The sequence below is a fragment of the Mytilus californianus genome, unplaced genomic scaffold (genome assembly GCF_021869535.1).
Source record: "Mytilus californianus isolate M0D057914Y unplaced genomic scaffold, xbMytCali1.0.p SCAF_11, whole genome shotgun sequence".
In the NCBI taxonomy this organism is placed as follows: Eukaryota; Metazoa; Mollusca; class Bivalvia; order Mytilida; family Mytilidae; genus Mytilus; species Mytilus californianus.
The window spans coordinates 18,354,466-18,498,644 of NW_026262593.1; the positions used below are offsets into that span (position 1 = coordinate 18,354,466).

A 144,179-nucleotide genomic window follows, 5' to 3' on the forward strand; every position below is an offset into this window, starting at 1 on the left:
TAATTATTTTTCAATAATTTAAATATAACAAATATAATTTATTATAATAAAATATTGTATAATTTAATATATTACTATAATATATTATAAAATAAAATAATATATAATATAAAATAGTATAATATATCATGAAAATTATTAATATAAATCATTACAATATAATATTGTATAATATAATATAATAGATATAATATAACATATAAATATAATATAATACAGTATAATATAATATGGTATATTATATTATACTATATTAAATGAAAATATAATATAAAATATTTGATATTACATTACATTACATTACATTACATTACATTTAATTACATTAAATTACATTAAATTAATTTAATTTAATTTAATTTAATTTAATTTAATTTAATTATTTAATTTAATTCAATTATTTAATTTAATGAAATTTAATTTAATTTAATTTAATTTAATTTAATTTAATATTTAGTTTAGTTTGGTTTGGTTTGGTTTGGTTTGGTTTGGTTTGGTTTGGTTTAATTTGGTTTGGTTTGGGTTGGGGTTAGTTAGTTTAGTTTAGTTTAGTTTAGTTTAGTTTAGTTTAGTTTAGTTTAGTTTAGGAATTGGAATTAGAATAAAGCAATTGGAATGGAACTGAATGGAATGGAATTGGAATGGAAATTGAATGGAATTGGAATGGAAATGGAATGGGATAGATAAGTGGAATGGAATGGAATTACAATGGAATGGAATGGACATGGAATGGACATGAAATCGAATGGAATGGACATGAAATGGAATGGAATGGAATTGAAGTGGAATAGACATTGAATGGAATGGACATGGAATGGAATGGAATGGACATGGAATGGAATGGAATGGATTGGAATTGAAATCGAATGGACATGGAATAGACATGGAATGGAATGGAAGTGACATGAAATTTGAATGGAACTGAATGTTATGGAATGTATAAGCGGAATGAAAAGGAGTGGAATTGGAATGGAAATGGAATGGAATGGAAATTGAATGGAATGGAATTGGAATGGTAATTGAATGGAATTGAATGGAATGGAAATGGAAATGGAATGGGATTGAATGGTAATGGAATGGACTAGAAATGGACTGGAATAAGAGTGGAATGAGTTGGAATGGATAAGTGGAATGGAATGGAATAGAATAGAATGGAATGAAATGGAATGGAAAGGAATGGAATGAAATGGAATGGAAAGGAATGGAATGAAATGGAATCGAATAGAATGGAATGGAATAGAATGGGCAAATAGAATAAAAATAAATACTTTCAAATACAAATTCAGTTAAAATAAAATAAAATAAACATTACTTTATATTATAAACATATTTACATATTTTTGCACAGAAGTACATACATATATATATATAATTATACACACAAATACACATATATACACATGTACATATACATTATTACAAAAAAAATAAAAATATATAAAATGAAAATAATGACCTTGACCTTTGACCTACGCCTTAATCCATAGAATCTGCAGCAGCACTAGGACCATCCCTCATCTATGCAAATTTTCAGTCGAATCGGAGAAAAAAAAAATTTTAACCTAAAAAAAACGTAATGATTTTTTCAGACCAAAAAAAAATTATCTCCGATTGGCTAACAAATTTGCACAGACAAAGGGCTGTCTGAGTGCTAATGGGGATTCTAAAGATAAAGGCCCAAATCAAAAGCCAAGGTTATAATATTTAATTTATATAAAATATATATATATTAATTATTTTTCAATAATTTAAATATAACAAATATAATTTATTACAATATAATATTGTATAATTTAATATAATAAATCAAATTTAATATATTACTATAATATAATATAAAATAAAATAATATATAATATAAAATAGTATAATATATCATGAAAAATATTAATATAAATTATTACAATATAATATTGTATAATATAATATAATAGATATAATATAACATATAAATATAATATAATACAGTATAATATAATATGGTATATTATATCATACTATAATAAATGAAAATATAATATAAAATATTTGATATTACATTACATTACATTCAATTACATTAAATTACATTACATTAAATTACATTAAATTACATTAAATTAAATTAATTTAATTTAATTTAATTTAATTTAATTATTTAATTTAATTTAATTTAATTTAATTTAATTTAATTTTATTTTATTCAATTTAATTTAATTTAATTTAATTTAATTTAATTTAATTTAATTACCCCGGTACCCTTTGCCAAAAATAATCTTCTTTTTCTTCTATTTGCAAACGGACTTTATGTGATGAATTGTATTTTCACTTTCCATATTCGGTATTATTCTAATTTAAGCTCCACATAGTAAAAATCACGTGATTCAGGAATATAGTATCTAGGAGTTAGACTATTTCTTTCTTTTCGGGCGGGAACTCCAAGCAATCAACATGCTTGTGTATAACGGCACTGTAGATTTTCTTATTAAATAAAAAATATTGCCGGTCCGGTACATGAATAGATCGGTTAGAAATCAAAGTTTTAATTTTAATTAGATTAGAGGGTGGAAAATAGAGAGCACAAAAAAGGGGGGGGATGTTCCACAGGGAATATTTCCTTGTTATGAACTCTACATCTGAAAGGTTTAATTTTTTTTTTTATTTATTTGAAAGAGAGAAAAACAAATGTAAGACAAATTGTGAATGGTCTTTCTTCCTTTCTCCCATGCCAAGATATTGCCTCCGTTGAAATTTTGCAAACATCCCATAGAGCAAATTACATGGATGGTTAATTTTGACCATTTGGTATATGGCTGTGTTTTAAGTGAGAGGTACACGCGGGTCATAAATTAATTTATTAAATGAAATCAAATCTTTAACTACTAATGGATGCTGTAGGAGGTCGACCGAAATTTTTAGCGAGGATTACTTGGCATGTAACAGATAGAAAACTCAGGGTAAACATTCATAGAACCAAGACAAGGGGCAGTGGCAAATATTTCATGTATATTTTGAACACAAAGAGAATTACCCCGGTACCCTTTGCCAAAAATAATCTTCTTTTTCTTCTATTTGCCAACGGACTTTGTGTTATGAATTGTATTTTCACTTTCCATAAACGGTATTTATTCTAATTTAAGCTCCACGTAGTAAAAATCACATGGTTCAGGAATATAGTATCTTGGAGTTAGACTATTTCTTTCTTTTCGGGCGGGGACTCCAAGCAATCAACATGCATGTGTATAACGTCACTGTAGATTTTCTTATTAAATAAAAAAAGTTGCCGGTCCGGTACATGAATAGATCGGTTAGAAATCAAAGTTTTAATTTTAATTAGATTAGGGGGGGGGGGGGTGGGGGGTGTTCCACAGGGAATATTTCCTTCTTATGAACTCTTCATCTGAAAGGTTTAAATTTTTTTTTATTTAATTGAAAGAAAGAAAAACAAATGTAAGAGAAATTGTGAATGGTCTTTCTTTCTTTCTCTCATGCCAAGAAATTGCCTCCGTTGAAATTTTGCAAACATCCCGTAGAGCAAATTACATGGATGGTTAATTTTGACCATTTGGTATATGGCTGTGTTTTAAGTGAGACGTACACGCGGGTCATAAATTAATTTATTGAATGAAATCAAATCTTTAACTACTAATGGATGCTGTAGGAGGTCGACCGGAATTTTTAGCGAGGATTTCTTGGCATGTAACAGATAGAAAACTCAGGGTAAACATTCATAGAACTAAGACAAGGGGCAGTGGCAAATATTTCATGTATATTTTGAACACAAAGAGAATTACCTCGGTACCCTTTGCCAAAAATAATCTTCTTTTTCTTCTATTTGCCAACGGACTTTATGTTATGAATTGTATTTTCACTTTCCATATTCGGTATTTATTCTAATTTAAGCTCCACGAAGTAAAAATCACGTGATTCAGGAATATAGTATCATGGAGTTAGACTATTTCTTTCTTTTCTGGCGGGGACTCCAAGCAATCAACATGCATGTGTATAACGTCACTGTAGATTTTCTTATTAAATAAAAAAAGTTGCCGGTCCGGTACATGAATAGATCGGTTAGAAATCAAAGTTTTAAGTTTAATTAGATTAGGGGGGGGGGGGGGGGTCAACAGGGAATATTTCCTTCTTATGAACTCTACATCTGAAAGGTTTAATTTTCTTTTTATTTAATTGAAAGAGAGAAAAACAAATGTAAGACAAATTGTGAATGGTCTTTCTTCCTTTCTCTCATACCAAGAAATTGTCTCCGTTGAAATTTTGCAAACATCCCATAGAGCAAATTACATGGATGGTTAATTTTGACCATTTGGTATATGACTGTGTTTTAAGTGAGACGTACACGTGGGTCATAAATTAATTTATTGAATGAAATCAAATCTTTAACTACTAATGGATGCTGTAGGAGGTCGACCGGAATTTTTAGCGAGGATTTCTTGGCATGTAACAGATAGAAAACTCAGGGTAAACATTCATAGAACTAAGACAAGGGGCAGTGGCAAATATTTCATGTATATTTTGAACACAAAGAGAATTACCTCGGTACCCTTTGCCAAAAATAATCTTCTTTTTCTTCTATTTGCCAACGGACTTTATGTTATGAATTGTATTTTCACTTTCCATATTCGGTATTTATTCTAATTTAAGCTCCACGAAGTAAAAATCACGTGATTCAGGAATATAGTATCTTGGAGTTAGACTATTTCTTTCTTTTCTGGCGGGGACTCCAAGCAATCAACATGCATGTGTATAACGTCACTGTAGATTTTCTTATTAAATAAAAAAAGTTGCCGGTCCGGTACATGAATAGATCGGTTAGAAATCAAAGTTTTAATTTTAATTAGATTAGGGGGGGGGGGGGTCAACAGGGAATATTTCCTTCTTATGAACTCTACATCTGAAAGGTTTAATTTTCTTTTTATTTAATTGAAAGAGAGAAAAACAAATGTAAGACAAATTGTGAATGGTCTTTCTTCCTTTCTCTCATACCAAGAAATTGTCTCCGTTGAAATTTTGCAAACATCCCATAGAGCAAATTACATGGATGGTTAATTTTGACCATTTGGTATATGGCTGTGTTTTAAGTGAGACGTACACGTGGGTCATAAATTAATTTATTGAATGAAATCAAATCTTTAACTACTAATGGATGCTGTAGGAGGTCGACCGGAATTTTTAGCGAGGATTTCTTGGCATGTAACAGATAGAAAACTCAGGGTAAACATTCATAGAACTAAGACAAGGGGCAGTGGCAAATATTTCATGTATATTTTGAACACAAAGAGAATTACCTCGGTACCCTTTGCCAAAAATAATCTTCTTTTTCTTCTATTTGCCAACGGACTTTATGTTATGAATTGTATTTTCACTTTCCATATTCGGTATTTATTCTAATTTAAGCTCCACGAAGTAAAAATCACGTGATTCAGGAATATAGTATCTTGGAGTTAGACTATTTCTTTCTTTTCTGGCGGGGACTCCAAGCAATCAACATGCATGTGTATAACGTCACTGTAGATTTTCTTATTAAATAAAAAAAGTTGCCGGTCTGGTACATGAATAGATCGGTTAGAAATCAAAGTTTTAATTTTAATTAGATTAGGGGGGGGGGGGGGGGGGGGGGGGTCAACAGGGAATATTTCCTTCTTATGAACTCTACATCTGAAAGGTTTAATTTTCTTTTTATTTAATTGAAAGAGAGAAAAACAAATGTAAGACAAATTGTGAATGGTCTTTCTTCCTTTCTCTCATACCAAGAAATTGTCTCCGTTGAAATTTTGCAAACATCCCATAGAGCAAATTACATGGATGGTTAATTTTGACCATTTGGTATATGGCTGTGTTTTAAGTGAGACGTACACGTGGGTCATAAATTAATTTATTGAATGAAATCAAATCTTTAACTACTAATGGATGCTGTAGGAGGTCGACCGGAATTTTTAGCGAGGATTTCTTGGCATGTAACAGATAGAAAACTCAGGGTAAACATTCATAGAACTAAGACAAGGGGCAGTGGCAAATATTTCATGTATATTTTGAACACAAAGAGAATTACCTCGGTACCCTTTGCCAAAAATAATCTTCTTTTTCTTCTATTTGCCAACGGACTTTATGTTATGAATTGTATTTTCACTTTCCATATTCGGTATTTATTCTAATTTAAGCTCCACGAAGTAAAAATCACGTGATTCAGGAATATAGTATCTTGGAGTTAGACTATTTCTTTCTTTTCTGGCGGGGACTCCAAGCAATCAACATGCATGTGTATAACGTCACTGTAGATTTTCTTATTAAATAAAAAAAGTTGCCGGTCCGGTACATGAATAGATCGGTTAGAAATCAAAGTTTTAATTTTAATTAGATTAGAGGGTTGAAAAGCGAGAGGACAAAAAAAAAGGGGGGGGGAGGGGTGTTCCACATGGAATATTTCCTTCTTATGAACTCTACATCTGAAAGGTTTAATTTATTTTTATTTAATATAAAGAGAGAACAACAAATGTAAGACAAATTGTGAATGGTCTTTCTTCCTTTCTCCCATGCCAAGAAATTGCCTCCGTTGAAATTTTGCAAACATCCCATAGAGCAAATTACATGGATGGTTAATTTTGACCATTTGGTATATGGCTGTGTTTTAAGTGAGACGTACACGCGGGTCGTAAATTAATTTATTGAATGAAATCAAATCTTTAACTACTAATGGATGCTGTAGGAGGTCGACCGGAATTTTTAGCGAGGATTTCTTAGCATGTAACAGATAGAAAACTCAGGGTAAACATTCATAGAACTAAGACAAGGGGCAGTGGCAAATATTTCATGTATATTTTGAACACAAAGAGAATTATCCCGGTACCCTTTGCCAAAAATAATCTTCTTTTTCTTCTATTTGCCAACGGACTTTATGTTATGAATTGTATTTTCACTTTCCATATTCGGTATTTATTCTAATTTAAGCTCCACGTAGTAAAAATCACATGGTTCAGGAATATAGTATCTTGGAGTTAGACTATTTCTTTCTTTTCGGGCGGGGACTCCAAGCAATCAACATGCATGTGTATAACGGCACTGTAGATTTTCTTATTAAATAAAAAAAGTTGCCGGTCCGGTACATGAATAGATCGGTTAGAAATCAAAGATTTAATTTTAATTAGATTAGAGGGTTGAAAATAGAGAGCACAAAAACAAAAAAGGGGGGGGGGGGGTTCCACAGGGAATATTTCCTTCTTATGAACTCTACATCTGAAAGGTTTATTTTTTTTTATTTAATTGGAAGAGAAAAAACAAATGTAAGACAAAATGTGAATGGTCTTTCTTCCTTTCTCCCATGCCAAGAAATGCCTCCGTTGAAATTTTGCAAACATCCCATAGAGCAAATTACATGGATGGTTAATTTTGACCATTTGGTATATGGCTGTGTTTTACGGTAAGACAATGACTGAAAACGCGAGCATCCAACAGTTATTTGATTTTCATTGTAACAGTCTTACAAAATATATTTTTACCAAGTCGGCCCACGCTGTCAATGTGGTCGCCACCTTGAAAAATAATACCCGATTTTCTGAAAATAGCTAATATTAATTTGGAAGGGATGTAATAAAAAAATAAACTGTTGCATGTACGATATTTCAAATATTTATGAATATAGTAATAAGCACATATTTCCACAATTTTTCCATCTGTTTTGTTTAAATCGCAATTTTAGGTTTAACACGACAGAAAATTCAATATTTATCGGAGTTGGATGATTTAACAGTGTGAATTATCAAGGCAACAAGACAAATTTTCAAAAGCATTTGGAAGGGAGAAGACCAAAATTTAAACTTTTCCAAAAGGCATAAATATATTTCTAAATATATGAGGAATTACTATATATTTCCACACTTTTTTTATCATGAACTTAAAGTAATTTATTTTATCGATTCCTGAAAGCCCCTGTGCATTTCTATACATTTCAATTGGGCATGATACGGGTGATGTGTGACGTCGCCAATGTCACGTGATGACTGCTATAGTTGGATATGTCAAATAAAAATGTATTAGTCCAAACCAAAGACATAATTGAGAATAGTGTCCCTCCTTTTTTCTCCAAATAGGAAAAGGGACATTTTTGGTATAAACCATACTTCTGTGGTACAACAAAGATTATTAAGAGCAATTTATATATCCTTCAGCTGGATAGGTTGCTAAACTGGTTCAAAATTGCACAGAAAGTGAGATTTTGGAATTCTTATATGAGTATATATACCAATTGCCTAAATTGTAAAAGGCTACTATAAGAAAACCAATAAAACTTGAAAAATCATATGAGTATTTGACCAAGAGCTATTTTTTTAAAATAAACAAGTCATAATATATAGATATAAGAAGATGTGGTATGAGTGCCAATGAGACAACTCTCCATCCAATTCAAAATTTATAAAAGTAAACCATTATAGGTCAAAGTACTGTCTTCAACACGGAGCCTTTGCTCACACCGAACAGCAAGCTATAAAGGGCCCAAAAATTACCAGTGTAAAACTATTCAAACGGGAAAACCAACGGTCTAATCTATATAAAAAACGAGAAACGAGAAACACTTATGAACCACATCAACAAGAGACAACTTCTGAACATCAGATTCCTGATTTAGGACAGGTGCAAACAATTGCAGCGGGTTTAAACGTTTTAAAGGTACCAAACCTTCACCCTTATCTGAAACAATAGTGTTACATCACAACATAGAAAGATACACTATTAAATATACATGTTTCATTGATTTCAATCCTAAATAATGCAAAAATAAGAACTCCAGGTCAAGTCTTATCTGTATGCATGTAGTATGACCAAAAAAGGCTAAAATAACTTATTATGACAATTTAAGAGCTGAAATTTCCCATAAACAGAATTGTTCATCCAGAAAAGTTGATTAAACATGATTACTGACATCGAATATGACCAATTTTCATTGGAATGGGTAGAACTTCTAAAAATTAAATTTCTGATGATTCTCTGTAATAGGAAGTACACCACTAATTCATGGCTCCATTGCTTTCTATGTTGTATTCCTCAATGTTAAGCAGACACAGCTTTTTTGTCCTAAGTTCAAATAAAGTGACAATCATTGCATGTCAAAGCAACACCTTATGGTGTATTGTACTGAAATTATCAACATACCTTTAATGGCATATAAGAGAGAACTGGTTCCCGGAACGTCGGATGTATCAAAACAGGTACTTCAGATCTGACAAACAGGCCAAATGTACCCTCCATTTAAATTTCTTGCAATTTTTTTATTATTCAAAATTATAAGTCAAATAGTGTTCTACAATGATCACCTGTCATTCAACTTTCATTTGATACAAAAATTACTCAAATATTCTACATATTTTGAAAGTTACACCCATGTGTAGGAACTATTTTGTGTTAAATATGTACTACTTTCTGGTATGTGCTTTCTGACCGGCCCGAATTAGTGGTGTTACGCCTTAATTTACGCTGATTCCAAAAATATATGGTTTCTTTATACTTTTGCTTGAAATAAGGGAGATAAGTTGCTATTTTCGGTTTACAAAATTTCACTACCAGTGGCAACTGATAGGTTATTTCACAATGATTCCAAAAATATATGGTTCTAGGTACTTTAAAATGAAATCAGTGCAGGAAATGGCTTCTTCCTGTTTACATGGAAAAGGTGAAAAACCTATATATAACAAATCTTAAATGATTATTTTTTCGAATACCTGTAGAGATATTTTATGTATAGTACATTACCTATTGTTCCTCCGCCAGATGGAGTAGAATTGATATTTCCATTGCCGAATATTTCTCTCTTATCTGTGGAGACATTTATGTCATTAAAACTTATAATAATAATTACATGTGACGTCAAGAAATATGAATGTTTAAATATGTGTGTGTATTAGATGAAAAATTCACAACTATCAATAGCCTGTAGAAGCATAGTTATTTCTATGTAGATGTTCGCTAACGAAGCATTGTAGATAGCTTATCATTTTAAGCTTTCAACAAAATATCGTCCAATTACTCTCAAAAGAAACATGTATATATATATATATATATATATTTTATTGTGAAACTACCCCTTTATAACGGGGGCAAGCATCAGCGGGGTACTGACACCTGCGTCATCAAAAAAGACATCGTAATGTTTACAAACAACATTATATGATTGTAATAAAAATGGTACAAGCTGCTTGCAAATATTTAAAAGTCTAATAAATACATTAACGCTAAAATATCATAATACATTGGTTATTTCGTAAAAGTACATTACAGTAACAATTTCATATGCATATATAATTGGGAATCTTTCGTCCATAAATGATTAAAAATTTCAATCTTGAAACTAAAAACATATATACAGGATAACAATCAACTAAACTTTCTATTAACTTATCTTCCAACGAGATTAACTCAGTTGTAAATAGCTTGCGAGCAGCAACCCTCTATAAAGAAAATGATGATAGGAAACGAAAGCTTTGAATATAGTATCAAGTTAGAGATATTTGTGTTTCTTCATAGAAATGGAAAGTTCACATTTGGAAAGCTAAAATTATTTAATTTGTTGTAAAATGTTGTTCTCAACAGAGTGACCATCATTGTCAACTTATACCAAAGATGAATTAAACGAAACATATTGATAATATCGCACGTTTCTGAAAACAAAAATAGTAAATGTTTCATTATATCAATGCAACATGAGTTATTTGCAAACTTCAATTTTGTTAGTTTTTAACCACGTTTTTTTTTATTTTAAGTTTTTATCTGATTAAGAAAATTACATTGTTTTACGATTTCCTTATGTTTATTACGTTAATACCTGATGTGGCTTTTTGACCAAATGTTGTTAAAATATGCCTCCGTGAAGTCGACGTCTTCTTTTCTACTATCAAACAAAATCAAAATTTTTAATGATATTTTGTGAAAAGAAGAAATAGATGCAAATATACCGTGTGATAAAAGTGTGTGGCGATTATCACACTACACAATCATAAAAAAGTTTCTCAAACTAAAACAGAAATGAGGTTGTTTGAAAACCTTAAACATATACTTAATTTGCAAATATAAGACACAGGGTATAGGATATAAAATGTGCATCTTTTTCACTCCCAATTGTGCATCAATCATAATGCGTACAGATCATATCAAGGTACGAAAAGAACAACTATCATTCATAATATAGGATTTTACTTTAGTTGCATAAATTTCACTGCTTTATTGTGACAACTATTTAATATTTAGAGAGATTATGTCGTATTAAAATCTTCAATTTTAATATATAAATGATAAAATCAAAGTTTATCATACTTTTAGGTCTCTTTCAAAAGTCAGAGAAAATTGTGTAATGCTTTCTTTTTTCTTGTAAATATAATTGATCTGAAGATGAGGAGAAATTCAAAGATGAGAAATGCAAATTAACCACACGTATACTTATTTTGAGTAGTATATTTTATAGATGTTATTTGTACTATCTGGTCCTGGCCTTATATAACAGTTATTGTTATACTGTGTTTTTTTTTATGTTTCTCTATTTATGTCTAATCATATGTTTTTGTATATATGCAATGTGATAAAAGCTCTTTATAGGGCCCTTTAATTGGAAATAAAATATTCTTATTTTTATTCACCAGACTCAAGCTAGCGAACACTAAGCCAGCGAACAATAAGATGCATCAAGCTAGCGAACATTAAGCCAGCGAACAATAAGAAAACGCGCCAACATGATCATGCCTAAAAACCGAATACTTGCAATAACACATAACGTCCTTTTAATTCTACTGACAACAATTTACAGTAGGAGAACGAAATGCAATTCCATTTTAACACAGACAAAGTTAATTAGTTATTCGTGTATCTAATACAACTTTTTTTTAACCGGACATCTAAAATTCCTATTAGGTAATCCTTTCTCTTTTTAGTGCTTTCGTTCCAGAGGGACACCAAGCATATAAAACGTGTTATATATGTATCTCTACGTGTTTATATACCTATATGGAGTTATTTCCTTTCAGAACGATAGGTCATTCTTTCGAAGAATCAACCTGGATGATACCAAGTTTCAATGAAATATGCTCCAAGGCATAAAATAATGACCTGTGTGAGGTCATTATTTTCCTTGATAAAAATGCAAACTATAATTTACTTCAAAATTATATTCGTCTGATAGTTTCTGTTGCCGATTTGGGAATTTATTTTTTAAAGTTCAGTCTATGATAGGTGTAAAAAAAATCGTCATTGCCCGAATTTTAACTACGATTATGAAATTCTATTAGAGTCCAATCTTTTAACTTTTGATCTCTGAGACAGTTTAACCTTCGTAAAACTGAATGGTGAAATACACTAAAGCTATTTAGAATCATGAAAATGATTAACCTTAAAGTTTGTATAACATTATAATACCTTAACATAAAATTTGTTTTACTCATGCAGATAAGATGTATTTATTTAGCTGAATTTGGCTATTCTTTTTATATGTCTTTTGGTCATAAAGATTGTAACTTTATTACGTATTTATACATCCCTGGTTTTCAAATGTTTGGGTTTGATGAATGTGAATCCAGAAAAGCATGTCGGACGCGCAAAATTTGTAAAGTGTTATTTTAATTTAGTGTAGATCAAATGTTATGTAATTTTATTATTTTCTTTAGTATCATATAATATATTCTTACCTTACTTATAAAAAAATCTAGAATAAATGTTTAGCATTATCGTATGAAAACAATTACAATTCAACTCAAGTCTATGGTTTTATATAAGAAAAACCTGCAACGCCTTTTTCTTAGAAATTCGATTATATACATTCAAAGCCAACATTGCCTCCTATGATTAACGATTGTTTCATTTGATATTTGAATAGCAATGTTTGCAATTTAGCAGGTTGATAAATTTATAGTTAAACATAATATTCTTTTCCAGGAAGTTGAAATGGTTTTTACAATATTTAGAATACCTATTATAAATATCTTTTCTATACCGCTTTGGAAATTAAATTGTAAACCGTTTGTATTTTTTCTTTATCTTTAACATTTTTACCCTTGACCATACTATCTTTGTTCTGCTACTAGAAATAATTAGATCGTAGATTAGGGAAATATTACCTGAATGAAAAAAAAAAAAAAAAAAAAAACAAATAAACTATTCTCGAAACAAAGTATGAATATTAATTACTTTGCCCACATCCGAGCTATATAAAAACTGTATCTTAATGGGTGTTACACGGAAACGTTTTTATGAATAGAGTTACTAATGCATTCAGTAAGTTCATTGGCTTTTTATATTGAACTTTAAAACCTAAATGATATGTTTTTATTAACATTTTTAATATCAAAGATGTTCATCATGATTTTTTTATAAAAGATCTGATTATGTCCCAAGTACTCGATTTAAATTAAATGGCTATGAATAAACTGACTTCAAAAGTACGTGTAACCATAAAATGTTTCCATGTAATTTACGGTACAACTTTAGGTACAAACATATATATAAATCAACTGTTTATAAAACTTTGAATTTTTCGAAAAAATAAGGATTTTCTACTTTCGGAATGTGTTAACAAGCTGTTATTGGCTAAACCTTAAGGAGTTGTTAATCCTCAATGCTCTTCAACTTCGAACTTTATTTGGCCTTCAAACCTTATGATTTGAGCGTCACTGATGGAGTTTTTTGTAGACGAAACGTGCGTCTGACATACAAAATGAACAGCCTGGTATCTTTAATGAATTTAAGTTAAAACCACTTGGTCGATGCTTCTACTAGTGGAGGTTACCTCCCCGATGGTATCACCAGCTTAAGAGAGTCAAACTATTGTGCTTACATGAAAAATACCATCTTTTCCGCAAGTTTATTGTTTTCAGTTTGGTATTAAATTATTATAAAGATCCATTTATAACATCGGTGATTCGTTTATTTAGCAATCGCCAATGGCAGTCAGCAGGGTTTAAGAAAATTTGATGTTCGACCTTTTAGTCAAATGCGTTTTGTTAAAATATACTTTTTCACTTTTTTGGTGTTTTGGAAAATGATGTTTGTGCTGTATTAAGACCCCTCTAACAAGAAATTTGTTTCGCATGCACACGTATAAAAATTGCGGTTTTTATCTTACGCAATCATTGGTTTGAACGTTGTTTTCAATTTAGACTGTTTATATTTTTTCGTTTGGGCTTGTATTATATTTGCCTTCGGGTTTATATGATCCGTTCATCCTATTTTGACTCTTCACAATTCAAGAGTCTATCCTAAATTGAGGTAAATTGTATGGCTTTCCAAATACCGTTTCGATTCCTAACATCACTGAAGAGACATTAATTGTCGAATTCCGGATATGGTGTACTAAACAAATGTTTGCACCTTTTGTTTGCGGTATACCACATTTTCCGCAAGTTTATTGTTTTCAGTTTGGTATTAAATTGTTATAAAGATCCATTTATTACATCGGTGATCCGTTTATTTGGCAATCGCCAATGGCAGTCAGCAGGGTTTCGTTCATCCTATTTCGACTCTTTCAAAAAGACCAAAAAAAGTGAAAAAGTATATTTTATAATACAAGCCCAAACGAAAAAATATAAACAAGTCTAAATTGAAAACAACGTTCAAACCTATGATTGCGTTGGATAAAAACCGCAATTTTTATACGTGTGCATGCAAAACAAATTTCTTGTTAGAGGGGTCTAAATACAGCACAAACAACATTTTTCAAAAAACCAGAAAGCGAAAAAGTATATTTTAACAAAACCCATTTGACTAATAGGTCGAACAACAACTGTTCTTAAACCCTGCTGACTGCCATTGGCGATTGCCAAATAAACGGATCACCGATGTAATAAATGGATCTTTATAACAATTTAATACCAAACTGAAAACAATAAACTTGCGGAAAATATGGTATACCGCAAACAAAAGGTGCAAACATTTGTTTAGTACACCATATCCGAAATTCGACAATTAATGTCTCTTCAGTGATGTTAGGAATCGAAACGGTATTTGGAAAGCCATACAATTTACCTCAATTTAGGATAGACTCTTGAATTGTGAGGAGTCAAAATAGGATGAACGGATCATATAAACCCGAAGGCAAATATAATACAAGCCCAAACGAAAAAATATAAACAGTCTAAATTGAAAACAACGTTCAAACCAATGATTGCGTAAGATAAAAACCGCAATTTTTATACGTGTGCATGCGAAACAAATTTCTTGTTAGAGGGGTCTTAATACAGCACAAACATCATTTTCCAAAACACCAAAAAAGTGAAAAAGTATATTTTAACAAAACGCATTTGACTAAAAGGTCGAACATCAAATGTTCTTAAACCCTGCTGACTGCCATTGGCGATTGCTAAATAAACGAATCACCGATGTTATAAATGGATCTTTATAATAATTTAATACCAAACTGAAAACAATAAACTTGCGGAAAAGATGGTATTTTTCATGTAAGCACAAAAGTTTGACTCTCTTAAGCTGGTGATACCATCGGGGAGGTAACCTCCACTAGTAGAAGCATCGACCAAGTGGTTTTAACTTAAATTCATTAAAGATACCAGGCTGTTCATTTTGTATGTCAGACGCACGTTTCGTCTACAAAAAACTCCATCAGTGACGCTCAAATCATAAGGTTTAAAGGCCAAATAAAGTTCGAAGTTGAAGAGCATTGATTAACAACTCCTTAAGATTTAGCCAATAACAGCTAGTTAACACATTCCGAAAGTAGAAAATCCTTATTTTTTCGAAAAATTCAAAGTTTTGTTCACAGTTAATTTATATATATGTTTGTACCTAAAGTTGTACCGTAAATTACATGGAAACATTTTATGGTTACACGTACTTTTGAAGTCAGTTTATTCATAGCCATTTAATTTAAATCGAGTACTTGGGACATAATCAGATCTTTTATAAAATAATCATGATGAACATCTTTGATATTAAAAATATTAATAAAAACATATCATTTAGGTTTTAAAGTTCAATATAAAAAGCCAATGAACTTACTGAATGCATAAGTAACTCTATTCATAAAAACGTTTCCGTGTAACACCCATTAAGATACAGTTTTTATATAGCTCGGATGTGGGCAAAGTAATTAATATTCATACTTTGTTTCGAGAATAGTTTATTTGTTTTTTGTTTTTTGTTTTTTTTCATTCAGGTAATATTTCCCTAATCTACGATCTAATTATTTCTAGTAGCAGAACAAAGATAGTATGGTCAAGGGTAAAAATATTAAAGATAAAGAAAAAATACAAACGGTTTACAATTTAATTTCCAAAGCGGTATAGAAAAGATATTTATAATAGGTATTCTAAATATTGTAAAAACCATTTCAACTTCCTGGAAAAGACTACTATGTTTAACTATAAATTAATCAACCTGCTAAATTGCAAACATTGCTATTCAAATATCAAATGAAACAATCGTTAATAATAGGAGGCAATGTTGGCTTTGAATGTATATAATCGAATTTCTAAGAAAAAGGCGTTGCAGGTTTTTCTTATATAAAACCATAGACTTGAGTTGAATTGTAATTGTTTTCATACGATAATGCTAAACATTTATTCTAGATTTTTTTATAAGTAAGGTAAGAATATATTATATGATACTAAAGAAAATAATAAAATTACATAACATTTGATCTACACTAAATTAAAATAACACTTTACAAATTTTGCGCGTCCGACATGCTTTTCTGGATTCACATTCATCAAACCCAAACATTTGAAAACCAGGGATGTATAAATACGTAATAAAGTTACAATCTTTATGACCAAAAGACACATAAAAAGAATAGCCAAATTCAGCTAAATAAATACATCTTATCTGCATGAGTAAAACAAATTTTATGTTAAGGTATTATAATGTTATACAAACTTTAAGGTTAATCATTTTCATGATTCTAAATAGCTTTAGTGTATTTCACCATTCAGTTTTACGAAGGTTAATCTGTCTCAGAGATCAAAAGTTAAAAGATTGGACTCTAATAGAATTTCATAATCGTAGTTAAAATTCGGGCAATGACGATTTTTTTACACCTATCATAGATTGAACTTTAAAAAATAAATTCCCAAATCGGCAACAGAAACTATCAGACGAATATAATTTTGAAGTAAATTTTAGTTTGCATTTTTATCAAGGAAAATAATGACCTCACACAGGTCATTATTTTATGCCTTGGAGCATATTTCATTGAAACTTGGTATCATCCAGGTTGATTCTTCGAAAGAATGACCTATCGTTCTGAAAGGAAATAACTCCATATAGGTATATAAACACGTAGAGATACATATACAACACTTTTTATATGCTTGGTGTCCCTTTGGAACTCATGAATATTCTCATTTTATATTAATGTCCCAATTTTCCTTAAATCTTAAAAAACAATTTTCAAATAATTCAAAAATGTATTTATACAATGAATCTTAAAACAAAGTATATTGATGTCACTGCTATATATTTTAGACGTGATGGTCAGTCTTTCGTTTTTTGTTTTTTTGTTTTTTTTTGTCATGGCGTTCTCATTTTTGTAGAGTAATGAGTTTTGAATGACCTCTTGGTATTTTCCACCTCTTTTAACATTTAGAGTATTTTCAATTGAGAATTCTGGTAAACAGGAGATGGTGCACATTTGAACATCTTCCAATACCCCGATACAAATGCATTATACATTTACATAAGTCTGAAATGAAACTATACTTTATGTCATTTTCCAGAGTCACTCTTTTTAAGTCCGCTATTCTTCAGGAAACAACACAAAAAGACCAAACGATAAGCAAACTTAAACTCTGAAATAACTTTAAAAATGTAGCAGCATGTACCAATTAACATGTATTTTCAACACTAATACTTTCATTTTTTTTATGATCTCTTCAGCTTTAATCATAACTCCAAAAGTTGAATGCAACACATGCATTTTAAAATTATTAGTTTTGTAGAGAGAATACGAAAGAGCTGAATGGGTAAGATAGATTAATTCAGTAAATTTGAATTACAAGGATACAATTTCAGTTGTATGAATATTTTTTGCACTCGAAATTAAACATTAATTTTAAAATTTACACTTGAGGCTTGATGATTGATGATATTAGTAGCAATGTATGCAAAATTTCCTGGTAATCGTTTCTTAGAATTTTTAAATTTAAGATCTTATATCAACATTAACATTAATAGCTTACAATGTAGGCGGGTTATGTTTCAGTTTATATTTACAATGTACTATTGGTTTCTTCTCATAAGGAAATGTGCTGAAAATTTATAGAAACAACAGGTAAATCCATATACTAACACATTTGTTCCGTTTGTCGTTGTTATGAAACGTTTATCTCTTTCCTTGTATTTCTATGGTAATTCAACTGGTTATAGGCTTGTAACATGTATTTTTTGCATCTAAACCATGACTGCCAATTTCATACTTAACGTTTTTATTGAAACATTTTACAAATATCAAACTAAATCATTTACAGAGACTTTCCAAGAGTTTTTACTTAACTTTATAACTTCGATCTTCAATACTTGATATTATTATTTTGTGAATAAGACAAATACGTTGATGAGATATCACTAACATGATGCATATTTCTGACTGTGTTAGTTTGTCTCACATATTATAGTCGTCTGATATGAAACTGTACGCTCGACTATATCATTTTGAGTGTTGATTGGCATGGTGGGTTACACCTGCGTTGCATAAACGCTACGCTGGCAAGACACCCACTCTCGATCCTTTTGGAAATCAAGCGATTTTCTCAGTTTTAATCCGGGTTTTCCATAGGAAAAATCCGGTTAATAATTTTGTGAAGTACGACGGTCCGGTGGCGCGCGGGCGTCAATATCGATTTGAATCTGACTGACTATTTGCATGACATAAAATAGAATAGTTGTTTTTACATGATGCAATTATTAGCATTTAATATCATCTACCGTATAACAATGGTTGATCTACAAATAAACGTTTTGATTTGCAATATATTACTGAAATGTTAAAACCTGTATCAAAAAACTATTTCTTTGAAATTTTTGCTTGATATAGGATTGTCAAATGCTGAACTACAAGAAATTTTTAATCAGTCATCTTCGATTTATGACCTTATTTTGACATCAATAATTGACGACCGCACAATACAGATGGTACAAGTAATATGTTCTTCTGCAGTTATTAAGTGAGATACGTAAAAGGCCAAGCTCCTCCCCCTCCCTCCATCTACGCACTAACAAAACATTTTTAACTTATGATGATTATATTGAAAGCGCTGTACATACATATAGTTGAGCCCCGCGCTCCCAAAGACGTAAAGGCGACCAATTCAATTGAATATATTCAATAGTGTTTACCGATCTCCAAGGCTGACACGATATGTACTGCATACCACCAAAATGCACACACGACTTCTTCATGTTCCTTGTATTTAATTAAAATTCGAGTTGTCATCAGTGATTTATAAGTTAACTTGTCAGTTATGATATTATTCAATGTGTGTCCTAGTTTCAATTTCAGGTATAACGTAATTTTTCAACCTTTCTGTTAATAATTTCCTGGTGGGGATATGTAACTTTTTTATAAGCATGGTAAAGACTGTTTTTTTTTGTTCCAATTTTAGTTACTGATTATTTACACATTAGGTAGCTAGAATTTTAAAGATCTGTACATATGAGGTAAGTGTCTGTTTCTTAGAATAATATCTTAACGAAGTTATTTTTATGTTGCATATTAATAGTGATATGATGTTCGTCATTAATATATATGAAAACGAAAACATGTTCCTGAAAGACTGATTAAATCATTGAGAAAAAAGAACGTTGGTGTGCGTTGTACACCTCTGAGGAGCCAAAAATTTCTACAATTAAACTTTTTTCTTGACTTGATTTTGGGGTTTATATGACTGTGAGAAAGTAATTGGTGATGAAAAAATCATATGGCGGTCCACTTATTTTTTGCTACGGCCATTTTAAAGTACTTCATGTTACATTTGGTGCAGAAAAATTGGTACCGTTTATGTTTTAATTAGCTTCCCATTTTTCATCAATTTTTACTCATTTTTGTGCTTTTATCATAAAAAAAATCACAGTTTCACAATTAAACATTTTTTCAGACTTTCACTAAAGATGTAGTGGACCAATCTGAATAAATTTAACTTAACAAAATCTATAAGTTTGTGTAAATATTAGAAAATTTGGTAAAATTTTGTTGCATTTTCGTGTCAAATTGACCATGCTGTCAATTTTGTAAATTTGGGAATTTTCTCTTTTTAGAACAAAAAGCATATCATTTCAACTTCTTTGTAATGAATGATTGAACAAGTACATGTCTAGGAATATTGAAAAGAACCCATTTTCTTAACATTTTAGCTGATGACACTGACCATATTGGTTATAAAATTTGAAAATTTTATTTCTCAAAAACTACTTATTGTAAGTACACAATTTTTTCATAGAGTTTAGTTTGATTATAATATTTTTTAAATGCATTGATATTTTCCACTTGTATAACTTGTTTTGGAAATAATTCCCAAACTAGATTTCAACGATACTGAAAACTCGGAAGAATACATCCCTAATTAAATTTTCTCGTGATATGTATTGAATTTTAATACAATTTAAATGTTAAATATTTTTTTCTATCATAGGTTCCAAAGGTTTGAGTGTGATGACCGTTTCAATGCAGACTTTTATCTTGTTTTTTCATTGCATCGTCTGTTTGGAGGTATGTATGTGTATATACAATTTAATTGTTGGATATTAAAATATTTGAATTATGCAGGCATGATTATTTATGTCCATTACGTCATCATCCTAATTCTTTTCTATTATTAATAGTACTACTATTGTCATAAAATTGAGAATGGAAACGGGGAATGTGTCAAAGAGACAACAACCCGACCAAAAATCTGAAAACAGCCCAAGGCCACAAATGGGTCTACAACACAGCGAGAAAATTCTGCACCCGGAGGCGCGCTTCAGCTGGCCCCTAAACAAAACTGTGTACTAGTTTAGAGAAAATGGACGTCACACTCAACTCCGAAACATATAGATGAACCAAAAAAAAAAAAAAAACATACAAGACTAACAAAGGCTAGAGGTTCATGACTTGGGACAGGCGCAAACATGCGGCGGGGTTAAACATGTTTTGTCAGATCTCAACCTTCCCCCTATACCTCTAGCCAATGTAAAATAAACAAACACAGAGCAAAACGCACAGTAAAACTCAATTTAAAGGAAGTCCGAGTCCGATGTAAGAATATGTAACAGAAGAAACTAAGCAAAATGACAATGATAACATAAATTAACAAAGGACTACTAGCAGTTACTGACATGCCTGCTCCAGACCTCAATTAAACTGATTGAAAGATTATGTCTTCATCATATGAAAATCAAGCACAATCCCTCCCGTTAGGGGTTTAGTATCATACCATTATAATATTATGAGAAGAACATAGCCCGTATCATGCCAACGACTGGTTTTAGAATAAATGTGTTTATTTCCGATGCAAAGACCCTATGAGTGAATCAATATTAATTCCAAAAAATGCCATCTTTAATGATCTGACTACAGTACCGTAACTATATCCCTTCTGAATAATTCTGTTTAAAGGTGTGGTTAGCTTTTGAGGTGAATGACGACATTTTTGTGCTTTGTATAGAATATTATCATAAAAGATTGGATGTGAAATACCTGAAAGTATAAGATGTCTACACGTTGATTTATATTTACGAATAATGATCTTGTACCGATGATAAAATTTAGTAAATGTTTTGACAAGTTTGTAATATCGAAAACAGACCGTGTATATTTACGCCAAACATTTTTCATTTTAAGCTGAACAAATAGATTTTGCAAAATGCTCTACAAATTTTAAAGTTAATTGGTTTGATAAATGTAACAAAAATCTGTTGAAGTCACTTCTGAAAAATCATTTTCGTTATGAGATTTGAAATTTGTAATTTTCATGAGATTACATTATTTGATTTCACGAGGATAATATAAAAAGTAATGATAAGTTTGTGTTAAAAAGATTTCATCTTATCAACAGTTTGAGTAAATTAAAACATTTGAATTTGATTGTTTTAGAAAAAAAACACATTTCAATCTCCTTCTAAAGAACAAAATATTGAAATTGCTAACCTTAAGCATTTTTCAATTTGCCTTAAAAAATTGAAAAATGAAAAATGCTCCAACGTGGAGCATTTTTCAATTTGCCTTTAAAAATTGAAAAATGAAAAATGCTCCAACGTGGAGCATTTTTCAATTTGCCTTTAAATATTGAAAAATGAAAAATGCTCTAACGTGGAGCATTTTTCAATTTGACTTTTTATATTGAAAAATGAAAAATGCCCCATATTGGTTGAATTTTCATTTTTAGAAAATTTTCTCAAAAATGAAAATGTTTCTGTGTGGAGCATTTTTCAATTTTTGAAATCGTTTGACAAAATAAAAAAATGCTCCAAAGAGGAGCATTTTTCATTTTTCAATTTTATCAAAGATATTGAAAATAGATAATCAAATTATTTTTTCATTCATTGTTAACACTTTAGAAATTTTGTTTTTATGCTTTAAATATAATACACATGTGTGTATGTGTGAACCCGTATATACACATGTATAACCTTACACCGAAAAGATAGGAGAACAACAACGCACCAGCAAAATTTTATGATGTGGCGCAGGATTATTATGCAATTGTTATTTCCCTTGTTTAAAACCATGAATTTTATATTTCCCTATTTTGTTATTTACATTTAGGTTAACTAAATATTTTCTATATATCTGTTAAATCAAATAGATATTGGTATGTTGAATTAATTGATAAAGACATTTATTTTTACTCTCAAGTTAAGTATTTGCATCGTCGCAAATCATTTGTAAACTTCTTTAAAAAGTCAATGTACATTTAATATAAGATCTGAGCAATTGATCTGTGTAATGCTCAAGGCGGATCAATGCCTGCTGTTGGAAACACGTCTATATAGATGTCTTTTAATGGATAATGTAAATCTGAAATGAATAACAAAGTGCTCTAAGCCCTCAACGACAAATTAGTATACCCGAAGCCGAGAGAGTTATTCTTTAATGTAAATTAATTAAATTGTAACAGGAAACTTTATTAACATAAAATTTCGTACTTTCATGCACTGGCTACGGGGATGGTGATACCCTCGGTGACAACCTAGAAAAGGTGTAAAGATAAAAGCTGTTCTTTTCCAAATCTCCCTGTATAAGGTTGATGAATATGCCATATACCTTCTAAATACGGCTTATTTGGAAGTCATTGAATGCTCCATTTCTAAACTAGATAAAATTAATTATATAATTTTTTCATTGTTTTTGGTTTTGTATTTACTTAGCTATTTAGATACTAATAGTGCTTTAACATTTGGCATCCATCGTCTCTGTTTACAACTAGAACAAGCTGTGGTCTACATCTCCGAATCTCAATGCTACATTTTGGTCTCGCGAGGTGGATGTTGAATTTTACAGCAATTTTTCTGTTTAACTGAAACACATTATTTTGGGAAAACTAATCAGAAATGAATCAGGCATTTGAGTCAGTGCTTGGTGGAATTCGATACGACTGTCTTTAGGAGACAAGTTTTGAAGATTTAGGTGTATAATTGTTCCTGTGGTATTTTATTTTTATAGTATGGTTTATTTGTTAAATGTATAATCATAATAGGTTTGATGTTGTCAACACTGATATTGCTGATTACTTTGTTCATTTTGAGACAGTTTTTCTATGATTTGGAATGAATGTGATGTGGCATTTCAGTTAAAAATGAACTTTTTTTAAATCAGTAATGAACATAGTTGATATACGTATTCAACATTTTAAAGAACATTTTACTCTTAACAATAACCACAATAAACCTATTTCTCGTATCAAACATAAACTAAAAGAACTAGCCAAGGAATTTGTTTTTGTCCCGGCCGATAAAGCTGCTAATAATATTATTATTGTTTGACGTAAATTTTACATTGAGGTTCTGAAAAAAGAAATCACCAATTCACCAACATTCCAACTGACTCCATTTTCAGAAAACGACATCTGTAACAAACATAAACTTTTAGCTACCGCTTTACAAGCAGAACCAAATACAATGAAAGTCCCAACTATGTATTGGCTTCCGAAGCTACACAAAACACCTTACAAATATAGATTCATTTCGTCTTCAAGCCATTGTTCCACTACTAAATTGTCTATTCTTCTTACCAGTACACTTGGTACAATCAAAAACCTGATAATAAATTGTTCAAATAAGGCCTTCGAAAATAGTGGAATTAATTACTTTTGGAGTGTCAAGAACTCGTTGGAAGTACTTGATAAATTGCATGCATATATTGGTGATTTTGAATCTGTTCAAAGTTTTGATTTTTCTACCCTATATACCACATTGCCTCACATTCTCATTAAGAAAAAATTCACACACCTAATTAAATGGGCATTTAAAAAGTCAGAATGTGAATATACATGTTCAAACTCTTTTAGGTCATTTTTTAGTAGCAATAAACAAAAAAACTATGTCAATTGGACATGCTTTGATACTATATATGCCCTTGAATTTTTACTAGATAACATTTTTGTTCGCTTTGGAGATTCCGTATATCGTCAGGTTATCGGAATTCCAATGGGGACTAACTGTGCACCACTTATTGCGGACCTTTTTTTGTATTGCTATGAGTTACAATTTATGACAAAAATCAGTAAAGACCCATCGAAACAACATCTGATACACAAATTTAATAATACTTTTAGATATTTGGATGATATTTTAGCTCTCAATAATGACGACTTCAGTATGTATACTAAACAAATTTATCCTGTTGAACTTACTTTAAATAAAGCTAATACTAACAATGACCACTGCCCTTTCCTCGATCTTGATATCTATATCATTAACGGAAAGCTTAATACTAAAATATATGATAAAAGAGATGATTTTTCATTTCCTATCGTTAATTATCCATTTTTAGATGGTGACGTTCCCTTGTCACCATCTTACGGTGTTTATATATCTCAACTTGTACGATTCGCTCGTGTATGTAACAATGTTTTAGATTTTAACGAGAGAAATTTATGTATTACTGAAAATTTATTACACCAGGGTTTTTGATATCACAAACTAGTCAAAACATTTACTAAATTTTATCATCGGTATAAGGACATCATTCGTAAATATAGCTCAACATGCAGACTTCTTATACGTTCAGGTATTTCACATCCAATTTTTTATGGAAATATTCTTTATAAAGCACAAAAATGTCAGTATTCACCTCTGAAACTAACAAAACCTTTAAATAGACTTATTAAGAAGGGATATAGTTACGATACTGTTGTCAGGTCATTAAAGATTGCATATTTTGGCGTTAATATTGATTCACTTATAGGGTCTTTGCATCGGCACTAAACACAATTATTTAAAAACCAGTTGTTGGCATGACACGGGTTATGTTCTTCTCATATATGTTATGATGGTATGATACTAAACCCCTAACGGGAAGGATTGTGCCTGATATTCATATGATGAAGACATAATCTTTCAATCAGTTTAATTGAAGTCTGGAGCTGGCATGTCAGTTAACTGCTAGTAGTCTGTTGTTATTTATGTATTATTGTCATTTTGTTTATTTTCTTTGGTTACATCTTCTGACATCAGACTCGGACTTCTCTTGAACTGAATTTTAATGTGCGTATTGTTATGCGTTTACTTTTCTACATTGGCTAGAGGTATAGGGGGAGGGTTGAGATCTCATAAACATGTTTAACCCCGCCGCATTTTTGCGCCTGTCCCAAGTCAGGAGCCTCTAGCCTTTGTTAGTCTTGTATTATTTTTAATTTTAGTTTCTTGTGTACAATTTGGAGTTTAGTATGGCGTTCATTATCACTGAACTAGTATATATATTTGTTTAGGGGCCAGCTGAAGGACGCCTCCGGGTGCGGGAATTTCTCGCTGCATTGAAGACCTGTTGGTGGCCTTCTGCTGTTGTCTGTTCTGTGGTCGGGTTGTTGTCTCTTTCACACATTCCCCATTTCCATTCTCAATTTTATTAAAATGTGAAGGTAGTTTACGTTTCTCTAGATGTAAGAAGATGTGGTATGAGTGTCAATGAGACAGCTCGCCTTCTAAGTCACAATTTTTAAAATGAAAACCATTATAGGTCAAAGTACGTTTTAAGATACTAGCTCATATCACTTATCCTGATAATTATTCAGACTTAGATGTGTATTTTAATGAATTATTTACATCATGTTTGAATGTTGAGAGGGCTAGATTTGTTAATTTTAAGCACCCTTAGAGTTTAGGTGAAGCTTTATCACAGGCTAAGTGAAATTTTCAAAAATAGACGGAATTGTAAAAAACGATTTGAATCACAAATTTTAAATTTCAGATTGTGTTACCTTTGATCAATGTTTGTTGTTAGATTGTGTTGTATATATACAGTTTTACTTTAAGGTTATTTCAATGTACTCAGAGATGTTACACTTCTCAATGTTTGCTGTTTGTTTTGTCCAAGCGAAGGATGCTGTGCGTATCGTACATCGCATGTTGTTATATGTTTGTATAGAAACATATTGTACGGCTGATCTGTGTAGTTTGAAGTGTAGACTGTTAAGTAGTTTTAGTAGGAATTGGTTTGTTTTATGAATTGTTGCTTGTTTGTGATCGCTATCTAAATATTTAGTATTTAGAGAGTTTATGGAAGTCTGATTTCTGTTAGTGATGGCAGAAACTAATAGAGTAAATAAGCTTGAAATAAGAAACACTATTAGCCTATACAGATCCATTATATATAGAAGCTTGCATAAAATTTGGGCATCGTCCAATTCGCTTTTCAGAATCTTGCATAAAAAAGGTGGTCATTGCAACTTTTCATGGATATCAACATTAGATGTGCCGTTACAATACATATGTATCTGATATAAAACTGAATTTGAAGACCTTTACCAAGAAGACACAAAGTTCCCGTCTTAAAGACATTAAATCTGATAAACGTTGATAGACTTTTGTTAAATTTGATTGTCAAATGTTAATGCATATATATACAATTGTTTTCGTAAAGGAGGAGGAGGGTAGCAGATTGATGTTTTGGTCTTCCTTGAACAACTTCGTTACTGTATTTAACTTTAACTGATATATATATATATCTGATTTAATGTTTGATTATTACAAATTATTCATAATTATTTTATTTTATTTGACATTGGCAGTTTGCGTATTTATTGGTACAGATACATTTTGCAGACTTTATTTATGAAATTTATTGTTTGTCTTAGGGGGGAGAATGTGGAAGACAGGATTATTATGTAATTGTTATTTCCCAAGATTGAAACTAAAAACTTCATATTTCTCTATTTAAGGCAAAGTAAACGTTTTGCACGCCTCCAGAGGAATTTGGGACAAAAAAACGTGCGTCGTTAGTTACACGCGTTATCTCCCCTACTCTCATAAACACAAAATTAGTTTTGCAATATGACCAGAACGGACGCTCAGAAGATAAAAAAAACCACTCGATCTACCTAATAAAACTGTGGCTGATAGTGGTCTAACTTGTAATTACACCACATCTTATTTTTATATTATTTAAAAACAAATACCAATTCATTTGCATTATATACACATTCTCATTTACATTCTCAATTTTACGATTTGTATGGCATTACATCCGTACATTATTTCCTTCGTTAAATACTTCCAAAAAATGCTCTGGTGTTAAAAAGTCTAAGAGAGCTTCCTGATTGCCAAGCAGAAAGCAAGACACGTACTCGTCTTATTTCGAAAGCAGTGTGTATACGAAATTGTCACTGGTCATTTCTGATACTAGTAATCTTTTATATAGCAAGTGTGTTTGAAGTTCTGTGCACATACTAATTTGATGGTAAAGTGTATCTTGAACATAGTGTCCACACAAGTTGCAGTTTCCGCAAGTCGGTGGATTATTCCAAAGTCTAGCTACATATTTCGCGGTTATAAGTCTGCCAGTAATTTTTTCACAACACTGGGAGTGATCTTGGATACGAGATGTCACATAAAATACTCCGATCAGTATTTCATATGCACGTTCTACTTTTGACCTTATTACAACCATAAAAATTCTCAAGATAATATGCAGATGCAATTTTCTTATTTTTTTGGGAGTCGTTCATGTGGATATTTGATGAATAATGGTACAACTTCGCAAATTATTTTCTTCGTTACTGAACTTCCAGGAATTAGTATATCAATATCGCAATTCCTAGATTATCCCCGTAGATTTTGAGAATGGAAAGATGCAGAAAATTCGCAGTTGCTATTTGTCCGGCTAGCCGAACGAATAGTACTATAGTATTAATGTATGGACTTTCTCATATTGGCCCTGTAACATGCCCGTGGTATTAATAATGGCCAAGGATGGTTGTAATGGCCCCGAGGCAGCGCCGAGGGCCATTACAACTGTCCGAGGCCATTATTTATATCAAGGGCATGTTACAGGGCCGATATGAAAAAGTCCATTTATTGATACTTTTATTAACCAACTAAGGCAACTTCATTCAAGAGCAGTCTTCGAGTCTCGGATCCAAATACAGCTAACCACGAATCTATAACAGGACCAATACAAAAAAACCAGTTCATAACACTTTTATTACCTTAAATGGTTTTAATTCTTCGATTAAACAAAGAGTAAGAATCTTACCGTGAAGAAGATACAGGAATTCATAGCTGAACTTGTCTTCGCATTCACGATGGATTTTTGGTCAACATTGTCCGATGTAATTTCTGATTTCTCATTCAAGTACTTAATTTTATGCTATTACAATTCATTTCATCTAGCAAATATAAAGTAGCTCGGAAGAATAAATCAGACAGTTTAACTATTCTTACTCTGAGTAGTCTGCGTTCTAATTGATCAACGTGAAACAGTGATAATTATCGAAAATCGTACTCGAAAAGGCTGTGTAATATTTCCGTTTCAAGTCGTTACAAAACCACGGCCGACTCTCGGCTAACCGAGAGATTGGTCGGTTAATCTATATTGAGTATGCGGCTATATGGGCGGTTGGTCTGTTAATCGGGTCGGTTATACGTCTGTTAAGAGTAAAACGCACAATTTAAATGTTCAACTCTGTTAAATATACAGATTGTTGGCATATTATAAGAACCAAATAAAAAAAAGAAAAGTGTCTGACAAAATGATATCTATCATAGAACATTTTCCACCTGTAAAAACATTTCATAGTCTGCGCAAACTTCAGTAAAACTAAAAGGCGTCGCGCAAGTATGTGGTATTTATGCTTATACGCATAGCAATTGATTTAATAAAAGGCGAAACAAACAATTTTAGATATCATTTAAAGGACACAAAATAGTACTTTGGTTCTAAATAATAAATTGACATTAGTAAATATTTCATAATTGTAATATAACGTGAGTAATACCACTTTTTAGTGACTATTAGGGGAATAAAGTCTGTTAATGGATTGGACAATTAAAATTGTGTCAGTTAAGAGTAATTTAGCCACGACAATAGTTTTGCTACCTTTATAATTTCCCATTAAAAAAGTTAAGAATGAGATGTACTTGAGTAAAAAAAAATGACAATACGGTGCAACAGTATCCTTGTAGTAAGAGCATTTTATTTTTGATTTTCTTTGCATTTTATTGAAAGGTGTGTCACTGTAATATAGCGTGATATGGATTGGCCGCTGGAATATGCATGAATTTATTATTAACGTTTTCAATCAGCCTTGATTTTTGTGTCTGTTCAAAGAAGCACGTTCAAAAATCCGACTGAAAGTGTCTGTCTTATACAACATCGGGTACATATAACGTGTTGTCGTTCTCATATGGACATGATATTTGCCACTGGACGTTAAACCCTAATTCGTCAGCATCATCCAATTGGTTCTTTTGTTCTATTACTTAATCATATGTTGTTTACAAAACATTCTAAAGAAGTAGTAGTAAATGGAAAGAAGCGAATGCAGCTACATTTGAATATCTTAATTTTTAATTCATTTTATTCCGTTTAGTTCCTTTCTACATAAGTGCAGAGGAGAACTGCAGTTGTGCGCTTGTAAAATTCTAGCATTTGTCACCAATTTGAGTACATCGCAATCCGTTACTGTTTCAACCACGCCCTCTCCCTGAAATTTTGTTTTGTTTGCACTTTACAATATTTACTGAGCTATCAGATTCAGCGGTTGACAGGAGGCCAATGTTTATCGGACTCCAGTCTCAAATAACATAAAGTGATATACAGTAAAAAAAATTGCAAAGCATCTATATAGATATCGTTGTCTATACTATTAATTTAAAAATAAAGAGATGTGGAATAAATGCCAAAATTGTTTTAACAATCATCTTGGAGGGTCTAAATAGTAAAAAGGGGTGTTTCATGTCTGTATTCTTAAACAATTGTTATTTTTCTCTCTTTTTTTAGCAATGCATCACTCTCTACTGTCCTTATCTATTATTCTATATTCTGCGTCTCCATCCAGATTCTCGTGTATACCATGAGGGTCCGTATTGGGGGTGTTGTTCATTTCTGTATTCTTTAAATTGTTATGTCACTTTTCTCTACATTTTATTTATTTTTCTCATTATTCTTTCTCTATTCTTTATATTTTAGCATCCCAATATATTTTACTTACTGATGTTTAGTTACATTACGACGTTTATCTCTGATATAAAAAAGCAGATGTGGTATGATTGCCAATGATACAACTCTCCACAAGAGACCAAAATGACACAGAAATTAACAACTAAAGGTCACCGTACGGCCTTCAACAATGAGCAAAGCCCATACCGCATAGTCAGCTATAAAAGGCCCCGAAATGACAACGAAAACAATTCAAACGAGAAAACTAACGGACTTATTTATATATTAAAAAAAATGAACGAAAAACAAATATGTAACACATAAACAAACGACAACCACTGATTTACAGGCTCCTGACTTGGGACAGGCACATACATACATAATGTGGCGGGGTTAAACATGTTAGCGGGATCCCAACCCTCCCCTAACCTGGGACAGTGGTATAATAGTACAACTAAGAACGAACTATAAAAATGATGTATATACTGGTTACCAATGTAGATGACAAATTAGTGTCATTCATAACAACGAAACAGAATTCACATGATATATGCGACCATTCTTGAATGAAATTAATATTACTTTAATATTACACTTTTTGAAACCATTTTTATCAATTTCCAATTTCCATTGTCTAATTTATGTTTCATTGTTCATGTGTTGTTTCCGTATATTTTAGCCACTCGTCTTGAGCCTACCCATTTGATCCGATAACTCCCCATAAAGCAATCAAATTATATTTTCATTGTCATTCATAACTCTTAACAGACCAAATAACAGACCGGGTTTTATACATCCGACCCATTAACAGACCAGGTTTTTAATAAAAATTGATTAATATCACCAAAATACAGATTTTCGTGTAGATTTTTCACACAATGATATTAATATGGTTAAAAACATAATGCCTGTCTTTTTTCGATGTTCAAAATATTGCATGCAAGTAAATTCAGCCAAGTTGTCATTTTGTGTACATTTTGTGTGTGTAAAATGTGTATAAATTTATTGATGAGTACCCCGCCTTTTCATTTTATTGATTGTTTATCGAAGCTAGAAAAAAAATAATTACACCACTGGATTCAGTACATTGAATTGTTTTGTCAGACATGAATAATTTTTATGATAAAAAATATATTTAAAAAGTTATACAATGAAACATACTGAACTTGCAAGTATTTTCTCGATAACACCTGATTAACAGACTTTAGCCAACCCAATTAACAGACCAACCGCCGATATAGCCGCATACTCGATATAGATTAACCGACCAATCTCTCGGTTAGCCGAGTGACGGCCGTGAAAACACTGAACATCATTTAAACTTTTTTTTTATGATATAAAGTTAAAAAAAAATTGAAAAAAGTTGTCACTTATTTGAAGAAATATACGACATTTTGATTTAATCGATGTCCCGTTTCATCTGTTCATAATGCATGGCTGTGATTTCGTAATGCACGGGTGTGATTTCGTTATGCATGACTGATATTTCGTAATGCATGGCTGTAGCAATTTCTCCGTTCATAATGACCAGTTGTCGAAATTTTCCTTTTATAAAGCATGGGCATTTCTATACATATTGTAGTAAGTTGGTTAATAAATAGGACTATTTCTTCGGCCAATACAATGCGCATGGCACTATTTGCGTGTGCATACATAATATTGTCTCCAGCAGCACCAGCGGGGTAGCAAATTATATATATGGGCATTTAAAAATCAATGTTTTGTAAACTTTATTGTTAGGGCACAATCTGGTTACTGGTAATTGAAATTGTTTTTTTCTTTATACTAGTATATAGTCCAATGTGGATAACGAATAATTATAAAAAAAAATCATATATATATTCCGTTTTTATTACTTCATCTATGCCTTTATATTGTAAGAAGAGGGAAGAAAATACTTATAAAACAAACTCGGGTAGTGTTTGACTCATGCATTTTAAGTTAACATACTAGTAAAGGATTTTGTCCATTTAAAAAAATAGAGGTACAAAATTATTATGTCTGAAGCTGTCAGGGAGAATTATAAAACCCTTGACATAAAATTATCCATATTTTGAGTGAGAGGTGGGAGATCTTTCTATAAGACCCGTCCCTCCACCCCCCCCCCCAAAAAAAAGTAAACAACACTAAAATCTTATTCCGACATTCCAGATGGAATTTTATTTCATTCACGTGAATGAGGTCGGAGTGCCTCGGTGTGCTCCTTTTCTTAAATTCCCCTTTTTTTCTCCAGATCCCACCTTTGTTGTCCCCTTGATTTCATTACCCCACTTTTTATAATCCTATATCCAACATCCCCTTTTTGTAACCTCAACATCACCCCCCTCTCTATATCCCACTTCGAGAGCTACTTGCAAGATTCATTTACGCAATGTAATTAAGCTTTATTAAGTTATGTCAATTTTAGATATGTAAAGCTTTCGCAAAAAAAAAAGATCCAATATTGTTGGGCTGATGTATATACGAATTATATATACAGAATGTACTGTCAGCCTTGTATCATCATCACTGCTGGTGATCCGATGGATAAAATCTGTTGTAGAGTTTTCACTGGTTTAGACGTACTTATATGCAAGTCCAAATTGAAAACAACGATTGCGTTGGATTAAAAACCGAAGTTTTTATACGTGTGCATGTAGAACGAAATTGTGGTAGAGGGGTCAAAATACAGCACAAACCAAATTTTTTTTTCTTTCAAAAAGACCAAATAAAGTGAAAAAGTATATTTGTTACAAAACCCATTTGACTAACAGATGGAACAACCAATGTTCTTAAACCCTACTGACTTTCATTGACGATTGTCGAATGTTCTCAAATAAATTTATCACAAGATGTAATAACATGTATCTTTATATTAATTTGATACCAAACAGAAAACAATAAACTTGCGGGACAGATGGTATACCACAAACATGAGGTGCAAAAATTTGTACACCATATCCGGATTTCGACAATTAATGTCTCTTCAGTGATGTATATATAAACACGTTTGAACCAGTGACAGCTCTGCGACACATTGTATTCATCGGATCACCAGCAGCGATGGTGATACAAGGCTCAAAATACCACACTTTTGTATAAATTTCGTCTAAACATCAGCTCAACAATGTTAATTTAGATCTAACATTGTTGGCCTAAAAATTTATGGATCTGCCACTGTGAATGAACTGAATTTATTATTACTATCATTTCCTTATTTGTTATCTGAGAACCTTTTTTCAATGATACAAATTATATATATTTTGCACCTTTTGTTTGCGGTATACCATCTTTTCCGCGAGTTTATTGTTTCTGTTTGATATTAAATTAATATTTAAGATCCATTTTGTTACATCTGGTGATCATTTCATTTGGCAATCGCCAATGGCAGTCAGCAGAAGAACATCCGTTGTTCGACCTGCTTGTCACATGCGTTTTGTTAAAATAGACTTTTTCACTTTTTTTGTTCTTTTGGAAAATGTTGTTTGTGCTGTATTTAGACCCCTTTACTAAGAAATTTGTTTTGCATGCACACGTATAAAAACTGCGGTTTTTATCCAACGCAATCATAGGTTTGAACGTTGTTTACAATTTAGACTTGTATATATATATATATATATATATATATATTATTCCTCTAAAAATCTGCCGGCTCCAAATTTTTTTTATAAAGGATGCCCGCTGACTGATATATATCACTTATTGTTCAGTAATTTTATCTGTTGTTATTATTGTTATTGATCGTAACGCAATCAATAAACATAATCAATACCGAAGAAACGTTGCTTTCTTATTTTTTCTTAGTTTCCCCTTTAGCAAGTACAAAAAGCATCACCAATTGATACATGTACATTTATAAAAATTCACATATGAATAGCTACGCATTGCACATGAAAATATATCACGCTGCGCTCTCCATGCATTCATTTACTCAATTCGTGAATGGCGTGCTTTGTAACTGAACTGACGAATACTAGTGTTTGTTTTATTCATAAGTTTATAAAAAAAAGATGTGGTATGATTGCCAGAGAAACAATGTTTTCCACCAGACATAAAATGATGATGAAGTGTTAAGTATAATTCATAGTACAGTTTTCAACATTGAGGAAAACCAATACCGCATAGCAAGCTACAAAAGATTCCAAAATGAAAAATTTATAACAATTCAATTCATTCGAGAAAAAATAATTTTACGGCGCATATATAGAACTCGTAGTGATTAAACTCGTTTTAGGTGCACAACTATCGCCTTAACATTAAACAGTGATAAACAGCATATTATAAAACTTCTTATAAAATCAGTTGAAAAGACTTGACTCATCAAATAAATAAATAAAGAGCTGCGCTATAAGCGCATGATACGCCCGTTGCCCTTTTAGCTTGTCTTTATGCTTTACATGATTTTTTTCAACGAATAAATTTCCTTGGCCGTTTCCGACATTTTTTCAGAGGAAAAATTCCACAACTGTACAACATCAAATCAGAAATTATATAAAAAACAAAAGGGTACTTAGTTCATTAGATATAAACAAGTCACCATAGTTTCATCATAAACTGCTGAAAGTATTTTTGATTTATTATCCGAAAAACTGGAAAAAAGCCTATTTTTTTTTAAGAATAAGACTGCATAACACGAAAAATGTAAATGTTTCATAAAAGTTGGTAAAAGTGTTTTTGAGTTATAAATTATTGTACAAAAACTGGAAAAATCCCCATTTTTTTCAATATAAAAATTCATAACTGAAATACGTAAAATCTGAAATTTATAAAAATTGAAAGGTAGCTTAAGTCAACAGATATAAACATTTCACCAAAGTTTCATAAAATTTTGTGAAAATGTTTATGAGTGATTGTCCGAAAACTGGAAAATCCCCCCTTTTTTAAGCATAAAAGCTCATAACACGGAAACGTAAAATCTGAAATTTATAAAAATCGAGAAGGAGCATACGTCAATAGATATAAACAATTCTCCAAAGTTTCATTAAAGTTGATGGAAGCATTTTTGAGTTATTGTTCGAAAACTGGAAAATCCCCCTTTTTCTAAGGATAAAACTTCATAACATGGAAACGAAAAATTTGAAATTTATAAAAATCGATAGGGCGCTTACGTCAATAGATATAAACAATTCAACAAAATTTCATAAAAGTTGGTGGAAGCGTTTTTTATAAATTGTCCGAAGTGTAGACGACGGACGGACGGACAACGGTATACCATAATACGTCCCTTCTTAGACGGGCGTATAAAAACCAAGAAACAAGTTATAAAAAAGGCTAAACACACATAGTACAGATACAAGCGTGCTCGAAGTTTGTGATAGTAAGTTAAAAGCGAATAACAACCTATAAACCATCATGTGTCTGAGCCTACAAAATCAGTCAGTACACTTGCAATGGATTTTGCCCAAAAAATTACTGTAATTTTATTATCGACACCTGTTCGGATTAAAAATCAATTATGTATCAAATATATCGACAGTTAATTTTTTATTAATTTTTTCTGTAATTAAGTTAGTATTCTCAGCAGAATCTCTATTAAAACTATGGCTTTATAATCCTCTTCATACCTTTTTTCAATTACATCGCAACACGACAATTTGATATATACTGATATGAACAGAAATAGATGTCGCTTACACGGCAGCGAAATAACAACCCATCGAAACACATAACCAAAAGTCTCTTGGGAAGCACTTATATTGTATTCAACAGAAGACGGGTGTCTCTATACATATATTAATATGTCAACTTCCGAATCGTTTGAAAAGTATGATATACCTTAAGCAACTATCAAGTTATTTTTGAAAGTCACACTGGAAGTACATTCGCTTGCACAAACTACTTATTAGTAAGTTAAGTACTATAATAGAATAAAAAAGAAGAAGCTGGTGTGATTATCTTGCTATGTAGCCTTAGTTCGTTTTGTATATAATTTTTTTTTTATTTAGGTTTATTAATATGTTTCGGAATTTAATGTGACGTCCATTTTTGATGAACTAGTACACATTTGTGTAAAGGGTCCAGCTGGAGCACGACTCCGTGTTCGGGATTTTCTCGCTGTATTGAAGACCCACTAGTGGCCTTGGGCTGTTTTTGCTTTTTGGTCGGGTTGTTAATTGTCTCTTTGTCCAATTCTTGTTCCTATTCTGACAACAGAAAGGAAAGTTTTTTTTTATTTATAATTCAGGGGAAAGTAATTTGTATGAAACAGTTGATTTTACCCTACAGTGATTAAAGTTCCATAACTCTTAAATTAAGTTAAACCTTGCACAATTATATTTCCGTAAGCGTAATACAAAATGATATGAAACAATATTCCAAAACATCGTTCCCTGCAGAGAAATGATAATTATGAAAAATATGAAAGGACCATTATATACGTTTGTTACAAATAATTAAGAGCTGGATTGATTGATTGATTGATTGATTGTTGGTTGCTTAACGTCCAGTGGCAAATATTTCATGCATATTCAAGACGAGAACAAGTTAACAATAAATACAATAGGTAGGTTCTGTAATAGGGGCTTCGGGATTAAGGTCGGAGAAATTTAGACTGCCACGGGAAATGAGGGTATATTGGAAAGGGACAGAAATTTAGCCTTGCAACAGGTCACCTACGGACCCCTTAAAGAGTTGTTGCAAGGGTTCTTAACGTGCAAAGAACGTGGCACTCTCTTTACACGAGACTTCGGATATAACGTCCCTGGATTGATTGATTGTTGGTTGCTAAACAAATACTAGGTAGAGGAAGCGAAGTAAATTAATTATAAATTTTAGTTTTTTATCATCATTGAGGGGGGCAGGACCTTTTTCGGGACGCGGGACGTCGGGATGGGCTGTTTTTAAGCTCGGGATTTCGGGATTGATCCTTTCGGGATCCGGGAATTCCTTTTTTGAATTTCGGGATGTCGGGATTTAAATTTCTTTAAATTCGGGACCTCGGGATTTCATGTTTTTAAGCCCGGGATTTCGGGATCAGGACCCCTCCAACCCCCCACCCATCATTATTATAGGAAATCAGCACGAACAAAACCAAAAATCGAAACAATAAAAGAAAAAGAAAAAAACACGGTCAAAATTATTATAAAACGATGAAAAAAAAAATTATGACTGACAGCAAATTGAATAAGGACCACAACTGTAATACATTCATACAAATTAATAGCTTGGGATACTAGTAGGCAGGTACAGAATAATAAAGTTACTGTTTTAGAATGTTTGTAGGGTTCAAGTCCCTGTCATGCCATTTGGGAGTAGTAAAGAACGATACCAAGATAAAAATTAATGATATATAAGAAGAAATCGACATGACTAACTAGAAGACGATTTTCACACACACACAAAAAACTTGTACAATGACAAAAGATTTATCTATTAAATATTAAGTTTTTATTGACCTTTCTTTTGACTAGCAACGTGGTAACTGTACCAAAGCAGAATTAAAATTGTCAGCGTTTATCCATAAACAGTGTCAGTGAAAAAACTATGTGAATTAAGTTTTTTATCCTACATTGAACTTTTGATGTCGTCCATTACTTTTTGGCTTTGTGAAAGCGTCGACCATGTGCATAATACGCTGTCATCATTGCAGAAGTTGAAACACTATGTAATTTCGTTGGTAACCTACATGTAGATGAATGTCCTAATAAAACTATGAAAGGAAGCATTCAAATTTCAATTCAAAAGGAATAAATGAGGAAGTAAAATAAAACAAATCAATAAATCTGAAATTAGGTTTACATGTTATATCTTAAAAATATTGTGTGATTTGGAGAGTGTTATGAACGCCGGGGTTTCATCACTTAACCATCTGAGAAGAAGGAACAAGAGTTTTGAATAACCACAAACTTAAGTCAAACCCAGCATATAATTGTAATATGAATTATTTCCTACACCTGCTGTCGTAAATGATGGTAGCGAGGATCAAAAGAAGATCGTCACTGACTGAGACCCATTTTTTGTGTCGACATATTTGTCCTATAATACTCGTTTTGCTTTCACATATTAAAGATGTAAAATCAAATTAAATAAAAGATAATAGAATGTTCATAAAACAGAACTTCATGGGAACTGTATTATGTTTGTTGAAATACTATTCACATAATTATGATAATATTATATTCTTTGCTATAAGAAGTCATTCATCCTTCGAAATATTATACATTTACCACACATACATGCATGTAAGTTTAATTCATATTTTCTTTTATAAGATGATGCTTATTTGATATTCTGCGACAGAGAATTGTGAATATTATAAGCTTGATAATAACAAGTTTGTATTAAACAGAATCAAAATTATGAAATGCTGTACAATGCAGAAAATATTCGTATACAAATATACAAATTTGAAAACAAATACTAGCGCAGTGATCAGAATAATATAACATCTACACCCAACCCTCCTCACCCCACTCCACCCACGAACCCTCCTCCTTGAACATGCACAAAAACTGACATGGACAATATCTAATATTCTAATATTTTCCCTTCTTTTCTTACATGTTTGACACATTCAGTCACGATATGGTTTAATGCTCCTTCGTCTACTCCGCATCGCCTAGTAATTCCATTTTCAGAACAAAAACGGCTTATTGTTCGCGCTGATGCATGCTTGATTCCTAAAGAAGTCAAGTGTTGAGAAATGTCTTGGTGTGTTCTTTCGTCAAGTATCATTTGTTGAATCAAACAATGATGGTCTAAAACATTCTTTCAACATGTACATGTAAACAAGTGACTTCTTCACTTCGAGAGAACTTAATTAAAGATTTCAACCCCGACAATTCAAAGAAAGAAAAGACAAAGATAAACAAAAGTCAGATAGATAGACAGATAAATAGATACAATGAATTACAGATTGATAGATCGAAAGATAGATATATACATGTAGCTACAAAGACAGCTAGATATATAGATAACAAGAAAGAATGATTTTTTTGTGGTCATTATCGTACTTGTCAGTGTACCATTCTTGTTCGGAATTAGTTGATACCACACACAGTTCACACATACACACCATAAAAAGATCTTCAAGATATTGCGCTTAAAACAAGAAAAAAGGAAAACGGAAATAGTAAAACATTTAATAAATAGTGTCAACAATTTAAACATTTAAAACACTTATATTGAAACAAATTACATTTCGTTCTCATTATTAGACATTTAAATAATGAAGCAGATGGGAACATTTTTCAAATTTGAATATTGCACAGTAAAATGAAAAATGAAAAATGCTCCATATTGGAGCATTTTTCATTTTTCAATATTTGAAGTCAAATTGAAAAATGCTCCACGTTAGAGCATTTTTCATTTTTCAATATTGTAAGCCAAATTGAAAAATGCTCCACGTTTGAGCATTTTAATTTTTCAATATTGTAAGCGAAATTGAAAAATGCTAAAGGTCAGCAATTTCAATATTTGCTTTTAAGAATGAGATTGAAATATGTTTTGTTTTCTAAAACAAGCAAATACAAATGTTTTAATATATTTAAACTTTTGACAAAATAAAATCATTTTTAACACAAACTTATTGTTTTCTGTTTCAATATCTTCGTGAAATCAAAAATATAATCTCATGAAAATAACAAATTTCAAATCTCAAAGAGAAAATGGTTTTTCAAAAGTGACTTCAATAGATTTTTGTTACATTTTTCAAACCAATTAACTTCAAAAGTTGCAGAGCATTTTGCAAAATCTATTTTTCATTTTAAAATGACAAATGTTTGGCGTTAATGTACACGGACGGAAAACCCTGGTGTAATAATTTTTCTGTACTACAGCGATTTCTTTCGTTAAAATCAAATACGTTGTTACATACACGAGCAAATCGAACAAGTTGAGATATATAAACACCATAAGATGGTTACAAGGGAACGTCATCATCTAAAAATGGATAATTAACAATATGAAATGAAAACTCATCTCTTATATCGTAAATTTTGGTATTAAGCTTCCAGTTAAAGATATAGATATAAAGATCCTGGAAAGGGCAGTGTTCTCTGTTAGTAATAGCTTTATTTAAAGTCAGTTCAGCAGGATAAATTTCTTTAGTGTACATACTGAAGTCGTCTTTATTGAGAACCAATGTATCATCCAAATATCTAAAAGTGTTATTAATTTTTTTTATCATAAATTGTAACTCGTTAACACTACAGAAACAGGTCCGCAATAAGTTGTGCACAGTTAGTCTCCATTGGAATTGTGATAACTTGACGATTTACGAAATCCCCATAGCGAACAAAAATGTTATCTAGTAAAAATTCCAGTGCAGTTATCGTATCAAAACAGGTCCAATTATTGACATAGTTCTTTTGTTTGTTGTTACTTAAAAATGACCTAAAAGAGTTTGAACATATATATTTGCATTCTGACATTTTAAATGCCTATCTAATTAGATGTGTGATTTTTTTTCTTAATGGAATTATGAGGCAAAGGTGTATATAGGGTAGAAAAATCTAAACTTTGAACAGATTCTAAATAACCAATATGAGCATGCAATTTATCAAGTACTTCCAACGAGTTTTTGACACTCCAAAAGTAATTAGTTCCACTATATTCAAAGGCCTTATTTGAACAATTTATTACCAGGATTTTGATTGTATACAAACCCCGCCGCATTTTTGCGCCTGTCCCAAGTCAGGAGACTCTAGCCTTTGTTAGTCTTGTATTATTTTTAATTTTAGTTTCTTGTGTACAATTTGGAGTTTAGTATGGCGTTCATTATCACTGAACTAGTATATATATTTGTTTAGGGGCCAGCTGAAGGACGCCTCCGGGTGCGGGAATTTCCCGCTGCATTGAAGACCTGTTGGTGACCTTCTGCTGTTGTCTGTTCTATGGTCGGGTTGTTGTCTCTTTGACACATTCCCCATTTCCATTCTCAATTTTAAATGCATGATTATTGTTGGTTTTTTGTTGTTTTTGTTGAGAAAATGTTGTAGTACTTCTGCCATTACCCGGCCATCATCAATAAACTGCATGATTATTTTGCCACTTTTGGATGCACATGTAGTAACATTATTGGTATAAATTTTTATGGCCAGATGTAAGTATTTAATAGAAAACAAGGGAGATTATTACTATACATTCTATATTTAGTGATATGTATAGTACTTTGCTACCAATAACATTTTATACGGAAATATTAACCTACTCGTATTTATCGTTGAAGATCTATTCGACTATATGAATACAAGAGATCTGTAACGGTAAATCAAACTCGAAATATTAAGTAACTATATTTATCTTAACGATTTTTGAAGATTTATTTTAACTATTGGTATATATAACTGAAAAATGTCAGGGAAATTACACAAAAAGTCTACTATAATGTTTCACCATTAACCTAAAGAAGTTCTATCAAAAACAATTGGAAATAGATGTCATGACCCGGATCTCGTTACTTAATTTTACACGACGGATATCGTATGTGGAATAAGGTCTGATTACCCTTCCGGAGCACCTGAAATAATCTCCGTTTTTTTAAGTTGGGTTCGTGTTGCTCAGTTTTTGGTTTTCTATGTTGTGTTTTGTACATTGTTGTTCTACATTTGATCGTTTTTTGCCATGTCATTGTTATTTTATTTGTTTTTTTTTACTTATGAGTTTTAGTTTCCCTTTTGTTTCTTTCGCATCTCATTTACAGAATTCTCTCAACAACAAAAAATTGTTCCAACTTAGGGTATATTTTCCCAATAAAATAAAATTTCTTTTCCTTTATGGTAATATTTTGCTTCGTGTGTTTTGGTCTTGTACATCCTTGGCTTTCAATTTATTGGTTTGGACTCTCCTGATGAAAGTAAATCGATGAAAGCGCTTTTGACGCACAACATCAATCAAGTGTTATATTCATTTTATGGCAATTGGATACAAATGTTAAGTTTTGAAATAAACGAATCTTTAGATAACGAACGCTTCATAAAGTGTGCATTATTAGTGATGTCAACTCGATGAAAAATTACTAATCGGAAACTCTTTGGATTTACCAAGCAATACTCAAATACTCGTTCTGAAAAATATCAACGAATTAGAAACACAATTAAAAGAATTTTAAGTTTTGTCACAGTCTAATGGACGTTAAACCCGATACATTATTATCGGGGACTACAAAATGGTTTCAGGAAATATATACAATAATTTTATAGCGCATTCTAAGATGACGACCTTATTTCCCTATGTAAACAAATCCGTGTTCTAATTAGCACAAAATATGTTTGACACATGCGCACAAGCTTACTGTTTACATTCTAGCTATTTTCATTATTATCGTAATAAAATATATATATTTAAGTTGCTTGCAGAAAATTATATTACATATTGTTATTAAAACATCATATATTTACCCTGCTATTATTTTTTTAACCTTATCAAATATGTAAATGTAATGTACATATTTCATTGAGAGAAAACGGGAAAAACCAAGCATTCCCAAGGCATTTTCGTACGCGTCGACCGATGAAAATACTGTTTTTGTCCTATTAGAATCGTAATAATTCCTTAATTATGTACATGTTCTGATTAAGAAAACAATAATCTTACCAATAATAAACATCTATTGAATATAATAATATGATTACAAAGTTAAAGCAGATAAGCAACAAGTAAATTGTGTAAACTTATAGAAAACACATTAACACAGGCGATAATTAGAAGTTACTGATGCTCCCGACCGTCCGTTTAACGTTCTATTGTTCTTTGGAAGGATTTTTGCTTTGAATCTCCACCTATATACATCAGTTCAACTTCCCAAAAATGAAAAAAAAGTACAGTTTTACTGTCAATATTTCGTTTTAAAGAATTCTAAAACATACGATTTGAGAGGTACTATTACGACAATGCTGAAAAACATACGAAACTAATTCAACTATGATTAATCAATGATTACTATTTTAATCTCCGATTGGTGTTCTCAAGAAAATACTCCTTATGAAGAGAAGGGGACAATGTCCTAGCATGAAACCGAGTATTATTTTGGTATTCGATACTACGGAGCGGTGCTCCTGAACTAAGTTTTCGTTGATGTTCCTATTTTTTTATCAACATTTTAAACTAATATTTGATTAGTTTTTCATATTCTTAACTATTCTTGACTGATATAAACATTTTGCCATTAAAGTCGACCAAAGAGACTGAATCGATAAATAACAAAAAAAATCTTTAAATTCAGCAATAGATAGCTATACAAGACGTGATATTTCTTACATTTATGCAATGTGTTACACTAGGTTTTGGTATTATTGTCATCGGTAGCAGCCGATTGAAAAAAAAAACATTTAACTTTGGAATTTTATGCGACTGTCATACAAGTGAGAAGTTTAGCTAGCTACAAAACCAGGTTTAATCCACAATTTTCTACATAAGGAAATGCCTGTACCAAGTCAGGAATATGACAGTTGTTTTCCATTCGTTTGATGTGTTGAGATTTTGATTTTCCCATTTGATAAGGGACTTTCCGATTTGAATTTTCCTTGGAGTTTGGTATTTTTGTTATTTTACTTTTTAACACCTAGGTTCGTATATAGCGTTCCTGATGAAGGTAAATCCAGAAAAGCGCTTCGGACGCATGAAATTATTAAACGTGTTGTTTTCAATTTTTTACATCACTGGGTCGATACCTCTGCTGGTGGACTATCAGTCCCCGAGGGTATTTATACATCCCTCGGATTTCAAATGTTTGGCATTGAGCGTTCCTGATGAAGGTAAATCCAGAAAAGCGTTTCGAACGCATGAAATTATTAAACGTGTTGTTTTCAATTTTTTACATCACTGGGTCGATACCTCTGCTGGTGGACTATCAGTCCCCGAGGGTATTTATACATCCCTCGGATTTCAAATGTTTGGCATTGAGCGTTCCTGATGAAGGTAAATCCAGAAAAGCGTTTCGAACGCATGAAATTATTAAACGTGTTGTTTTCAATTTTTTACATCACTGGGTCGATACCTCTGCTGGTGGACTATCAGTCCCCGAGGGTATCATCAGCTCAGTAGTACTTCGGTACTGACATGATTTATAACTAACTTTTCTAAAATTGTCCGTTTATAAACTTTGAAATTATAAAGAAACTGAGATTTCAACTCCCTCAGGCAAAGTTGACCTTAAATGAATTTGGCTATTTGTTTTAGGTATTTTTGTCATATAGCTCTTCAACTATTTCGGTATTTATACATCCCTCTGATTTCAAATGTTTAGCATTGAGCGTTCCTGATGAAGGTAAATCCAGAAAAGCGCTTCGGACGCATGAAATTATTAAACGTGTTGTTTTCAATTTTTTATTTCGTACCTATGCCCGCACACATTAGTAGCCCACGACCTGTACCGGTATTTTAGTAGGAGTCCAGTTGACGTTTGTATGATGAGATGCATCATGATGGTCATTAACATTGATTGTTATCCTAAGTGATAAGAATTATATATCGTGGCTAAAAGAGAGACAGAAGATACCAAAGGGACATTGAAAGTCTAAAAAAAGCAAGGCATAAACACAAAAACGACGAAAAGACAACCAAGTTCATTAAACACTGTATAGCAAACTAACGATTGGGAAACATAAATTTACCCAAAAAATTTTTGGTGATTTCGGAAAGGTAAGCACATCCTACTCTTCTAGTTTCACCTGTCGTGTCACTAATGGTAAATACTTATTCGGTGGTGAGTCTCATTTTGTAATGTCCTATCCGAGCAAAAAGTGAACACGATTGTGTTTACGAAAATTTGAACAAACTTTTATTATTGTCATCTGTGACAGAGATATCCGATAATGGTCAACCAACGAGTGATGTTGTCCGTAAAAAATGAAAACAACACGTTATAAATTGGATGCGTCCGAAGCGCTTTTCTGGATTCTATCCCACCAGGAACGCTCAAAGCCGAACACTTGAAAGTTAAGGATGCACAAGGACCGAACAATTCTACTGTTTTGAACACTTGGTTTAATAGGTTCATTGTAAACAGCAACCATTTATCAAGAAATTCATTATACATCACGTACAGTTTTGAAATTGTTTATATAAGAGACATATAATCCATATGCAGGCTGTGCTGAAATATTGCTATATAGAAATAGAAATTTCACAACTGGAAAGCTGATAATCATTCCTTCTGTCGTAACGCTTGGATCTCAATCGACCCTCGTTGTCTTTTACTAGAGATATTATCTACAGCAACACAGCACACGAAACGTTTGTCTCATTTTAAATAAATATGTTTGAGCATCGTCTGATTGGTAGTCAATATCAGTTCAGGATATCTTGATTATACTAAGCAATTTTTAATGAAATTCTCTGAATATGTTATTTATCGTTTTTATCTGTGCCAAAAGTAGAATTTATATGGAGACAACAAGTAAAACAAGTATAACTGAGTAAGTTTAATACACACTGTATGCTTATTTTTCTCGAAAAACAAAATGTTGGTATGCATCAACAACTTTAAAAGTTTAGTATATCTTAGCTTTATTATGTTCAATTACAGGCTGTGAGAGGATATGTTTACTACCCTACTTTAAGCAGACATTGTATCCCGTATCTTAATTGTGAACCAGGTAAACTGTTTCATATTTGTATAGTAAATCTCAATCCGTGCAATTTGAATATGATTAGATTTCCATGGAAAGCTTTCTGTAAATTGTTTCCCTAAGTTATAAGAGAAAATAATTAATATTGATATCGTTAGTCATTGTAAGTATAGCTTAATTTTGGTTTGCAAAGTAATTAAATTAAATAAACAATAATCTAGATTCTGGAGTGATCGTCTGAATAACCGACGGAAATAACGATTTTCTATGTTTATCATAATCATGCAAAAATGAAAACAATTCGGAATAAATTCGTCAACGTGATATTTGTGGTAGAGACGGAATCACATTTTGCCTTCTTGTATTGTACAAAGAATATTTATATATATATATATATATATGTGTGTATGCTCACGTGACACTGATTTTATCCAATCATGTTGTGTGCCTGTACCCACTCACGCTATCTGGACCTTGTGTTGATCGTTGTAATGGTGTTTGTTTTATTCTATTTTATTGGTTTTGTTTCTTTCTTTTGGTTTTGTACGGGAGAAGTCGATTGTTGGTATTTAAATAGTCTATTGTACTACGCGGTATTTTTGGCGATTCCTGTTATCCTGTTTTATGTTTTATTTAATGTTATGATTGCATCTACAGGCGGATACATGGGCTGTCACTAAGTGCATTATGATTTACACTTAAAACTTGATGTGTGTGCTCTTAAGCCCTTCTTCTCGCATCCAACAAAGAAAAATGATATATTATTCACTTTTATAAACCATGTGTTAACAGTTTCATTTTTAAATACCTTCCTGACTAAATTATAAAAAAAAATGAAAAAGATATGAAAATTCGTATTGGTGACACTCTCCTGAAAAAAATCTGAATCCACTCCTTGTATTCATATTGCCAAAAGATAGTAATTCTGAATTAAAAATCAATTGAAAATGTGTTATAATAAGAAAAGTAACTACGCTGATAAAATTTTCATATACTTTGATATCTTAATTACATGTTTTGTTCTGTTGCAAGAAATTAAAATTGAAGTTTATCATATTTTGTATAGCATGGATACATCAAATAATTTACCTGTTAACATATTTTTTTTTAATTATTACTTTGTGCATTAGTCTTTCAATTCACATCTGTCTGAGGGATTGATACAAATTTCTGAAATACTAATCAAAATTGGCCAATTGGTTATTAAGTTAATCTGCTACACAACTATTATAAAGAAATTTATTTGATATTAAGCAACAATCTAGATTTTAATAAAATATGATAATACATTGAAGTTGTATCTGTAACATAATAAAAATGCCTCTTCGTAATAACAAAAAAGTATATGCAAAGGGAATTAACTGTTCGAAACTTACTAGTATGGTGTATTTCATTTTTTTAAAGCTCATTCAATTATCGCCATAAAAAGCTTCATAAATGTATATGAATTGCAGCTGATGTCATATAATGTATGACACCTCCTGATGAAGGTTATACAGAAAAGAGCCTTTGACACATACAATTTATTACGTGTTGTTTTCATTTGTTCGAAACAATGGGTCGATACTGCTGCTGGCGGACTATCAGTCCCCGAGGGTATCACCAGCTTTGTAGTCAGTAATTCGGTACTGACAGAACGTTAAGCAACCAACAATCAATCAATCAACCAATCAATCGGTACTGACATGATTTCTAACAAACCTTTCTAAAATTGTCTACTTAGAAATTTAGAAATTACAAAGAAGCTAAGGTTTCAACTCCGTCAGGCAAAGTTGACCTTAGATGGACTTAGACCGTTGAGTTTCCCGTTTGAATGGTTTTACACTAGTAATTTTGGGGCCCTTTATAGCTTGCTGTTCGGTGTGAGCCAAGGCTCCGTGTTAATGGTTTACTTTTATAAATTTTGACTTGGATGGAGGGTTGTCTCATTGTCACTCATATCACATCTTCTTATATCTGTTAGCCGTTATTTTTAGGTCCTTTTTGGTCATATAGCTTTTAAACTGTTTCGATTTTTACACATCATTGACTTTTAAATTTTTGGTTTCGAGGGTTCCTGATGAAAGTAAATTCAGAAAAACACTTCGAACGCAGGAAATTTGTAAATTGTTGTTTATATTATATATACATATATTTTACCTGCTCTAAATTTTTAAACATGTATACTGTAATTTTTCTAATAAATACACCACGAAGTTTAGCCAGAAAAAGCAATAGTTTTTCCACCTTTGAAAAAAAAATGCAATCGCTTTTGTCCGGTTTTTGTTTTACACAAGACAAACTATATACTTGATGTGCAGTTGACAGTTGAATGTTTTTTTATACAGGAATAAGCTGTTTTAAGCAATATTTGCAAAATGTCCTTCTCTTACGTACCTCAGTGATTTAATGACACGTTATGACTAGTTTTTTTAGTGTTGTCTATATAACTTTCTTCAACATTTTGCATAAAAATATCCTTAGATGTAGCTCATTAACCATCTATGTGTTCTCTTTGCACACATTACATTCCTAAACGACGCTTTGTTAATAACCTGTTTCTCGACTTTATGCAATAAATATTAGGAAACTAGACAGGTTTATCATCTCTAGTTATTTTACCTAGAAATAGTCGTCTGTTTGCTAGATAAACAGTCATTACGACTAAGGGATTTTACACTAGCTGTTTTTTTTTTAATGAAAAGTGCGAAATTATTAAGATGTTCACAAAACACAAAAGAATCCTACCATAGTTTTTTAAAAAGAAACAATCTCCTTATAATCAGGAATAAGATTTACTGTTTAAGTTAAAGCAAAGCAACAATCATCCATGTGGTTGCATATTTTCATTGATAATAAATATAGAGACGCTACCAGCGTGCCACTTAAAAGTCCAACAAAACAAGATATCCATGAAGAAAACGAAAAGACAACCAATATTCCACAAAACTCTACCCAGAAAACTAAAAATTGAGTAATTCGTTTCTTGCAAAATACCGATGGTTCACTAAAAGGATAAGCAGTTCATATTTTACTAGTAGCACCCATGGCTTACTTATTGCAAATACAAATTTACTTATAATACATGTTTTATATGTTTGTTTGTGGCTTGCTGTATCATTGAAGTATACCTTACGTCTGTTGTTTCTTAAACATAATGGGAATTTGCAATGACTGATTGGTGAATACGTATCGCATTGTGGGAAGAAAACATTTAAAAGTGATTCAATAACGACTTAGATAAGAAACTTGAACAACAATTCTTAAATTACAGGTAATGAGATACAACCTTGTACCGACAATTACATGCACGATCTATGTAAACCCTGTAGGTCAGGTATGGTACAGCCCGAATTGATCTCCTCCACTGGAAACATTAGTAAATCTTTATGTTTTCAACCAAGAAGCGAATGTCTTGCAAGAGGTAAGTTTCTCAACTTTTAGTTAAACACTTTTATCTCATACAAAGCTTATTTGTATGTGAAAGAATGAACTTAACATTTCTCGGTTTGTTTGGTGTAGATATAGGATGTGGGATGATTGCCAATGAGACAACTCTCCACCAGATACAAATGGTATAGAAGATCACAACTATTATTATAGGTCATCGTACGGCCTTCAACAATGAGCAACCACATAGTAAGCTACAAAGGCTCCGAAATGATAGTGTAAAACAATTTAAACGAGAAAATTAAATATTCATTTATAGAAAAATAGATGTTCATTTCTCATTCGGATAGTTTGCAGTGAAAACTGATATATCAATAATTGAACTAGTTTCACTACTAAAAATACTAAAAAGTCAACAGGGATATACATATATATCATTTATCTTTAATACTTCGCTTGCAAATTTTTTGAGAGGACATACTTGTACCTGCAAGAATGTTATAAAACGTGGTACTTCATTCTACAGGGCTTGATCGAATTTCTGAAAAGGTTATTTTTTAAAAATGTACTCTGATAATAGCACTTTATAATTTTTATCTGTACCCTTTATATCAAGGTCGTATACAATATAACTCAAAGTACAGACGATTATATGAGAGTGGAGGAGAGCATAATTTTATATAAGCAGAATGAAAAATTGTCAGTTTATTTATATGTGGGTTTTTTTTTCTAACTGGGTATTACTTATACTTGTTTTGCTTTTACTTGTGTATATGTGTGATTGATTTTGCTTCGTGTGTGTTTTACCGAACCGATATGTGGTTTTATATGCACCTTTTTTTGTTCGACTGATCAAAAAAAAAAAGCAAAGGAATTTTGGTATTGGTTATTCGTCTTTGATTGTTTCTGCAATTGACGATAGAGAATTTCAGAAATTGACATATTCTATAGATACAAAAATAAGTAGAAGTGGTAAGATTGCTAATGAGACAACTATCCACCAAAGTTCAAATAACGTGGCTGTAAGCAATTATAGGCAACCGTAAGGCCTTCAACAAAGAGAAAAATACATAACGTACAGTCGGCTATAAAAGGTCCCGACATAGAAAAAAATGACACAATTCAATTCCTAATTTATGAAAAAAAATTACAAAAAACAGACATGTACCAACCACGACCACTGACATCCAGGCTCCTGACATGGGGCAGACACATAGAATGTGCACGTGGTCGGGTTAAACATGTTCAAATGCGTCAACCTCCTCCTCCCCCCACTTTACATGAATTTGCAAATACTGAAGAACTAATATCATCGGTAGATGTCGTTTTGTTTAATTATTTTTTTTTTTGCAAAAACAATTATTATACCTCACTCTAAAAACTTGAGCTTTAGTGCACTCACCTTTTCTGTCCGTCCGCTGTGTGTCCGTACATCCCTTCGTCTGCCATTCGTCGGTTCATCCAACAAATGTTTCCGTCGCACTTGTCTCAGATACTGCTAAACGGAATGCTTTTTTACTTATTCAGCAGTTTGGCAGTGATTGGTTGTAATGTGTGAACACTTGTCGGACCTGTCGAACACATACTTTCTGTCCTCTGAAACTTTGAGTTTTTTTATGTTTTTAAGGAAATTTAAAATTGTGCCACACTTTTCTTAATTAATACTAACAAGAAAGCCTTCATACTTGGTCAGCAGATTCACAGTGACTGTGAGCATTTGTGGGGACTTTCTGGTCACATAATTCCGATTCTTTAACTTTATCTATATGTTGAGTAAAGTTTTTTTGTCATTTTTCTGAAATACCGCTGAGCAGGATGACTTTATATTTAGTCAACAGCTTATAAGTGATTAGTTGTAATATTTGAGCATAATCTGGATCTGTCAGATAACTTCTTCCTGTAATCCTATACGAGTAGTGGTATACTTAGCCCGACATCGCGTGTTTTCTTGTTTGTCCTTTTTTGTTATTGTTTAAAGTACGAACAAAAGAAAAAGCAATAGTCTGTAGATTAAAGCTCGTGTGTAATCATTCTTTTTTTCACTTGTCAGCATGTATCACACGAGAAAATCCTTGATGGCATTGTTTCATGAAATTTTATTTTTAATCTTTCGTTAAATTATGACATGTATTTTCTATGTTAACAATATTAATTTACGATTTTTAAAATATATACAAATCAGATTTAATACACAGCCGCACGGAAAAAGATGTCTTTTGTAACAGTTTGAAAGGGTGCAAATGTGACACAACAAAATGTTACTTTGGGGATCCCTGTCTATGTGACAGCAACAAACCTTGTGCAGTAGGACACACAATGAATGAGAAAGGAGGTATGTGAGCATCTTAATATTGATATTGTTAAGTATTCTCTTAGCACCAGATAGTGTTTTTTTTTCAGAAACATGTTCTACTTAAACGTTAAAATTGAAGTTGAATCCCATACCACAGGCCATATATAACCGGTTTATTCGTTGATGAATCATTATTCCAATATTCGTGTTGTACAATTTTATTTGAAATGAAACTTATAGCAAAATCATGAATGCACTTATTGCTACTTCTCATATTAAAGTTACAATTTTGGTTAATTTTTCCTTAGTATTTTTTCCATAAAATAAAGATATGCATAAAGAAGATATTCAACGTTTTATTCATTTAAGTACTACAAATAAACAAGAATCGCAATTTAGACGAATACTGACACATTTCCCTTTGTACTGCATAAAAAACTTCCACTGAATGTAGAAAAACCCAAAAACATTTTACTAATTCGTAACTATAGGTCAAATTTAACAACTAGCCCGCAGTCAAAGACGTGGATACAACTTAGGCTGACTTTTCACAGGAAATATAAAGAGTATAAAGACACACTCATTAATTTTTGTACAATATGTTCATCATTGTTTAAAGTTTTAACGCCATTAGAAATAATTGTTTTATATTAAGACATCAAAGAGGCATGCATATGATTAATTGGGTATTGCATGCAGTGACGAATAGTTCTTGTATGTTCAGGACGATGACATGTATATGATAAACTATTTATGATTTTAACGTTTCATTTTACCTTCCTGTGAAACCACTTTTTTATTCATATTTGATTTCTCGAAGTTTAATTTTGTGGGTCTTTATTTATGTAGTTAATAGCACAGAATGGACAACAATGTTTTATGTATATTAAGTGACTTCGCCGATGTGAAATGTTCGAAAACTAAGTTAGTTCTAATTCTGGCAAAAGTTATCGTATATAGTCTTAACATTGAATAGTAATTCGGCAATTTTTCTACAATACGATATAGAAAAACGACAAAAAAAATATTTCTAACTGTTTGTGATCAATCAATTAATTAATTTAACTGTTTTGTTTAATATTCAGTTTGTAGCCCATGTCCAAAAGACACCTTTAAAAATGAGACAGGATGCGGACCATGCAGACGTAAAATTAGGTATTTTGCATGACACAATATTAAGAGAATGATATAATTACTTCAGTGTTATGGAAATGTTCAGAATGATTTATATTGATCTTAAATTTGGGCTTAAATGCTTTAATTCAATGCATATATCATTTGCAAAAGAAAACAATTTCGGTGCATATTGGTCAACATTGAGACCTAGTATGGCTGATGTACGTAATGATTTTGCTTTTTAAATTGTTCTATTTTCTTTTTTTTTTCGGGGGAGGGGGGGGGGGGGGGTGATCTTCAGTCTTTTTTCGTCGCTCTTTGATATCCTGTTATTGTTATCAAACTTACAAATGGAAATCATTTACATTCTAAAAAGCATTTATGTATTTAAATGTTTATTGAGAGAACACGTAGCTTTTTTTTTATCATGATCAGTCATTTTCCAATGAAAAAATGACATTACATTTTTTTGTAAAATAATAATAATCAAAATAGTCACAGTCAAATCTATATTCACTTTTCGTATTCGTCTTGCTTATTTGTTTAAATTGCATTATAGTGTCGACTTCATGCCTAAGAAAAACAGTCAATCTTTACAAACTGAACACCACATGAATTCGGAACCACAACAACAGCTATCGACGGACACTTTAATTAAAGGTAAGTAATAGAAAACATGTAACAGATGACTTTGAAATCCTCTGTGTCATTAATTAGAATTTACATGAGTTTATAAATTTTTCTACTTGTTTTATAAAAAATGATTTTATTGCTGCAAAACCTTTAATGTTTGTTTCTGCTTTCGAACGTTGATCATGATATGCGAACTTCGCATGCGTCGTGTTGACATTTACTAAAAATCACCTATGATAATATTTTACTCGAAAAACTCATGACGCGCCACCAATCATTTAATATGTTAATGAGTTTCATGGAATAGATAGTTTTTTACAACTAATAATGTTCATATTGATGATATTCTAAACAATATAGAACTGAGCATAACTACATTTGAAATTTGACGACTTGAAAAAAAAACTTTTCTATTTAACAAATGTAAAACTAAATATATTTTCAATCTTATTTCGGTATTACCAAATGTTTAATTACAGTTTCCAAGTTAAGAAGTAGTAAAGCCGCACAGAAGGACAATTCAAAGATGTTTATTATGTTAGTATTTTGACGTTTGATTATTAAATAAAGGCAACAGTAGTATACCGCTGTCCGAAACTCATAAATCGATAGAGATAAAAACAAATCCGGGTTACAAACTAAAACTGAGGGAAACGCATCAAATATAAGAGGAGAACAACGACACAACAAAAAAACAACAGTAAAATGTAACACACACAGAAACGAACTATAATATAACAAAGGCCATTTTCCTGACTTGGTACAGGACATTTTAAGAAAAAAATGTTGGGTTGAACCTGGTTTTGTGGCATGCCAAATCTCCCGCTTTTATGGCAACGTCAAACACAACACCAAAACGACAACATTAACAGCGACATAAACTAAAACATTAAAAACCCGTTTTAAGTTTTGTCCTACAAATGTATTACGGGATTACTTTACAAATGTCATGCCAGTATACTTATATTACCCTTGATTATATGTGTAAGCTTCTATCTACATGGCCTTACAACTGCTGTATAAAATAAGGAGATCTGTAGTATGATTGAGACAATTATCCATCAGAACCAAGATTACCAAAACTTATCTGCTATAGATTAGTTTACGACCTTCACTAATGAGCAAAACATCACTGAATGTTAAACAATTCAAACGAGAAAACTAGCGGCCTAATTTACGTATAAAACAACAAACAAAAAAACAAATATGATAAACAGCAACAAACGACAATCACTAAGTTACAGGTTTCTTACTTGGGACAGGCACATACAGAATTTGGTGGGGTTAAACATATGTGTTGGCACTCAATTCTCCCCTAACCTCGGACAGTGGTGTAACAACACTACATAAGAACAAACTATAACAATCAATTGAAAAGGCTTGACTCATTAGATCCCAACAAAAACACAAAAACAAGTAAGAAAACATTAGACACAAAGTACCGATATGAGAGTACCCGCAGTTACTGAAAGCCAGCTCAGAGCCAATAACAAGCAATTCAACAAGTATGTATCCAAGACGAGTCTGTTTTATCGTTTGTTACATGAAAGATGTAGTACAATTAACAATTTAGATGCTGAAATATTTAGGAATATAATTTTAGTATATATAAAGAGACACCATAATTCGTAACTTTCAGTATCGCAGTACTTGGAGTGTCTCTGGTAGTATTGTCAGTTTTCATCATGACTATATGTAAGCGAAAAAAGGGAATAACCTTATCTGGTAGCATCAGTCTTACAGATGGTAAGTATATATGCAGAAAACAATTACAATTTGTTTTTTTGTTTCAAATGTGTACTTGAAATTTATCAAAATTCGGAAAGTCATAGAATATTTGAAAGTTTTCCAAAAAGTGAAAAGATTTAATAGACAGAACCAAACATATCTTGCATAAAAACAGAATGTCAGAATACACGTAAGTAGACTAAGGCGACATTAGTTTAAAGATATCAAAATTTCATAACTCGTTTAAAAATATGCAAAAATAAATGTAATAAACTAAAACTATTGGAATGGCATTAATCCCAAAAGGAATACAGAGAAATGGTCCCCTGTAATGAATGCATCACTCGCTATAGGCGAATCTACACTTAGTCAAAATATAAATGCCACAGTCGGGAGTAGTACACAGCGGATATATTACAGATAAGACAATTAATCTGGTATCCAAATATCTTAACTCGAGAAAACATGTGAGTTGAGACACAGACCTATCGTATAGGTCGGCTAATTCGTAATGGCGCCGAAAATTTAAACGCATGATAATATTTACGTATACACAAATGGTGAGTCTGGATTCAATTTCATCAGGTACACTTAGTTGCAAGCAATTATAAAGTCGTACATATAAAATGTTGGGGCCTTTGTTCCAAAAGGAACTTAGGAGAACAGCCACACTCCTCAACGGTTGCCACGCCATGCAAGTATCAAAAAATAATCATTAGGCGAATTGCCCTCGATGATGGGATTTCAACGGAGGAATCACACATAGATGCATCAACACATCTGCATGTGGCCCCATATGCCCTTAATTTACAAGAGGTATATTTAAGATGTTATTGATCCACCATATGTTATTCAACTTAATTTATTCACTGTCCTGAATAAGCCTTATATAGATGCAGATTGAACTGGTGTCTAATAAATATAAATGTAGTGACAGATGACACAATAAATAATATCAACGTTATTTTGTTTTAGTTTTATTAAGATGTGTCAAAATTGAAACAGTCCATACAGGAACACTTTAAACTGTAAATAAATGGAAAGAGAACTATTTTGTGTCTTCTTATGAAGGGCAAATAGTGTTTTTATACTTGGTAACTTTTTTTTTTGGTCATCAGCCATACTCCCAAACCCGAATGATGGTATCACATGTAGGGCAGGATCTGCATACCCTTTCCGGAGTACCTGATATCATCTTTGTTTTGTTTTTTTCGGTTGGTTCGTGTTTCGCGGTCTTTATTATTCCATTTTGTGTTTTGTAAACTAGTTTTTCTGTTCGTGTTCGTTCTTTGCCAATGATATTGTCCATTTGTCTTCGACTAATATCCCTTTAATATTTTTTGGCCCCTTTTAATTATATAATAAACAATCATAAAAGAGAGGCGAAAGATACCAAAGGGACATTCAAACACGTATTTAAAAAATAAACTGACAACGCATCTCAAAAAACGACAAACAACAGTATACAAAACACAACGTAGAAAACTAAAGATTGAACCCACCAAAACCGGAGGATGTTACATACAGAAATATGGACTCTCTCAGACCATTTAAACTAGACTTGATTCAACATTTCAAAGTCTACAAGTGTTCATGTCTTTCATAAAACATAGCTTTTATCTAACTACAGGAAAAAGACAAGACAAACAACGGGATGGAAGACGCATTCCTCTCCATGATCAACTACCTTTATTGCATGGAAATCAAGGTACTACAGGAAATAAAACTTGTGATAGCATCCTTATCTCGACTGAATCTTTATTAACTCTTGCATATGAATGCAACTTAATAAATGTGAACAGGAGCTATTAGATAAAATGAAATCTTGATATTGTTTAACACTAATTGTGGTTTATAACTGAGCCCAAATAAACAAAATTGTAGATATAAAGTTGTCTTTATAATCATATTAAACAGAATAATTGAGATAACAGTTATGTCATATTTCACATGCAGAAATTAACTTTCACTAAGCTTACTTGCTTCAATATTTCAACTTGTCTTAAAATAAAGCTTGTATTCAACTACAGGTACACAACAAGACAAACAACCGGATGGAAGACCAGTTGCTCTTTGTAATCACCTTCCTTTATTGCATAGAAATCAAGTACATACCATAGGAAATCAGACTCTTGACAGTTACCTAAATAATAAGTATCTGCCAGCATATTCTACTGAAGGAAGTAATTCGGACCTGATTTCTGGAGTTTCAGGTTTCAAAGATCTGGACCATGTTGGATGGGATGGATCAATCGAGGAACAAATTGACAATTTAAAACTGCAAGTATTTTCGATTAACTCAGAAGGACATCAAACAACCTTACAAAGCAACAGACGTACTCTTCGAAAAATACCAACTGAATCAGAGGACAAAAATTATGTGGCAACGGTTCCGATGTCTGATTTGGATAAAAAGGACGAAAATTATAACAATGTCTCATCAAATAGTGTCATCACATCAGGGAACACAGATGCTGATGAACACTTTGGATTTGCGTATCAACAGAAAAGTATGCATTCCTATATTCAGCAAGGATCTGTCGATGGTAATCTAGAATTATTTGCAGTATGGTTAAATTATAAAATATTTAATCTGATTTTGGGGGATGACTCTCAATTCACATATTTTTAGTTTCAAACAATAATATAAGGTTTTTGTTATGATGTTTTGCTTTCAAATTATGTACATGTGTTTTTCTAGGCATTCCACAATATTATATCTCATTTAACTCTTGGTGAAGTTTCTGTGTTAAATTAATCCGAAGAACAGAAATTGACACGAGAATGTAGGACAGCATAAGTTCATATAATCAGGTTGATAAATATTAGAGGTTGTTTTACCTCTCGTTGAACATTGGACACTGTATAGCTAATACTTATCATAGTATAAACACCGCTTTACCACTTCTGATCATGGCGTACACACTATATTGCTTATTTAAATTTTATGTTCTTCAACTTCGTACTTGATTGGTCTTCTTGTTTTGACTGGAGCCTCAATGATGGTTTGACAAGCACAGCGGGGGTCCAGCGGACAATTTTAAGCCTATATCTCTGATGAGTATGGAATATTTTGTGTTTGTTTTTTGACGCTCTTTGGATAAATCCTTAAGCCTGGAGACATTTGTGTTATGTTATTATGCTATTCGCCATACCAAATACCAATGTAGACAACGAAATACTTATTTTTTCACATAGGTTTAAGAAGGAGAATTTTGACTACATGAACATCTTTGTTTAGCCTTACATAGTTCTTCAGTATATTGATATGCTATTTTCATAATTAACAGAACCTGCCAATAACAGCTATTCAAGTGGATACAAGTCTAGCATTTTAAACTGTAAGTCTATATATAGTTTTGATTCTATACTTTTAATCAGTATAAAAAAGACATGTCAATAGTAAATCAATTTTGATCTGAAACGAATATTTTGATGTCAACAGCCCTTAAAAGACCGGCAACAACTGATTTTCAGGCTCTTGACTTCGGACAGTCCCACAAGAATATGGCGGAGCTACACACATGTTTGTGAGCGCTCGACACTTATGTATTATGTAAATAGAATTAAACATACATATACTACTGATTGATTTTGAACAATAGGAATAGAACACTACGATGCACACTATATGATAGTTGTGTCTTTTGTTTTAATACAAACTCTTTTGTTAAAATACTACATATAAAACACCTACAGAAATATTAATCAGCAAAAAGTAAATTCGAGCATACTTCTCTTACTAATAAGGTAAGAGATGATATAAAGAAATTGTTACATGTTAAAAGTATATTGTACAAGGTAAAATTTAATGGGATGTAATACCTCTCTTATGTGTTAAATTCATAATTCATATTTATAGTAGGTGGTATTTTTTGTAACTTTGATTTATCACTTTTTAATCGATATACGCGATTTGTACGTACATTGGTAAACTATTTTTTACCTCTGGATATGGACCCTTGTATTCCAAATGGAATAACAATGCTTGAAATTTCGAAAATAGAACGAAAATAGTTGTTTTTATCTTTATTGCTAATGAGCAATGCTGACGGCTTAAAATATGGTTATGAATACTTTACTCTCATATGAACACACGAAAATTCATACCAGAAGAAAGCTTAAAAATATGATCATACAAAGAGCAAAATCTAACTCTTATGACAAACATATGTAAACTGATATTTTAAGCCTTTTTTCAAATATAAAGACATCAATCGTTTCATAATGCAATAATATTTTATTGTTAGACGCCATGGACAATGATGATCCAATTTCCGGAAGCTTTATCACTATGCACTCCCCTGGTAAGTTGACATGCATTTTTCTGTATCTGGTCGTAATATTTTCTGATGATACTAGAGTTGTTTTATTGTTTTCTTGTTTTAATTAGATCTTGTTGGCTCAAGAGAACAATTTGTCTTAACTTTCGTAAGCAGGTTTTTTTTTCTGTCATATTGTGAACCACTAATTTTAATTATATTACATAATCTCTTATTTGGACTTTTTTTTAAATTATGAAACAGACTAAATCTTTGGACCACTACTTTTAATCATATTATATACATTTTTTATCACTAATTGTTATCATATTCTAGATTCTTTTTTTGGACCACTGCTTTATATCATATCACAAACTAACTTTTTAGGACTACTTCTTTTAATCATATTAAAGATACGTATTGTGAGTTATATCATATTCTTGACGAGAACTGGTTTATGTCATCTTAATATATGTACTTCTTTATATACACCTTTACCTATACTGTAAACCTTTACTTGTTAGCCTATCCTTTGGTATTTTCCGTCCATCTTTTTTAATTGTATAAGCGATAGAGAAACAGTTGTACTAAGAAGGTTTATTCCAGTTGTAAGTCTGTGATATATGTTTAGCACAGTTTGGGGTTCTGGATCCCAATTATTGTCACGTTAACCAATTATGTCTGTTTGGGTAGCTCACCCAATTTTGCAATGTAGCGGAACTATAAACAAATAATGGCAACAGTAGTATACCGCTGTTCCAAAGTCATAAATCGATTGAGAGAAAACAAATCCGGGTTACAAACTAAAACCGAGGGAAACACATCAACTATAAGAGGAAAACAAAGGAACAACAGGAAAACTGAAGTGCAACAAAAACAAACGCCAACATACATAGAAACTATTTGATAACTGCCATATTTCTGACTTTGTACAGGACATTTTAAGAACAAATGGTGGGTTAAACCTGGTTTAATGGCTAGCCAAACCTCCAGCTTTATGACAATGTTGAAATATATCGCTAAAATGACAACACTACGTGACAGAAATACAGCACAAACACGCGCAAGAACATTCATCACAGAGAAATGCATAATAATATAATAGTCGACACAACATGAAAACCGCAGAACAACCGTTATGCATTTGGGAGGTCATAAAACCCGGTTTAATCCACCATTTTCTTCGGAAGATGCTTGTACTAAGTCGGGAATACGACAGTTATTTCCCATATGTCCCGTCGGATGATATAGTTGAGCGTTTGATTTCGTCATGTTTTATGGACTTCTCCCTAGTTCACTTTACGTTTGAGTTCGGTATTTTTCAGACATATTGAAGACCGATTCAAAGAAACAAGGCAAAATTACAGACATATAATTGGATAAGTTAAGGTTCTCTATCCCTCGAAAAACAACATAAACACCCTTCTATCACTTTCCTTGTTACTAAAATACGAAAAAGGTAGTAATGGTACTAGTTTTATGGTTTATTGAAAATTACGATGGATGGAACAATATCTACTATTATAAACACATGTGTTGGCAATATGCTCTAATTGACTTTATTGGAATACGGATTCAATGTTACTGTTTAGGAGTTTTAATCTTTAATCTGTAATCATGAATTGGGACATGATGATTATGCGTGTCATGCATTGCCGCTTGCAGGTTTATTCAGAATCTGCAATATTTGAGTGTCCTCAAATTTTATCACATGATTTTAGAAAACAAATCGATAAGAGATCTTCTCTATGATTCAATGCAAAGCCAATTAATCCCATGTGGTTTGCCATAAATGGACAGACATCAATAATAACAAATGTTGCTTAAAATATTGCCGATACCAATTTTTTCGAAATTCAATTCATTTGACTAATTGTTTGACAACTTATTGTTTTGCTAACATAATTGATAGAATTTTTATTTGTTTTTACTAATTCTCTTATATATTAAATACAGTCTTTGATAGTTTGGCAACAGAAGAATTACCAAGTTCAATTGAAACCTATACATTCAACATGAATGGGAACAACGGATTCTGAACACCAACTATCCTACAATGTTGTGTCATGCTAAAGTCCAGCATTCGATTGAAAACGTTTGAAAACTGCTTTAAACAATTTTGTTGATTATGCCATACTGGTACAAGAAAGTTTTTAGCGCTTATGTTGTTTGCTTTCTTTTATTAAATCTATTTTGTTCCAGGTTCCCTTGTATTGTTTACGATAATTTTACGAAAAACAGAAGGAATGTTAGAATAATCACATATAGTTCATAGTTTTAACAGTTAACCATGTAATAACGCATAGCAAGATTACAGGAAGTACCAATCATAATTGGAAACAATATGTATAATCAAGAATACCAGACTTTGTGCAGGCACATCGTCTTGGTGGGTTTAACAAGATTAACGTGCTCCCAAACTTCCCATTTTCAAAACTGGATCATGTGTCATCAACATTAAAACCTGCTCAGTATAGCTACCAATGGTTGCAAGAGAGTAGACAGTTAGATAATAGTTCATTTGTGTTAATTAGTAGATAATCTGTTGTTAACTGTTAGCGATAACATTTATTGAAATATAGTTGTGTAATGTATTTAATTGTAAATACGAGAGTAAATAAAATAAAATTGTTGTAATTGCAGAAGTCCCATTGCTTCATTTGATTTGAATAAACTCATCAAATATACAAAATGTAGAGTACAAAAGAAACAAAAGTTATCAAGATGTCAAATTAAGTAAACAATTTGTTATTCGGTAATTCGGTAATCAACATACATGTACATGTATACCTGGTTTTTTTACTTTGACGACTACAAAGAGCTATAAATCAAGGCAAAAATATACATACTTCATTGATGTTTTAAATAAAAAATATCAAAATTGATTGAAAAGACTAATCAAGGTAAAAAAACAACCAAAACAAAAAACAGATGGAATTGCATGAACTCCTGGGCTCTCGGTCATAAAACTTTACTCAGTACTCGGAGTACAAAGTTTGTGCTCGTGACACCAAATCCATGATTTTGATTGGTTGATTTCTGAGTCTGCGTACGAAAATCGTGCTCGAAAGTTTTATGACCGCAAGGCCGAAAGGAGCGAGTCAGGTTTGTCGACAGAATAAGATGCCTGCATCACTCGCAATACAAATCCACACTATGTAAAAATGTCACAAAAGGGGAATAGGATACGAGCAGTTAAAATACACGTCAGCCGACTTTTCTGTCACCTAGAGATTTGTGACTGCGAAAACATATTGCTGTAGAGATAAGACACAGACATATTGTATCGGTCAACCAATGTGTTATAGTGACTGTAAGATCTAAATAGTGTCGATTACGTGTTTCTGTAGAACAAAGAAACCCTGCTTTAAACTAGACAATTACAAGGTACATTGCAACAATGTTGAGTTAAAGGCCGTGAACATACAAAGTTTCAAGAAGAGTAATGGATCAGTAACAATCGGAACGGAAGAACAATCGTGCATTGGGTTTGATGAAATTTTGTTGAATGAAATTTATCCTACAGCCAGCCAAATATATCACAAATAACTAGCTATATATAGTATACAAATACTATTTTGCTTTATTTTTATAATATACACATACAGCCTTCTGGCATTCTATTCTTTGTTGAGCAAACTACTAGGTTACTACTTCAGCTGATTTCATGGTCCCATTAACGGTCCGCGCTAACACCATATCGATATCTATAAAAATCAAAGACAACTCTAAGAAATTTGAAAAGTAAGAATGAGTTTTCAAGTATTAAAAAGAGGCGGAAGATACCAAGGTGACAAATAATACTCGTACGTAGAAGACAAACTGACAACGCCATGGCAAAAAACGAAATACCGTAACAAGAAAAACAAGTCCAAAATACACAACATAGAAAACTCAACACTGAGTAACACGAACCCAACGAAAAACCAGTGGTGAATACAGGTTATTTCGAAGGTTAGTTCCTGCTCCTCATGTGGTTTGTGTCGTGCCGTTTATGCAAGTAAAAATCCTGTGACAAGTTACATTCGGTGATGTCACAATAACAGAAAAGAGGACGGGGTTGTGGTAACGAGTTTTGGAACATATTCTTGGTCATATGTGTCAAAGGTATTCCATAACGGTCGACAACCAGTGATGGCTTTCGTAGGACTTTAGAAGGAATGCCTTCAACTTTACCACTGAATCCATGATTAAATAGCTTCCTTGTAAGTAGTAACTCTCTATCATGGAAATGATGATAGGAAGAGCAAACTCTGGAATATCGCGTCAACTATGAGACGCTACACTATTAACAGGCGCTGTTGGAATGTTGCTACATGAAAATGGAAAGTTAACAATTGGGAAGCTGACATCATCTCTTTTGTTTTAAAGTTTGTTTTTAATTGTAAATATCTAGATATAAGTCACAATTTGAGACAGACTTAACTGTATTCTGTGGTATCCTATATTTCAAATTCGATGAGATATATGCATTTAAAATATGGTCACTAAGCTTTGCTTATTTTGTGAGAGAAAAATCATCTATAAAAACGACCGTGTAGTTGAAAGATTATGCTAGCTTCTTTTCATTGTTCCCGAGAAGCTCCTTTTAAATCTCTATTGCAGGATATCACCAAATCACAAAAGAATGTAAGCAACTTTGAGTCACCATATGGCCTTCAACAATCATCAAAAATCATATCATAGCAAGTCATAAAAAGTTCCGACATCACAAAATGTAAAACGATTCAAACGAGAAAACTAACTGCCTATTGAATGAAAAACACCTAACGAAATACAAATATGACAGACAGAAACTTACGACAACCGCTAAATTACAGGCTCTTTTTCAGGGAACAGACACATATGTAATGTTGTGCGGTAACAAAAATGTTTTAAACAAAATATTTAAAAGAAATCGTACAAATTCTTAAAAAAAAAACTTACAATGGGTAGTATAAAAAAAGTTTAACACAGATGATAGGACAGTTTGTGGTCCATATAATAGGTATGCAAATCAATTATTTGCTAAAGGGTGGTTTTAAAATATGTAAAGTCACATATTAAGAGGCATTCATAAGCTGTACAATTGTTAACTTTGTGCAGACATGTCGACTGATTGTTATCTAAATGTACCTTAGTATACCGCTTAGTCAATTAAGTTACTAGTAAATTTGAACATTTTGAGCAGTGAAGCAAGTTAACAGTATATATTCCGAGAAGTCAAGTAGATATTCTGTTCGATAGGATAAGATTTATGATAAAGAATATTGCCTTGATTAATTGGATCAAGACTTTTGTTGTGTCAAAATGTTTTTTTTAGAAATTATCATTTCTACATAACATCTTTTCAAATGCCAACATATCTGAAAGGTCTGTAACAAGCAATATCAGTGATTATTGCTGTAAGTGTGTTTTGGCTAGAATGGGATTAGAACTGGGTTTTTCCAAACATACGTTGTTCAGATTATGAAGTTTTCATAGTAGTAAAGACTATAGCTCAATGCAGATGTGATTTATACAAGGCAGATTCCCCATAAATGGCAGTACGTCATTTATAGACACATCATGAAGAAGAGTTGATGCAAAATGACGATGACCATGTCTGCAGAGTTGAAAATGTTCACATTTATCGAGATGCAGGAGGAGATAAATAGAATTCTGCCATCTAATTTGGCATTGTACCCAAATAGCAAACACATAATGCATAAGGTACATACATAGGTAAAGCACGTAAAATATATATCATAAATGTCACATACATGCAGCAAGTTCAGTCCCAATTTAATGAATAAGAGATATGTTAGCAATTTCGATCACTCCAAACTTCATGTTTTCATACTTTGCGTCACTCAAGTGGTTATGTGGGTTGCGTAAACATTTTTCGTTAGTTGGCTTTATTATCAAACAAGCTTGTCACTACTATTTCAGGTAAGGGTGAAGGTTGGTGCCTGTTTAAACGTTTAAACCCGCAGCATTTTTATGCACCTGTGTTCAATTTGACCAATGTCTGGTTGTTATCTACTTTTTGTGTTAAATATCATTAATTGTACTTTGATACCCCAGAAATAGATTACCTTATATATAATTAATTAGATGTATTTCACAAAACAGTTTGGAATTGAGGGTTCTCAATGCTTTTTAACTTCGTACTGCATTTTGCGGTTTAACTTTTTGTCATAGATCTATCTTTTGTAGACGAAACGCGCGTCTGGCGTAGAAATTTATAAGCCTGATATCTTCTGTGCGTTTTTTTTTTTTTTTTTTTTTTTTGCATCAAAAACACTCAGTATAGTAGAAAAGAACTCTTTATTGTATTTCCTGGAAAGGATCGTCTGGGAGAACTCTGAACAGTAACTACCTTTACTAACACAGAATGTTATTTTTGTCTTGGCGAATCTGATATTGTATACCGCTTAGTCAATTAAGTTACTAGTAAATTTGAACATCAGTTTCAGTAGTATACGGAGTCTAGTGTAGATGTCCTCTTAATTTCGGGACCAAAGTGCAAAGACCAGTAAAATCATTTGACAACCCACCAATGCCTGTAAATTGAATACAATTATTAAAGTAAATATATTTGCTGTTAAAAGAGTACATGCATATGTTAAAACTTGAGATACAACTGTATCATAATAACTATTATTTGAATCAAAAACTACAAATTGTTGATATTCAATATATAGATGAACCAAAATACACAAAGATACAGAACTCAAATGTAAGAACTGCATGTTTACCGATGACTCATTCAACAATTTATGTTTACATATAGAAAGCTATTATCACACTAATATGTGTATTCAATAATTCAGTTTCAATTTTGTAGTGCTTAATAATTAATTCGTTACAATGTTAATTTAATCACTTTTAGCCGCATTAAATAATCTTTTGACTATTTAACCGATGTTCAAATCGGATGAATCGATAGGGAAGATATAAATCAAGATAACAAATAAAATATGAGGGAATTGCATGACCACAAAAAAGAATCGAGTGTCTCCTGTCTCCTATGCATAAACCAACCGCAATGCGAATCCATACTCAGTCAAATTATCACCATAGGGAATAGGACACAATCGGTTAAATTACAGATCACGTGACTCTTCCTGTTTTTAAAGATCTAAGAAGTTAAATAGTTACATTGTATTCGTTTTGATCATCATGATGCGGGATCCATGAATATCTTTTAATGTGTTGTTCTCTTCAGGATACCTTTCAAATTTGAATATATAGATTATGATAAAAAATATTTCAAACACATTGTATCCAAGAAAGTATAATTCTGTCTTTCCTGTATAAACAGTAACATATATCGGTGTCTTTGTTGATGTTATTTGCAGAAATATCATCCTCATTATCACGTTTTCTCTAATTCTTCGTCAATTTATCCCTTTCTGCACCCATTGTATAAAAAAAATTTAATCAACGTGTGATTCGTTTGATCTCAGTTCTTCATTGGATAAAATCCGATTATGACGTCGAATTTTCTTGCTTTCCTCTGAATTTCCTATTGTGACGGCATGAAAAAAGGCGACCATGCCTGATGACGTCACATAGAAAGAACACATCTTTTTGCAGATCATTCAAAAAGAAGGAATAAGTTTGCCTGCATATTCTTTGAAAATCATTAGAGAAACAGATTTCACCACCAAATCTCGTGTAATACGATATTTATCCACTCTCGGCAGTTAAATTTTAAATATTTAAAACGCTCGGCGAGCCTCGCGTTTTAAATTTGAAAATTTAACTGTCTCGAGTGGATAAATATCGTATCACACTCGATGCAGTGGTAGAATCTATATTTATATATCTATGTGTCCGTTATACATCTATTTATATTTAAATAAAAAACACTGATGATCCAGGAAAATAAATTGCCCGATTCTTTTCGTTCGTAAATCAATTTCGAATATCAAAATCATAAATAGGTCATATATTACTTAGTCTTAACTTTTACATTAAAACCACATGTGAAAACAAATGTTTCAATGAACATGTCCAGTATGTTTTCTCGTTTTTAAAAGTTCACTACTAAATATCTTCATAACAAGCATTTATTATGGAGCAGTTATCAGCAATGGATACCAAAACCGAAGAACCATTTAACATCGTTTTTGTGTAATATTGAAAGCGTTTGGTACATGTAGAGGTACCTTTGTACAAGGGTGATCGGCATACTTATACATTTCTCATGCAAATTGACGACATAGTATATAAAATGAAGTGACAAATGATCAATACAATGAAATACTATCTTGTGATAAAAAAAAAACAACATTAGAGAAGAAATAATATATCAACTAAAACACTAATAGGGATGTTTTTCGCCTTGTCATTGTATCTTGTCTTATTAATAAAATATTATGACACGTTGAAACTCCTGCGTCATATTCCGTTAGATCGTAAGTTTCGGATTTTGTTTTCTTGCCAGAGATATATTGTTCATTGTAAGCGATTATATACGCCTTTTTCTTTGTATTTTTACTAAATTCTAATTTATCACATATTTATCGATTTCGTCCCTCATAAAACATTCACACTATATTATCAGTGGGTGCTAACTGTAAAATTTAACAAATCCAAGATGAAAATTCTGCACACATTATTTGAATAAACAACTTTTGAAATGGAAACATGTTAAACTTAATTGCCAATTTTTAGAAACAAACACTCAACATGGGAACATTGGCATCAATGTGTAATGACAAGCCGTATGAGAAAATAGTAAGCCTTTTTAAAGCAATACGTCATAATAATTTTAAACGCGCCAAAATCATCATGTCGTCTGGAATAGATATCAACTGTATTAATTATTCTGGTGCTACTCCGCTAATTGAAACTTGTCGCTGTCGATATCTGCCTCAAACACAGATCGAGCGGGAAGAATTTGTGCAATTTTTAATACACATGGGTTGCGACATCAAACGAATTGATATACACGGACGGACAGCCCTACTGTACGCTGAAATGAATGGACATGATACCATCGTTGAACTTTTGGATAGATATGAAAACAGAAAGAAAAAACCAGGTAATGCATTTATTTCAGCCACACTTACTAAACCTGTTCTTTTTTAATATCATATATTATATCAGGATATAATGATATAAGCGAAAATACAGAAACTTTTTTACAGAATTTGAGGGTCTTCCTGTAAAGAATCACCCACCCTAGTAGCGGACAGTTTATGTATGTCTTCGTCGTTCTTCTTGACAAATCTGCTCATTCCACCTCCGCTGATTGAATCAAATCTTCTTTTAGCCATGTCCTTTTTTACAAAACCGCTCATACCACCTCCGCTTATAGAATCGAATCGCCGTTTTACCATGTCTTCGTCATTTTTTTTGACAAAGCCACTCATACCACCTCCGCTTATAGAATCGAATCGCCGTTTTTCCATGTCTTCGTCATTTTTTTTTGACAAAGCCACTCATACCACCTCCGTTTATAGAATCGAGTCGCCGTTTTTCCATGTCTTCGTCGTCCTTTTTGACAAAGCCACTCATACCACCTCCGCTTATAAAATCAAATCGCCGTTTTCCATGTCATCATCGTCCTTTTTGACAAATCCACTCATACCACCTCCGCTTATAGAATCGAATCGCCGTTTTTTCTTGTCTTCGTCGTCCTTTTTGACAAATCCACTCATACCAACCCGCTTATAGACTCGAATCGCCGTTTTTCCATGTCCTCGTCGTCCTTTTATTACAAAGCCGCTCATTCCACCTCCGCGTATAGAATCAAACCGACGTTTTTGTAAGTCGTCGTCTTTTTTCACAAATCCACTCATTCTGCCTCCGCCTATAGATTCAAATTGCCGCTTAACAAATCCGCTTAACCAGCTGATCCTATTCGATCAAATCCACGTTTGGTTTTATCATCATCTGCATCATTTTTCTTTACAAAGCTAGAGAATCCGCCGGAATTCCCTATCGAGTCAAATCGTCTTTTCATAAATCCTGGCATTCCATGCCTACCGATCGAGTCAAATTTTCTTTTTTCTTCTACAATTTCGTCTGTTCTTTTATCTGTCTCGTCTAATTCTAATTGATTCCTAAAAAAAAAGAAAAAATATAATTGAATTTATAAATGAGCAATTATATGTACTCAGTTTAGAACTTCTTGTCCTGTGTAGTCTAATTTTGTATCTAATACCCAGAATCGTTTCTAATATCAAGATATTGGTCTCTAACGTAGCTGTGGAAGTTCAGTATAGATGCCCGTATCGTAGACCCCAAAATCGGTATCCCATATCGGTAATACACAATCTGTATTCTACATCGATTTTACACAATCTGTTCATACATCGATTATACACAATCGGTATCATATTTCTAAAATAAACAATCAGTTTACTATATCGATATCGATAATGCTAAATCGATATCTTTTATCGAGTATACACAAGAACTACAACACAGAAGGGAAAAAGCATTTCAAAGGTACAATAATACATTTCGCTGAAAATTAAATTCTTCATTTCCTGGCATCATACATCATTAAATAGCATGACAGAGATACTTAAGTTCTGGTAGATAACGGAATATTATTTAACGGTAATATTTCTGTCAATTAATGGAAAATAACAGAAACAATTACAATTCAAACCTTGGTACGTGATACAGTTTAAATAAACAATGTCAAAAGATGATAAAACAAAACATGAAAGAATAAATTATTATATAAGGATAGAAAATTAAACTACAAAATGGTAATGGATGCAGATATGGATAAAAATTCTTTTAAAATTAGCAACACACATACACTCGAGTTAAAAAAACAAAAACTTTTCATCATCGATCCTTTTGAGCTTACCTTACTTGTTGTCTTTTATAGAGGTATTTTGTGCCATAAATTGACATATAACAGATGTCATTGAAATAAATGTGTTATATTTTGTGCTCTCCCGCTAACAGATAGCAGAAAATTCTGCTCATTTCTTGATCCTTCTTCCGTCAATTTATGTATAACAGAATGTAAAAAAAATAAAGGCGATACTTATAAATAAAAGGTATACATAAATGAGACAACAACCTGGAAAGAAATGTGGGATATACGTCAATGACACAGCACCCTGAAAGGAATTGTGGGATATACGTCAATGACCCAGCACCCTAAAAGGAATTGTGGGATAAACGTCAATGAGACAGCAACATGTAAATGTAAAGCAGTATGTGGTATACGTCTATGAGACAGCAACCTGGACGGAAGTGTAGGTTATTTGTAAATGAGACAGCAACCCATAAGGAAGTGTGGGATAAACGTCAATCAGACATCTAAAGGGCAACTTGCAGTTTTCAACAAAGACAGATGTCAATACAATATGTAAAGGCTTGAAGCTCTAAATCATTCGATTATAAAAGTAGAGAATGGATTAAATAGAAGCAATCAAAGACCTGCCATCAACAAACAATTTTCAAAATTAAGAAGAAAGTGCTACCACGTACTTAAAGTAATTCAGCGGACCGGTTTAAGAATTGTGTAACTGGTGCTCAATTAACAGCTACGAATATATAATTTTCTGAAGATAACTCTTTGATCCATACTGCTTGTTTATGATGGAATATCGAATGGTATATTGTATTATTCATATATTTCACATTCCACAATTGTTTTATATTTGAATACTTGGCGATGTTTTGTACATCGTTGAAATGACTGGATTTGTCAAGAAGAACGACGATGACATAGATAAGCATCGAGGTGATTTATTGTTGAAGGTCGTATTTTTACCTGTAAAAGATCAGATCTTCGTTCTTTGGTATTTGGTTGATAAGTTTTTTTTAGAATACATACTAAATATCCTTTATATTTATGTGGGATATACGTCAACGAGAAGGAACCAAATGTCTCAAAAAATAAACCAAAAGGACTTTTAGAGGTCAACATACATCATGAACTATCGTCTTTAAAACTGGAACCAAAAAAGATTTATAATATGAATATATGACTTTCTTAACATTACAGTAAATTAAAAGAACATAGTTTAGACGAAAAACATAAGTTGCAAATCTTAATAAGGCAACAATTTTTAACAGAACACATATGAAAAAAACAAGGCTTGTCAATAATTGCCAACCCTAGCATTGGATAGTATGTGGGTCTTCTTGTAAATAATTGCTAACCCTAGCATCAAACAGTGTGATAGGCGTCTTGTAGTCGTGTAAATAGTCGCCACTCCTGTCACTGGACAGTGCGGATATCGTTTTGTAACTTATCGCCAACCCTAACGTTGGACAGTTTAAAGTGTCGTTTTGTAATTAATTGCCAACCTTATCGTTGGACAATTTGAATGTGGTTTTGTCAATAATCGCCAACCCTGTCACTGGACAGTTTGAATGTCGTTTTTTTTAATAAATGCTAATTCTATATTTTGACATTTTAAACGTAGTTCGTAGTTTTGTAAAATAATAGCCAACACAGTCTTTGGACAGATTGGGGATAATTTCTTATATATATAATCGCCAATCCTATACTTGGAAAAATTGAAGGTCATTTTGTAAATTATCAACAAACCTATCATTAGACAGGTTGAAGGTCGTTTTGTAAATAATTGCCAAGTCTATCAATTGCTACAGATTAAATATGCATATATATTTTTCTGTTGATAAGAAATAAATTAGCAGCAACATTTTAATGATTTGCACTGATTGGTCCAGCTTAATATCGTTTAACAAATTAAACAAAGATTAAAATAATAAATGCATGCATTTAATTCTGCATTTACAGTCATGTTATTAATTCGGATGAATGCTTGATTAGTTAGATAGTTTTTCTCAACAAAGTATTTTTTTTAACTTGCGCCCAGAAGGACCTAATAAATTTAGAATGTCATTCCTAATACGAAATTTGGAATCGTTCAAACGGATCTATTTTGTTTTTACCAAATGAACGAATCTAAATTGATTATAAAGAGTCACATATTTACAAATTATGAATTCCGGTTTGAAAAGTACACTTGCATTCACATTTTTCCTGGCCTTGTTGCTTTAAAAACTTATATTTTTTATTTCAGATTTTGTATATGAGTTAGAAACGATTGCTGAAGAAGACATAAAAGAGGGTATAAAAGAAAAAGCTTATACCGTAATCGATATTGATTACATGCAGCATGATGAAGATCATTATAGCTGTGAGAGCTCTAAAAGGTTATTGTAGATTCTCTCTTAAAATCTTTCATGTAAAAAAGATATAGCGTGTGTATGATTAACCATTTTTACATCTTGTCTTAAATATAATAATTTCTATTGTTTCTTCTTTTATATCTTTTGATTGCTGTTATGGTCCGAACTTTCACCCAAAAAAACACTATATGTATGATTATGGCATCATTTACCAAAGACAACAGAACGCAAACTTTGGTACCTACACACTTAAAGGTTCTCTTTTCCATACGGTTTCCATTACGGAAAATGGCAAATACTGTAAAGCCAGTAATAAAAACTTATCAAAGATACCAGGCTTATAATTGTGTACGCGAGACGCGCGTTTCGTCTACAAAAGACTCATTAGTGACACTCGAATAAACAAGCGGAAAGGCCAAATCGAGTGTGAAGTTGAAAAGCATTGACGACCATAATTTGTGCACTTTCTTTGTTAAAACGCAAAATTAAGACGTACTTTTAGAGGTTAAGAGGGACAAAAACAAAGAGCTAAAACATTACTATAATAAACTGTAAACAAAGCTTATTAACTAGCATGGGTTATCCGAATACAGAAATACTTCAATATATAGACATGTTGAAACCGATGAAATAGAGAAATAGAGAATAGAAACGGGGAATGTGCCAAAGAGACAACAACCCGACACAGAGCAGAAAACAGTCGAAAGCCACCAATGAGTCTTCAAAGCAGTGAGAAAATCCCGCTCCCGGAAGCGGGTTTCAGCTGGCCCCCTAAACAATGATGTATACTAGATTCAGCGAAATGGACTCAACACTAATCTCCGAACATACAAATGAAAGTACGGGATATTTTTCAGAGATTATTTGATTCAAGCTCATTCATACGTAACCATGACAAATGTATAGTCATTTGTAAACGCCATTTGGTCACAGGTGAAATTGTGTAGCTGTCTCATTGGCATATAGCATATCTCCTTATTTGTAAACATATACAATATCATAGGTTTGGCCTGGACTTATAGCAACTGCATATAAATCATCTACTATCTAACTATAATTATTATTATACAAATCGAATTTGTAAGTCGAATCAACCGATTTAACTTAACAGATTATATTGTCTACTTCCATATCAATAATAATCTCTACAAAAAATAATTTTGGTCTTGTTTCCATGTGAGATTTCATTACAATAAAACATTACTTTTTCACCTAAATATCTGTTTTCTTTACATTAATCTCACTTTTGGATATCAATGGAATTTCGATTTATGCCCAAAACTCGTGTTTCTGAAATAACTATCACCAGGTACGCTCGAGACCAATTTCAAGAGATTAGCAACCATTTGGCATCTAACTATATAATATTGAACTGTAAGTTCTATTTTGTTTTCCCTTGTATTATATTTACTTAAGTTTTACTAATCGAGAAAGTGTATATACTATAACTGTATGTACTATCAACGACAAAAACTGTTTTTGTTGACATCATTGTCAATTTTTCAAATTTACTATCTACTACAACTTTTCTGTTGGAGTCTTTCTTAAATTAATTTTTATGCTTGTTTGAATGTTTTAGTCAGTTGTGTTGCATGTTGTGATGTAGTTTTATACAATTTTGGCTGCTGGATCCCAATTATTGTCACATTAACCTATAACGTCTGTTTGGGTTGCTCACTCAATTTTGTCAATATGACGGAACTATAAACAATTGTCATACAAGTGGGAGGTTTATCTAGCTATAAAACCAGGTTTAATACCAAGTCAGGAATATGGAAGTTGTTTTTCATTGTTCTGTTAATTGATAGTTTTTGATTTTGTCAGTTTTCTGGACTTCCCGTTTTTAATGTGCCTTGGATTTCGGTATGTTTGTTAATTTGTTTCATATTTAAGATGAGTTTGATTGTTTGTACGTACGTATCTATTTAAGTTAATTAATGTGCCCTTTGTACAACATCACTAACAAAATATCTGAAAATGAATGAAGGCGATCAGGTATATTGTTCAATGAAACTGCAACTCATCGCCACAGACAACCACAGACATTTGTATAGTACAAAATCAATTCTCCAACAAAAGACAGACGTCTATTTGATATAAAAAGCTCTTTTTGTCCAAAACAGAAAATATCAAATTCAAAATATCCGTAAAGAAACATTGTTTTGTTTTATACATATTACAAATGCAAAAGACAATTATTAACGAGGTGACTGGCTTGTCAAAGTCAGATCAATAGTGAGGCTAATATAATTTTTTTCAGATCTGAACCCTACCCATTCTTAACTGGGTTGTTTTGGTTTTGTTTCTTTCTTTTTGTCAGTTATGTTAGTTATGTAGAAAGAAGCTCAACTTTCGAAATATTATGAAACGTCGGAACATTACAAATTACTTTGCACACATAATATCAAATGATCTTGCATAAATTGTTTAACCAGTCAATGGTTTATTTTTGCTCCTTGCTTATTCAAGACAAAATTTGATGTTCAATAAGATTGTACATGCAAAGATTTCATGTATTTTTATATAATTAGAAGCAATATATTTGTTTATATACTTCTAACAGTTAAGTTCGGATAACAAAGTTGGTATGACGTAATAATGAAGAGTTATTCTGTTTGACCCTCTTCGGTTACCCTACCACGAGTAAGCTTGAAACCTCTGCTGTTACAATGTGACGTCGCAAAAAATACTCCACTCATACTGATTCAGTTTGCTGTTTTCCATTTGTTTGTTGTGTTTGAGCATTTGCATTTGTCATTTGATAAAGGACTTTACGTTTTGAATTTTCCTTGGAGGTCGGTATTTTTATTATTTTACTTTTTGCTCTAACGTCTTAACGCTTTGATATGACAGTAATGAATCACATTAACAGTGTGATAGATGCACTTGAATGTACGAAAATACCTGAAATTGTTTCCGGATGTAAATGAACGTATGATACACCAGTTTTGAACCAATTATGATACATTGTTTTATGTACATATCACAAAGGAAACTAATCTATGCAAAGCATTGACTGAGTTTTTTTCTCATAAACAAAGCAAACTTAAACAATGCATTTTTATTTTTGCAATATATGTTTTGCATTTTTACAACAAAACAATCAGAAAGTTATTATAATATCTGTAATCAGAAGTGGTTGTAACATATGTAATCAAAAGTTTATCCAGCACGTCTATTCTTTCAAAAAATTTATACAAAACAGAATAGTGATTATTGCATGCTATTGTATGATACCGTTATTTATCAAACAATCAAAGGGAGGCGGAAGATACCACAGGTTATAAAAATTCGTTAGTCGAATAAGTATTTCATACTTCACCCGTCGTACCTCAATTTCGTTGATAAGTCTAATTCAGTGATGTCTCATTCGGGAAAAGATGGATGGACCGTGGCTACGACAATTAGAACATATCGTCGTCATCTGTAAAACAGATATTGCATAACGGCCAACCAATAAAATATCTCGACAGTGTTCCTCTACCTGCATATTCAAAAGTCTCCCAAATAAATTAAAATTAATATGGTTAATGTCAAGTGAGGGTAATGTTATTATCAAAAAAGTAAGTTTATTATTGTGTACTTTATTCAAAGAGAGAAATTTAATTCTAGATACAGTTTAGTCACCGGTAGCTTGTCCATCTTTATTATATTGTAAAACTATACATATTATTCCTGTAGAAATTAGCTAATGCTAATGTCGATTAAAGAATACACTTTCAATTGTAACTCTTCGTTGATTTAGTTTTAATTTTTACCATTAGTTCCCCAAAATATTTGTCAGCAACTCAATGTACAGTATTTATTCAGTAGTATAGTGTTATTTAAGAGTGATTATTACATAAAAAAACTAGGTAAACTGGAAGAATAAACTCATCAAATGGCGTCAATGTAACACTACGAACTGTAAAACCTGTAACAATTACGGTAAAAAACATAAAAAAAAACAGAGAAAAAGGTCAAGGAAGATTTCTATCCAGTTAGAAAGAGTCGATGAATACGAACTTACTTACATTTTATTGAATCATATTTAGTTTAATATCAGTAATGGAATCTAAATATTTTACCCGACCGTAATAGTTCTAACAACAGTTTCTTTATATAATTGTCTTGCTAAAGAGAATTCATGAATTCGAATTTTTGAAAATAATTACGGAAATATTAGAAGTATATTTCCTTACTGCGGAAACTTTATTATTTATAGGTTATTATATATTTAGAGTAAATAACGTATAATTTTTACAGTATGATAATAGCATTAAATATGCGTGAATTCCATATTTTCCGAAATGGTGCTTAGCGGGCTGATATGAAAAGTTTATCAACTGCTTCCGGCTTTTATCGCATGCCTTTCCGTAACGTTATCGCATGGCATTCCGACATTCCTCGACAAATTCCAGAAAATACACCTCAATGGGACGTTTTCAGTGAAAAACATATCAAAATGGAAAACAAAACAAATATTAGGAAACAGGAAAATATAGTATGTAAAATGCAAAACAAATGATGCAATAAATCCATTTTTCAAAGTTTCCAGCATAATTTAGCAAGTTACTTTACAAATGTTGACTTTTTCAAAGAGAGAAATTTAATTCTAGATACAGTTTAGTCACCGGTAGCTTGTCCATCTATATTATATTGTAAAACTATACATATAATTCCTGTAGAAATTATTCTGCTGAGAAAGACTTGATTTTGTTTAATTGTTTATAATCAATGTAATCAATATGTAATCACTTGTATGAAATTGAACTTAATTGTACTGCTCAAATTATTTGGGGTCATAATTGACAATAAAAAACTTTGTATTTGTATTGTATTTGCCATTCTAACGAGAATTGATAAATTAGTATGTTCGATAATAACTACGGCAATATTAGAAGTATATGTCCTTAATGCTTAAGCATTATTGTGTATATTCTACATGCGGGCGCTGCTAGAATGCTGCTACATAGTAAATGAAAAGTTAACAATAGGGAAGCTCAAAACATCACTTTTGTCGTAAAGTTTTGTTCTAAACCGACTCTCATTGTCAATTTCTAGATTTTAGTCAAGGTAAAAGGCAGACTAAACTATATCTTGTGTATCCTTTATTTCAAGTTCGATTAGGATAGATGCGTCAACATTGTAACCAAACTTTGAAATATTTAGTGAAAGGACATGCTTGATATATCAGAACCGGAAGTTAAAGGATAATACTACCTTATTTCCGTCTTTGTAAGACGCTTCTGTATGTGTCACACCGATGTTAGTACATTTTTCTCAAATTACACGACTATTATCATTACGAATTACATAACGCCTATATCTGGCTTAGCAACATTAATGTGTTGAAATGTGATGATAGTTGTCATTACTAGAGCCATCTTAATTTTCAAACTACTTACATCAGTTTCCTATTCTAAACCTAACCAGCCTGGTCTAGCGAAGGTTCTAATTTGCCAGATGCATGTAATACTGCTTAGAACTTATAACATTGTGTTTCTACCATTTTTAAATATTTGAGCGAACGACACTCTAGTTATTTCTTCGTGTTTATGCATAACCATTTTAAACCAACAACTCCTTAGAATGAAAATCTAAATGGTCATTATTAAGTTTGAAATGATTGATTTATAACAGACTTTTCTTAAACTGAGTTTTACTGTGCGTACTGTTGTACGTTTGTTTTTTCAACATTGGCTAGAGGTATAGGGGGAGGGTTGAGATCTCAAAAAACATGTTTAACCCCGCCGCATTTTTGCGCCTGTCCCAAGTTAGGAGCCTCTGGCCTTTGTTAGTCTTGTTTCACTTTTAATTTTAGTTTCTTGTGTATAATTTGGAGTTTAGTATGACGTCCATTATCACTGAACTAGTATACATATTTGTTTAGGGGCCAGCTGAAGGACGCCTCCGGGTGCGGGAGTTTCTCGCTGCATTGAAGACCCATTGGTGGCCTTCGGCTGTTGTCTGCTCTATGGTCGGGTTGTTGTCTCTTTGACACATTCCCCATTTCCATTCTCAATTTAATTAAAAATATATCCAAATTATCAAAAGTCTAAAATAAACAATTTACGATGCATGGACAAGATAATATGTATCAGCATTTCGTGTGACGCCATCTAATTAACCATAGAGGTGACCTCCGAAGACTGCTGACGGTCACAAAACCCGATATAAACATGACTATAGATATAAACAGATAGCGACCACGAGCAATTGGATTTTTTTTTGGTCTGTTTGATTTCATATCAAAGGTTAAAAAATATGTTAATCATCGTTTTTACCTGTATAAGAATGAGTTTTTGTAGATTAAATGAGTCAACCAAATGGTTTAGCATTTTTTTTTTTCAATGTTGACATTTTTTTCCTTTTTATAGCTGAACACGCCTAGTTTATGCGTAGCCCATCCCTAGCTAAGGAGTTAAATTGAAGGTCACATGAATACGACTTCAATGAGATCAAATTATTAACTTGCAAGTGAATAATTCATCAGCGATGTTTCTTATTTTATTTTGACAAAATTGAACCAAACTGACTGCTAATAGCGAATTATTATTTCACTATTTCGCTTTCATTAATAATTGAACAAAAAAAAAATCATTTTTTGTACATCTCGTAGCTAATACTAATGTCGATTAAAGAATACACTTCCAATTGTAACTCTTCGTCGATTTAGTTTTAATTTTTACCATTAGTTCTCCAAAATATTTGTCAGCAACTCAATGTACAGTATTTATTCAGTAGTATAGTGTTATTTAAGAGTGATTATTACATAAAAATACTAGGTAAACAGGAAGAATAAACTCATCAAATGGCGTTAATGTAACACTACGAACTGTAAAACCTGTAACAATTACGGTAAAAAACATATAAAAAAAACAGAGAAAAAGGTCAAGGAAGATTTCTATCCAGTTAGAAAGAGTCGATGAATACGAACTTACTTACATTTTATTGAATCATATTTAGTTTAATATCAGTAATGGAATCCAAATATTTTACCCGACCGTAATAGTTCTAACAACAGTTTCTTTATATAATTGTCTTGCTAAAGAGAATTCATGAATTCGAATTTTTGAAAATAATTACGGAAATATTAGAAGTATATTTCCTTACTGCGGAAACTTTATTATTTATAGGTTATTATATATTTAGAGTAAATAACGTATAATTTTTACAGTATGATAATAGCATTAAATATGCGTGAATTCCATATTTTCCGAAATGGTGCTTAGCGCGCTGATATGAAAAGTTTATCAACTGCTTCCGGCTTTTATCGCATGCCTTTCCGTAACGTTATCGCATGGCATTCCGACATTCCTCGGCAAATTCCAGAAAATACACCTCAATGGGACGTTTTCAGTGAAAAACATATCAAAATGGAAAACAAAACAAAACAAATATTAGGAAACAGGAAAATATAGTATGTAAAATGCAAAACAAATGATGCAATAAATGCATTTTTGAAAGTTTCCAGCATAATTTAGCAAGTTACTTTACAAATGTTGACTTTTTCAAACAGTGTTCATCATGTTTTGTTCACTAGCCTGTCAACACTGAGGTTAGAGTTCGAATTATTTTTTTTTTTTATTTTTCTATTTTTTTTATCGTTAATATAAAAATATATTATACTGTTGTTTTTCTCCTTTGTTGAGGCATATGATAGAACGATTTCATATCAAATGTATTACATTTGACATCCGTCCTGTAAACTTTTCCAGTGGTCGATTTGTGTTAGTAGTCGAACTACTGCATCACTAGCCTCTCAACACTGATTTTATGAGTTCGAATCCCACACGGGACAGGTGCACTGGACTCCAATCTTACTTAACTAGAATTGTCAGTTGTCCAACCGAAGGTCGATGGTTCTCTCCAGGCACTCCGGCTTCCTCTCCACCGGCATTCTCCGCCAAAAAACACTGAAATAGCACAATAGTGTTGAAAGTGGCGTTAAACACCAATCAATCATCAATCAATCAATTCGTAAACTTTTCACTTTTTTTAACTTCTACTTGAGAACCGCTTAAAGGGTCAATATTTTAACTTTTATTTTTCTCCATTGTTGAAGCATATGATAAAAAGATCATAATATGTCATTTTTCATATCAGATATATTATCAGCCCTCGGAGATTGAACCTTGAGCTGATAATACATCTGATATGAAAAATGTCATGTAATAATCTGATACTATTACATGCGTTTTCCATATCGGCCCTAGTATCAGCCCGAGACTCCTATATAGTCCCGATATAGCCGGGTTTAAGGATGATACTAGGGCCGATATGGAAAATGCCATGTAATGATCTTTTTATCACATATCTAGTCAAAACAATTGGAACGAGTAAATAGAATAAACATTTGAATAAAAAAATCTGCATTTATTTCATTTGTTTGCTTTTAATTTGTTTTTTTTTTGTTCGTTTTAATGATTGTTATATATTTTTCTAAATAATTCCCGTATCAACATCTGGTCTTCTCCGACAATCAACACAGTTGTATATTGTTTCGTGCAACGACGTCATAATATAGGACGTCACTTCAAAAATAAAGATGAGTTTATTTCTTTGAACACTGCGATGTTCAGACAGTTTAATAAAAGGCGTGGTTATTTTATAATAAAAAAAGTATCAAAGATTGTACATGACTCTACAAACTGGAAAAGGGCCGATACGGATTTTGCACGCGAGATTGTATGGGAAGCCAATATTGACCCGTGACCCCAGTTATTTGCCCGGGCAGCAATATCACTAATTAATAAAGGCAAATCAGCGTGTATTACATATGCAAAACCAAATGTATTCGTAACAAAATATAAGAGATGAAAGGTTATGCATAAACACAGAGAAATAACTGAAATAAAATATACATCGACGGCTGTAATCATTTTACTATCAAATCCTTCTTACTAATGTAGGACTCTTTCCCTCCTGTTTTAAATCTCGATCATAGATCTGCTCTAAAATAGTGACGCAAGATACAGTGTGGACAATCAAAACTCGTTAGTCGAAGATAACAATTAAATGACATCGCTATGGCAAAGAGACAAAAAACCAACGAAAAGACGATACAGAAAACATACAATTATTATATCTAATTTACATCATTAGAAGTGTTCTACTCTAGAACATATTGGAACACTATGGAACTGATCCTGACAGTTTTATCGTAAAACTGATTTAATTCCTATTCTAAAGGTGTTCTAGAGTAGAACTGTTCTAAGGTACTAAGGTAAAACTGTTTTTGAACTGTTTAGATCATTTTTATGGCAAATTATTCTGACAGTTCCAAAGAGAGGTTAGAACCGATCTCAAATGTATATTGACTAAGGACAGATATCTAAGGTTACAATCATTTTATTATAACATCATATTAATTAAAGGCGGTGTCCTACCTTTCAATAATGATCATTTAATATATAATTGTTTTAGTCTTTTCTATTATTTCTTGCTGGTGTGTTGACTATGACCTACCTCCCCAAACACTCATTTGTGCTACTTTTGTTAACTTTTTGACTGAATGTGGATTTGCATGGAGGCATATCAGGAGACGCTTAGCTTGTCCATGTTTTGGAGGCTTTTTTTGTGTGTTTTAATGTCGGTAAACTACTGTTTCCTCAATTTACTAGATACTTCAATTTTTCAATTTAAGAGATATAATTTTGTAAGACTAGCAACATTAATAAAGAATGAAAATGTACAAAGATCAAAAGATATTTAACCATTTTGATGATGACGTAATTTATAATATATTTTGAAGGAAAAATATAACTAAAAGCAACAAGTATTGACATTTTAGAGCTAAAGAATATAGAAACACCTGCATTGTGTTGGATCTTTGACACCTTGCCTGTAAAACTTTTAATATCAAATAAAACTCTTTAACATCGCTTTTTATTGTTTTTTAAAATATGTTCTGCTCATTAGCTTTAATTGGTGTACTTGTCGTCGGTGTGTTTGTTTATTCTACATTGGCTATAGGTAAAGGGGGAGCGTTGAGATCTAACAAAACATGTTTAACCCCACTGCATTTTTTTGCGCCTGTTCCAAGTCAGGAGCATCTGGCCTTTGTTAGTCTTGTATGTTTTTTAATTTTAGTTCATTTATATGTTTTTGAGTTTAGTATGACGTCCATATTTACTGAACTAGTACACATTTTTGTTTAGGGACCAGCTGAAGCCCGCCTCCGGGTGCAGGATTTTCTCGCTGTGTTGAAGACCCCTTGGGCTGTTTTCTGCTCTTTGGTCGGGTTGTTGTCTCTTTGACACATTCCGCATTTCCATTCTCAATTTAATAAAATTTAGTTCTTCTCACAAAATAATTCTTATTTAGAGTGAATAATGAGATTGGGCAAGCTGCTCGTTATTCATCGGGATAACCACGTATACTTGGTACGTTTTTCGTTATTCTAACAAAAGAAGTAATCAACCGGACTGTCTTTGAAACGAATATAAATGATATATTATTCTATACAGTTACTGTCTTTTGAAGAGGTAAAATAGGCGGTTTCACTGACGTTTTAAAAACTGATATTCACTGATATTCAACGGCCGAAGTGAATGTCAGTTATCAAATTATCAAAAGGTAAATCAAACCACTTAATTACCGAAACAAAAGAAGTTATGTTTTTTTTTCATATGCTGAGACAAAAATATATGTAATGACAACTGAATACCAAAACCAGTGGTACATCAAACATTTTACCGTAAAATGACATGACGTTCAAAACAAGGTACATATCAATTGTTAACCTTTCCAGTGGGTCGGACGTAACGTTTAGTCCGTTGAATATCAATTTTATACTTGTTGGTCAGATTGCAAGTGAACACGAGTTCAGAGTGGTTTAGTCATCCCTTCGAATGCTGTACGGACGTCATCACGGGTTGGTTGACCGTTATGGGATACTTGTGATACAGATGACTACGGATGTGTTCCAATTGTCGGAACCACAATCCCGTACTCTTTCCCTTGTTTTTTGCTGTATGTCGAATTTGTTTTTGGTTTATTCATTGTAAGATTTGCACATAAATCAGGCCATTAGTTTTTTCATTTGAAATGATTTTCATTTGTTATTTTGGGAGCCTCTTATAGCTTGCTGTGCGTAATAGGTTTTGCTCATTGTTGACGGTTGAACCGTGACCAAAGTTTTCTTACTTCTTCGTCATTAAGTCTCTTGTGGAGAGTTGTATCAATGACAATCATACCATATCTTTTTATTTTTTATTAATGTTTCATGTTCATTTCATGTCTCCATATTAATATTGTTTATGATGTTATTCGCATGTATTTTATTTTGTTCAGTTATTTATTATTTGTATGTAATGGAGAAGACGTTTTAAGATGACAAACTTGTGTCTGATCCTTTTGTCATTATTTTTTTGCAATAAAATATGTTTAAACTATGTAAACAACATGACCTTTATAAAATGTTGCGACTGACGTATTAACGTGATTTATTTACACGTTTCACACAGGAATAAGAAAGTTTACACTAAAATATAATTATAATACATCAGTAATCCATGTGCTGACTGTCTATAAATGTCACACCTCTAAAAAGGAATAACACATAAGGATTCAAAATTAGCATGTTCCACATTTAAAATGAACATTAACTCATGCATTTAGACAAACAAATAACATCTGCAGTGGTATGAATAACATTAATGTTATAAACCGACGTCATTGTTCATCACCTATTAGTGAATTCTTATATCATTTCATAGAAACATTAATTCATAATTGAAGTATTGATTTAACTCTTGTCAACGGATGATGATTCAATTGGTTTGGTAGTCGGAAATCATATTAAATAAAATGCTCCGCAGGGCGCAGCTTGATACGACCGCAGAGGTCGAACCCTGAACAGTTGGGGGAAGTATGGACACAACATTCAAGCTTGATAGATACAGCTATGGATTTGGATTGAGATTAAATATTTGACACAGCATAGGTTTCTAACACAGATTGAATGTGGTCTAAGAACTTAAAAATTTTAAATTGGACATTCACCTATTATGGTCCAATATCCAAAATCTAAATACATGGTTAGATTCAGCATATCAAAGAACCCCAAGAATTCAATTTTTGATGATATCAAACAAAGTTTAATTTTGGACTCTTTTGACCTCAATGTGGACAAAGTTAATAACGGGGCCCAAAAATCAAAAATCTAAATACATGGTTAGATTCAGCATATCAAAGAACCCCATATATTCAATTTTTGTTGAAATCAAACAAAGTTTAATTTTGGACCCCGATTTGGACCAACTTGAAAACTGGGCCCATAATCAAAAATCTAAATACATGTTTAGATTCAGCATATCAAAGAACCCTAAGAATTCAATTTTTGTTAAAATCAAACTAAGTTTAATTTTGGACCCTTTGGACCTTAATGTAGACCAATTTGAAAACGGAACCAAAAATTAAGAATCTAAATACACGGTTAGATTCGGCATATCAAAGAACCCCAATAATTCAATTTTTGATGAAATCAAACAAAGTTTAATTTTGGACCCTTTTGACCTCAATGTGGACAAAGTTGATAACGGGGCCCAAAAATCAAAAATCTAAATACATGGTTAGATTCAGCATATCAAAGAACCCCATATATTCAATTTTTGTTGAAATCAAACAAAGTTTAATTTTGGACCCCGATTTGGACCAACTTGAAAACTGGGCCCATAATCAAAAATCTAAATACATGTTTAGATTCAGCATATCAAAGAACCCTAAGAATTCAATTTTTGTTAAAATCAAACTAAGTTTAATTTTGGACCCTTTGGACCTTAATGTAGACCAATTTGAAAACGGAACCAAAATATAAGAATCTAAATACACAGTTAGATTCGGCATATCAAAGAACCCCAATAATTCAATTTTTGATGAAATCAAACAAAGTTTAATTTTGGACCCTTTGGACCTCAATGTGGACCAATTTAAAAACGGGGCCCAAAATCCAAAAACTAAATACACGGTTAGATTCAGCATATTAAAGAACCCCATGAAATCAAGAATAAAACCCCATTGAAATTGGTCAAGAAATAAGCAATTTATAGGAAGTATCTTCTTTTGCACAATCCTGTGCTATTAAATATTTCTTGCTATTGCGCAATACTGTACAATTGACAATTTCTTGCTATTGCGCAATATTGTGCTATTGGATATTTCTTGCTATTGCGCAATACTGTGCAATTGAAGATTTCTTGCTATTGCGCAATACTGTGCAATTGAAGATTTCTTGCTATTGTGCAATACTGTGCAATTGAAAATTTCTTGCTATTGCACAATACTTATTATATAATAATTTACACATCCTGTTTGGTGTGTATCTCCTACCATATCATTATTATTTGATTTTAAATATAAATCAGAAATAACCAACTTAAAATGGAAAATTTTAAAAGAAACAAAAAAGGAAAAAAAGAAAAAAAAGGAAAAAAAAATAAATCCCCCCCCAAAATTTTTTGAACCCCCATTATGATTCATCACCCCCAAACTCAATCCCAGCCTTCCCTTTGTGGTATGGTACCTTGCAGTACAATTTCAGAGAGACCCATACACTTGAACACAAGTTATTGTCTGGAAACTAGAAAAAAATGTGTTTTTTGGCCCCTTTTTGGACCCAAATTCCTAAACGTTTAGAGCAATTACCCCCAAACTCGAACCCAGCTTTCCCTTTGTGATATGGAACCTTGTAGTACAATTTCAGAAAGATCCATACACTTACACACAAGTTATTGTCATGAAACTAGAAAAATGCTTGTTTTTTGCCCCTTTTTTGGCCCCTAATTCCTAAAATTTGGAGGCAATTACCCCCAAAATCAATCCCAGCATTCCTTTAGTGATATGGAACCTTGTGGTACAATGTCAGAGAGATCCATACACTAACACACAAGTTATGTCAGGAAGTTTTGGCCCCTAATTCCTTTACTGTTATTACCATAACCCCCAAAATCAATCCCAACCTTCCTTTTGTGGTATTGAACCTTGTGGTAAAATTTCATAAAGATCCATTCACTTAAACTAAAGTTAGAGTGCGAAAACCAATGTGTCTTCGGACGACGCCGGACGACGCCGGACGACGACGACGACGACGACGACGACGCCGGACGACGACGACGCCAACTTCATACCAATATACGACCACAAAAATTTTTTTGCGGTCGTATAAAAACTATATGGTATTACATACATATGATATATATATACTAGCTTCACACTACGTTTTCGCTTGGCGACAAAGGGGGTATATACTTTAGACTTTTCTTGTTATCATTTACGCACAAATTCCATATTGCTTTATTTTTTCAGCACTAGTTGGTACATAACTTTGAATTCGGATAATTAGTTGTGACAAGAAATTTTGATAAAACTGAAAAAAATAATGATATTTCAACTCACATAATAACTTTTACTTTACTTTTACCTTTACTTTATTTTTGAAACACTCAGACACATATACATGAGTAACAAGAGGCAAAATACATAATAACGGATCAATTAACCGAGTAATGTGTTGACCTAATTAGAAAACATAACCTTTGAGATAAGCATCACAAACCTGATGCAATAATAAAAAAATACGGTAGATTGCTTAATGAGTAACTAATAATAAGATACAGCACAAGATTCACTCATGTGCTGTATTTACTATACTAAAATAGAATTTAATGTCTAGATGAATTGTATTGAAAACTCACCACACTATTCTCTCTCACTCTCTTTCTCTCTCTATTTCTCTCTCTCTCTCCGGTGTTCATACTGCTTTACTCTTTATCTTATATTTGTAAATTGGAAAAAAAAAATTGCTTCCTAATAAAAAGATGTATTTGAATAGATAATATCAATAGATTTATATATTATATATTGTTATTATTTGTGTATATTATGTTGTAAATTGGAAGTTATAAATAATAAAAATTAAAAAAAAAAGATTCACTCATGTAAACTTTGCTGTTTCCAAATATCAAAGTGATAAATTCCTCGTCATACTTTTTTTATAAGGACAGGAACGGGCTTCCAAGTTCTTTAAAGTTAATTACATACCATGGAGTTATCAAACTGAGGTCAGAACTATATCTAAAAATCATTTGAAGTGCAAGCGTTTAGATGACAACAAAAAAAAAAAAAAAAAACTGCAAAATTTATGCCATTATCTAACAAGCGGTTTGCGCTCAAATGACCTTATTGGAAATAAGCTGAATCGCTTACATGGGTAATTCTTTATAAGAGAATATTATAAGTGCATTTTAAGTCATTTTGCATATTTGTAGCTCATATGTTTACTCTCGTAAATAGTTGATATTATTCTTATTCTAATCATAGTTTTTACCTTTAGCTTTATCTGTAGCTAAAATGGTATGTCAATCTTTTCTTTTTATGCGTTTCCGTGCAACAGTTTCATTCTTCGAAACGTATGCTTTTCAAATGAGATGGATATCAAGAGTTGCTCCCTCAAACCACGGATTGTACTATTTCAGTACAAATGATAAACGAAGATGAAGTTGAGTGTTTCCCTTTCATGGCAATTTCATTCGTGATACAAATTATTTTAAGTTAAGATTAATCGGATAACAGATATCAACGGAAAACCAATTAGATCAAATCCTTATTACGGACATAACCAAACACGCCATTACAATTACAAAAAAAATGTATTAACAAAATAGGGGATAAGGCTAAATATATAACGTAATACTGTGTTGTTTTTATTTAAGGCATATATAGCCTATATAGAGATAAATCAGCTTGAATTATGGTCAAAATAAAGTGAGAATGGGAGTAAAAATATAACAATCTTAGAGTTATACACAATAAGACAGCAACATACCGACACCAGCAGTTTTCGAAATTGAAATACACATTTTAACATGCTTTAGCTCATCACGAGTATAAAATATAAAATGAATAAATTACTGGAAATAAACACAGATTTGTTGTCAAAACCGCATTCTGTATATACAAAAAAAACATTTTTGATTACCTCGCAGCGGTCAATGTTTCACCACTGACATAAACAAAAACATCTATGTTTCCGATTACTTTGTCGTATTCATTATAAGATGATAAAGAATTTTTCGTAAATTTCTCTTAAAATTCAAGAGTCTATCCTAAATTGAAGAAAAATTTTATGGCCTTCCAAATATAGTTTCGATCCCTAACATCACTGAAGAGACATTAATTGTCGAAATCCGGATATGGTGTACTAATTTTTGCACCTTTTGTTTGCGGTATATCATCTTTTCCGCAAGTTTATTGTTTTTTGTTTGGTATGAGATTAATAATTTCTAAAGATCAATTTTGTTACATCTTGTGATCCGTTTATTTGGCCAATGGCAGTCAGCAGGGTTTAAGAACATCAGTTGTTCGACCTGTTAGTCAAATGCGTTTTGTTAAAATATACTTTTTCACTTTTTTGGTCTTTTGGGAAATGTTGTTTGTGCTGTATTTAGACCCCTCTACCAAGAAAATTTTTGCATGCACACGGTAAAAATTGCGGTTTTTTATCCAATTAATGCAATCATAGGTTTGAACGTCGTTTTCAATTCAGACTTGTTTATATTTTTTCGTTTGGGCTTGTATTATATTTTCCTTCGGGTTTATATGATCCGTTCATTCTATTTCGACTCTTTTAAATTCAAGAGTCTATCCTAAATTGAGGAAAATATTTATGGCCTTCCAAATACTGTTTCGATCCCTGACTTTAGATCTCCCATACCGAATTTGAACAGAACAACTTGACAGTTGCTGCACGGTCTGTGGACTTTAAGGATATATCTCCCATACCGAATGTGAACAGAACAACTGGCCAGTTGCTGCACGGTCTGTAGACTTTAAAGATAGATCTTCCATATAATACCTCATTATTTTCTTTCAGAAACGAGTCTTAAGACATTCCTAACACTTGTCACCTTTTGAAGAAAAAAATACCTATATTAATCTTATGCTCATTCCCAATAAGGATAGGTGACATTGATACCATATATGATCTTCACTAAATTGCAGTACTTCGTGCACAAGTTTTATTTGTTAAGAAAACTGCATAATCGCCAGATTATTATCATATCTTGTTAAGAATAATCGTTTAGCCATTTTTAGGGCGAAAATGTCTACGACATCGACACAACAGTATAAAATAAGCTACTGAACTCTGAAAGATTATAACCTGTTGTCATTAAGCATAGGTGTTTGCAAATAAAGTCAAGACCGTTAAATCTGTAAAAGTTTGGTTTCAAAGTGTGAAAACAATACAATTTGGATGGTAAACAAATATCTCATCTGTTACAAAACAGAGTTGGAAATTCTGTTTTTTCCATATTTATTATCTTTGATACTCTGTATTCCTGAACTTACCTCTCAGTGTATAAAACGTAAAGAAAAACTTGGTGGATAAATTATCTCAACGAATTCAGCTTAATTAAGCTAAATTAAATAATAATATTCAATGTTGACCATTTAATAAGTACATAACTGTTTACCTTAAAAACGGCAGAACTGTAAAAGAGAGACGAAAGATACCAGAGGGACGAAAGATACCAGAGGGACAGTCAAACTCATAGACCGAAAACAAACTGACAACGCCATGGCCAAAAATAAAAAGACAAATAGACAAATAATAGTACAGATGACACAACATAAAAAACTAAAGACTAAGAAACACGAACCCCACCAAACACTAAGGGTGATCTCAGGTGCTCCAGAAGGGTAAGCAGATCCTGCTTCACATGTGGCACCCGTCGTGTTGCTTATGTTATTACAAATCCGGTAAATAGTCTAATTCGGTAGGTCACATTCGTGAAAAGGGAAGGGTAGTGTAGTAACGACATAAGAAACATATCCGGTATCAACTGTAATTTATATATGTCATAAAGGATACGATTTCAAAGTTGCCATCACTTTGTTGATTTGCAAACATATTTATTCTTCAGAATATCTTACCATGCATTTTAAATACATATTGGTCTCTTTCAAATATTTCTGATTTCAACAAATTTCATTATGAAACTTAATGAACGTTTTAGATGAATAGTTTATAGTTTTAATTGTTTCTTGAACAGAAGTCTTCGACCGAAAGCTCTGACTACTTTAGATTAGAACGCACCAAATTTAAAAGAAGTTAGATATCTGCACATTTTGATTTTGCTTTCCAATTCATTTGCAATCTGTTACTCTTCCTTTTGACAAACATGTTAATGCGTACTGTTGTGCGTTTGTTTTTTCTACATTGGCTAGAGGTATAGGGGGAGGGTTGAGATCTCAAAAAACAGTTTTAACCCCGCCGCATTTTTGCGCCTGTCCCAAGTCAGGAGCCTCTGGCCTTTGTTAGTCTTGTATCATTTTTAGTTTTAGTTTCCTGTGTATAATTTGGAGTTTAGTATGACGTCCATTATCACTGAACTAGTATACATATTTGTTTAGGGGCCAGCTGAAGGACGCCTCCGGGTGCGGGAGTTTCTCGCTGCATTGAAGACCCATTGGTGGCCTTCGGCTGTTGTCTGCTCTATGGTCGGGTTGTTGTCTCTTTGACACATTCCCCATTTCCATTTTCATTTTTATTTTAATCATGGAAGTTCAACTGTCGAGGATTTCATTGTGTAGTTTACTTTTACGACATATTGACTAGATAGGCAACATATGAGAGGTTGTACGCACGACAAACTCGTTTAACGCAAACCACGTGCACAGGTTTATTCCGTACTATGTAAGACCATCTGGACAGCACGTTTTTTTATTTTTGTTTGTCTTTCAACGCTTATTTTTTTGGAGAAGAAGTTGTAAATGGTTCATGTGGTTTATTGTTTTTATTTTCAATATTTATGGATTCCTATTATCTTTTTGAGGATAAATGAACAAATATATTGAAAGTTATGTAGCTTACTATTACGAAATAACTGGCAGTTTTAGAAGTAACATAAAAAAAATACTGAATCTGTAAAAAATAGATCTTCACAGACATAGGTGAACATTTGCCTAAAGGGACAATAAAAGAATAACTAAATCCTCCTAAGATTAATCAATTTTCAACAATAATTGTTTAGTTGAAGTTTTAATCGTCTTTAAAACAAATTTACAAAATCATTCTATCCGAGTTATTCCAGCAAGAAACGAGTAAAAATAGGTCTCTTCCTATAAGTTTGCATTTGTCATTTACATGATTTTTCTTTTAATATACTTCTACATGGCAGCTGTCGTGAAGTAATTTTGTCATCGGTTGGTGTCTTTTTGGCGTTTACCATGAATCCTCATAAAAACCTATTCCTTTAATGAATCTCTCAAACTAGTTCAACAGGAATTCAAAAAAGGAGACGTCCTGTAAGAACGTACTTTTTAAATGTGTGTACGTCAACACTGAATAAGGCTTTAATACTTGAAATGTAGATTTAATTTAAAGTTCACACTTCCTGGGTGTAAGCTGGTGTGAACCAAAAATAAGTACACGTTATATTCAATAGTTTACAAGCATACTATCAGTCCTAGTGAATCCAAAAGTGTGCATTTTAACCTGGTCCGTGTATATTTGCGTCCATTCGTACTTCGTTTTGAAATATCAAAAACAAAAAAACAATCTTACCCAAGATCTATTGACGTAGATAAATTCTTCAGATACCATGATTAAAAATGTTTACGTAGTGCGAGAGAGACGAACTGGTAGGCGTTTGTTACACATGGGTTGTGATATCAAAAGTGTATGCGGAAGAACAGCAAATTTGTGTGTTTAACGGAAGTTAATGACTCTTCAATTAGTATAGTAGATGCATTTTTAAGTCAGGCAAATTGTTTAATGAACCAAGGTAAGGAAATGCATGACCTCTACATGTAGGCTATTTTTTACGTGTGATCGTTGCTTTCTCGTTCTTTTATCATTCAGATTCATTAATCATAAAAAAATCTTTCTTCATAAATTTTCAAATTGAATATTTTCTGTAAACAACTTACTTGATTACATGGCTCGATTAAGCTACAATATTCAGTATGTCAAATAAATGATTGTAGACTGTCTGGGATTCGGGCATATTTATATATTATAATAAAAAGTTATTAATCATACTTTTAATCGACATCTATCCCAAAAGAGAGGCGAAAGATACCAAAGGGACATTCAAACTCATAAGTCGAGAATAAACTGACAACGCCATGGCTGAAAAAGAAAAAGACCAACAGACAAACAATTGTACACAAAACACAACATAGAAAACTAAAAACTGAGCAACACCAACCCCACCAAACACTGAGGGTGATCTCAGGTGCTCCGGAAGGGTAAGAAGATCCTGCTCCACATGTGGCATCCGTCGTGTTGCTCATGTTAGTATAAACCCGGTAATAAGTCTAATTCGGTAGGTCGCATCAGGAAAAAGGGGACGGGATTGTAATTACGACATTAGAAACATATCCGCTGTCATCTGTGAAACGGATATTCCGTAAAGAATACACCATTTCTTAGAATTTTATTGAGATTTTTATAGAAAAATAACATGATAGGAACATCTCTTTGAATATAAAATTCGCAAGCATATGACAATCGGAATCATGCCATATAAAAATTGGTGCACCGAGGCAGTATTCGGGAATAGAGGATGCTATATTAAGGTTTATTGATACCTGTTACACGGTAGGTATAGTGTCCGGCTGGGATCGTGGTTTTTCGAGTGATTTGATCGAGTTTTTTTCGAGTGTGACCACTTTTTTTTCGAGTGAATATGATCAAAAATGTAAACAAACAGACTTCCTTTCTGGTAAAACGCGAAAAAAGGATGCTAGAACCTTATATACAAGATCATAGAAGGTAAATTAGTACTTTTGATAAAAAAATATTATCAATCCAAAATTATTTTGTTCTGAAAAACGTCTAATATAGCCTTTCAATGCCTTATTCCAAACTATAGATTAAAGCCATTTTTATACACATACTAATGCAATCGGACATGTCAACGGAAAAGTGCACATGGAGTCTATGTATACTTAGATATACAGACACTTTACCAAAAATTCTTGTTTTTGCATTAAAAAGGACATTTTGGAGAGTAAATTCATTTTTATATGTCCGTATTTTTTCGAGAGCAATCCGTGTTTTTTCGAGTGTGTCCTTGTTTTATCGAGTGAAAAAAAAACAAAATTCCTATGGCTTGTAATGTAATATGTCAGTGCATCTACGTTAAAAAAAAACAATGAAAAGATTCAAATAAAGTGCTTTTCAAAGCACGAAACAATGCATTAAACCAGTTTGATAATTTTGTATGAACACGTACATTTCTTAAGAGGTCATCCTTCATTTGAATTCAGAAATCTTCATGTTAGTGTACCAATATGGATCTTATACAGTAAATGTTTAGTGATGTAAACAATCTTTGTGTGAGCTCAGACATGTTGGACTGAGACGTACGTACACATAGTGTGTAAAGCGGGTAAATGTGTTTGTTTACAGAAAATATATCCTAAATGTTTCATTTACTATTTGTCTTGATGGGAATATTAGCTGTCTTGGTGTAATCAGGAGTGTACAGAATTTTACACCGGTGTTGAAAATACAAACACCTATACGCGCAGACGAAGGTCGTATGCATTTTTAACACCGGTGTAAAATTCCGTACATCCTGGCTGCACCGAGATAACGATTGTTTTCTTATTTAACGTTCGTTTTCTTTTTTTGTTACTTCCGGGAAAAAAAATTGAAAAAAAATCTCATGACCAACTTCCACTACACATTTTTCATTTTTTTTTTATTTGAGGAAGATTTGAAAATTTTATTATTTGAGGTATATTGGAGAATATTTTTTTTTTCTTCAGTTGGTTTTTTTAATTTTAACCTAAAAAATAAATTTCGGCAAACAATTCTTTTTTTTTTTTTTTGGAAATCTTGGCATATTTTTTTTGTTAAACCCCTATTGAACTAGAGTGGAGTGTTATTTACACCCGGGTAATTAAACAATCAGATTGCAAAATTTTTGCTTCATAAGAAATGATTTTTTATCGTTCTAGAAATGGAAATCAAGAACAATGTTCAATTGCTCCTACTGTGAAGTGGAGTCTGATCAAGAGTATGCTATGCTTGGTCACACAGTAATAAAGCTCCAGCATTGTTAAAAAATTGACAATGTATATTTGTGAGGTGAACGAATATTATATACACATTTATTCTTTTTTATTATTATTTCAAAATGATCTTATTGAAGCTTACATATTATTTATCGTTGTTTATTGAATACACTGGACAGGTTCCTGAGTTTATCATCAGCTCAGTAGTCAGTACTTCGATATTCACATGATTTATAACAAACCTTTCTAAAATTATTTACCTCCAAGAGGGACAGGGAAATCGAAATATGGTCACTTAAGTCCTCTTCCGACCGACCCTTGCAAAAGTAGGACGTCCGTTTGGCTGCGTGGGATGTTAAAGTACGCAGCCACGTCTGGTCAGAATGGCGCGTGTAGAGAGAGTGCTACGCTCAGTGCACGTTGAGAACCCTTGCAACAGCTCTTTAAAGGGTCCGTAGGTGGCCTGTTGTAAGACAAAATGTATGTCCATATCCAATATACTCTCATTTTCAGTGGCAGTCTAAATGTTCCGACCTTCATCCCGAACGTCCTCTGTTATAGGACCTTCTTATTGGATTTATTGTTTAATTTGTTCTCGTCTTGAACATGCACGACACATTTGCCAATGGACTTTAAGCAACCAACAATGAATTGTCCGTTTATGAATTTAAAAATTATAAAGAGGCTAAGGTTTCAACTCCATTAGGCAAAGTTGAACTTAAATGGTAATGGCTATTTTGTTAGGTCCTTTTGGTCATACAGTTTAAAATTATAAAGTGTTGTTTTCATTTCTTATTAGATATTCCATTTAATTCAAGTGTAATTAATTAATTTTTATTAGAGGGGGCCGCTTTTAGTAGAATATTTGGGTTTATATTGAATTTTTCTGATTTTTTACTCTTTTTCCTTAGTTTTCTTGCTCCTATGTTGTTTTTTTTTCGTCACTGTAATATATATCAATCATAAAACATTATTGACTGTAAAAACAAAGGTAGCATCAAATAAAATTAAAAAAAAAATATGAATCTCTGTACTCGGTTCTGAAGACCGTTTTAAAACGGACGTCACCCATTGATTTCGTATATATCGTAATACTGCTAGGTTATGTTAAAATGTTTTCAAAACAGAAAGTTATTATTGAATTGAAAAAGGTTAAATTTTATCAACATTGTAATATGTTTTTTTGTGAATTAATTGGAATATATAATATTGTCTTTCACTTAATTACAGTTATAAACTATAAACAGTCAGTTTTTAAGGTCAAAAATGCTTTATTTCTTATTAACATTTCCATTTGGTTAAAAACCCGGACATTTTAACTGTTGCTCTCGAAAAAACACTGACAATGCCATACACCGAGTTTTAGGTTAAATACAACGCAATTGTGCGTCTTTTGTGCTCAAAACATGTATAGTACTAGTATTCAAAATAAGATGGACAGTCAATTGCGAAATAGCAGTTAATTGACCTGATCGCATTTTTATCACTCGAAAAAAACCGATCTTCGCCGGACTCTATACCCACCGTGTGTTATATACATGTATGTTGTTTATTTTTATGAAGGTTATTTAACTTATCGTGTGCATGGAAGTCGTATCATTCGTTTTCTTGTTAAAATGATAGATAGTTGTATAACTAGCTGTGTAACCCTCTTAAAAATATTATTGTTTTGTGTTATTCAACTTACTAGTTGTTTTACCTGTGAATGGACGTTGTTATTTAGTTGTACTCTTACTTACATCCTTCTTACTTATGGAAAATAAACATGTAAGGTAATCAACATTATCAATAACATGTATTGCAGTTAACCTGTTAACAAGGTTTTCCTTCCTTCTTATATAAAGGTCGTTGCCATATATTAGATACAAACAATTTTGGTGGACAATTCCATGTTTTTGAGACATCGCTTTAAAAGATTTGAGATCGCAATATCAAAGGTAAAGTGTTTCAATTGTCATTTTAATTTCCCCGTTTATTTCTTTTTAGTTTACAAGTTTGATCGTTTATATAAATATACATTGTTAATTTCCATTGTGTAATGCAATGTAGGCGTACATATAATAATAATTTTGCAGCTGATATAATAGTTTTAGGTAAATAAATTGAAGAAAAACTACGGTTTCTTATTGGTGCATTCTGAATAAAATTCGGATCTATCATAACTTTCATTCGTATACACCTCTATGTCTTGCATTGTTCTGGACATAATATTCAATTTCATGTATAATAATATAGTATCAACATATGCTAATCTTACTTCAAGCATACGGATTCATTTCATCTCTATGGGTAGCAGATTCTACTGAACAAATTGTTTTTTTTTTTAAATATGGGATGCCTATATAATTCTTTCATTACCTTTTGTAGTTGAGAGGTTGTTTTATACAATTAACAACTATTATTTTTGTATACAGGATATTTTAAAAATGTGTTGCGGATTATACAAAATAAATAGAGAATGTGTCCCCATGGACACAGATGATGCCCCCGCTTGCGTACAACATTATAAAGGGACATAACTCAAGAACAATAAAAGTGACGCTACCCAAATTTGTACTTGATCTTAGTTTTGTGGTAATAAGTATTGTGTATAGGTTTCATGTTTGGTTGGGGCAAACTTTAAGTTACAGAACGGAAACTAAAAATTTTGCAATTTTTCGATTTATAAAGGGGCATCACTCAATAATAGTTAAAGTGACACTACCCAAATTTAACTTGATCTGTATTTTATCAGTGGAAGGCAAAATTAAACATTGCATTGTATAAAGCATTGATTGTAGTTGATTCAACTATAATCCTGGACAAAGGAAGATAACTCCAATTTTAATAAAATGGTCCGCTGGGCGCAGCTTGATACGACCGCAGAGGTCGAAACCTGAACAGTTGGGGCAAGTATGGACACAACATTCAAGCTTGATACAGCACTGAATTTGGATTGTGATTAAATATTTGACACAGCATAGGTTTCTGACACAGAATGAATATGGTCTAAGAATTTTTAAAAATTTAATTTACCTATTCAAACCATATCATTATTATTTGCTTTTATATATAAATCAGAAATAACCAATTTAAAATGGAAAATTTTAAGGAAAACAAAAGGAAAAAAAGGAAACCCCCCAATTTTTTGAACCCCCTTATGATTCATCATCCCCAAACTCGATCCCAGTCTTCCGTTTGTGGTATGGTACCTTGCAATACAATTTCAGAGAGATTCATACACTTGAACACAAGTTATTGTCCGGAAACTAGAAAAATGCTTGTTTTTTTGCCCCAAATTCCTTAACGTTTAGGGCAATTACCCACAAACTCAAACCCAGCGTTCCCTTTGTGATATGGAACCTTGTAGTACAATTTCACAAAAATCCATACACTTACACACAAGTTATTGTCATGAAACTAGAAAAATGCTTGTTTTTAGCCCCTTTTTGGCCCCTAATTCCTAAAATTTGGAGGCATTTACCCCCAAAATCAATCACAGCCTTCCCTTTGTGGTATGGTACCTTGCAGTACAATGTCAGAGAGATCCATACACTTGAACACAAGTTATTGTCTGGAAACTAGAAAAATGCTTATTTTTGGCTCCTTTTTGGCCCCTTATTCCTAAACGTATTGGGCAATTACCCCCAAACTCAATTCCAGCTTCTTTGGATTGTGAATAAATATTTGACACAGCATAGGTTTCTGACACAGAATGAATTTGGTCTAAGAACTTAAAAAAATTCAATTTACCTATTATGGTCCAATATCCAAAATCTAAATACATGGTTAGATTCAGCACATCAATGAATCGAAAGAATTCAATTTTTGATGAAATCAAACAAAGTTTAATTTTGGACCCTTTTGACCTCAATGTGGACCAATTTGATAACAGGGCCCAAAAATCAAAATACATGGTTAGATTCAGCATATCAAAGAACCCCATATATTCAATTTTTGTTGAAATCAAACAAAGTTTAATTTTGGACCCCAACTTGGACCAACTTGAAAACTGGGCCCATAATCAACAATCTAAACACACGTTTAGATTCAGCATATCATAGAACCCCAAGAATTCAATTTTAGCTAAAATCAAACTAAGATTAATTTTGGACCCTTTGGACCTTAATGTAGACCAATTTGAAAACTGGACCCAAAATTACCCCCCCCCCCCCCTTTTCCCCCAAAAAATTCTTTCCCTCAAGATATGGTCACAATCGCAATTCAAATTTCCAATTACCCATTTAAATTTACCATAGTGCTAACTTAATCTATTTTATAATAGAATCTAAAATATGGTGTCAAATCTTTCATATGGGTTTTTTTTTAAAAGAAATTAGATGCAACATTTGCAGATATTTTTACTGGTCTTCCTTTATAAATATGCATTTCTTTAAACATAATTTAAAAGCAGTGTAAGTGAAGTAATCAAAACGTTGTATTTGGATTACCTCCCTTACACTGTTTTAAATTGTCTTAATTGTTCATTAACCTTTACTTTATACATAATTTAAAAGCAGTGTAAGGGAGGTAATTCAAATATTGTATTTGATTTATCTCCCTTACACTGCTTTAAATTATGTTCTGTACTAAAGTGTTTGTCCATTAACCAGGGCAACCTTGTTTCCCCCTTTTTTGCCCCTAATTCCTAAACGGTTTGAGCCATAACCCCTCAAAGCAAATCCTAACCATCCCTTTGTGGTATGGAAACTTGTGGTATAATTTCAGAGAGATCCATACACCGTTCCACAAGTTATTGTCTGGAAACTAGAAAATGCTTATTTTTGGCCCCTTTTTTGCCCCAGTTCCTTAACTGTTGGTACCATAACCCCCAAAATCAATCCCAACCTTCCTTTTGTGGTATTGAACCTTATGGTAAAATTTCATAGAGATCTATTCACTTAAACTAAAGTTAGAGTGCAAAAATCAATGTGTCTTCGGACGACGACGACGCCGACGCCAACATCATACCAATGTACGACCCCAAAATTTGTTTGCGGTCGTATAAAAATGCTTATTTTTGGCCCCTAATCTGGCATCTAATATATATATAGACTTTGATATACCTTTTGTTTTGATGCTGGCATCCCAATTACAAGCATGCAGACTCAACTTTCTCTTTGGATGCTGCCATCCCATTAAAAAAATTGGATGTTCATCCTTTTAAGTTAATCTCAGAGATGCTGGAATCCCAGTTGTAAGTAAAAGTTATCTCAAAACATTATAAATTGAATGCTGACAGTCATTTCCTTTTGGATGTTGGCATCTGTTTCTGTGAAAGCCGGTGGCCGTTTTGTTTAAAGGCTGACATCTTTGCATTATATGTTTCTTTATATATATATATTTGACCAGGTGACTTAAGTTTTATCGCTCAATTGAAAAGTCTTTTATCTTTTAAAAAAAAATTCACATATTTGGTGTTTGTTTATTATTTACGGTATATAAAAAATATATAGGAAAAGCGCATAAATCTAAAACTGGTGACTATTATAGTGATGAATTACAAAAATACAAATAAAACTAAACAGTAATGTATACAATATTATATTGTATTACAGAGTGTTTGGGGTTACTGAAAGTGAGCTTAACTTCATAGCCTGCATGCTGAAATGATATCATAGACATACACTCTACTATTCAGATTGGTGACTACACTTTATTAAGGTGCTTCATATGAAGTCTGTAAGCCTGCGTTATAATTTTGTGTCTATGACAAACCCCCATTTTTAATTAAAGTATATATTGGCATTAAATATATTAGATATCATAAGGAGATCTGTCTTCCCTAGTTGCCTGCATACAATAATACACGTACTGCTTTAATAACAATGCAAAATCTTTTAAATTTTTATTTTAATTATCAGTACTGGTCTCTTTCATCTGTACATACTGGATATTGTCAATATCACTGGACTTGCTATATGCACATCATGTCATGATCTGTTTTCATTTCACAAAGAGATCTGTTTTCCGCAGTTGCCTACATAAAATAATACATGTCATGCATGTACCACTTTGATAACAATGCAAAATCTTTTAAATTTTTATTTTAATTATACGTACTGGATATTGCCAATATCACTGGACTTGCTGTATGCAACTTCCCATGCGTAGGCACATCATGTCATGATTTACTTTCATTTCAATCACAGAACTTGCATTTACTTCTGTATTCAATATTTATCAATCATCTAATAAAATCGGTTACATGAACTAAAGCTTTCTAACTTTCTTTTATCATTTATTACTTATCTGAAATCAGCTGGAATCATAATGATCTGGTGCTGTTTGGATGTTTTGTCGCCTTAATTCAACCTGTCCAGTAACTATAAAGTGTTACGATACATAATACACAACACATGAATAGTAACAGGAAAGGTACAGCCACTGCTTAAAAAACACTGAAACAAGAAATGAAAATCCAGTATAGTTTTTAATACAGATAAATATTCTGACCAATATAAATGTTTAAAGAAATTGCTTAAAATGACTTTCCTGTAACCTTGCTTACGTCTTTCATCCACGACAATTTGGGCTCATATTTGTCTCTAAGGCAATTTTACCACATCTCCTTAGTTTTACATTCACAGTAAAATATAATCTGGCCTCAAGCAATCAATGAGTCTATATTCTTTATATAAAATCTTGCAAATATATGAAAGATTGTCAACAATAAGTTTTCGTTGTAACATCAGTAGATATTCATGTAGAATAAAGTGTTAAAAATATATTGCTTTCCTCCCAACGTTCAAAATGACTACTTGTGGTTGCAAAAAAAAACTACTTACACCCTCCCATCCTTTAAATTCCTACCCCAAGAAAATGCATGATTATTTGAAGAAAACCTCAATTTAAACTTCACTTTACCAAAGTTTTCCATACCGAGCCTGGTGCTTCTGCGTAGTCACAGATAAATCTATTAAAAAAAAAAAACCATCAGAACCACTAATTAAATCGATTTATGATTATGGAACAACACCCAGATCTATACACTATCAAATAAACAGCTGCGCCATGAGCGCATGATACGCCCGTCGCGTTTTAAAAGAATAAATTTCAATAAATTCTCAATGTCATATCAGAAAATTATGAAAAACTAAAGGGAGGTTATCTTAATAGATATAAACCAGTCACCAAAGTTTCATGAAAACTGGAAAATCACCCCTTTTTATGAATAAGGTACCCTACCACCCAGCCCGCGCCGCATCGAATGTGGAATCCTGAATCACGATAGCTGGGAGGGTCCTGGAACGCATTGGACTTGCTGGTATAAACGTGGGCCGGTAAAGTATTACTTTGACTCCTATGGATTGCCACCGCCTGACGAGATGGTAAACTACTTACAGCCAGAAATTCGATATAGCACCGATGAACTACAGCAGCGAGGCTCGGTGGTGTGTGGTCACTTTTGCCTATTCGTGTTGAAAGTGTTGGCGACTGGAAAATCGCTGGAAGATACAATCTTCTCACCCTATAAATAAATGGATAAGTTTGGATCTCATGCAAGAAAGCGTGCATCCCTTCGGCGAATGCTACAGGATTTGGATATGAACGACAATCGCATTTGTAGCCTAGGACATCCCAAGAACAGCTCGGATGCTGTGACAAAACGGTGGGTGACCCAAGAGTTGAAAGATGGTATGAAAGATATTGATGAATTAGATTCTAAGTGTAAACAGATGCAGATGACCATCAAGCGAATGCAAAAGGAGTATGACTCATCAATCGGAGAACTCACAAAAAAGGTGATGACTCTAAAAGATAGGTCTAAGTCGATAAGTCAAAATGCGCCTTAACCAACGGTGGTAAGATAAACGCTGAGCTGGATATGCAAAAGTTTCACGTGCTGAATCTCCCACTCCCAGAAACTGACAATGAACCCGTCACCAAAGCCCTTTACGATCGTCTACAGTCGGATTTTGATGCATTGAGGGTTTTTGTCGAATTGAAGCATGCTTAGTTTTCCAAATCTTTCCAGTCTCAAGGTTGAGACTGGAAAGGTTGTTGAGGATTATTGTAGATCTGATTGCAGGACCCACGAGTTAAAATTCTTAGGATAACCCTTCCACTTCGCAAACACCTGATTAATCCCGTTCTTAGTTCGCCTCAGGAGGATCTTCTCTATGCGGTAGACGTCCTGGTCAGTCTTTTGAAGTTCGAGCTCATAGAAGGAACCCTGAATTTCCTCGCCGCTGAAATCCTTGAGGCGGTAGGTGGGCAGCTGCGTACCCAAATCTTGGGAGGCGGCGAACACCTCTTTAGTCCACCGGGGTGTGTAACCCTTCTCAAATGTGCCTTTCTTCTTGGTAATTCGAACCTTATCACCTATACGAAACCGCGCCTGCTGCATGGGAGGGAGGTCTCCATACAAATTCCAATACACCTTGTTTTCATGTTTCTTGAGGCTTGCAATCACAGGAGTCATTTTAATGGATCTATGTTTGGCGGTGTTGTACTGGTGAACAAGGTCATCCAAAACATTGATGTAGGTGCGTGTTTGCCGAGAAATATTTGAACATCTTCTCTTTCATGGTGCGATTCCAGCGCTCAACCACACTCGACTTCTCCTCATTCTCGGCGGAGTAGAGCTCAATATAATGCTTTTGAAGCAGCTGCTTTACATCCTTGTTGTAAAACTCAGTGCCTTTGTCTGTCCAAAGCTTCTTGGGCACACGCTCCTTGAACACCGCTTGAAAGGCATCCCGCACCGTCACCCCCTTCTTGTTTTTGAGCGATATCAGCCAGCCATATTTGAAGAAGACATCGATAATGCTCAGGATGAATTAATTTCCCTTGTTGTCCCTAGAAAAGGAAATCATATCAACAAGGTCAGCCGCCCAGGTCTCATCCACACCACCCACTACCACACGGCGTTTTTGAAACTTGCGTCGAACTGGTTTGTGCAACTCCTCAGATAAAACATCGGTCCAGCGAACTTTTTTTTTTTAACACCTAGACCAAATCGAGCTTTGGTCCCGATGATGGGTCCGACGATGCTGCGGTCCATGCGTTCGCGTGTGGTAGGGTTGGAATGGTGTTAAGCGAGGCTAGCATAGCTTTGTCGCAGATGGAGTTGCGTGCGGTTGTATCCTTGTACTGGGCATAACAGAAATCGTGGTGATTTGCAGCCTGGTCTACTCGATTAATGGGTTTTGACTAAGCCTTCGGGGTGCCATCGGGGAGTAGTCGCTTGCTAAGTTTAGTCCCTGGCCTGGTGAAGTTGTGTCCGGCCAGATGCATTTCCATGGGTAATCGGTTGATTAGTTTGTTCATGAACCCTGCACCGGTTGTAGCAACACACTGAGACTTCTTTGCGCCGCACACCTTGCAGTTGCCAAACGTCCTCCGTCGCCCGTTGCTGGTAATTGTTTCGCCAGGGTTAACTGTGTCCGTCTTCTTACGACATTTCACGCAGAAGATCATCGTTATTTTATTTAAATAAATGAACGTCGAAGACATTTCCTACAGTGTCAACGCCCCAAAGAGGAGCTATCACTACCTCCTTCCGCAGCGGTCGATCAGAGGGTTGATCATTGGGAAGTCGGACTGTGGTAAAACAACGCTGTTGAACAACCTACTCCTGCGCGATGGATGGCTCGACTACGATCGATTGTACGTCTTCGGAAAATCACTTCACCAGCCCATCTACCAGATGTTGCAGCAAGCGCTGGGAAAAGGCTTCCCTAAGGAAGATATTCGAGACCTCCTACAGTGTAAGAGCAAGTCACCCTACTCGTTGATTGATGTGGTCAACGCCTTACCACCACCACGACACCCAAGTGGTATCGACACTTTTTTCTTTGAGCAATGGAGCGAGAACCGCAAGAACCTCATGGTGTTCGACGACTTGATGCTGAGCAAACAGAACACATGTGAAGACTACTACGTGCGCGGTCGCCACAACAACGTCGATTGTTTCTACCTGTGCCATAACTACTTCAAACTGCCCCGACAATCGATCCGAGAAAATGCAAACTTTATCTGTCTCTTTCAGCAAGATGCTAAGAATCTCGATCATATTCGGCGTGACCACTGCAACGATCTTACCAAGGAACAATTTGACGCTCTGTGTAAGCATTGCTGGTCCCAACCCTATGGATTTGTAACCATCGATCTCACGCGCCCCAAGTCAGCAGGAAAATACCGATACAAATTAGATGAGTTCTATGAGGTATAAGATAAAGAATGGATCAGTACGCAGATTTCTTCTTGGAGAATGAGGAAGATTTGGACACAGAGGAACCCCAGCCCTGCAAATGTAAATTTGAGTGGAACCCAGTAGATATGATAACTATGTGTTGGAAGTGTAGTCGCGTGATCATCCGCCCGATCGATAGCAGTGGAGGTGATTTCGACGCATGGAACTCTGGCCGCCAGTATGGTAAGGTGGAGCGCTTTCCTCAACCCCAATGCCCTACCAAGACGATTCGAGGCCACCAGTGCACACACCCATGCCGCACTGGTAAAGACCAATGCCACAGACACTTTAATCTTGCAAGGAAAAAGGGGGTTGCAGCGGATACGGACGATACCCCTACCGATTGGGAAAGGCGTCTGAACCTTCCTCCAGGCGCTTGGGAGCGTTAAACCTAACGCTTAGGGGCGTTCACACCAACGCTTAAGGGCGTTCAAACCAACGCTTAGGGGCGTTTACACTAACGCTTAAGGGCGTTCGAACCAACGCTTAGGGGCGTTCACACCAACGCTTCAGGGCGTTCGAACCAACGCTTAGGGGCGTTCAACAGCGTTCAATCCTATAAATAAATGACGTTTATCAAGATTACCGACACTAAGCACGTGAGGCACTTGCAAAGGAGTTGCATGAAACTAAGCGGAGCATTCAAGCCAGCAACATGCAACACCGCCTTGACAATATTGGACTCAGCCGGGACCTTTCCAAGGTGTTCAAGCCTGTGGTTGAGGCTCAGCGGGAAGCAGCTTCAAAAATCACCAAAACGATCGCAGACCTTCCTGCAGCAGTGCCAGCCCTCCCTCCTCCACCGCCCGAGTTTGCCGATCCACTACCCATCGCACCACCTACAGACACCGTCCTCGGACCTCGAGCACAGCAGTATTTGCAGCTCAGTATGACTCCTTTCGCCGACCACACCTTTGGACTGCGATCTGAAAACGATGGTCTCTTCATCGGAAGCTCACCGGTTACTTTTGACGGTGATGATATTTTCGTAGATGGTGTGAGGTACAAAGGAACCCTTGGCCTCTGGGAACTCATGGTTAAAAAGAATCTAGAAACGTTCGAGCCTGAAGACCTAGAGGACTTTGCACAAATCCTGAAAAGTTCCGGTGCCATGTATCAAGGCAATTCCACCCTCTCAAGAACCCCGAAGGCAAATAAGGGTTACAAGTGGAAGGAAATCGTGTCCCACATCTACAAGAAGGATAAGTTTGGTAGTGGGCTGCAAACCATATTTCTTCCTTCCAACTTCAAGCAGCTTCTCGATCGCTTGGAACTGTGTGCCGCAGCATACCGAGCAGGAAATAATGGAGTGCGCAACGAAATTGTGTCGATTATCGATGCTATGAAGAAGGGTAGACATATCAGCATCGATGAATATAAGGCGCTTAATCGTAGCATACTATAAATAAATGTTGCAAATCAAGATAGGTTACGCTCGAAAGTACGCCTACGGTGGTAAAGGACTGTTTGACACAATCGCTAGTTTGGCTGGACGCATTTTTACTTCCTCTGCCGCCAAAACTCTAGGAAGTAAGGCCGTGAGTGCTGCCACCAATGCAGCCTTGAAAGGTGTTGAAAAAGGGGCCTCCAAAGCCGTCGACCATGTGGTTGATAAAGTGGCCCGCCCCAGGAAACGTAGTAAAACTCCTCAACAGCTTAGTGTTCAACGCAAGAAGCCAGAGCAAGTTCGGTTAAACAATCTAATCTCCGGCTCTGGTATCAAAACCATCCACGACTTCGTCCAACGCTATAAAAAAATACATTATGTCTGACATCCTAACAATCACCGAAGGGTTGACCTTCGACGAAAATCTCCAGGAATATCAGGTTCGAGAATACGAACCACAAGCCGGTGCCTAGCTGAACAATGCCGGTGCTGAAATCCGAATCAACATCGAAACCCAGGATTCGTTCCTACACCCCGCCAAGAGTCATCTCGTGGTGAAGGTCGACTTCTCAAGAATGATGACACAGCATATGCCAATGACGATCTTGTGTCGCTCACCCATAATGGTATCATGTATCTCTTCAAGAGCATCAGTTACAGGCTTGCCGGTCAGCAGATCGAACATATTAACGACCCCGGCATCGCCACCACTATGCTGGGAATGTTAACCTACCCCGACGACTTCTCCAAAATGCAGGGTCTCAACCAACTGTGGTATAAGGATTCTTCCAGCGATGCTGAGGCTGAGAACACTGGATTTGCAGCCCGTCATGGATACATTATCACCAAGCCCACCAACAAAGGATCGTTTTCGTTTGCCATCCCCCTAAAACATATTTTTGGATTCGCAGATGATTACAACAAAATAGTGTACGGGTTCAGACACGAACTCTCACTCGTTCGCGATTCAAATGCTAATGCCATTCTGAGAGCATCTGCCGTCAACGATCCGGCAAAGATCGTCCTGAGTAAACTATCGTGGTTCGTCCCTCATGTCACCCCCTCAGACGAAAATAAGATGCAACTGTACAAAACCATCCAGAGTAAAACAAATATCCATTGTGGATTTCGCATGAGACAGTGCGATTCCATAGCCGTTCCCCAAGCCTCACAGTTTAACTGGCGCCTAGTTGCAAAAAGTGGTCGCGAAAAGCCTAGATATATCATTGTTGCCTTCCAAACCGACAGAAGTGGTGACCAAACCCATAATGCTTCCGTGTTCGATCACTGTCGATTGCGAAATATCCATATCACCCTCAACGCTGAACGTTATCCGGCAGTCGACTATAATGCAGCTTTCAACGAAAATAGGATCGCAAGAGTGTTCAAAGAGGCCTCCGACTTCAGAAAGAAATTCCATAACATGGACACTCTCCTCAGTAATGGTGGTATCAATCCCTCCGATTTCATCGACTTGAATCCCTTGTTTGTGATTGATGTGGGTCATCAGTCTGAGCGTCTCAAAGAATCCACGGTGGATATTCAGATCCGAGCCGAATTCTCCCGCAATGTTCCAGCCAACACCGAGGCGTTTGCACTTGTCATTTCCGACAGAATCCTACAGTTTGAATCCGATGTTCAGAAGATGAACGTCGTGTACTAAAAGTAAATGGATAAAATTCACCTACAACTCCTCTTTGCCAGTCGCCCCGCCGAAGTCTTTGCGATCGTAGTGAAGGCTTGTAAACAACTCAAGGAGCAGTATGACGGTATCGAAGAGTGGAAGCAAAATTATGTGACAATGGTATACCATAAATAAATGAACAACACATTGTTGCAGCAAATTGTCGATAACACCAACCCCAAGCATGGGTTTTCCTTCATCGTCTCTGGAAACGATAGCCAAATCCTTACCCGGTTCAACCCCCCACTGTAACTCAAGGAATCCAAGGCCTACGAGATGGCATTGGTAAACCTGGAAACCTACTACTCCATCCCAAACATTCACGCAGGTAACAATTCCTTCCGCTATTCTCGAGACGAAGGTGCCAACTGGTTTCCCATTGTGTTGAGCACTGGCTCGTACGGTATAGATGAAATTAACAATGAGGTCCAGCGACAGATTCGTCTCAACCAGCACAAAACTAAGATCATCATAGATGCCAACTGCTCGACGCTGAGTGCAACCCTGACCCTAGCCAGACGCTTTCAAGTGGACTTTGATGTTGAAAACAGCCTTAGCACCGTGTTGGGGTTTGAGCGACGACTCTACACTATTGATAGGGTTACAAATGGTTACACTGAGGGTGAACACATTGTGAATATCATCAGCATCAACAGCATTCTGGTGAATAGTGATATCATCCATGGAAGTTATGTGAACGGTACCCAGCAGTCCACCATCTACAGCTTCTTTCGCGCAGTCGATCCTGGTATGAAGATCATTCAAACCCCTAAGAATCTAGTATACTTGCCGGTGACCTTGCGAACCATTAATCGCATGCAGACGTATCTCACCGATCAATATGGTAGGCCCATCGATTTCAGGGGTGAACATCTCACCATCCGCTTTCATCTTCGTGAGGTATAAATAAATGACTTATCACGAACATGGTTTGAGTTTGACAAAAGGTCAAGCTGATAAACTTCAGCGGGCGGCTAAAAAAGGTTGTCCGGTCTCCATTCGTTTGTCCCACGCAAACCTGCAAGGTGAACACAAGATGTTACTCACCACCCGCCAGGTTCCAAAGATCGCCAAGCTCCTACAGAAGGGTACTGGTGGCATGGTCCTAGAGTTGAGTGCGACCCAATTGAAGGAAAACATGCAGAAGGTGAGTGGCTTTAGCTTCCTACCCATGCTGGCGTGGCTTGCAATGAGGGCACTCCCCATGTTAGCAAAAACCATTCTACCCGCCTTGGGTGTTGGAGCCTTGAGTGGTCTGGGTGGTGTAGCCGTCAACAAGGCCTTAGGGTTTGGATTGTACCTAAAACGTGGTGGATGCGTTTGCACAGTGAAACCTAGTGGCAACGGTCTCTACCTCAAACCCTCAAACTCCCGGATCACCTATGGTGATGGACTTTACTTGAAGACTGGTCAGCAATTCCACGACGGAGCCGGTCTGATCGTAGGTGTAAACAGCCCCTTCAAAAATATTCCCCTCCTCGGTATGCTCCTATAAATAAATGGATCAAGTAGATGCCAGTCATATCGCATGCATGGAAGAGGAGCTCACCGCAGAAATCCGGAGATATGAGCATGCGTTGAAGATCTACAACCGATTGGATAAGGTCTTCTCCATTGCCCTGGGTGGGTGCTGCGTAGGCAGTCTATTGCTGACCAGTGGTACCATGGGGTCTGCTCTGACCGGTGTGGGTGCTGTGGCATCTATTCCCCTAGGTTCTCTCATCTGTGTATGTGCCACGGGGATAATAATCCTATCCTTGATCTTACGCCGAGTCGCCAAGAAGAAAAAGAAGCATCGAGACACCGTGCGATTAGCCAAAACCTACAAGTCCCAGCTGGCAGGTGAAGACGGTGCTCCTGCAGTCTGCCTGAAGAACTACTACGATGAGAAGGATCAGCTTCGTCAACCTTCTACCCCAATTAATGAAGAATTAAATGCGCATGCGCCGTAGGGAGGGTTCTTCCAATCGCGCCTCGCTCGGTTACGCCTCGCTCCCCGCTCATTCCCGAACCCTCCAGATCAAAGTGCTAAGTGACCCAAAAAAAATTTCCCAATCCGCTTTGGATTGGGAAATTTTGCGTCCTTACCCCTAGCCCTCGGTTATTTTTTTTTTTTTTTTTACTTCCTCACCAGATCGTATGAGAGATACTCCTGCTGAGCTTGAACCCAGTGCTTCGTACGAAGGCTCCTTGCAAGGGATCTTTTTTCTTTATTGAGCGTGGGGCAAGCCCATACTCTACTGGTCTCTCCTCGACGGTCCTTCAGATCACCTCGGTGGGCAAGTCTTTCCATTTGATGGCTTCCTGATTCTGGTCCTGCACCTTTTCCTGAAAGGTGTTTTCGCTGATGAAGTCATCTTAGTCGACGAAACCATTGTGTACAAAAGTCATGATTTATTATACGCTAAGAAGGGACGCTGTCGGATTGCATCTTAGCCTCGGGGTTGGGGGTCCTATGCAGGTTTTGCCCTTGAAATGGGGGAGTGCGGCAGAATCGGCCTTTTCACATTACTGACTACTGATCTGCAAACCTACAAACAGACACAAATACATCATAAAATAGAGAAATACAAGATTAATTGCACTTTGTATGGATAATTCCCACACGTGTTACATGGGGAGCCCGTTTGTTTACAAATAATAATGTCACGTGATCGCGCACTGACGTCAAAAAATTTGCATCGCCCTTAAAATATACTACACAATTCACACATACATAACCCTCAACATAACCCATTTATCATGCAAACATGCAAAGTGAATGTGATTGGTTGTCAAATAATACAAAAATATTGCATGTACAGTTAATGAAGAAATAAGTTCATCAAATAGGGCCTAGATAAGATTTTCACTCATGACACAAATCGACGTGGGTTAACATTTCTGTCATCGGGGATAATTGATAAATGGGATTAAACTGACCGTCAAGAAGGTCTAGAGAACCACCTCTGGAGAACCTTAATATTAATAAGTAATACTTACCAAAATTACTCTATATCATTAAACGCTATTTAAATGAAATGTCAGAAAGATTACCTGGCATATAATACTGATGCAGGCGTTGGCGCGAAAAAAAATTCTTACTCCTATTGCTTGAGGTAATAAAATTTGTATAGAATCAAATTTAACTAAAGTTCAGCGTAAACAAAAGTGAATATGCAGAAGCATGACAATATATTAATGATAAAATGTGTATATATTTCTGTAAAAGAAGTTGCCAGTATACTTCACTAAGAATTACATTAGAGCGCAAGGAGATCTCTATTTGTGAACTGGTTTATTAACCCCGGTTGAACCCGGGGTCGAAGTTCAATATGTTAACATATTAACGGAAATTAACCAAATTGCATTCGGAATTCTCATGACTTTTTATACCTTCAACATATTTTGCATTCAGAATTCTCATGACTTTTTATACCTTCAACCTATTTTCCAAATCATTTATTTATTTAGTATATTTATATATAATTTATGAATGTTGTTTGCAGCATGACGGATATCACTACATGGAGTCATTATTTTCTGTGTTGTGGAAACGGTCTTGTTCGTCGTCTTTTGTTTACCTTGTGTGCGTTGTTATTTTTCTTGGTCTGGATTTTTACTTTCCTTTGCCCCGATAACTTATCTGTGAATCTGTCAAAAGGTTTCACAATCGGCCATGTAAAGGAAAGATACGTGATATGGCCGAATATAAATATATATCTATATATATATATATATATATATATATATATATATATATATATATATAAGTGCCTATAAATAGCAGCACATGACATACAAATCTATGGGAGTGTGGATTAATCAGTACAGAGATTAATTCAATTACACAAATAAAATTATAGATTGCCTAACAATGTAATTTTAACACACTATTTAGTATGTAAATATAAGAATGTTTAAAATATTTACAAAATGATGAAAATAAACGCAATATTTCGCTAGACTAACTAGCTTTATCAAGCGTGCATCTATCCAGGTGAAATCGGATGTAGATGATAAGAAACTTTTGCAGCTCAATGTATATGTTGCACTTGAATTTAGCTGCCTTGAAAATAATACATAATTTGGATGAAGTTCAAGATTTTTACAAAATTGGTAGTTGAAGTTAGCAACGTCCATTGGCCAATATTACAGGATAAAAAGGACGATGCTGTGTACTAAATTGTTCTTTATCTTTCCTGTATCTTTTCTCATCTTTTTCGTTAAGACCATCAGGTTCTAAAGTGTGGAGTTGGTGGATCCAAAAATTTTCTCTTCTCCTTCTCGCCGTGGTGTCCCACTCGGTGTTGACTTCTATGATTTGGAAGGTAACATTATCAAAAGAATGTTTCGTTGAACGAAGATGTCTTGTGAGAGGACAGTTTTTGTTGGTTTTGTACCATGAACGATGGTTATTGAGCCGAATATTAAATTTGTCCATTGTTTCTCCCACATACTGAATGCCACATGTGTCACATGTTAATATATAAATTGAGTTCTCCGTTTTACAGTTGGAATTTGAATAAATGGTATAATTTTGTTTAGTAACGGAGCTGATGAAAGAACTGCTTGTATTGGCAGCTTTACAACACAAGCAGTTCCTTCGACCACATTGTTTGAAGCAACCGGGAGATGGAGTAGGCTGCTTTGCTAATACAGATGTCACTAATTTGTCACGGATGTTTTTAGGTCTTCTGAAGGCCATGACTGGTGGTGAGGAAAATACTTTTTTAAGATTTGAATCATTTTCTATAATTTTCCAATGCTTCTGAGCAATGGAAGACACATTTTTAAAATCAGGATGGTAAGTGAGTACAAGGGGTGTTCTGTTAGCTGCTTTATTCTTATCTTTGTACTCTAGAAGTTCTTGGCGACTAGTTTTGTTTGCTCTTTCGAAAGCGCTATCAATGATGTTGTTATTGTATCCTCGAACAACTAGATGTTTACGTAGTTGTCCAAGTCTAGCATTTTGCGTATTTTCTGTATAGCATATTCTCTTGATTCGCAATGCCTGGCTGAATGGGATGCCACGGGAGCAGTGTTTAGGATGGCAACTTTTAGGAGAAAGGAATTGATGTTTGTCCGTTTGTTTGGTATGAAGGTCCGTTATAATGGTTCCGTTCTTGATGTAACTCGTAGTGTCGAGGAAGTTTATTTTCTCCATAGATGATTCATATGTAAATTTTATTGAATGGTGGAAAGAGTTACAGTGTCCTAGAAATTCATTAAGATGTTCTTGTGAATCTGTCCATTTGAAATCAATATCGTCAATGAATCGGAACCATGATAAGGGCTGGTATGGAGCACTAGCCAAGAGGCGTTTTTCAAGTTGGCCCATAAATATGTTGGCATATGACGGGGCCATTTTTGTGCCCATACTAGTACCGTCTATCTGGAGATAATGTTTTTCATTGAAAGAGAAGTTGTTGTTCTCTAGCACTAGTTTCAGAAGTGTAACAAGGCACTCAGTTGGAGGATTTTTTTCACTACGAGTGTTCCATACCTCTTCACACGCTGCTATTCCTTCGTCTTGTGGAATGTTGGTATATAAAGAAGACACGTCCATGGATGCAAGTATAGTATTGCTTGGTAGAGGATTGAGGCTTTCCATTTTCTTTAGATAATCAGTCGTATCTTGGATGTAAGAGGGTAGTTCTTTCACATGAGGTCTTAGATGATGGTCTAAAAATTCTGATATCTTTTCAGTTGGATGACTATTTGCTGAAACAATTGGTCGACCTGGATTGCCCGTTTTATGTATTTTAGGCAACATATAGAATCTTCCGGCCTTTGCTTCGTTCTCAAGAGGTCGGAGATAATCAAAGGTGTCATTGTCTATATGCTTTTTGTCGAACATCTCTTGAAGGATGGTGTTGATCCTTCGAATATTATTTAGTGTTGGATCTGTGGTTAATTGTTTATAAAAAATGGAGTTTGAAAGTAAATGGTACAAAACCAACAAAAACTGTCCTCTCACAAGACATCTTCGTTCAACGAAACATTCTTTTGATAATGTTACCTTCCAAATCATAGAAGTCAACACCGAGTGGGACACCACGGTGAGAAGGAGAAGAGAAAATTTTTGGATCCACCAACTTCACACTTTAGAACCTGATGGTCTTAACGAAAAAGATGAGAAAAGATACAGGAAAGATAAAGAATAATTTAGTACACAGCATCGTCCTTTTTATCCTGTAATATTGGCCAATGGACGTTGCTAACTTCAACTACCAATTTTGTAAAAATCTTGAACTTCATCCAAATTATGTATTATTTTCAAGGCAGCTAAATTCAAGTGCAACATATACATTGAGCTGCAAAAGTTTCTTATCATCTACATCCGATTTCACCTGGATAGATGCACGCTTGATAAAGCTAGTTAGTCTAGCGAAATATTGCGTTTATTTTCATCATTTTGTAAATATTTTAAACATTCTTATATTTACATACTAAATAGTGTGTTAAAATTACATTGTTAGGCAATCTATAATTTTATTTGTGTAATTGAATTAATCTCTGTACTGATTAATCCACACTCCCATAGATTTGTATGTCATGTGCTGCTATTTATAGGCACTTATATTATTATCTTCAGTAGCACGCATTTCACAAATGTTTGTGTAATCCATTCAAATCTATCGCTATCTTTACAACATGGATAGCGCACTGCATTTCAAGAAATTAAGATCTTTAACTAAAAAGAAACTACAAACTGAACATCATTTATCAAACTTAAAAAAATATATTCAAAGTAGAACTGTACCAAAAGGTTTAAACATCAAAGTGAGTCCCCAGGCACCGGGACATAAATCCAAAAGATTCATGAGCCGTTGGAATGAAATTCTGTTTAACTGTTCAATCCAGCTACTTCAACTGTTACTTTCTTTTACAACCACAAATTACAAACAAATTGTAAATGAAATATCAGATATCATCAACAATAGTAACATTTCACGTGACGATTTACCAATAATTAAACGTCGCCTTGCAGATATTGAAAAAATTGAACTATCCAAACATAAAGAAAAACAAAGGAATAAATTTCAAAGAGATAAAATTCACACTGTCTATTTAAATCAGGATATGAATGATACCAATACAACAAACCATAAGGTCCCAAGAAAAAGAAAATTCAAAAGACGGAAACAAAAAACTGAAAGCATTGTTGTAAATTTGTCATCTAAAGAACTTACACGTGCTGAAGAATCTCTTTTAAGTAAAGGTTTAAACTTCTGTCCTATCCCATCAAATGTAAATAACTTTCAGCTAGACGAGGACTTAGACCAATTCGCTAGACGTTTACGCTTGAAAGATTTTTTCTACAATAGGGGCAAGAAAAACCTTGAAGAAGCTGGAGTAACAGATTCAGATACTGACACCAATGAAGAAGTCACGCCCATCCCAAAATTTAAGAAAAAAAGTTCATGGAAACCACCTAAGAGTAAAAATGATAACTTGGAGTCATTCATTAACTACGTGAGGTCTGATATAAAGTCCTTTATAACAAATACAAGAAATTATAATTTATCCAAGTCAGAAAGCATTGCTTTGAAAGCGTTAAAAGATCAAGAGGATATCGTAATAAAACCTGCCGACAAAGGGGGCGCTGTGGTTGTCATGAATAAAACAGATTACATAGCAGAGGGAAATCGCCAACTTTCAAACTCCATTTTTTATAAACAATTAACCACAGATCCAACACTAAATAATATTCGAAGGATCAACACCATCCTTCAAGAGATGTTCGACAAAAAGCATATAGACAATGACACCTTTGATTATCTCCGACCTCTTGAGAACGAAGCAAAGGCCGGAAGATTCTATATGTTGCCTAAAATACATAAAACGGGCAATCCAGGTCGACCAATTGTTTCAGCAAAAAGTCATCCAACTGAAAAGATATCAGAATTTTTAGACCATCATCTAAGACCTCATGTGAAAGAACTACCCTCTTACATCCAAGATACGACTGATTATCTAAAGAAAATGGAAAGCCTCAATCCTCTACCAAGCAATACTATACTTGCATCCATGGACGTGTCTTCTTTATATACCAACATTCCACAAGACGAAGGAATAGCAGCGTGTGAAGAGGTATGGAACACTCGTAGTGAAAAAAATCCTCCAACTGAGTGCCTTGTTACACTTCTGAAACTAGTGCTAGAGAACAACAACTTCTCTTTCAATGAAAAACATTATCTCCAGATAGACGGTACTAGTATGGGCACAAAAATGGCCCCGTCATATGCCAACATATTTATGGGCCAACTTGAAAAACGCCTCTTGGCTAGTGCTCCATACCAGCCCTTATCATGGTTCCGATTCATTGACGATATTGATTTCAAATGGACAGATTCACAAGAACATCTTAATGAATTTCTAGGACACTGTAACTCTTTCCACCATTCAATAAAATTTACATATGAATCATCTATGGAGAAAATAAACTTCCTCGACACTACGAGTTACATCAAGAACGGAACCATTATAACGGACCTTCATACCAAACAAACGGACAAACATCAATTCCTTTCTCCTAAAAGTTGCCATCCTAAACACTGCTCCCGTGGCATCCCATTCAGCCAGGCATTGCGAATCAAGAGAATATGCTCTACAGAAAATACGCAAAATGCTAGACTTGGACAACTACGTAAACATCTAGTTGTTCGAGGATACAATAACAACATCATTGATAGCGCTTTCGAAAGAGCAAACAAAACTAGTCGCCAAGAACTTCTAGAGTACAAAGATAAGAATAAAGCAGCTAACAGAACACCCCTTGTACTCACTTACCATCCTGATTTTAAAAATGTGTCTTCCATTGTTCAGAAGCATTGGAAAATTATAGAAAATGATTCAAATCTTAAAAAAGTATTTTCCTCACCACCAGTCATGGCCTTCAGAAGACCTAAAAACATCCGTGACAAATTAGTGTATTAGCAAAGCAGCCTACTCCATCTCCCGGTTGCTTCAAACAATGTGGTCGAAGGAACTGCTTGTGTTGTAAAGCTGCCAATACAAGCAGTTCTTTCATCAGCTCCGTTACTAAACAAAATTATACCATTTATTCAAATTCCAACTGTAAAACGGAGAACTCAATTTATATATTAACATGTGACACATGTGGCATTCAGTATGTGGGAGAAACAATGGACAAATTTAATATTCGGCTCAATAACCATCGTTCATGGTACAAAACCAACAAAAACTGTCCTCTCACAAGACATCTTCGTTCAACGAAACATTCTTTTGATAATGTTACCTTCCAAATCATAGAAGTCAACACCGAGTGGGACACCACGGCGAGAAGGAGAAGAGAAAATTTTTGGATCCACCAACTCCACACTTTAGAACCTGATGGTCTTAACGAAAAAGATGAGAAAAGATACAGGAAAGATAAAGAATAATTTAGTACACAGCATCGTACTTTTTATCCTGTAATATTGGCCAATGGACGTTGCTAACTTCAACTACCAATTTTGTAAAAATCTTGAACTTCATCCAAATTATGTATTATTTTCAAGGCAGCTAAATTCAAGTGCAACATATACATTGAGCTGCAAAAGTTTCTTATCATCTACATCCGATTTCACCTGGATAGATGCACGCTTGATAAAGCTAGTTAGTCTAGCGAAATATTGCGTTTATTTTCATCATTTTGTAAATATTTTAAACATTCTTATATTTACATACTAAATAGTGTGTTAAAATTACATTGTTAGGCAATCTATATATATATATATATATATATATATATATAAGTGCCTATAAGAGAATATGCTCTACTGAAAAAACGCAAAATGCTAGACTTGGACAACTACGTAAACATCTAGTTGTTCGAGGATACAATAACAACATCATTGATAGCGCTTTCGAAAGAGCAAACAAAACTAGTCACCAAGAACTTCTAGGAGTACAAAGATAAGAATAAAGCAGCTAACAGAACACCCCTTGTACTGACTTACCATCCTGAATTTAAAAATGTGTCTTCCATTGTTCAGAAGCCCCTGGAAAATTATAGAAAATGATTCAAATCTTAAAAAAGTATTTTCCTCACCACCAGTCATGGCCTTCAGAAGACCTAAAAACATCCCTGACAAATTAGTGACATCTGTATTAGCAAACCAGCCATCTACATCTCCCGGTTGCTACAAACAATGTGGTCGAAGGAACTGCTTGTGTTGTAAAGCTGCCAATACAAGCAGTTCTTTCATCAGCTCCGTTACTAAACAAAATTATACCATCTACTCAAATTCCAACTGTAAAACGGAGAACTCAATTTATATATTAACATGTGACACTTGTGGCATTCAGTATGTGGGAGAAACAATGGACAAATTTAATATTCGGCTCAATAACCATCGTTCATGGTACAAAACCAACAAAAAATGTCCTCTCAAAAGACATCTTCGTTCAACGAAACATTCTTTTGATAATGTTCCTTTCCAAATCATAGAAGTCAACACCGAGTGGGACACCACGGCGAGAAGGGGAAGAGAAAATTTTTGGATCCACCAACTCCACACTTTAGAACCTGATGGTCTTAACGAAAAAGATTAGAAAAGATACAGGAAAGATAACGAATAATTTAGTACACAGCATCGTCCTTTTTATCCTGTAATATTGGCCAATGGACGTTGCTTACTTCAACTAACAATTTTGTAAAAATCTTGAACTTCATCCAAATTATGTATTATTTTCAAGGCAGCTAAATTCAAGTGCAACATATACATTGAGCTGCAAACGTTTCTTATTATCTACATCCGATTTCACCTGGATAGATGCACGCTTGATGAAGCTAGTTAGTCTAGCGAAATATTGCGTTTATTTTCATCATTTTGTAAATATTTTAAACATTCTTATATTTACATACTAAATAGTGTGTTAAAATTACATTGTTAGGCAATCTATATATATATACTTTTTCACTTTTTGGTCTTTTGGAAAATGTTGTTTGTGCTGTATTTAGACCCCTCTACCAAGAAATTTGTTTTGCTTGCACACGTATAAAAATTGCGGTTTTTATCCAACGCAATCATAGGTTTGAACGTTGTTTTCAATTTAGACTTGTTTATATATATATATATAGAGAGAGAGAGATTGCCTACCAATGTTAATATATATATGAGAGAAAATGGAACCACGTTTGGAACTCATAAGTTAACTGCAGGTTTCAATGATGTTTGTACACATTAAGCAGAGTGTACTCGGTGTATTTTGTACACCATCATTTAATTTATCGTCTCTCATCTTTTCGCAACGATGTTAAGTACATTTTTGTTCTTTGTTTTATGAAAAATTTGAAATATAAAAATATCAATGCCAAATTATCCATCGATTGAGATACATGTTCATGTTTTCAAATGAAACAGTGCGGAAATATGTATTGTATGGGCCACTGTACGTTGAGTAATCAGCACTCACTCGTCATATTGTGTATGGCAACACACATTTATTTAACTATTCACAATGCCCTAAACAAATAAATTCATATAAAAATGTACAAACAATTACTCCACATATCTTTGTAAAACCTCTAAAGACAGATTGACAAACATATGATGTTTTACAGGTCATACAAAACTGAACAATTCCATTACAGATGACTGGTTTCATCTAATTAAATTTATTAGAACATTAAAAACATAGTACTTATTTATTCTATTGACAAAAAAGTAAAACGAAAATTATAAAACTTATATAACAGAAAACTGACAATTCCCTTTTTTAAAGCCTCATTATTTTAAAGCAAAACAAGCACATAAACGTATATTTCAAAGCTCTTGATCATTTCTCAAAATCACAAAAGAGGCATTACAATACGACTATATCGACTCACCTTGAGAGGAATGGATCAATTTGACACTAGACAACATAGTATAAGATATTCTGGAACTTCAAATGAATATACTTACCTATTTTTTACATTCAAAATGAAGCACTAAAACATGTGCCAATATCGAGACAGTGCTTATTGAGCTAATGCTATCCGCGACGACAGACAGTACAACAGCAGTGGGGGAATTTAAGAGAAGTAATGTATAGACTTGATAGACGATAGGTGATATGTAAATAATGATGATGTCCGTAAAATTGTGAACAAAATTAGTTCAACTTTAAAAACAAAACATGGTACAATATAGCTTCAATGAAAGGCTCAACTCTTAATCAAAGAAAAGTATGAAGATATTATATGATTTTCAATTGAGCGATTTATACACATATGCAGTTAAAAGGAAGCTTGAAAAAGAGGAAAGATATCAAAGGGGCAATCAAAATCAAAACCGCAAGTTGATTAAAAGTGACAACTCATGTTGTGCTGTTTCCTCACTTCCCAGGTTAGGGGGAGGGTTGAGCGCTCACAAACATGTTTAACCCCGCCACTTTCTTTATGTGCCTGTCCCAAGTCAGGAGCCTGTAGTTCAGTGGTTGTCGTTGGTTCATGTCGGTCATATCTTTTTTTCGTAAATTGTTTTGTTATAAATTTGGCTGTTAGTTTTCTCAATTGAACTATTTCATATGTTTTATGTCGGGGCCTTTTATAGCCGACTATACGGTATGGGTTTTTCTCATTGTTGAGGGCTGTACGGTTGCCTATAATTGTTTACATCCACTTCATTTGAACTTTGGTGGATAGTTGTCTCATTGGCAATCATACCTCATCTCCTTATTTTCATATACAGTAGCCATAAGATAACGCAACCAATAAAACACTATCAAGAAAACTCAAGACTGAGCAACATGAACCTCTCTAAATTCCGTGTGGGTGGACATTTGGATTCTATGTAGGTTCATCAGTTTTATATGTAGGGTTAACAAACTATTAAGCTTGATTAAACCACAAGTTATCTCTCTTTACACCTACACGTAGAGTTTATTAATATACTATCTTAAAACGCAATCAATTTTAATGCATCGAATGCCCATTTGGACAGTTATTGTCTTTTAGTGATGATCGAGGAGAGCAATTATGAAAATACAAAACCTAATACAACTCTGAAGAGCTGATATACCCGAAAAGAAAATTAGGACAAGGAATTGCGAGCTTTGCTTGAGGAAAGTGTTTATATAATATATTTCTGTTTGTTTATCATCATTGATTTTGATATTTTTCGATATTTTAATCATAAAACAATAAAAAGCTGTTTGAAATTGATAGCATACTTGGTACATACCTTCCCAGCCGATCAAATTTATCAAATATCATAGTTTCGCTTCTAGTCAGCAAAAAAATCATTCGTTTGCAAATGCGAGGGCAAATGATTCTGAAATAATTCCCAAAATCGGATAGATAGAAAATATCGTGCAAATTGATCAAAGGAGTTGATTTTATGTTGTATAAATTAATGTGTCGAAGTATTAAATTTCCGAAGAGAAGACAATATTTGTGTTTCAATTTAAATTCAAATTCAGGTTTTATAAATGTAATTTCAACCGTTTGAAGGAACTGAATTAGATTGAAATTAATTTCTTCTAGTTGTCTGCCTATAGACTGTTATTTGTATTCCCGCGCTTCATGAGATATAACCATTCAGCACGACAGGGCCGACTCGAATAGACGTGTTTCACAGTTAATAGCAAATATAGATTCAGATAACCCCATGAAGAAATTTCTTTTCGGACAGTTTTAGACGCAGTAAATCGTCAAAAGCAGGATATCGAAGTTCTTGTGGACAACAAAATAAGTGAATAGATACATAGTTTGCGCGACGAAATCCATGGCACAAACCAAAATATGAAGTCTCAAGTCAAGAAGTTGAAGTCGGACTCCCAGTACAAATGGCGTTCTGAAGGTAACAAAATTCAGTTCAATTGTAATAACGAAAACCTTGAAGATTTAACCCAAGCTCTTTGGGCTATTTACAATGGCAAAGTTGACTATGCCAGAGACATTGTTGCATCCTGTACAGAGAGGCTTAAACATAGAAATAAGCTTATAAAGATTGCGGATACTTCTGATGGAGGATCGGATACCGCTCACCAGTACGAGGCAAACCCAATTGCTTGCGATTCAGAAGATGAGTCCAAGATTATCAGGGCTGAAAACAGGGCCATTAGGAAGAAAAAGACAAAGAGTAAACCAGCAGTTAAACAACAGCAGATTCCTGCCACCGCTAACCCTAGCTTCAATCCTCAACAGCCCTTTCGAGGGGGCAAGCCGTCTTGGTATGGAGGTTTCCCGTATGTCCAAGACCTGTACGCTGGAAAATCTCAACGGGGACCATGCTTCAACTGTGGGTCCTACAAGCACTGGAGAGTTAACTGCCCCTTCAAAAAAAAAGGCAGCAGCATCACACAAAAGAAACTAGTTTTGTAAAAGGTGAGTATAATTTTGACACAAACCTTTAGAAAATTTGTATGCTCCAACTTTTACATATGATTATTACGAATATGAGCAAGATGGTACTGATATTATTGTTAAGGGTAGGCTGAAGGAAAATATCCAATTTTGGATAAATATTGGTGCTTATGACTATATTTGATACTATAAGAGATGGTTATAAGATACCATTTTATTCTATTCCTCCGTCTACGTATTTATATAACAATTTATCAGCTTTAAATAATTCCGATTTTGTACATACAGCTATTCAGGATTTATTACATAGAGGTTTAATAGTTCAGTGTGACAAGCGACTTTTTGTTGTTAATCCTCTTACTGTTTCAGTTCAATCTAATTCAAAGAAAAGATTGATACTTGATTTGAGAGCTGTTAATAAACATTTATGTCTAGGTTAGTCTATAAAAAGGTATATACTATGAAATTTAGAGCGAGGGGCTTGCCCCGAGCTCTTAATTTCATAGTATATACCTTTTCATAGACTATCTAATTTAGCACATATTTACAACTCGAGTAATCTTTTAATTGGTCTATTGATAGTTTATTTTGGCTGACTACTTGTATCACAGGTGTTTGTAAAACGGAGCTCATTAACGAAGTTTTGTAAATCTACTCACTAGTAGACATTTGCGGAAACTAGGTCTTTACCTAGGATTACAGTTTAGACTTACGATTACAGGTGACAAAAACAAGGGGTCATCTCAAAATACAAAAACAAACCAACAATACTGATACAAAATAGCAAATGGTGTCTTCTATAAAAAAAAAAAGATGTAAGCAACACGTTAAAATTTCATGTGTCCGAAGCGATTTCCTGGATTTACCATCAGGACCGCACAAAGCCGAATATTTGAAGACAAGGATTTATAAGGACCGAAGGTGTAGATAGATGTATAATATATATATTATCAGCAGGAGCAATAGACTTTCCCCGCGAAACAGGGTACTTTTAATGCAATGGTAAGTATACGAAAACCAGCAAAAATATTGTTCAGAGGATACTCTACAAACTGTTTCATTTAGAATAGTAATGTTGGTGTCGTTTTTGTTATGCACGATTACAACTTCGTATCCGCAACTGTTGCCTTGTCGACATAAATAGATTGTGATTTTTTTAACAATTTCTTCTCGCCTGCTACACTTTTGCCTTTTTTATCCCTAACAATCAATTGAATACATTTGCGTATAAACTTTGTGTTGAAATGAACAATGTCGCAGTGAGAGATCACGGGCTGTTCCGGGGGTTGGAAGACCCCTTTTCTTGCAGATCAATGCTTTTGAATAAGGACATATGATCGAACCTCCCCCCCCCCCCCCCCCCCCTCTTTTATCTTGGGTTGGAATCCCCTTTTGAAAATGGCTTGATCGACCCCTGTGTCGTCAGTGCACTCTATATTACAATTCCATGAAAATAGTACCAGTCTCGGAACAGGGGTTAAAGCTCATGGGGGATAATTATCGACACCGCGAAAAAAAAACCGTCCATACTCAATGATTCCCAAGATCTCTATTAGAATAATTGCATAAAAGAAAAACAACTTGGCACTCGTTTGTCATTTTTTGTTTGATGCTGTTAAAAACATAGATAGCAAAGTTTTAACTATTTGAGTACACCTATTCTTATATTTCAACTGAGTCTGGCGAACAGTCTAAAATATATTTCCGACATAGAGAAGTTCGTTGATAACTGTGGTTTTTTTTTCTCTCGAATAGTTGTGTTTTTTTTTCTATTGAAACCAAAAACGTAGACAAAAGTGTTTGTCCTATTCAGTAAAAATAAAAGATTTCAAAATTATACCGAAAGGCAAGTGAAATTTCATGAAGAATAAATAGCTCAAAAACACCCGTCCGCTGTATTTCCTCATTCTCTTTAAAACAAAATAAAAGAGAGAAAGTATGTCTTAGCATAAACATGCTAACATGCTCCATGGTTGATTGCGACTTTCCTAACACAAAGTATTGCTGACTTTTTTCCAGCAATTGTCCCAATCTAGCTACTGCAACGACAATTGCGATATTTTGTGTGTCTCATGTTAAATTTATTTTTAAAATAATGTTAGTTCATTCTATCATACTTCGTACAATTACATTTTCAACCTGGATAACACCGTATACAATAATTAATGTTAACACATTGCTGCAAATATTTTTGAAAAAAATCGTTGTTCAACTATAGAAAAACATCACTATCGTTACATTGTTTTAGATCGACGGTTTATTTTTACACTTTGAGAAAGCCCAAGATTTAAATGCTACCTGTAAGTGTAATTGTAATCCTAATCGTAGGTGTATGACAGTATTCGCAAATGTCTAGTATCATTGTAAAATATGTGATTTCAAAAGGCCCTTGACTCCAGAATGAAAAGATGGTAGCTGCTGGTGTAAGTATGTATATTGATATAAAGTGGTGTTTCACTATACATGTTCTTCTTACATGGTAAGATGACCAAATAAATTGACCAAAAGCAGGCAATAATTAAATTGCAGTGGAAGCTTTACATGTTTTGAAAACATTTTTTAATTTCACTAAAAACTAAAGCTATAATAAATTTGAAACATATAGATAGTTTGTCCCCACAGATATAGTCTAGCAGATAGGCATTAAAAAGCAACTATCAATAGATCAGAGATTATAGGTTTTGTGTGTTTTTTTTTGTTTTTTTTTTATTATTTCAAAGTAAAAACTAAAAGATTTTTCAGAATATGTTTATATATATAATTGGCACATTATCTTCAGACATAATCACAATTTTTCAATTCATGACATCGTCCTGAACATGCATGATTTATTTGCCACTGGAAATTAAGCAACCGATAATCAATAAATCAATCAATTCATGACGAAATAGATCACCTTCCTTAAGAAAGTTTAAAAAATTATCACCAAGTTGCTTTAATTTCCCTTCACAAGGTTTCATAGTACACACTTTTTTGTGTACAAAGTAATTGCATGGATGATACATTATTACATTATCATAATTTTAAGATATCGTTGTACTCTAATCAAGGTATAAAGAACCATATGTATTACCCTTTATTTAAATGAAAGAAATAGCCATTGTCAAAAACATTTTTTAGATCCAAAGATTTTAATAGCAGGATATATTTAAAAATCAACGTGAAAACTAATTACAAACTATTTAATTTAATTTGGAACACAGCATTTTATTTCAAAACAGCCAGCGGCAATTTTTGATTTACACCCCAGTTCTATTGTTATACTTCATAGTTTCTATTTCTGAAACAAGTGTTAATTGAATAGATCTATTGTTACGAATAACAAAGGATTTTGACCACAGGGTGTGACGAGCGGGGTTTCTGGAAACCCCTGCTTCTACATCCCGCAAACAAAGTCCATTGTTATTCGTAACAATAGAAATTGACTATTTTTTAAATAGCATGAACATAAGAAATTACTAATAGTGTTTACTACAAATTGTTTCAAGATATTAAAAAACACATTTTAGGAAATTCCAAGAGCGAAAAAAAGAATAAAGCATCTATTTTGAATACAAAAATAATCCTTTAAATACTCTTTTGCTTGAAGTAATTTATTTTATTCCAGTCATATGTCTCTATTCTTAAGCATTGGTCTTAAAAAAAATGGGGATTCTAACTCCCGGGACCCCTCCCCCCCCCGGTTACCCATTGGCCGATCTGGCGTGGGTTTCCGCGGTTTGGACCCAAAAAGATCAATGCATTTGAATTGTTGGACCCCCCTTTTCTGTTGAGTTGGGAACCCCCAGTTGGATCAGCCCCCGTTTGCCCCCGCCTAAAAAGGGAGTTCCTAAATATTAAATCTCTTTCTTTGTATGTTGAGCGTGTCTGGTAGTCGGGTCACACCTATCCCTTAGTATGTTGGAATATGAATGTTTGTTTATTCTCGAGAAGCGGGGGGGGGGGGGGGGGGGTTATAAAACCATAAGGTATAAAATACAGTTATGATTACCTTTATTACACTGATACCTGTCAGTACTTTGGGTTATAATATTGCCTTGATCTTAAGTCTCTTCTACCAAATCCAACGCTTGCCACAAAATGTCGTCCGTCTTATACCCGTCCATATTGACAACTGCATACAAGGAACATGATGTATTGTTTGTTTGTAATAAGAATACACGAAACGGTCAACCTTGACCCTCTGATCCATATTGGCACTGGATTTAACGGGAATATGCAAAACAACTTGACATTTGTAAAATATACTCACTTGTCAAAGTTTGAACGAAAATAACCAAAGAAAGGTTACTAGTGGGGTTTCGTGTAATAAAAAAAAAATTCTTATAAACCATGGTTTGGTATTATCAATAAATATGCTATCGGTTTTTTTATTCATTTGATAATCAATGTTAACAAATATAGGGTTTAGAATGGGGTGTAAGTTAGTTATACACCTCGGGATACGGTGTGTCTGGATAAGAAACCCCTCCGGCCTCCGGCCGACGGGGTTTCTTATCCAGACACACCTATCCCTCGGTGTATAACTATTACTTAAATATCTTCATTATGATACAATGAAATCTTACCCTTGTGGTCATTCATGTGTAGTTACTTAGTACACGGGAAAAGTATGTACTAGTATATGTAAGAGAATGATAATCCCTTTCTTCATGATTAAGTACGAGCTTTAGCGAGTACTTGTCATGAAGTAAGGGATTATCATTCTCTTACAAACTTAGAATACTAGTATTGTAAAGTGCTCAAGGCTAATATGATCTCTTGATTGTTTGTATTCAAGAATTAGTGTCATTGTCAGTGCAATGTTTATAATTGATGCATGACTTCCTTTTTCGACATTTCATTTATGGATTAGTTTTAGTGATGTAAGGACATTCTTATAATTTGGGAAATATTAAAAAAAATGTGTTATAGACATTAGGTGACACAACAGTACAAAGAAAAGGTAGGAATTGTATATGTTTCCTGATTGTGAGTATGAAAGTAATTCATGTAATATTTTAGTGAGGAATTATCCTTTTTTTATTTACAGTTTAAATCAATAAATACACTTGAGTTACAACTTATTTCATTTCACAGCCAATATTTTGGTCCGGCTTTTTAAATCAAATACTATTTCATTATGTCAGGGGAATGTTCAAATAAAATGTCTTTAAAAGTTTAAGATATATTCAAAACTTAAAATAAATTCCTATTTTTTTCATTTTATTGGAATATTGGAATACCTATTCTTCTCAACCGCTAGTCCAGTAATCAGAGTTTTGGAAAGCTAAAGATTTATGTGGTTTTTGATTTTAAAACTTTTTTTTTTCTTTCTTTTTTTGCATTGCTTTGATATTGTTTAATTTTTTAGTAATTTGAAGTTATTAATATTTTCATAATAACATTAAATGTACCAGTATTACAGCACCAGTAGACTTCAACTTATTTTGATTTTTTTGTTTCACAATTTAACTCTAAGTCAGTTTCAATTACTGTGTGATAAATCCTTTCAATCTGATAAATTTGCTTCGGGGCAGTTGTAAAACAATTATAGAAACTCTTTGTTTTGAACTGTAAATAGACCCAAATAATAGGATAATCCCTTACTAAGAACATGCTTCACATTCATTCTTCACAATTAAGAGACATCAAATCCTACAATTTCATTGGTCGAGAGCACTTTGCTATATTCTAATGAAAATTAGAAGGCAAATATAAGCAATTTGATTGGACGAGAAGTTGTAAGTATGTGCTTAGGAAACAGAGCGTTAAATTTGAGGATATGAGGACTGCTCAACGGCATATGAAATTGAATTATTCTATGCTTAAGTTTGATGTTCACTCAGCTTATCACCATGATGATATTTTTGAACCACACACAGAGTTTTTAGGTTTTTCATGGATCATTAATGGATGTCCTATTCAAATTTCTTGTTTTACAATTTGGATTGAGTACAGCTCGTTTTCTTTTTACTTAACTGACTAGTCCGCTTGTAAAGAAATGGCGATCTGAAGGTAAACAAGTTATTATGTATCATGATGATGGGTTAGGTATTGAACAAAGTCAAGATTGTGTCAGAACCAGTTAAGCTAGATTTAGTTAAAAGTGTTTTTTTTACCTAAGGCCGAAAAATCATTGTGGGAACCTACTAAACGGCTTGTTTGGTTAGGGACATTTATTGATACAGAACATGGTTTTATAAAATACCAGATAATAGAATTAATAAGATGCTACATTCTATTGATGGCATTATATCTTGTTTAACTAGGCGTAAAAGCGTGTATGTGAAAAAAGTTGCATCTGTTGTAGGTCAGATAATATTTACATACTTAATTATTGGAAATTAAGTTTATTTAATGACTAAACATTTAACTACAGACGTGAACACATCTGCGTCTTGGTATTCTTATATTGAACTTTCTGAATCTAGTATTGAACAGTTACAATTCTGGAAACTGTATATTAGTGAAGTTAATGTAAAACATTTGAGTGTTGATGAATCATGTCATAGTATTATCTACTGTGACGCTAGTGATACAGGCTTTGGAGGTTATATTGTAGAAACACTACAAAACATTGCACATGGTATGTGGGTTAAATCAGAACCTAGTAATAGTTCAACTTGGAAGGAACTTTCAGCGGTTAAGAAAGTTTTGCTGTCATTAATAAACTTTATATCTGGAAAAATAGTTAAATGGTTTACAGATAACCAGAATGTTGTGAGCATTGTAAGCAAGGGCAGTACAAAAACTATTTTACAAAATTTAGCGTTGGACATATTAAGCGCATGTTTGAAGTACAATGTCAACATTGATATAGTTTGGATACCTAGGACACAAAACAAACAAGCTGATTTTTTGAGTCGCATCGTTGATCATGATGATTGGGGAATATCATATTTTATCTTACCTCCTATACATTTCTAGGAATGGGATTGGTTAAAAGCGCCCTCGTGGAGACCGTGTATATTTCATATTAGGTTAGTAGGGAGGCGGGGCTTATCTCATACACGGTTAGTAGTTGTGTAACGTCCCATTATATTCCTTATAAGGTAGTAGGGAGGCGGGGCTTATTTCATACACGGTTAGTAGTGGTGTTACGTCCCTTTATAAAAACAAAACGGTACTGAGAAAAAATCGTAAAGGTTTCAACAGACGAAGAAAGTGATGATTAAGATTGAAATTAATTCATAAAACACATTTAAACCAAACAAGTTGTTATTGTTGGTATATGTTTTTGTAGGATCAATGGAAGTAGTTTCTTAATGCTAACAGTATTGAAGACTTGCTCATTTGATAGGACACTAGTCTAAATTTCACACGTTAAGATAGTCGGTAAGATAAATTCGTTACATAGTGTGCTAGTGACCTAATAAGGTATATATGGGGTCAGTAAATTCCATATGGGGATTCGAGCTTCGCTCTCACCCCATATGGAATTTACTGACCCCATATATACCGTATTAGGTTACTAGCACACTATGTAACTAATAATATATTTCAATTGGTAGAAGCTTTATGGGTACCTCAGGAAGTAGATTGGTTTGATTCTGACCACAATTTCAAGTTACTGGTTTTTTATTCAAGATTTTGGAATGAAAATTCTTCTGGTATTGATGCTTTCACAGAAGATTGGTTTGGGGTTAATGGTCTATTTGTACCGCCTGTATTTTTTATACCACGTGTTTTTAATTACATGAGACAATGTAGGGACATTAATTGATCCTTGTTGGCCATCCGCAAGTTATTGACCTATGTTATGCCCAAATGAGGGCGATTTTACAGATCAAGTTATTGCATATGTAAAATTGCCAAGCGATAAGGAGTTTTCTACTCCTGGTAAAACCAAGAAGGCCATTTTTGGTAATACTGATCTTACATTTAAGATGTTGCTTTGCGGCTAGATTTTAGAAAATAATATTGATATGTATGAAGGTTGGAAACCTATTTTGTTTATGAAGCTGTTTATGCTTATCTGAATTTTACAGATGATATTTTGAAGGCTATATTAGTGTCTTGTTTGTGTACTAACTTTACAATGCATATCTGAATGGGTTTCAGATTTTGGCATTAAGGCTATAATTGGCCTTGTTGAGAACTAATATACTAACACCTACAAATGCTTATGTTCAACATTTAAGACTATTGTACATAGTCTTGTGAGATGTATTAACAAGTATTTTTCTGTTGGTAGTTTCTATTTTTTGAGATGCTGTTATTGTTTAATTATTGTTTATACATGTGTTTTTGCAGGCTTATGAATTCGAGATTAATTTTTTGCCACCAACTTTGCACACCAATGTTGATGTTCTTATGGATTTACTTTGCGAATCTTAAGCTGACAGTACCGTTAAAACTTATCAAGCAGGTTTTATCCGTTGTAAAAGAGGGACGAAAGATACCAGAGGGACAGTCAAACTCATAGATCGGAAACAATCTGACAACGCCATGGCCAAAAATAAAAAGACAAACAGACAAATAAAAGTGGGCCGTTCATAATGGTATAAATGGTTGTGATATTTTACCGGCAAAACCTTTGCACGTTGCACTATATTTATCTTCTTTAGTTTATAACAGTCAAACTGCTAGTCCGGTTATTTCAGCATTTTAAAGTATACAATGGGCACATTATATGATTGGTCAAACGTCTCCTAACGAAAATTGAGTTGTGAAAAATGTTTTAGAAGGTGCAAAACGGCGCTTAGCTACACGAACTGAGAAAAAGGAACCAGTTACTCCTGAGCTCCTACCTAACATGTATAGTTTATTATTTAAGAAATATAATGTTATGTTATTTGCGCGTGTTTACTTGCTTATTCAGGAGTTTTGAGAGTGTCCGAGCTATTAAATATACGGATATGTAATATCAGTTATAATTAAGCTATGTATCTATATTCATTGCGAAAAGTAAAACTGATATTTATCGTGATGGCAATAATTATTTAACGTGTTGTTCATTTTTTACAGTACTGGGTCGATACTTCTGCTGGTAGACTATCAGTTCCCGAATGTATCATCAGCTCAGTTGTCCGTATTTCTGAATACTGACATGATTTATAACAAACCTTTCTAAAATTGTCCGTTTATAAATTTTAAATAATAAAGAAACTAAGGTTTCAACTCCCTCAGGCAAAGTTGACCTTAGATGGATTTGGCTATTTTTTAGGTATTTTTTGTCATATAGATCTTCAACTGTTTCGGTTCTTATACATCCTTGGCTTTCAAATATTCGGCTTTGAGCGTTCCTAATGAAGGTAAATCCAGAAAAGCGCTTCGGACGCATGACATTATTTAACGTGTTGTTTTCATTTTTTTTTTTTTTTTTGCTAAATGCATATATAGCTTGAGACGCTCACCCTGCCGACGCCGACGACTTTAAAATGTCATGCTATTCCCCCAGTATATGTTTATTGTCTAGATTTATATCTTCTTAGTCGATTGATGAATCTTGAAAATCGGTTAAAATAAAAAATTAAAAAAAAATGTAAAATTCTATTGACTCAAATCAATGATGTTTCTAGATGAAACATTTTACAAATAAAAAGTACCATACAAAATTACTGATGATAAAGTGCGTTTCTGAATAATATTCTGATTGAAATACATATCTAAAGAGTTTTTTGTAATGTTAGGGTAACTAATTGAATTATGTTAAACTATGCATTGTTTGTAAGAAACAAATGTGTGTATTCTTTTGGTTATCAAAATTTTCTCCAACAGCATAATCGGGAGCCGAATAATCTTTTGATTTTGAGTACTATTGGTATGACTGTATTATTAAAATTTTGAAAGAAGTGGTCAACTTAAAGAAAGATTTCATGCAAAAATTTAGTAAAAAATCATTCAAAAAAGTGTTGAATTTTCTAGACACACATTATGAAGAAATATAGATATACATCAAAACCAAAAACCGAAAAGGTACAAGTTATACAAATGTAATTACTAATCAACAAAACAAAAATGTTACAAAGTCTTATCCATATAATATTGGTCGCCGTAGATGTAATTGCAACGGTAAACAAACTTATACCCTAGTGTAATAAATAATATAGGTGGTACTACCAAACAAATTCTATATGAGGGTGATCAAAGCTTGAAATCCAGTAGACAATACATGGCTTCGTCATCACCTTTTAATACTTTTTTTTATTTTTCTGGTGTGAAACTGTCATATAAAAAAGTAACAATAATTGCAAACACTTTTACGTTTCAATAGTGTTTCCGTTAGCCAGTTTTGACACATATGACAAATTATGATAAAAACAAATGCGATCTGTTGTAATTTGAAAAAATAAAGCCAATGGTATCATTGTTATTTTCAAAACTGTGATTGTTTGTTTAACAAACGTCTTATTTGAGGTATTTGTTAAATTTATAGACGCAGTTAGCGAGGAAAATTGAACGCCAGATTAATTGTTCTGAAGAAATTTAAATTTGACTGGTGAATGATTACACAAAAAAAGAATTTCATTATGCCTTTTTATTGTGATATATAATTGTGTGCTCCTCCTTTTGTCGTTCGTCTTTACACTTTTCCGTCTTTCTCTTATTCAAATACTTAAATATCAATAATGAACAATAACAATTCATATTGACGCACATTTGTGAACATTTCATGTTTGATTAACACTGTAAACACATGCCATATCAGTTATTTTAGTACAATGATAATTACTGGAAAAAGGGTAGACCATCTGCCCCTATATTCATATTACATAAGGACTATTTTTAAGTTGTCCTTCAATTTTTCCTTATTATCTGCATTTATAACTATAATTCTTTATTTATATTACCAGAATTTTTGTGAAAGAATATTTAAGCGAAAACAATATCATGACGTACCTCTTAATGGCTCGAAATGTCTATTTTTATAGGTTTTGAAAATATTTCGATTATTTATCAATACATGAATAAGAAGGACATACTTAATTAATTTCCATAAGCTGTCAAAAGGGCCTTAATGCAAAATTTAACAAATCAAACGCAAAAGTAAAGTGCCAAATTTCGTGAACAATAAAAAAGAAGTGTGGAATACTTTTCAGTTTGAAAAACACAAAACATATACAAAACTGATAAACTATCTAAAACTATTTATTGCTTCTCAGAAACGACAGTTCATTGTTTGAAAACAAAGCTTATTCTCCTTGTGCCATACACTTTGACTAGACGGTACCAAATCAATAAAATGTTTAAATGGTGAATAAAAGCTCAAACTCAAGAGGACCAGGCAAATAAATAGATAACACTGTCGTAAAGACAAACAATAAAATACATATACAAGTAGCTTACACACACACATACACGTACCTAAGTTATAATATAAAAACTAAAATTAAACTTTTGTTTTAGCTATTGAGTCAAAACATCATAGGAACATTATTCAATGCTCCTAAAATTCGTTTTTGATTTTTCCTTCCAACTGTTTCATCTTCACCGACACTGATGAGTCTAATGTACACAGAACAGGCGTCTGGTGTACCTAATTATAAACCTAATACTTTTACGAGTTTCATTCGTCAGTCTGTCCCGCTTCAAGTTAAAGTTTTTGGTCAAGGTAGTTTTTGATGAAGTTGAAGTCCAATCAACTTGACACATAGTACACATGTTCCCTATGATATGATTTTTCTAATTTTAATGCCAAATTAGAGTTTGGACCCCAATTTCACGGTCCACTGAACATAGAAAATTATAGCGCGAGTGGGGCATCCGTGTACTATGGATACATTCTTGTTATAGTATACCACAATGTCGATTAACACACAAATGAACAAGAAAAAGTGAAGTAGTAATTGCAAAATATAATATAATTTATCTCAAGAACACATTCTGAGTAACTTTAAAACACATGAGAGCATACATTTCATATTATAAATAGTTTTAAATACTTATACGTATACAAATTTGGCTATCAGCCTTTTCTTTAAAATTTTTTATCAACTTTCTAATTTTTACAAAGATAGTTGTTTACCGCTATCTGTGACGTCATACAATATTGTATTGGCGCCTATACTTTATTTCAACTTTACCACTTGCCATCAAATTTTGTTTACAAGTATGAACTCCCTTAATGATTTTTCTTAGGGTAAGATAATATACTGTGTTTAACAAGAAACCAACTATATAAATCGGTATGTTGTAGAAGTGCTCTTAAAACATTGTACTTAATTCAGTGTTGGAATCTTATTGTGTTGCCTGGCTTAGCCTGGTTTCTATGATGAGTTTATTAGAATGTATCAATTATTAATGGTTTGTCTCTGCTCGTTTATGACTTTTGTTATCATTTATTATACACCTGTCACATTTCTTTTCAAACAATTGAATATCACTGGAAACAATAACAATTCAAATTGACACATTGTTATCATTCTGCCTTTATCATATCAGCCATCACCTGCCATTTTAGTTATTTTTGTAATTCTATAATTATCCTCAATCAGTACATCTCAAACAGGTTTAATGTAAAAAAAAAAAAAGAAACATCATAAGCAGTCTAGATCTATAAAAAATATGAACCTGTGCAAAAGAAATGTATCGATTGGAAGAAGGAGCACCTTTTTTAAGGCGAAGTGTACGTAATTAACTACTCCACAGAATTTTTTTTGATTTTACATGTGGATTCTGCTTGTAAAAATACATCAGACAATAAAATAAAAAAAAGGGGTAACCGTTTTCGTTTTTCAGATACAAGCTGTTGAAATTAACAGCATGATACGCCAAAAATACAAAGGATATATAGGGAAAATCATAAAAATCGGCAGATATTTTTACTTTATCAAGATTTTCTAATTCGTTGGTCCACAGAATTTTTTTAAAAATCGATATGCGATTCAAAAATGAACGACGAACCCATTGGTGCAAAGAAAGTCCTTAGCAACCGTGCTAGTTTTCAAGCTATATCCTGTGGAAGTTTGATTTTTAGCGGAAAGAATAAAAAACATTCGGCGACGTTATTGATGTCTACTGTAACGTCATCACAATTTCTACTAGATATAACTCTTTAAACCATTGTCGTGACGTCAGCCTATTCATTTGCCGTGGATTCTTTTTCTAGAATCAACGCTTCCTTAAATCTGTCGCACAAATGGACTCACCAAATTATATTCAATTGTTTCCTTTGTGTGCCTAATTTCATTAAGTTTGAATTATCTAATTTACTGATTTCTGTTCACTAATGGAATTAATTTAAAAACTTACCTTCAATTTTTGTAACTTGTATATGCCATCACTGGGAATCGAACCCCTCCTTGAAATCTGTTATATGTGACTGACATCAACACATCCATGAAACCTCTCGGCTACCAATGGATTGCAAGTTAGATGTCTATTTTATATATATAAATGAACATAGGATACTCATCGCTACACCGGACACACAGGGCTTGTACCTTTATATATACATAATAGGCAATCGTATAGTATAACTCAGTAGCCGCCAGGTTAACGTGGTTAAGATCAATGAGTTGAAGATTCAAGTTAAAGGTAGAGAGAGACTTGTCGGTTAAGGTTCGAATCCCTGTATTCTTTTTGATGTATCTTTTCTTTAGTTTTTCCGTTTTTCTTATTTTGTATGTTAGTGTGAATATTTTTGTAATAGCTGGTTTTCCCGTTTATGTTTTTGGATTATTATTGGCCAATTCGGGTATTTGATAAAAAAATGATTACATTCAATTTATCCATTTTTGTTTTATATTTATATAATATGATTTCATCTGTTTTACTACATGTCTTTACAAATGCTTAATCGCAAATACCTATGCGAGTAAATTGTGATGTGCCAATAATAAGGGTTCTTGCTAGAAATTTTGGTAACATACTTATTATATATACTTAAAAATAAATTCGACCATGTCTTATTTTGTAAATTAAGGATGATATTCAGATGCATAATAATTCAAAGACGGACGTGTTATTATATTTGTATTTCCTTAACTAATTAATTGTGAACCTTGTTAATGCATCGTTGCACATGATAACATGTCTATTTATATTCACTTACAATACCTTCTAATTAAGAAAAGGCTTTAATTTCGAAAAGAAATCAACACAATAGTTTAAGTAATAGATACAATGGATAAGCGTAGATTCATGAAAAACAAACAATTCGCCCTCCGGGCTCATGGTTTCTTTTTCAAGAATCTACACTTATCCATTGTATCTATATTACATAACGCTATTATACCGTACAGTGTCGAAACAAAATCGTGAGTGTGTATAAAATTGAGAATGGAAATGGGGAATATGTCAAAGAGACAACAACCCGACCAAAGAACAGACAACAACCCGACCAAAGAGCAGACAACAGCCGAAGGCCACCAATGGGTCTTCAACGTAGTGAGAAAATCCCGCACCCGGAGGTGGTCCACAGCTGGCCCCTAAATAAAATTGTGTACTAGTTCAGTGAAAATGGACGTCACACTAAACTCCAAAACATATAAATGAACTAAAATTAAAAGAATATACAAGAATAACAAAGGCCAGAGGCTCCTGACTTGGGACAGGCGCAAAAATGCGGCTGGGTTAAACATGTTTTGTGAGATCTCAACCCTCCCCCTATACCTCTAGCCAATGTAGAATAAAGAAACACATAGCAATACGCACAGTATAACTCAGTTTAAAAGAAGCCCGAGTCCGATATCAGAATAGGTAACAAAAGAAACTAAACAAAAAGACAATGATACATAAATTAACAAAGGACTACTAGCAGTTATTGACATGCAAGCTCCAGACCTCAATTAAACTGATTGAAAGATTATGTCTTCATCATATGAAAATCAAGTACAATCCCTCCCGTTAGGGGTTTAGTATCATACAATCATAAAATATATGAGAAGAACATAACCCGTATCATGCCAACAACTGGTTTTAGAATAATAGTGTTTATTTCCGATGCAAAGACCCTATGAGTGAATCAATATTAATACCAAAATATGCAATCCTTAATTACCTGACAACAGTATCGTAACTATATCCTTTCCGAATAAGTCTGTTTAAAGTTTTGGTTAGCTTTTGAGGTGAATGCCGACATTTTTGTGCTTTGTAAAGAATATTACCAAAAAATATTGGATGTGAAATACCTGAACGTATAAGATGTCTACATGTTGATTTATATTTACGAATTATTTATAACCCATTTTCCTAATTATTGCAAATGCTCAAGCGTAATCAATTGATAAGGAAATAAACTGAGTATTTTTTAAGGATAATTCTGCTGCCAAAAAAAAAGCAAATTTGCAAATAAATATACTGCAAGTGAAAGAAAGTTACTGTATAGACTTTAACTCCATCTTTTCTTAATTAGACAGGGTTCCAAATCTTTTTTGAAATGCTTGTATTTATAGCTGACTATGGGCTTTGATCATTGTTGAAGGCCGTACGGTGACCTATAGTTGTTAATTTCTGTGTCATTTGGACTCTTGTGGAGAGTTGTCTCATTGGCAATCATACCACATCTTCTTATTTTTATATTGTATTGTTCTAATAATTATGAATCAAATATCAAGTTTGAAATTGTCCCGGTTAACACAGCGTTGACAGAATGATTCTATACGTATTTTAATAATCGGTTATAATATTGGGATCGCGTACACACGTCTTTTTTAAAATCTTATTTCTGCATGTTTGTATTTTAAAAAAGTGTATATAATTTGCTGCATCTTTTCATCCTCACCATTTTCGGCGCTATTCGAGATATTGCGCACAAAACCCATTTTATTTGTCAGGTTCACACACGTGCACGTGACACAACTCTGCAATTTTATTTTAAAAATTTCCTGTCTCGATCGCTTTCCCTTTTCTTTAACTACACGACAAAGCATAATATAATGTTTGCTGGAGATTTTAAGTAAAAAAGGAAATAATTTCTTGTACCATTATTTGTTGAATATCCACATGCACGACTCCCAAAAAATAAGAAAACTGCATCTGCATATTATCTTGAGAATTTTTATGGCTGTAATAAGGTCAAAAGAAGAACCCGCATATGGATTTTAGCAAAGTAAAACAGATCGGAGTTTTTGATATAACTTGTCCCTGTATATAATGCAAATGAATTGCAGTTTTGTTAATATAATATGAAAATAAGGAGATGTGGTATGATTGCAAATGAGACAACTATCTGCCACAGTTTAAGGTAGATCGGGTGTCTTTTTCTGAGCGTCCGTTCTGATCATGTTGCAAAAATACTTTTTTGTTTTAAAAATATTTTACCAAGTATCATTTAATATACAACAAAATACCTAAAACTTGAAATTTAAAGATTGAACTATCAAAAAATTAAGTGTCGTAAAGTATATTTAAAATTTTGGGGGATTTTTTCAAGAAAATAAGGCCCGTGACCCCCTATTTTTATTTGATATTTCGGAGTTATTAATGAAAAGCAATTTTCTCATCGAATTTTAGCCAATTCTATCGTTTAATGTTTCCGCAATAAGGAAAACTTAAGTTTCCCCTATATTAACAATATAAAATAACCCAAATTTCGTTAATTCCAATGTGTTATTACGAAAAAACAAGGTCCGTGATCCCCAGTTTTTATATTGAAATTTGAAATTACATTGACCCAGAAGTCTTTTACAGAAGTTTAAGAAAAATTTATCGTCCAACATTTAGACACCCCAGCTACCTTAAATGATGTGGATGTAAGCAAATATTATAGGCAACCATACGGCCTTCAACAATGAGAAAAATCCATATCGTATAGTCGGTTATAAACAGCCCCGACATTGTAGACCTTATTTTCCTCACCCCTACCCCTTCTTCCCCTACCTTATACTACTGCTGAATGATACACAAAAGCACAACAAAAGAAATCATATTTCGCTATCCCTTCGAAATTGGAATTTGATAAAGAAAAAATAACACGTTCTATTTTTATCATACATGTGTAGTTTCAGTTTCAACCATGGTTCTAAATTTAGATTTTACTTTCTCCAAAAATTGCGGACGGAATAGAAGACACCTGTTTATTTTCTGCACCTTGAAAACTGAGATTTGGATGACATATATTTTACTTATTCTGAGATAAATGTAATAGTGCTCAATTCTTAGTTTCTGAGTGTGTAATGTTTTGTGGACGGAATCTGATGGTTTTTTTTTTGCTGTTGGCTTTTTCTTCGCCTTCGGCTTATAAATGTTCATTATGTTGTACTAGTTGTCGATTACCCCTTAGTATCTTTTATACTTTTTACATAAATAATAAAATATAAAACATCATAAAATTTTCAATTGCATAAAAACGGACATGCCAACGTCTTTCTTGTTCAACACACAAATTCACATGCAAAATAATTATTCGTTACCTACAATTTTACGCTACACTGTGAATTTCATTCAAAACTATGGTTTTTCAAAAATATTGTGGGGTCAATTCTGGTTTGATTTTAATGAATTTGATACGAATAGAAGCAGAATTGTCACTGGTTTATTTGTTTATTTGGTTATAATTTTGTTGTTTATGCGTGTTTACCTTCTGTTGAAAAAAACACGAGTCGTATTGTGTACCTGCTCCTGCGTGTCTAAAACAAAAACAGTGGTAATAAAGTCAGACTAACTCACAATAGGATACTCAGATTTCTGATTGGAGTCATTCTAATAATTTCTTTGAAGTTTTGAGATAGCATATGAATACTTGTTTGGATTCATGATAGACCGCACGAAGTCATTTTTCTTTCATGTGCCCATTTTTCCTTTCTTGGAGTAGGTGAGATAACCCGCGTAACTAACGACGCACGTTTTTTATCCTAAATTCCGCTAGAGGCGTGCAATTACGTACACTTCGCCTTAAACATCGTCAATTTCTTCTATCCCAACCATTATCAAATATTACGCGTGTTCATTATCTTTCCATGTCGAAGCTTTATGTGTGAACCTCAAAATTGAAACAACATAACGACGTATTTCTGAACGTTAAACCAAATAAGAAATGTTTTAAGCTATAATTTAGATGAAATTGGACAATAAAAGGGTATTGTTTTATGTGGAATTCGCTATAAAGACTATGAATGTCATCATGTTACATTTCAAACAGAAGTCTGTACAGAAAACAAAATATGATTACTACAAAGATATAGTTGGTATTTCCTATATCTACACAAAACCCATAATACCTTAGATTTACAACCAGAAAAGGGCAGTATAAATCTTTACATTCAAGGATTACTCTTGTTCATAGTCCTGGAACAAACAGAATCATGCTGGTCATGTTCTAACCGTGAACATCGAATTTAAAAGTCAATAAAAACAGAGACAAAAGATACCAGAGGAATATTCAAGCTCCTTAGTCGAAGACAGACCGAAAACATCAGGATTAAAAATGAGAAAGAGGACGATAATACAAACAACCATCTACAAGACACACCATAGAAATCTAATGACTGAGCAACACAAACCACACACCATAGAATTCTAAAGACTGAGCAACACAAACTACACACCATAGAAATCTAATGACTGAGCAACACAAACCACACACCATAGAAATCTAAAGACTGAGCAACACAAACCACACACCATAGAAATCTAAAGACTGAGCAACACAAACCACACACCATTGGAATATGAAGACTAAGCAACACAAACCACACACAATAGAAATCTAAAGTCTGAGCAACACAAACCACACACCATAGAAATCTAAACACTGAGCAACACGAACCACACACCATAGAAATCTAAAGACTGAGCAACACGAACCACACACCATAGAAATCTAAAGACTGAGCAACACAAACCACACACCATAGAAATCTAAAGACTGAGCAATACAAACCACACACCATAGAAATCTAAAGACTGAGCAACACGAACCACACACCATAGAAATCTAAAGACTGAGCAACACGAACCACACACCATAGAAATTTAAAGACTGAGCAACACAAACTACACACCATAGAAATCTAAAGTCTGAGCAACACAAACCACACACCATAGAAATCTAAAGACTGAGCAACACAAACCACACACCATAGAATTCTAAAGACTGAGCAACACGAACCACACATCATAGAAATCTAAAGACTGAGCAACACAAACCACACACCATAGAAATCTAAAGACTGAGCAACACAAACCACACACCATTGGAATATGAAGACTAAGCAACACAAACCACACACCATAGAAATCTAAAGTCTGAGCAACACAAACCACACACCATAGAAATCTAAACACTGAGCAACACGAACCACACACCATAGAAATCTGAAGACTGAGCAACACGAACCACACACCATAGAAATTTAAAGACTGAGCAACACGAACCACACACCATAGAAATCTAAAGACTGAGCAACACGAACCACACACCATAGAAATCTAAAGACTGAGCAACACGAACCACACACCATAGAAATCCAAAGACTGAGTAACACAAACCACACACCATAGAAATCTAAAGACTGAGCAACACAAACCACACACCATAGTAATCTAAAGACTGAGCAACACAAACCACACACCATAGAAATCTAAAGACTGCGCAACACAAACCACACACCATAGAAATCTAAAGACTGCGCAACACAAACCACACACCATAGAAACCTAAAGACTGAGCAACACAAACCACACACCATAGAAATCTAAAGACTGAGCAACACAAACCACGCACCATAGAAATCTAAAGACTGAGCAACACAAACCACACACCATAGAAATCTAAAGACTGAGCAACACAAACCACACCAAATTCAACTTTGATTGTTCTTACCCAAATGCCCCAAATGTCATATTATTTTTCCAATCAACTAACAAAATGACTGTAGGTTACTGATGGGTTACAGTAAGGGACTCTTCCAGAAACTGAGTTAATCACGAGCCAGATGAACTACTAGTAAATGAATCGAAACTGGACATTTTATATGAATTGATCAAGGCTATTCGATTATGCATTCATATACACATCCCAAGCTGTTTTTTGAGCAAACGGGCATTTAAAATGTAAAACTTTCATGAAAATATCGAGGTTATTTCGATTCTGTATACTCTATCACGACACATGTGCTTTTTTTTTCAGCAGAAAGCATCAAACAACATTTATTTTGTATGCAAAAGTTACTTTTTGGATCACTATCTCTTAAAGATCTTCGAATGCACAGCAAATCTTGGATTCCCAAAAATAAACATCTACATCATTTCTTTATTTTAGAAAATCACATATCAGCTCGCGTTTCCTTTGGTATTAACATTAAAAAGGCCGATGAAAATATCCTACTTGTATACTCCATTACTTCAAAACTATTGTGATGAGGTAAATCGATCCAGTAGTATTAATCAAATGTGGATTCAAGTCATTCTAAAGATCTACTGGAAATTATCAATCACAGTCATTATAAATTTCAGTATATCAACACTTAAAACACAAATTCACACTACTATATACTACGAAAATCAAATTGGAAGATCGACTACATCTTCCGATTACCCAATACTTTTCTACAAAGATGGAAAATTTTATGTTCAAATTCCTTAGTTTAGTGTATGAAAAAGCTTAATTTCAAATAGAATCACACGTATTTAAACAACAAACACACAAAAGACGATACAATTAAAATGTTGAACTTTTTTATCGACAATATTTTAATTGACTTATGTGCTATTTAAACAAACAGTCCGTATTCCAATGGGTTATATTTGTGCAACCCTACTGACTGACTTGTTTTTGTACTCATAAGAAGCAGATTTCACATAAAACATTCTAAAAGACAACAAGCTTCTTGACAAGTTTTTAAAGATTACTTTCAGGTATATTAATGATATCCTGTTAATCAAAAACCTAACTTTCAGAGCGTTCTTGCATTTTTTATTTCCATTTGAATGTGAAATCAAGAATACTACCTAAACCAGGAGGCATGTTTTTAATCTTGATTTTTCTTGATATTGACACATGTAGACGACTTCAAACTAGAATTAATGATAAACGTCCTGATTTCAGTTTTCCCATACCAATATTTATATTTCCAAGCAGTAATATTCACTCTGCCAAAATCGTTTGGTGTGTACATATGATTAAGAGCGACTGAATTCGACACTATATGTTACCTAAGCTCTATATGGCAAAATTGTTTTGAAATTTGGGTCTCCAATGCTTTTTAATTTTGTACTTTATTTTCGCCTTATCACTTTCTTTTAATAGAGCGACACGAATGAGTCTTTTGTAGACGAAACGCGCGTATGGCGTACAAAATTGTATGCTTTGTATATTTGATGAACTTTTATAGTTATACGGTCACCATTACGAATTGGTTGGCTGTTGTGTTGTGTGTGTGTGTGCTTCGACTCTCTAGTAACAAGGCGAACTTAAACTGATTTTTTTAAGTGAAAAAAAATGCTAAAACATAAACAAAGCATCTTCCAAAATACTATTTAAAAGAGTAGCTAAAGATATCGAAGGAAAATTCAATTCATAAGTCGAAGACAAACTAACAACGCCATAGGAAAAAAAGGACCACAGTCTACATAACACAACAACAAACTGAGCAATACGAACCACATTCGAAAACGGCGGGAGGGGGGGGGGTACTCAGGTGCTTTGGAAAGGCAAGCAAATCCTGCTCAACATGTGGCATCCGTCGCGCAGTTCATATTAGTACAAATTCTGTATTAATTCTGTATGTTGGCGTTTGTTTTTGTTGCACTTCAGTGTTCCTGTTGTTCCTTTGTTTTCCTCTTATAGTTGATGTGTTTCCCTTGGTTTTAGTTTGTAACCCGGATTTGTTTTCTCTCAATCGATTTATGACTTTTGAACACAGGTAGCAGTTACCTTTATTTGAGTCTCATTCGGTGATTTTCCATATGAGAAAAACAGGACTCCTGAATATACTAGTGTTGATTAAATCCTTGTATTCATGTTTTTCGGGGTATATGTGTATCTAATTTATGTTGAAACAAAACCTTTAAAGGTGAATTCTTAATGTATGTCTAGCATATATTATTTATAGACTTTTGATGACAATATATTATTTTTGATACTATATAGAAGCACATGTTCACTCGTACAGGTAGTTGATTCTTTTTTTTTTTATACGAAAAACTCGTATTGAATATTCAAGCCGCTGTTATCAAATTTAATTCCGATAGATTTGTGGAATGATTTTTGAAATTGGAAAATAAGAAATAT

The 144,179-nt window shown here is 33.4% G+C and overlaps 1 protein-coding gene and 1 pseudogene across 4 annotated transcripts; one reads left to right on the forward strand and one right to left on the reverse strand.

The window, feature by feature from the left end:
* Nucleotides 1–18,666: 18,666 nt before the first annotated feature.
* On the forward strand, nt 18,667–62,070 carry LOC127720713 (uncharacterized). Of its 4 annotated transcripts, none has more exons than XM_052227473.1 (14): nt 18,672–19,629; nt 20,601–20,677; nt 45,990–46,059; nt 49,286–49,435; nt 51,584–51,733; nt 52,780–52,849; nt 53,370–53,470; nt 53,923–53,980; nt 55,083–55,189; nt 56,802–56,879; nt 57,202–57,681; nt 58,462–58,512; nt 59,422–59,478; nt 61,390–62,070. In XM_052227473.1, exons 2-14 carry the CDS (start codon nt 20,621–20,623, stop codon nt 61,470–61,472), a joined length of 1,512 nt encoding a protein of 503 aa, XP_052083433.1. In that variant the 5' UTR covers nt 18,672–19,629; nt 20,601–20,620; the 3' UTR covers nt 61,473–62,070. The 4 variants fall into 4 exon arrangements, with proteins under 4 accessions (XP_052083435.1, XP_052083433.1, XP_052083434.1 ...); XM_052227472.1 differs by having other exon boundaries at nt 18,675–19,629; nt 57,202–57,717; XM_052227475.1 differs by lacking the exon at nt 59,422–59,478 and having other exon boundaries at nt 18,667–19,629.
* Nucleotides 62,071–68,546: 6,476 nt separating this feature from the next.
* LOC127720807 (uncharacterized) lies at nt 68,547–70,268 on the reverse strand (annotated as a pseudogene).
* Nucleotides 70,269–144,179: the final 73,911 nt, after the last annotated feature.

Excerpts from the sequence above, each read along its gene's own strand:
- LOC127720713 (XM_052227472.1), top strand. The coding sequence starts at position 20,621 with ATGACCGTTTCAATGCAGACTTTTATCTTGTTTTTTCATTGCATCGTC. Across the intron at positions 51,734-52,779 it reads CACAATGAATGAGAAAGGAG|TTTGTAGCCCATGTCCAAAA; the intron begins GTATGTGAGCAT and ends TTTAATATTCAG. Across the intron at positions 57,718-58,461 it reads TCAGCAAGGATCTGTCGATG|AACCTGCCAATAACAGCTAT; the intron begins GTAATCTAGAAT and ends CATAATTAACAG.